Source organism: Columba livia, chromosome 16 (assembly GCF_036013475.1).
Source record: "Columba livia isolate bColLiv1 breed racing homer chromosome 16, bColLiv1.pat.W.v2, whole genome shotgun sequence".
Taxonomy (NCBI): domain Eukaryota; kingdom Metazoa; phylum Chordata; class Aves; order Columbiformes; family Columbidae; genus Columba; species Columba livia.
The window spans coordinates 11,246,126-11,390,304 of record NC_088617.1 but is presented as its reverse complement, the minus strand read 5'-3'; the positions used below and the strand labels follow the sequence as shown (position 1 = coordinate 11,390,304).

General features: G+C 39.2%; 3 protein-coding genes and 1 long non-coding RNA gene across 9 annotated transcripts; 1 reads left to right on the top strand and 3 right to left on the bottom strand.

The window, feature by feature from the left end:
* Positions 1–14,121: 14,121 nt before the first annotated feature.
* Positions 14,122–47,414, bottom strand: LOC135575588 (uncharacterized). The gene is made up of 4 exons (XR_010466638.1): positions 46,490–47,414; positions 45,853–45,999; positions 26,839–33,957; positions 14,122–25,741 (listed from the first exon to the last, which is right to left on the bottom strand). It is a non-coding gene; the product is annotated as an uncharacterized LOC135575588 (long non-coding RNA).
* Positions 47,415–62,596: 15,182 nt separating this feature from the next.
* CBLN4 (cerebellin 4 precursor) lies at positions 62,597–74,253 on the bottom strand. Of its 2 annotated transcripts, XM_065032477.1 has the most exons (4): positions 71,693–74,253; positions 70,049–70,165; positions 67,140–67,275; positions 62,597–67,049 (listed from the first exon to the last, which is right to left on the bottom strand). In XM_065032477.1, exons 1-4 carry the CDS (start codon positions 71,966–71,968, stop codon positions 66,856–66,858), a joined length of 723 nt encoding a protein of 240 aa, XP_064888549.1. In that variant the 5' UTR covers positions 71,969–74,253; the 3' UTR covers positions 62,597–66,855. The 2 variants fall into 2 exon arrangements, with proteins under 2 accessions (XP_064888549.1, XP_064888550.1); XM_065032478.1 differs by having other exon boundaries at positions 62,597–67,275.
* A 2,743-nt stretch (positions 74,254–76,996) lies between these two features.
* LOC102086955 (delphilin) lies at positions 76,997–121,838 on the bottom strand. 5 transcript variants are annotated; one of them, XR_010466636.1, is made up of 18 exons: positions 121,581–121,838; positions 111,894–111,998; positions 111,627–111,713; positions 109,539–109,712; positions 108,038–108,186; positions 105,699–105,872; positions 104,657–105,083; positions 104,307–104,469; positions 101,767–101,878; positions 98,034–98,124; positions 97,366–97,452; positions 95,418–95,570; positions 93,675–93,804; positions 93,508–93,540; positions 91,648–91,751; positions 91,043–91,126; positions 80,842–87,839; positions 76,997–79,905 (listed from the first exon to the last, which is right to left on the bottom strand). XR_010466636.1 is itself a non-coding variant. In XM_065032476.1 (18 exons), exons 2-18 carry the CDS (start codon positions 114,463–114,465, stop codon positions 87,735–87,737), a joined length of 2,208 nt encoding a protein of 735 aa, XP_064888548.1. In that variant the 5' UTR covers positions 114,466–116,845; positions 121,581–121,838; the 3' UTR covers positions 76,997–87,734. The 5 variants fall into 5 exon arrangements, 2 of the variants coding, with proteins under 2 accessions (XP_064888548.1, XP_064888547.1); XR_010466637.1 differs by having other exon boundaries at positions 76,997–79,852; XR_010466635.1 differs by having other exon boundaries at positions 76,997–81,008; positions 81,478–87,839.
* A 15,762-nt stretch (positions 121,839–137,600) lies between these two features.
* On the top strand, positions 137,601–141,181 carry MC3R (melanocortin 3 receptor). Its single transcript, XM_021283703.2, has one exon. The coding sequence runs from the start codon at positions 138,134–138,136 to the stop codon at positions 139,109–139,111; it is 978 nt and encodes a 325-aa protein (XP_021139378.1). The 5' UTR covers positions 137,601–138,133; the 3' UTR covers positions 139,112–141,181.
* The last annotated feature ends 2,998 nt before the right edge of the window (positions 141,182–144,179 follow it).

The following is a 144,179-nucleotide window of genomic DNA, read 5'->3' as shown; positions in this document are numbered from 1 at the left end:
CCAGTGTCTTCCTCTGTCTTCTATTGTTTACTAGAAGCAGCTCGGCTGGGGTACAGAAATGCAATCACACTCTTCTTGATATTGCGCAAGATAAGAAGGGACAACGAACAGCATTAAGTCCAGGGTGATTTTTCATTTCTATTTATATTTCTTTAGCTTTTAGTGTGTGTGTGATTAAACTCTACTTTTGATATTTCAGGGCATGAGTGCATCTTCCATACCTAAACCAAAGATTTGAGAGAGAGAAAGCAAACAAAACAAACACTAACCAAACAAAAAAATCCCAAACAAACCCACTACCTTTTTCTCTAATGAATAGTTTACGAGAGGAATAGCGAGGGTCACCCAGGAAGAAGCAGCTGCAGTGATCTGCAGTAACCTGAGCCTTTCCAGCCACTCCATAACTGATTAAAAATGAATCTTTGGCTGGGTCACTTTGGTGAAGGAGGGGAGTAGGAACTCTTTCTCCACTATTATGTCTGCCTCAAAAATGATTTAACACAGACATATCTTATTTCATAGGTGAGAGAGTCTATTTGGCTTAAAACCTCTAGTAATTTTGCAACTATTGTTGCAGGAAAAAAATAGGCTTGTTTTCAAGAACAGTCTCAATTTGAGAGTATATTTTGCTGTATAATGAATTCTCTGATTTGTGGCAGCCTCAGAGGCTGTAAAAACTCTTCCAGCTTGCAAACCCAAAGTGCTATAAAAGTTTTAAGACATTAGGTATTATTTAGTGAATTATTGAAAGTGGTATTGTCTGAAAGGCTTGCAAGCTTAGCAGAAAGGGAGGAAACAAAGTTTAGATTTGAAAACAAAAAGAAGGAAATTGTCAGGGGGTTGTCACTGAGCAAGTGGAGAAAGAGTTGTCCAGAAGAATACTCCACGCTGCTCCAATATCTTTTTAATGTGCACAGCAGCTTCTACACAGCCCTTCTTTGCAGGGAAAGTCAGCACGGGACATACATGCAAGAGACATACTGAATAATACGTTTTGTCTCTGAGTATGTAAAATGCATGTGGATGTTATTTGAGTAGGTACAAATGAATAAAACACCTGCCCCCTGCAGAATCTGGTTCAGACATGAGTTGTTCTTCGAGGACAAGCTTAGAAGCCCATCACTGTATCTTTGACTTTTACTTCTGGAAGGACTTGTGTTATAAATCTATCCAACTAATTAATCTATTTAGAGACCTGGGTTTAGTTTAGTGTTTCCTATTGATCAGGGGCTTTGGAAGTGCCTGTAGAAGCAATTATGTTCTCCTATCCATGTAAGAAGCCTGGGAGCTGTGCCTAGGCTTGGAAAGACCTCAGGCACCAAGTCCTGCAGCATTGAATTCCTTTACTAATTCTGGCTATTTGACTCTTTAACACTGACATGCTGGAGTGCATTAGTCCTTGGGTAGCAATTTCAAGTAATCAGATTCCTATGCAATATTTCACACTCTAGCCACTGCACTAGTTGTACCCTAGTGATTTTGAGTCGTGTTTTGTCCTGCAAGTCAATGAAGACAGGATAATTAATTACTGACCTGAAGCAGAGACTTCTGTGACAAGAAGCAGTCAACTCCATTAGTGTATTAGCATTACAAAAGAAAACCCTAGAATCAAAAAAGAAGCAAACTAATATTTGATCCTGCTCTTATTTCACCTAAACTGTTTGAACTCAAGATGCAACTGAAAATCGCTTTCAGAGTAAGGTAGGTATCCATGTGACCACACAATACAGAGATACTTTTAAACAAGACAAGGTAGTTCTTTTGAGTATTAAAGGCAAGGAACTTTCTAGTCGTAGGGATAACAATTCATTTAACCTGGCAGCTATTTTGAGAGGTTTGAATGACTTAAAATGGAGGTTTCTGGGGGATGCTCTGAGCACATAGATTTTTGTAGTTAGTCGCTATCATAGCGTTTTTTGCCTGAAAAAAAATTTGTACTCTAGGCATACAATTAGACACAAAACACCACATTCATCATCTCTTTCTCAACTTAGTCATTATTTGTCAAAATCTTTTCTCAAACTTTTTTTGGCCCTGTCAAAACTGGATTACTTTCCCTTTAGAAAGACAAGGGATTCAGCCCAACTGAAGATAGTAGGAATGTTGGGTTTTTTTACCTTTTTTCCTGGATCACACATAGATTAGCACTGGCAGCCCTGGTTTTACTGAAATAAACTGCAGAATTCACAATTATTTCAATGGGGCAGGGTTTCATGACTTCATCATCTGTTTTGACATACTTTCTGTCTCTTTTCTCTCTCCTACTGCTCAGTTATGCAGCATTTCTATATTATCATTGAATATGAAACAGTATTCAGAAGTAATATTACAATTAGAAAATATGTTCTTGTTTGTGAAGATCAAGTGGTATGACAAAACCCTTTTTAATCTATTTTTATTCCGTAGCTCTGTACAATCTATATTTACACTGTGACGCTGATTTACGCTGCTTTAAATGTGTTCTTTTTTCAAATAAAGTTACTGATATTCTTGTAGTAGCTGACAGAAGAATGCACTGGGAAGGTTTTTAACTAGAAAATTACTTCCTTCTATTTTAAGTCTGCGTGAAGTACTTATCAGAAAAGTTAGATTGAGTGAACTGCAAGACTGATTTTTCTTTTTACCTCCTTAACCAATCAATTAATTGTGTGGGTACTGTGGTTTAAAAGGAGGGAGATTGGTGGTCTCTAGACAGAGATTACTGACATCTATAAACGTATTCAATTTGTCAGCCCTAGGATTTCACCAAGAGCAGTTTAGTGCAATAGCAACAGAAAAAGGAATGTCCTAATAATTTTCCTTAGCAAATTCCAGCAGAACCATTGCACGTAACGAACTGCCAGCAAACGGCAGTAAATCTGAGAATGGGGAGGAAATACAGCCATATTACATCATTTCAGAGGGTATGGTAACATTCTCCATAAACACTCTTGGATATAACATATTGATTCATAACTGCAATTTGCTGTTCAACACAATCATATTTATTCACTTCTCAGACGTGAATTATACAATTTGTAGCGGCTGATAACCAAAGGAGAGAAAAAGTCCATTCCAGACCTCAACCACAGAATTTCAAGGATTCCGTCATCCATAAAATCAATGGAGAAACAGTAATAATCTTAAAGGTGTTTTCAGCAAAGAAAGTCTTACAGTGGAATGAATTCCCAGGATGAATTAGACTAATTCAGAGTCTGATCACTTACAGAAAATGCTGTGAGGCCTTCATTGTAGATTTATGGTATATTTAAAATCTATTTGCAGTAATCTTGAGGAAGGGAGAAAATCCCATATAGTGCAAACAGAACGTAAAGTATGGAAAAAGGAGACTACACAGCAGCACTAGTGTCACAGAGGGTGAAGTCCTGGCTCCTGCTTTTGAGGAGTTTTTGACATTGATCTAAACAGGCATTAAATTGACTTATATCTAAATAAAATGGGAGGATTTTAAACATGAGGCAGCATGAACAGTGGAAGGATTTTTGATGTGATGCAGAGTGACCCGTGTCCCCTGTTCCCACAAAATGCAGCATCTGTGGAACGAAGTATTGTTTGGCTCCAAAGAAAACTCCCCATGAGCCCAAGTGGGTTTTGCTCTGCACGAGCAGTCTGGTGCTGAATAGGCAAACAAGGCAGATGTACACTGCACATAATATCGATATATTCCCATTTATGCCATGTTCTCAAATTACAGTGCAGCAAATTCCTTTCCAGGGGCTCTTAATCCAGAGCATGAGCACTCACTCTTGCCTTTTTAGTGATAAGAACAATCCATTTTAAAATTAAGTGCTACTTTTTACAGCACTGAACACAAACTCAGTGATCTGTGTTACTGCAAATATGAGATGTAGTTAATATATAGAAAATCATCCTATTCAAAATACTGGTGAAAACTCAGCTCTCAGCTCCCATATTATAAAATATTCTTCTGAATATTGCACACCTGGAGAAAAGGAAGTAAAAAAACTATGAAATTATTAGTACCCCTGGCTCCCATGTGTCCTTAAACAAGACTCAGTTCCAGGCGACAAGTTCTAATTCATTGGTGATGAACAGCAAGCTAAAGAAAATTGAAAAACTAAAAATCAAGTAATCCTCAAACACCAGCTTCTGCCAAGTTTACCTGTGAAATGTTGACGGCAGCTGCTGTGCTAAGTTGTAATGGCAGTGTGTATTTTCTTGCATAATGTTCTTAAATATTTAGTGACAAGTAATAATGCTGTCCTACAGAACATCTCTGGGACATAAAACATCTGTGAAAAGCCTCTTGCAGACACCTTCCCATTACAGCTTTCATCTCAGTGTAAATGGGAGGAGAAGGGTCAACTCTTACTGCTTTCCATGAAAACCTACCAAGCTTATTCCCAAGTCCAACTGTTCATGGATCATCTCTCTACTAGTCACTTGTCCTGGTTTTCTCTCCATTTCCTCAGCATATTATTTAGCTGAGGCGACACTACCAAAAAGCTGTTGGGAGCAGCATCTGTGTGAGGTGTCACCCCACGCTGTCCCCTTGCTGTGATGAGGCTGTGGTTCCCTCACTCCACCCTGTGACATCTCAGAGATGCTTGATGGGAATGGCTGGGACCTCATCCTGTCACCAGTTAATGGGAAGCCCAAGTACCCGGTCTGAGTCAGGGTGATCTCTTCAAGATGTATTTAAAGTTTCCTAACAAGTGCGAACCCCGGTCTGTCACAGTGTGTGGGATCTCACAAATACACCTGGAGGCTCCCTCATCCACTCCACACAATAATACTGATTGTACTGTCAGTGAGAACAGAACACTAAATAATTGAATGGTATTGATCTTAAAATCGAGTTACCAGGACAAGAGCATTTTCTGTATATTTTCAAAATAAAGTCATTGTGTTCCTGTCTATAATCATCGCATGAGCCCATTGACAGGTTCAATAGTCTCAGCTTGGCAGATTTTAAAAGTCAATACAGAGAACGAGTGTGTGTGTTTTCAAACATCAAATATGGTTTAATTGTTCTTGTTTAAAGCTACAAGCCCGCAATCAAATACTGCCCTTTCTATCTTACAGCAAAGCCTGCTGCAGTAACACAGACATGCATTACCTAAATCAAGTTTAAAGACTTACATTAACCATGAAAACTGTAAAGCATCTGATTTAAAATCCCATTTCCCCCATATTCAGCTATGTTGCAAACTTGATGGAGGCAGGTTTTTTTTCCTTTATCTTCAGGAGATGAGCAATACAGCTTTCAAAGGTGAACATGGGCAGTATTCCATTTGGTGTATGGGCTGCTAAGGATAATTTGGAAATGTGAGTTATAAATTTGGGGCTTTCAAAATATCATTTTGCAATGACAGATGTAAGTTAGTTACATTTATCAGCTATATAATAGAGTAACAACAGCTGCTGCTTGAAACATGGGGAATTTCATGTGTTTCCAAGGGCTTGGACACCAGGGTTGTGTGTAATGTTCTCTGTGTTCTCACCACACTGTGTCTTTAATTGCAGTTTCCACTTTTGCCATATCCAAGGTAGTACTTGCATCTGTTGCGATCACTTGGTGTTATTTGCACAAGGGATTGCAAAGAAGGTCCGGGGAGTTGCTGGCAGACATGTAGATGCTCCTCTCTGTTAGTAACGAGCCACATCTGTAGCCAGTTTGGCAAAACACAAAACTGGAGAAAACTACATGTGTGAAGCTCTTCTCATCCCTTTCTAGGCAGATTTGTATGCAGATGAGGCTGGAATAGCTCAAAACCACTTCCATGAATTCTCTTCTGATCTCTGACATTCTTGTTGTCCTTCAACCACATCATTCTGTGGGAAGAGATGTGCAGCCAGAAGAAATGGCTGTGGTCAGGATTTCCATTTTTGCTGATATCCAAACTTTTTTAGAGAGCAATTCAGTTTCCAGATAAATTTTTTTATTAGGCTTTTTTTTTTTTTTTTTTTTTAATAGGAGAAAATATCAGCTTTTAAGTTAAAACACTGACTTTCACTGTGGAAATGTCCAGAGTCAAGTGACTCTGGAGTTGGTCCAAACATTTCTTACCTTCAGTTTTGTTTGCAATGTTGAAAGGTTTTGTTGGATGGTGGTTTCATCACAGTCAAGATCTTCTGTCAGGAGTTGGGAATGGTGGTGGCATGTTATTTTGGGGGGTTTTAATTGATATCGTAGTATATGTACAGATTGTCTCAATAGTTGCCACACTTTGTTGTAGAGGTTTTAATGTACTAAGGGCAACAGCTTTGGCAGGTGAGAAACAATACAGAGCTGCGTATGTCAGGTGAGTAACATTGTCTTATTCCAGGTCTCCCTGGAATTGACTTATTCCACTGTGCTCCCAAACTTTAACTTTGTGTTTAATTATTCTCACTTGTAGATCTATAGACTTAATATAGGGGAAAAAAGCACTGCAATCCAATGTGACAGTAGTAACCTGGATTGCAGCTTCTTCAAGGTTATGGACAAAGTGAAATTACTGCACTGTGAAGCTGTCACAAGGATACAGCAGTCCTAACTGTTGCTGAGAATCTGCTGCTAAAGTTGAAATGACAGGCTCATTGCCAACTTGGGAGAAGTCTACACAAGTTTATTGGGAGGTAAACCTTGTAAGAAGCATCTCCAGACTCATTTTGATACAGAAATGTTTCACAGGTTAAAATCTGTTAAATGTGAAAATAAAATTTACCACATCAATCATCAGCAACTGAGAAAAGCTCAAACCTAGGGAAATAACTTGTAATGAAATCAGTCTCTTATAGACTTTCGAGTGGCATTGTGGAGCAATTTTACCTTTTATACTCTCATAATTTCCTATTTGACTTTTACTGCCAATTGCTTTAGCTATTGATTAGGAAAGGAAGAATGTGAACAGATTTTTGAATGATTGTTGCACAATGCTGTTAAATATGATTTGCAAATATCAGCAGTCAGGATTCATCCATCTGAGGAACCACTGCACCATGTGAAAAACCCTATCAGGAAATGTCAGAGAAATGTGAGGCCAAACTGATGGTAAAACTACTGGGATGGCATTGCAAGGAAGTCAGATCTCCATATTCACTCAGCAAAGAGCTCCAGTCTAAGCATTTAGTTTTAAGCAAATGAGTTCTTAGGTATTTGGGTACTCATGTGACCACTGAGTGCATGGGGTACTCCTGTCTAATTAAGTAACTTGAAATGACCATTAACTATTAAATAAACATGAATTATACTACTGAACTCCATAAACTGAAGAATTAACTCAGCACCTCTAGTTATGACAATCTTTCTGATCCGTGGTCATACATACAGAGAAAAAAATATTAAAAAAATAAAGGGTCTGTAAAGTGAGCAGCCTGGTGCAGCACCATTCTCTGAATACCCAGTGCAAGGACAAGAGTGCAGGACCCTGGGTCTCTGTCCAGGCAGAGAACAGGGGCAAAGGGTGGTCCTACCTTATATGTTTTGGCAACCGCTCACTAAAGCTTTGCCCTTAAGCTTATGGCTCTGTGCTAGAAGTTTTGTCTAAGAAAGACACTGTGCAATCATCTCCCATTCCATAAATTATTGTTCACCATTCAGGAAACTGAAAGACTGATAATCCAAGCAACATGAATTTCTCCCTCTTTAGCTTGATGATAATAGTATTCTGTGTTTCACGCTAATATGTGATCTCTGAGCAATCTCTTGACCAGATGTAAAATCATGCTAAGGTTCTGTGATGATGGTGATGCCTTTTTTTTTTTTTTTTTTATTTGAATAATGATGAAGGTTTCTACCTTTTAAAATCTAAAAAAAAAAACCCTGATCCTAGCTTTCTAATTTTGTCTTTCTAGCCCCTCTATTACACGTTCCTTAACTTGATTCCTTGTCAGGGCTGAGGAAGGAAGGCAAAGGTATCTTTACCAGACAGGTTTTGAAATCCTATGCTTCTCTCACTCGGTTTAGCCACAAAGAAAGAAAGGATCAGAACTTCCTTTGTTATTAGCATCATTCCTTTAGAAAGATACTGGGGAGGCAGGAACTGGAGGTAAAGGAATTAAAATGTAGAGGTTTGAAATGAACAAAATGATCACAACAGTACAGGAAGGGAAAGAAAAACTCACTTAGAACTGGGATTTTGGGTGTTTGTTAGAAGCAGTTTTATTCTGAGTCATCTTTGCATGCATAATTAGTTCTCTCTGGAGATACTACTAAGAGACATAGATGGAAAAATTATAAGGGTGCATACTGTGAATCAGAGAGATGACAATTCAAATAATAATATCTGATCAAGAAAGAGGTACAATGGACACGTATCTCTTGTAAGAGTGAAAGGCAATTTCCATAAATGAAGGAGTAATTTTACATGATCATATTTATGTACATCAGAAGCAGAAAGATATCATTTATCCTGCAGTTTCATTTGTTATGAATAGTTTATAGGTATGGGTCAGACAAAAGTGAAGATGTTCCACCATAAAAATTTGCTCTGTTAGCCACACAGAGATTTGTTTTGGCAAGTTTTTGGGTGATAACCATTTTAATACCTTTCTTACTCTTGTTCGATATCAGTATTGCTGTCTATTTCTCAGCCGGAAAGACAGTTCAAAGATGAAGAGAGAAGCAGTTCAATAACCACAAAGAATTCAAAATTATGTATTATAAGGATTAGGACAGCCAGAGAAAAGGGAATAAAAGCTGTGAAGTTTCAGGTCTGTTTCCAAGCAAAATTTCTCAAGGGAGAGGCAAAAAAATTACACTGCAGCTAAAAATGAAAATGGCAAAATAAAATATACACAAAGGTGAGAATCAGGTATTAACTTTGAAATTTGATTTTGTGCTTTCCCTGCTAGAGAATTTGAGCTTTTTGGAAGCAGATAGCAAACCAAAACAACAATGAGGAAAAAAGAGAACAGTGGAAGAGGAGGTGATTGATAAAAAGGATTTGATATACAGTCTTTTCAATGAGACATTTCCATTTATGCTGTGAGACTCTGGAACTTGGTACCATTTAAGTACTGTGTGTATTGTAGTGTCTCCAGCAGCTTCTCTTGATTAATTCCTCATACCTCACACATAATTTCTGACATGAAGGGCTTAATCTTTGCATAAAATAACAAGGGGCAACAGTAGTGCAATACTCTGGGTTTTTCTACAAAGAACCTAGAGGGCGGTCCTATATTTACCTTTTTCATGACAAATGCGAATGTTTGTTTTCTTTATCTCAGCAGATGACAAGGCAGACAAGGCTGTGCTAATGAGCACTTTAATAAAGCACCATAAAGTGTCGCTGAAATGGACACAAATATAAGAAACCATCATATCCTTTCTCACTCATGTGCCACATTCTGTGTGAATCCAAGCCCCAGTCTTCAAAGGTTTACATGGCAGAGGGTCCTGTGGGGAACTGGTAAAGAATTAATCAGGAAAACTCACACCGTTAATGTTCAACACATCCCCAAATGCTTTGCCAATATGGGGTATGAGCAAAACTGTTAGGCAAAGACTTCTTCAAAAAAAGTTGGGAACATTAGTGGAAGAAGCATCCTCCCAACCCCACATTTTCTGCCTCAGTTGTCACCTGTGAAATCGAGAACAGGTCTCTCTGCTGAGGTTTTCAATGAGGTTGTCAAATGTGCTAAGATATTTTAGGTTGCCAGTACTCATTCCTTTTTGAACTGAGCTCCTTTCATGAAGAACACCAAAGAGCCCTCAGATGACAGCAATGTTCCATTAAATTTGGGCTCTATTTTAACAGCTACTTAGAAATCTAAACCCAGTCACTTGAAACTGAATTTTCTATTCACCATATAAACCTGAGACACTGAAATTGCTCTATAATCTGTGCAGGAGAAATAAAACTATTATAACCCTTAAAGCAAAAGCCTCTGGACATTTTCCTTCTCTCAAACGCGGTTTGTGTCTTGGGCTGTAGGTCTGTTAATATCAGTGCAGGAACCGATCAAATTGCAGCTCTTCAGGTGTCAGGGATGTTGCAATGAAGTGTTTGTAACAGAGCACAATTACCGAAGTGACCATTTTCACAGCCACCTCTGCATGCTGTCCCTTGGCCGCAGGCAGACCGGGGCCATAGTGGCACTGGGACAGTAACAGGGTCCTCAAAACATCATCTGTTTGATGTAAGAGCAATATATTTGTCTTTCTCTCTGCTCTCCAGATGGCTTTGTTTTGTCCAGAAACCACTCTGCTACGTTGCCTTGAAAGTGCCTGTTAATTTGATGCCAGCAGGCAGGATAAACAGGGGTTCCGGCCATACGCAGATCCTGCGGTGACTGCGGGTGAGGCAACTTCTACCTGTGCCGTGGTGTCTACAGGTGGGCAATCTGGGGACCTAAACTGAGCTGTGCATCTGACATTAGTCACTTAAATGCTGCTTCCAGGTTAACCTCTAACATTGTGCCCTGTTCCTTCTCTGTCTACCTTCATAATGAGGGTGCAGCCCTGAGCACCCCCTTCTTTTCTCACTTGTGTCTGTTATACATCTCTGGGCTGGATCTCCTGTACAGCCCTGCTGGCAACAGCTGAAGCCTTAATTCATAGTCCAACTTCCACAGCTATAACCCTAACTGAGCAAACCACTTAAGAACCTGTTTTATTTCAGCGCATACTTAGCTCTCCCTGGTTTCAGTGAGGCCATTTATATCTTTAAAAGTTAAGCCAGTTCCTAAGCTGCTGCCATGGCATCACATCTGACTGATACTGGAAGAACAGTACATGGTCTAAACAAAACTACATTAATCTTAATGGATACAGGTGCTTTGCTGGTTTATAAGGTATCTCATTGGTAGTGTATCTTGGAAAGCTTAGAGTCCAGGCTCTTATTGGATATTGGTGCTTGTTTAAAAAGGCTCAACGTTTTCTTTTATAGGTGCTTTTATAGATTTTTACAATAACTGTATTCTACATATGGAACAACTGGCAGTGGACTCAGAGCTAAAGAAATGCATTCTGGTTTATTTTGACTGATAGAAATCTGATACTTAGTTCCAAATTCAACATGTCGTTGTTCTGTACCAGGTGAGCAGGACATAAGGCTGGAATTTCTAAAAACCAAAATGCATCTGCAGCATGCTTATGTCTAACAGGCCTATTACCTTTACAATCACTAAATTACAATAATAAGAGATTAGAATCGGCAGTTTGGCATGTAAAACCTACTACAAACATTTTTTTTCCTGAGCAGTAAGTACTGGCATAATGGTGATTTATCCATCGAACAGGCACTGCCAGGGTTGAGTGTCAAAGGCCTCCAGTAAGAGCAGGATTTGGCTGAAATGAGTTGTTCTTTCCTAGCTGTGTCGTGATGGAAGTGAAGCGTAGCTGGGGTCTCCCTGGGCTGAAATGAAAAGAAGCCACTTCAGGAGCACAAAAGGCAAGAAATCAGTAGGAAAAATTAAGTTTCTGTTGTCCTTGAGTTTAGAGCTCTTTTTATCCATGAAGTAATGCTGATTACAACTCATTACAACATGCCATGCTGACCAAAATGCTGTCAGGGTTGTGTGATTGCTCTTAGTGCTCAGAATGGCAACAGACACATGAGGCTTCACGGTTTGTGCCGCCTTCTTCTGAAAAGCACGGTGTACACGCTGGGTACGCTGGTACTTCATGGCAATGTGTATTAGCCCATTTGACCCTTCACTGCTGTGTATATTGAGCAGTATATCAATACTTTCCTTACCCATGTCACATACCCTCGTCCACTGCTACCATTCTCTCTCTCGTTAAACTCTGGAGGAAAGGCAAATCCCTATTCTCAAAATGTCACAGGAGCAAGAGAAGTTAAAAATAAAATTTTCCAAGGAACAGTGTAATGTGCAGAAACTGGATAGGGTTTCTATTAACTAGTCAGTCTCCAATAAGCTGAACTATCACAAAGTATTTTACCCTTTTAATAGCACTTTTTCATTACTATCCTTAAGCTTAGAAAAGAAATTTCCAAAATCCATTATGGCTCTTGGATTTTTGTTGCCAACTCAAACATTTACAACCTTCAAAGTCTAGAGGAAGAAGAGGAGGACATTAGATAATTTTCTAATCCAAAACACTTATAAGAGCTGGTGAAAGGGACTATATTTCTATTCAGATCCTTGCAATGCTGTAAAAAAGATCTAAGCCTTTGTTCTTTCTTAGTTTTCCTTTTTTTAACTTTGTATGAACAGTAGTTGTGAAGAGAAAATATCACTTCAGGTAGAATCACTGCTTTTCAAGGATTAATATAAACCATTTTAAAGCTAGCTTGCTAATACCTGATGCCTGAATAACTACCTGTAGAGTCTTATTGTGATCTGGACGTTAAATAATTTCACATTATGCAGATTAATTTTCTCTCTACTTTGAATATCAAGTTAGGGTTATGTTGTTTTTTTCCCTAGGAAGATTATGCAGGCTGACTGTGTAACTTATGCTCCCTTAATAATTAGTATAATTTAATAAAATAACGATATTTTCCTAATTGGGTTTCCACAAAGCTTAGCTTAAAGTCTACTGTATAACAGCAGCAAAGACCTGGAGCAGACACTCTCAAGGGACAAATGCTGGTTCTCTGGGGTACCAGAATACCCTGATGGGAAGAGATCTGAGCCCCACACGTGGGAGGCACCATGTGTGCTTCATGGTATTTGCTGGGTGCTCCCACCTCTGCCAGCAAGTGTCGTGCAGGAGCTGTGACAGGCGTGTTACCTTACAGAAGGGCTCTGCTCTTTCCTTTCCATGAAGACACTATGTTGACTCACACTTGCAAAGCATGAAATCATATAGGTATGTGGCTTAGTACCTCTCTCTGACTCTTTAAACAGGAGATGTGGACAAAGGCAGATTTTCAGACCATGCGCCACCACACTGTGCAAGTTGATGAGCTTGTTTTGATCACTAAAAGACAATTGGCCCTGTTTTTTAACAAACCAGGACAATCTCTAACTATTTCTCTTTGTAGTAGGTGTGTAACTTCGGTTGATCACGTAGGAGTGCAACACAGAGAGTGAAATCTGGTTCCATCCCTGTAGTATGTCTTCATGGTTTTCCACGTCTAAAAAAGTATAATAGCCATACCTACCCTGGAAATCCTTCCCTGGTGGCCCCTTAAAGAGGCCACAGACTCCTTCATAATGGAGAGTTTAGCGTTAAAAGGTGAAGCATTTTCATGTACAGAAACCAGAGACAAAGGAAAGCAATTTCTAGTGATCTGTCTTGACGTTTTTTATGGAATCCTGACAATCTCCCACCCTGCTCCATCCTTTTCTAGACACCTGCGATTAGAAAGGTTGCCAGCAGGAGCGATGAGGGTTTCTGTGATCTTTGCATGTGTAGGCACAAATTACTCTGGCATTGCCAGGTCTGACTGCAGGGTCTGGCACAGCAGCTGGCAGATGTGAACTGCAGCCCCGCGGCCACAGGCTCCAGCCTCACCATGAGCAGCAGCATCATATGCCACCGCAGCACAGTGACCCCGTGCCTGGCACAAACTGAGGTTGCACTGCTTTTTGCATTACCATCTGCAGCACTTTATTCTAAGAACTAATCATGTCTGTTTGATGTAGTAAAGGAATCTATCAGAGGTTTCAATTTAAAAAACAAACAAAAAAAACCCCAACGCACACTTGTAATGTTGTTTCCTATTGCTTGAAGCCAACAGAAAACCTGAAGTTTCCAGCCAGTTGTTGTTAATGTAATTTTGAATGTTAATTTGTTCTCAAGTAGGGCTGGAAGGGAGGCTATCCCATGGGATGGATGAGCGAGCAAAGGATGGAGAGGTACTTGAGATTTCTGGCTTGTGTTTATCCTCTCAAAAGCACTTGATACAAATACATGGTTTCCTGGACAACTTCTTCGAGGCCATCTGTTTCAGAGGCATTGGGCCCACTCCTAATATTGCCAGATTCCCTCCTTAGAGGGTAAATACCAGTAATTGTGATTTATGCGAAGCCTGCATAATGGTGCAACTGCCCTGGCTCTCTGTAGGAATTCTGTCCTTGCGAGATGTGGGACCCACGCTGTACCATATCTAAGCACCACCAAAAATTGTATTTGCTGGAAGAATGAGGAAAAGATTTGTGAAGGCTGTCTGGGCAAAGTCAAAGCACACATAACAGGGAGCTGCTGCTTGCACGTATCTAGGCAAGGAAGAGTCTTACACAGCGAAAAATCTAATGAGCAAACGGGCAGAGAGCTGCAGGCAGGGCACAGGCTAAATATCCGCCCACAGAGGTCGGTTACAAACCAACTGGGCATGATGTCCCACTGGTCATTAGGTTATACACTGCTTTCTCTCCTAAAGCAACTGGCACGTTTTATGTTGCCCCATGAAAAAGCTCCTGCAGACAGTCGGGGACAAGCTCTGCTGAACCTGTGAGCCATGGGCAGCTGCCTGGCACGTTATTCTGAGCCAGATGGAAATGGTGATGCTGGGCTGGTGCAGGAGAACAAGCCCTTGTCCTCAGCCTTGTGGCAGCACTCTATTATTGCTGCTCAGCTGTCCCTTTAGATCAGGTGTACTCTTAAATGTTTCCAGCCAAATCAAGGTTCCCAGGCAACTGCCCACAAGTTATCAGGGTGATTTACCCCAACTGGAAAGACTCAATTGAACAAAGAGGGTCATTTATTCCTGTAGGTGAAATGTAAAATGTAAGAGTCTCTGTTGGTTATGGGTAACCCAATACACAGATCATTATAAGTCAGTCTGCAAAGGAGTCTTCAGCAGGGGGGCAGATGGCAGGCAGTGTGTCTCTGTGATAGACTGCCATTTCCCCAGCACATTGCAAAACTAGCCTGTGAGCTGTTCGTGTATTTACATCAGCATTTTGGAAGACATTGGATTGGAAGATGTATTGAATTTCGTTGGCTTCGTTTTTCTGAAAGCTGTGGCATGATGGCAGGTCAGGCAGGGTAGACTAAAAGCATAAAAGTTACATGAGCATGATTTTGGCATGTGTAATAGTATGGAAACATTCCACTGTTGAGTTTTGTTCGATGGTTAGTGGCAGGACAGCTGCAGCCTGGGTGGCTCCCCAGGGCAGCTCCAGTGTTAAAGAGGTTCGTTGTGTGCAATTATTGAGGGGAATTAGATGCTTTCTGTAGGGATCTCATCCTGCATCTCCACCAAACAATATGTTGGTAGAGCTGTTTCTGCGCATATTTTGGTGGGGCTGAGGGTCTCACTGTTCCTCCCTGGACCTAACTCCATTGACTTCCCTGTGAAAGGACAGGTAGAGTTGGCGTTGAAGCAACAGTCCATAAATCTGAAATTTCTGCAGAAAATTGTTGGAATCTGTTGTTTTCTACTTGTTGTGTTATTACATAGTGGACTTCAAAAATTGTCTGAAGTTTTGATCAGGAAGAGGAGAGAAATGTGTGAGCAGTGGGAAGGGAATTTTGGATTTCATTGTTGTTAGTAACTGTTTTGAGGAGACCTGCCATCAAAAATATGCTTTCCATTAAACAATAAATCATTCAGAATCAAGAGAGGAAAGCTTTTGTTTTTAGAACGCTGCAGATAGCACTAAAAGCCATGTCGTGTCCCAGGATAATAAAAAAAATACCCTTCTGTGTATAATTCTTTGTGTAGCATTTAAAGCTGAGTGATTTATAAGCCATTCTTTTTTCACTAGCACATTTTGAAATGAAATTTCACTGTATACTCACAAATAAAATGCTATTAAGAAAACATTACAATGTTTACCAGTCAACAATTTTTCTTTTATTTGGGTGAAATTATGGATAAAAACTTGAAGGGGAGCATTGACTTCAATTTATTGTTCCTCTTAAGGCAGTTAAATATTCCATTAACTCTAAGCTAAGGCATAATACAGGAGGTGAATGATGGAAGATTAAGGACCGAGTTTAAAGTTACACATTAAGTCATTTTATTTCAGCAGCAGAGAGTGCGAAGTCTCTGATTGAGCTAAGTCCACGTAAGGGGAAAAATATAGGAAGCTTATAAGGGAAAATGTTTTTCACTGTTAAACAAACCAGATTACAGTCTGAGCCACACTGCATTTTTCAAAAGAACCATTAAGTTTATTGTTCCACTTACTGTTTTTCTGAACTGGCACCTCTTCCAAGGTCATCAGCTACCTCACTGCAGTAACTGCACTGCAAACTGGTCTAAATTTCTGTCCAAGGATTTTATCGTAAGTGCTTTGCTTCAGCTCACCAGTGTAAGGGATTCTGGAAATCATAAGTCCTTGCCTGTAGTTCTTGTTGATCATTTAATGAAGCGAATTGCTATCGCTCTTTGTCAGTGACTTATTAAATGGCAGTTCTGTGAGGTCCCTTGAGGTGCCGGAGGGGATGGAGGCACAAAGCGGTGCCGGTGCAGGGCACACAAGGGGCTTTTGGGCTGCACTGGGTGGGCAGCTCTGGAGCTCAGCGCATCGTGTGGCTCCTTCCCAAGGCAGGAGGGAACACAGGGATCTCCACCCACACCAGCCCTGCACCAAGGCTGAGGAATTGCTCCCAAGTGGTTTGTGTTTCCATCTTCCAGCTCCAAAGGGAGCCAGGCTGCCTGACTTTCCCTACAGATGGAATTATTTTGTTTGTCCAGGGCTGCAATTCAATGAGCCAAATCACAGCCTAAGTGTCTAGACCAGGGTAGTCTTATTTAAATGGCTAGTGGAAAAACTTGCAGCGGTGAATGTGCTTGACAGAGCTGTGAAATAATTCTGCTTACAGTAAATGATAATCTAAGGCAAATACCACATTTTTATAAACAAGCCTTCAGTTGCAAAAAGTGTTAGAGTGGGCTTTATTTTTTCTTTTTCACTTATAAATCTCTACAGTGTTTTGTATTTACAGGCTATGGAACTAGAAAGAAAGAGTGCTTTTTGAGGCATTTTCCCCTGTTTGGCAAAGCTGGGTGGTTTTTCAATAGCATGTTGTTATTCAGCACTTAGAAAACACAGCAACTGTAGGGAATTATGGATGTACTGGAAGTAAACTTTTATTACGTTGTAGTGCTGAGCTTGATTTACCAAAGAAAAAATGTTGGTTTTAAATAATAATCTTTAGGCTGCGAAACCATGATTTTCTGTTAAGTAAGACTTCATAACATTCATGAAATATGAAATATAAGTCATAGCCTAATGCCAGTAGTTTCTGTACTACAAAGTTTATTTTAGTAGCAGCGTAGAGCATATTTACTTTAAGCCCAAAATTGAGCACAGAATCTGCAATAAAAATATTTTTAAATGCTCTAGCAATAAACAAAACAACAGAAGAAAAAGGAAAACGAAAGTTCATGGTAGTGTATTGGGTTTTTTGTCATCAAGGCAAATACACTGCCAGAAATACCCTTAACAAATAAAGCTGCTCAGATTATGCTTGGTTCCTTCTTTATTAACATTAGAATTACAAAAAAATTCCACCTCCTGAGTGAATATCTCCTGTTGTGAGGTTGTCAGTCTGCCTTGGCTTATCCCACGCGTGCAGGTCTTGCCTGTGAATAACACGAATTATATTAATCTGATACATCTTACAGGACATGACGCAGCAGAGCACATCTGCAGTATGGAATTATGACATCCTTGGATTGTAATGTTCATTTGGAGGTAGAGGACTTACATATATCACATGTAGGTCAATTACAGGAAATCCTTAAAGAAACCAGCATTGCATAAATCATAAAACTATCACATTTAGTGTGAAGCTTATCTGGGCTTTAACTTTAGAGTTAGTAGGGAACTCTTTTCTTAGGGATAATTTCAAAATGTTTCTTTGATCTATAGACCTCAAAGGTAAAGATAGTCTTTATCAATATACAGATAGGTAAGTGGGGGCATATAGTCATCAAAGGCCAAAGGTTCAAAGATAGTTTGATCCTTTCAAATTCACATAAATACTAAATGTCATTTTTAAAAGTGTCAAAGCCAGAGAAGACCAAAAACAACTTGAAACCAACCTGACTTAGGCTGTTGCTCTTCTCTGATGTTGTACCAAGAAATCAGTGCTCCTATTCAAAAAGTAAGGAAGTGCTCGCAGCCAGTCGATTTTGCAGGATCCTGGCTTTAATAGTGTGTGGTGAATGTGCTCTGACTATGCCTTGCTCTGATTAGATTCCTCAACAGACCTAGGCAAAGGAAAACTTCAATTCTGGATTGGTTATTGGTCTCAGGCACAAGCTAAGTACTGAGTAACCAGCAGGGACTGGTCATCTTCACCCAGCCTTTGCCAAAATGTCTTGTTGAACATCTGCCATCTAAAGGTTCATGTAATGAAAATTATTTTGTCATACGTGATCTGTCGATCAGTAGGAAAAAAAACAGTTGCCCAGGAGAACTGGGTAACTCTCACTAAATATGCTGACCCCAGTAAGGTTCCTCTGTCTCTTCTTGATTTGGAATGAGTTTTGGGTTTGGTTTGGTTTTGTTCTTAACTAGTGACTGCTGGAACGGTGTAATTCCTGAGGCCTGCTAGCTCCAGATCTCATGTAGTTGGCAGCATTCCACATGCTCTTACTGTACTAATTATAGTGTTTGGATTGCTTTGGGCATCCATTTCAGAAAATCAGGCCAGAGACAATTTCCTCAGGTGCTTGAGAGGACTCTGCTTTCCTTCATCCTGCATTGGGTCTGCCCACCTGGCTCGGTACATCAGTGCACCATAGGACTGTGCAGCATCTCTACTCCACACTATGCCCATGGGGGCACAAAGGGACCAACAGAAATAACAGTTAAGAGTAAAAGCAGCAAAGTAGCCATAAAAAATAGGCACAACAGGCATCTGTATATTAAGTATAAAAAAATGAGTGTTGTAGAGAATCTCTAAATCAGTGATCTTGAATCTGTTGCTATTTTTTCTACACCTATTCAATCATTCGTACAAGTATCCCTTCACTCCAGGAAGAATACCTTTAATATTAACCGTTTAGCTAAATACTCACGATGACTTTTTTCCTGTAAACTAGACAGGATAGTAAGGGAATGAAAGATTTTGGTTATAGATATTGCCCATTAGAATGACCATGAATATGCAAAAGAGATTTTCAACAAATTTCTGTACAGTTACATGGAAGCTGAGTATACTGTTGGTCCCTCAGTGACAATAATGTCTCAAAGTACATTTTCTACCCTAAATTTATTTATTTGCTATCAACAATAAATCAATGGAAGTGTTCATATTTTATCAGAGTCATTTGAGTTTAAAGCTCCCAAGAGACACACAGAGAGAGACAGAGAGAGAATTTAAGTGTTTTTATCAATAAAATGGTGTGCTATTTAACACTTTTAATATACGACATATATCTTCTGGTATATGTGCATTTTTGCACATATAACCTGAGAAGTTTTGCTTGCTGATGAATCTTTACTGATGCATTTATTTTAACAAGTGGTGAATGAGAGTAATTTTATTCCCAAATACTAGATCTAGGGCTTTGGAGCAGGACTCTGAGCAGGACTGATCCTCATTGAAATCAACACAGAACTGTGGGGATTGGAATCTCTCCATGGCTGCAATTAGCCATATATTTACTTGGATGCTGTGTAGCTCACATACATTAAACAGTGGTGTTCGACTGTGAGGAGTAAATGATCTCTGTCAGACATTAAATCAGGAGCAGGTAGGGAATGTGCAACAGTTGGGGTAGGAACACGTTGAGCATTTTGAATTTCCAGTTTCTGCCCAGCGAAGGCCAGGCATGACTCTGGAATTAGAGCACCCCAGGAACCAGATTTTCTCTTGCTCCATTTTGAGCTTTGAGGACCAAGAAAGAGTATGTCTTTGGGCTGCACCTATCAGAAAACTGTAAAAGATAGACAGCTTCACTGTATGCAGTTTTTGTGCAAAATTTTACAGACCGAGGATTTTGGGGAAGATTCACTTAGTAAACTGGACTTTGATGTTTCAAATTTTGTGTGCAGAGGTGCCTCTGAGGAAAGATTCATTTTATACCCAGCAATTATTTTGCATGGTTGTGACCATCATTGTGCACGGACAGTTCTAACCATGTTTTTAACAGTTTTAATTGACTAAAGTTTTAGGTGAGCTAAGTCTCCAAGGTTCTGGGGCAGTTTCAGGACACATTGTAACCGCTAATGTTTTAAAAATATTTCATTTCTCTAGTTCTCAACTATAGAGTAAATCTGAAATTAGCCTGTTACAATAGGTGGCTGAAAATTAAATGACAGAAGCATAAAAGATTAAATGATACTGACTCTCTCTTGCTTTCTCACACACTGTTCTATATTAAAAGACAAAATCTTAAAGTTTTGGATATATTTAGCACTTCATTATGATCTATTTAATTACTTGGTACCAAGTAAATGCAACTTCATTAATTTCTAATATTGTTCTGATAAGCCAGAAGATATGGTTTTATTAACTGGCCCTCTGAGAGACATCTCAATAATGTGACCGTGTCCAGTGTTTGCAATGACGTGGAACCTGGACAAATAACAGAGAAGGTAATTTATAATGTCAGCTTGTAGATCTTAATTTTTTTTACATCTGAGTTATATCATGGAGCAAAAAACTAATGGTATTCCTAAAATTTTGTGATGCCAGCATCTTTTAACATAAGATCATTTAGGATTCACAAGAATGTGGCTGAAGTGAGAATTCATCAAAGAAGTTTTTTGCCTGCATAGTGACTGACTTTGTTAATCAATGCAGAGGTTCCTGTGGATTTCAAAAGGAGCAGGGCTGGGCACACAAACTGCACACAGTGAATTGCACACCACATCTGGAAGAGCTTAAATTAACAAATAAAAAACAAACAAATCCCACTAAATAGAAATGTTTGTTAATGAAAAATATGAGGTATAACAAGTCTTCAAGTTCAACCAATCCTTTAATAAATGAATCATTTGGTTACCTTTTATTACTTTCCCTTCACATTCTCACCTCTTGGCTTTTTCTTCATGCTCCTTATCATATAACCAGCGAAAACTTTGCATTTCCACAGTCCTACCTTGAAACTTTCATTGTAATCTGTTGAAGTAATTTGTTTGTAATAGAGGGAAATATTTGTGCTGTTCAGACTTGCACATTATTTTGAAACTCTTCTCATACAGTAGCTATTACAAAGTGTGTGAGATGCTGGTTATTCCTGAATTCAATAGCTTGACTGGATGGGGATTGATTAGTCATCAGCCAGCGTTTGGGAATAGTTAAATACTTCTGCTAGTAGATAAAAATGTGCATTTTGTACAGTTTAAGGAGCATGAGGGAATTGTTTCATTGACCCAGTGGATATATTGTGATAGTTATTTTTCTAGAAGTTTGGTCTAGGGTTATTTGTTTTTATTTAAGCAGACTGCAAGATAGACCTGTGATTTGAGTAAGAGAGAGACTGTCATTACACCAGGGCCATGATGTCAGAGTCAGTCACTTGTTTGCTGTATGATTTCAGAAAACACACTACATCTGACATTGTATGTGTTTATACATTTCAGTTAACCCATCTCTATAAAGGAGAACTAATGAATTCGCCATAGAAAACTGCTTCTATATGCAAATATGCTCAAGGGAAAGAAAAGTGGCTTCTTGCTCCTGACTTGGCATTTTATGGAGAGGGATCTGGGACCCACATCTCCCCCTTCTCTAGCAAATAGCATTGATCAGTCTAGGGTGGCCTCTTAGCTGTTTAGCTGGGTGAACACCCTCCAACTAGTTTGTGAACTAAGGTCTTGCTTTGTCTGCCCTGTGAAGAGGTGACTCTGGATGTGCCCGTCAGCAGGCAGGTAGGAGCAGTTCTTTTGCAAGCCAGAGCTCTAAGGACTGGAAACAAGAATCTGCAATTAGAGCATTTAGATTTAACATCAAACGTTGTCAAGGCTGTTAGATCTACTGTGCTCTTGTTATGCCAGTCCAAAGCCATAAAACATTGCAAACATGTTAGTACCCAAGAGTTTGCAGATGCATACCAACCTGGGTAGAAAATGCCCGTTTTCTTTGCAAGCCAGCAGGTATCCTGCTGACTAGCTGGCAAAATTAATTGCGAGTAACTGGCGCATTTCCAAACAAGCACTATTCATCCCTTCATTATCACAAATCTTTGCTGTCACTTATTAATCAACTCTTCATTCATAATTCTACTGCTTCTATTTTGTTTACTTTTCTAGTATGATTGATGTAAACACACTTTATGCTCAGCAGTTATTTTGCATGAAGATTAAAACTGTAGCAAGCAGTTTGTAAAATAGAGGTTTGACAGAAAAGGAGCTTATGAGACAAAATTTGAAAGCAGGACTGGGAAGTTGAAAGTAAACCTCCTTCATTCAATTATCCCTTTTCCTGGCTGATTCCTTGAAACCAAATTTAAACCAAATTTTCTTGTTTTTTAAGGGCCAACATTACCAAAATTGTTCTACATATGGAGGAAAATTTGTGCTGTGCTGTAGCCTGCAGAAAGAAAACTAAAGGAGTCTTCTGTGTAAGCAAGGAGAAGCAAGCAAGGCAATGGCAGGAAAATTAACTGCCAGCATTTTAGCATAGAACAGTTATTTCCCTGTATTTATTTATTAATTGTCAAGCAGGCAAATTCCTATCTCTGTGTATTGTGTTATCAAGCTAATGGCAGGGAATTCTCTTTCATATTTCATCCAAATACTCAACACAAAACCATGTTGCTGAAGACCTGAGCCATGATGGGTGCACTGTGTTTAATGCCATTTTTTTCAATCCTCGCGTGACTTGCTTCTTAATTTTGTAACTTCTCCTTAAATCAAACCATTCACTCTTCTTGTTAATAATTTACTTTTATTTTAGAGCTTTTGGCTTTCTACTTCTTTATCTCCAGACCTCATCACAATTTTCTTTTAGTTTCCTTGTTCCTCATATTTGCTCATTCACAAGGATCTAAGGTTTTCATTCCTAGCAGCCAAAAATCCTTCCCTGACTTCTGCTGGACTTGAGTGCAGTTCAACACTTACAAACTGCAAACTGCCCTGTGTGGAACAGTAGCTCTTCAGGAATCACTATTCCAGGCAAATTCACCAAGTCAAAAATCCCTAGTTTTAACCTGCAGATCCACAGGGTGATAATAATGTTAACTTATGCCAATGTTGAGGCATTTGCTTGATGAGTGGTGAGACTTCATTCATTACTTTTTGTCAAATATGCTTAAGATCCGTATGTGTCAGAGTAATTAAAGTGTGTATGATGAGGAGGGGGATAAAGAAGGTTGACTAAAGAAACTGTTACTGAATAGCTCAAGAAACAGAGCTGTGTTTTGCTGCCGTCACCTTTAATATACTCAGAAGCTCTGATATGGCCTAATCTGTTAACGCAAATTGAAAAAAGTCATGATAGCAAAAGTGAATAAGGAAGGAGTGCACCAGGAGGCAGAAGTATAATTAAAAAAAACCCTCTTTATCTAAAAATTTCATTAAAAACAAAGAAACGCTCAAACACACAGAGATATATATAGGATGGAAGTTTTAATTAAAAGTGCAGCTGCTGCTTTGCAGTCTTAGTGTAGAGCACACATTTCTCTCTTCCAAACAACTATTGTCTGGCTCCAATGTTTCACATTTGAGAACACCTCTGGGTCTAACGTTACCACAAATAATGAGTTACTCTGAAGTAGAAATTTTAGAGGTAACTAGCACAGAAGGCAGGATTTCCTTTATTTCCTTTATCTCCTTTATCTGTAGATTGAAATTCTCACAAAAATATGACATGTGGTCATTGACTGTTTAAAGAATTACCTCCTCCTCTCAAAGATTGTGCCTTATGTCAAAAATCACCCATCAGTAAAATTAAGGACTCAAGGATAATTTGCCTTTGCACATTCAGAAGTTATGTTTAAGGAATGAGCTGCTTTAAGAAGCTTTGCACACTCACATTCTCAGCTAAAACCGCAAACGCATCTCCAGGTCAGGTCTCATCTGATTAATGCACAGATTAATGCACATCTTCCAGGGCACTGGGAGATGCTGGTGCAAACTTACTTAGAGATGAACCAGAGGAATTCTGGGATACTTTCAATTTTTTTTTTTAATTTATTTATTTTAATGCTGTTTATTGATTTTTATTGTTTCTCCTCTTCAGTTTTTGCAGAGTAGACCTGTCATAGGTGTCCTTCATAAATCCTCACATCTAGTTTCTCACATAAATTCAAGCCAAAAAGTTGTTAAGAAAATACTAAAGTAATTTACATTTCTGCCACGGATGCTAACCTCCCCCTTCATAAACAGTACAAACTTGTCAAGGAAAACTCCAGAATAAAGGCAATGTCTTGTAAAAACATATTGCCTGCTGCCTATAGGCAATCTTCATGGGATAAAAATGAATCATATCTCCCTGTTATATATTACTTAGCAAATTTTTCACAGTGAAAGCCAAGGTGAGCATTCACTGGCCCCGTATTAAAGTCTGTCTCCTTGGCACTGAGACAGAGACATCAGTGTGAAAAGCAGAGAAGAAACAAACCAGCCTGGTTCAGGAAAAATCAGGAGATTACTCCTTGTGGTAACCCAGAAGATGCTCTGACTTTCCCTCGGGTGAACCCTTTGCAGGGATACAATTCCAGTGCTGCGATAGCATCACAGGGACTCCCAGGGTTCACGGCTGTGGCTGTTGCAGCAGCTGTCAGTGCCCAGTATAACAAAAGCTTCCTAAAGGAATTATTTTTTACTATTGCCACCTGCACGACTTTGACAGAAAAAAAACATTTTACAAAATTGGGATCCATAATTACTGAAAGACTGACGTTGCCATTCCCATCTTCTGATCACTTCTTTACCCTTATTTGCCCTCCTATTTGAAACAGTAAGCACGTTTTTGCACCTCAGGCATTTTTTATGCTCATCTGAGCCAAGAGAATGCTATACCTGCTGCTGTTTTGTCATCTCAGAATCCCACCTGTGTCTCCATTTTAGAAATGAGTCTATAGCATTTGCTCAGAACACAGTTCTATTGACACCCCTTGGTTGAAAGACCAAATTTTACTTGGATATATATTTCCTTCAAACAGAGTACTATATGTTGTATGTCAGGTTAGGAGGTAACTCTTTGTGTGTGAAATATCCAGAGAATGTTGTGTAAGCATCAGAGATAGCAGCTCTTTTCCTTTTCTTTCTCTTTATTAGCCTCTAGTGTACAGTGCATTACATGAAGTTCTTCAAATCATGGCTTAATATAAGCCTCAGTGTTATGTTTGTGTCTTCACATCAGGGCCAGTAAACCTAATTTAATCTAATTTATCTGGTCTGGTTGATCTGAGGAGCTTCAAAAATCAGTGTTGGCAAATACAGTCCCTGAAAGAAAGTAATAAAAAGTTAATTCTGTTGTTAACAAATATTGGTGTCAGTGAACAAGGATTTACGGAGGTCATTTGGGAATCTGATATACTTGATTTCATTGCTTCAGTAGTTTGATAGGGATCTTGTTGGTTTACAGTTGCTATTCTGGCTGAGCTTCATAGCAGTCACTTGTTATTAAACTCCAAGTTAAAGCATATGTTATTATACATAATGGACATTTTTAGCTGAAACAAACTAGTGAGGTAAAGGGGTTGAGCTCCATTGGTTGGATAAACCATTCTTCTGTTTGAGGTGTAACCCAGCTAGCATCTGGTTGAGTATGGCATATACATTTGGTGCAGGAGAATTTTAATTTGGATCCTGAAGCTACTGCATGGTTTCAAAACGTCCTATCAGAAAGACAAGCAACACACATGATAACAAACTTACCTGAGCATCTCACCAAGCGTGAGAGCCGAACAAAAAGCTGCTTTCTTTAGGGACTGCAGTAGGTAAGCGATGATGCTGTGTACCCACAGCGAGGGCTTTTCAGGTTCAGAAAGTATTGTCACAGCACGTAGTGTTGTACTTCAGCGTCCTATATGATGGCAACGAAAAACAGACCAGTGCTGTAACTGCTGTACAAATAACCGTGACACTGAGAAGCTTCAAAGGCCCATGAGTGCAATTGCTGGGAGTTTCCATGCCTCAAACAACTCTGAGCCCTGCGGGGGAGTTGCCTTGCAATATGAGTTGCTTTTTAGTCATGACTAGAACTGATCAATGGCATTTATGAGATAATTGGAAAAAAAAAAAAAATCCCATTTCCCCACTGTTTTTTCTTGAGATATTGCCATAAAAGCTGTGTGCAAACTCTGATTTAAAGAAGCATCAGTACTCAGGCTTCAAGGAAAATCACAGTCTGCTCATTGCACATACCAAAACACAGGTGGCAGATAGGGCACTGCTCTCTTGAATTGCAGGTGCTGTTTGCAAGGGACTTTGCTTTTGAATTTCCAGCTGTTTAAGTTTGTGTTTTATGTTCAATGTCTGCAAATTATAAATGAAGTTCCTATCAAACTTTGCTTTTATTGGTACAGTTCTCATATCTGAGGTATTTTTCTTTATAGGCGAGTGCTGTATAATTAGATAATCTGTATGGCAGTTGAGTTATGGTACTTCAAAGTGTTTGCAATATCTGGATTAAGAAGCTAATGACTTTCATGAGAAATGAAAAATCATCAGTCAGATATTGCAGTAGTCAGTGTCTTTACAATTACTGAATATCAATAATAAATAAATAGAGATAGACAGGTAAATGTGTTTTTCAACAAGTTTGGATTGTTGATTGTGGAAGTTTGCTTACTAATCATTAACTGCTGCCACCTCATAATCTTGTTTTATACTTTCATACTGTAAGAATATTGGTCTTCAAAAGTTTTGAAAATATTGTCTTCTAGTATAGATAGTGCTAACTTAACATCTAGCTAGATCTTATTTTTCTTTGTTTTAGATTTAGTAGTAATGACCACATCTTGCTTCTGAAATTTCTGTGACTCTGCCCAAAGGAAGGAACTCTTCTCACTGAGTTGAATCAGAACGTAAAGAAACAAGCAGACCCCAGAAAACAGACAGACCCAAAGTTACTTTAAACAAGAACCCAACACGTTTAATCTTAGTTATTCAGCTACTCACCATGGAGATGTTTTTGAAGTGTGTGCCTGGAGTGGGTTCACAGGGTTATCTCTAACACGGCTGTTTCCCACCCACTCACTCCTGTGCGGAGATGGTTGCAAACCAAAACCTCAGGTAGAAGCTCCTGAAACCAGTGTGCAGATACAGACATTTGAAACCTTCACTCACAGGTGTATGATTTTCCTTCTCTTTAATAACAGGATCCAGTCTCAAATCTGTGCTTTAAGACCTAAAAAAAAAATGCTTTCAGGAAGCTTCTACCCATTTATTTCTTGTTGTTTTGATAAATCCAATCTATTGAACACTCTCCAATTTATTGTAACTAACTTCTGTGAAGTAAAAATACTATCCATCAGCTTTGTCTTGTAATCTACTCACTGCATGTTTTCCTGCCTATCCAAACAGATTAATCACAGAGATAGCTGAAGCTGTCAGTTAGGTATTGGGTGACTATCTCTATATCTTTTTTTAATTTTCTTCTCTTTTTTTTTTTTTTTTTTTTTTTTTTAAGATTAGATGGCTTGAGCAGTGGGAAAAGCAGCTATACATTTAATTGAGTGAAAGTGAAGTTTAAATCAGAGCCTGATAACTTTGTGCGGAAGACTATGTTAATGACTTGACACTTGTGCTAATGTTAATTAGTTTATTCTGAAATAGAAGCACATGCAGAAACAGTTGGCACACTTTGTCAGTATATGAACAACAATGTTTATCTTCTTACTGGTTTCCTGATATTTCAGTATGAATAATTACAACATTTTAGTACTGGAAACTCAGTATTTCATCTCAGGCCAAACTTAACACATTTTGTTTTATTTTTAAGCAGAAATGCAGCAATACATCAAAATAATGAGAGTTTGTAAATCTGTGGATATGCTTCTATGATTAAAGCTGGATGTATCTGTAGGAAGAAAGCCTTGCCATCTTTCCTGTGCTATCTTATTAAATGGTCCTGCTAAACATTTTCTGTCTAGGCTCTTCCTTTGTTTAAAGCTACTGAATCAGATAATTCATCATTTATATTCTACGAAGACACAGAACTGTGATCAATAGAAACTGTGGGCACTCAGTGTCATTTAAATTCTTGCAGACCCTCTATATATTGTACACTGTATTTGCTGCTTCAGAGAAGAATCTCAAGTGATCGAGTGATCAAACAAAAAGGGATATATTTGTATTTTTTTGTCTTTCTCAGCAGTTTGCAATACTTGTCAGGCAGCCACTTTACTGTTAAAAGTTCAGACCCCACTAATATATGCCATGTTGCAGTCAAGTTCAAGCTTTCCTTGCTTCATTTGAATTTGGGTTTTTTTGAGGGGCTTGTTTTGTTTTTCTGAGAGCTCTCTACCAGTCTCAAGTGATTCATTTCTCTGTAATTTACTTAAGTACAGACGTAAAATGCTTTTGCTGATAGGTCAGCAGGTCATCTTCAGAACTGGGACTGAAGATGTCTCAACCCAACTGAAAGGTGTCTTCGTTTTGACACAAAGTATGTGCAAAAAGCCTCTTTGGCCACACAGGCTGAGTGGGGTGACCTCTTCCAGCCACAGCACCACCTTCAGAAAAGCTGCATTTAGTGAGTTTTTTACAACAGTATCATTCTGGGCTGAAAAACAGGGATGACTTGCCAATCTCACGCGGTTGGCAACAGGATTTCCTCCTTCCCCAGGTAATGTTTCCTCAGGCAACACCCCATCTCAGACACACATATTTTGTAATTGTAGTGCAAACCCATGTGCTCAGACATGAATCTCCTCTTTATGTTGCATGGATAGGAACCCAGGTTTGAGTTTGGAGAAAATATGTAATAGAAAAGCCGAGAAGGAAAGCTCAAACCCAGGCTGTTTGTCAACATCAGTAGAACCGGATGGTCTTAGGTCAGTGTGTTTGTCGAGAGCTGGGTCAGAAAGAATTTTTGGTCCATGGTTGGCATCCAGGACAAAACTAGAAATGCATCAATGCAAACACTGCATTTCCAAACCACACCATTCAATGCAGAACTTCTTCAGATATTGCACTTCTTGTCTTAATCTGCCAAGCAGTCTATAAAGGACATTCAGGAAACAGGAAAAAAAAAATGCCAAATCTATTTGGTTTAAGGAATTCATAAATTTTTCCTGACTTTATCTCTGAAATGTCATATTTCTTGAACAGACCTGAACTAGAACTATACTTGGATCTCTTTTGGATCAAAGGCTCAGGTTTGCTTTCAGTGTAAGGGTTTTATGTGAAACCTCAAAGAAAAAGTCAAAAGCTAAAACTTGGAAACCATGGCCACTTTCTGCCTTCAAACTGTATTTTTAATCTGCAGTGACCCTTAATGTAAGAGAAAAGGCCATAAAAATTGAGACATGGACATTTTTATTGAAAGCTGTAGGAAACAGGCAGGGAGAGGGTACGTGTGAGCTTTCCAAAGTGAAGTATTATATACGCAGCCCAAATGGCAACTGTCAGGTCAAAAAATAGAGAACAACCGTAACATATTTCTGCTTCCCCTGTTCTTGGATTATGCTGAATCCCAGCAATGTGGTACCAGGCAGTCAGCCCGGGGGGTTTTGTGTTTCACTGTCAGGAGGTAGAATTAGCAAGTCTGGGACAAGTTGACTTCCCAGCTGCTTTCTCAGCTGAATGTCAATATTTTCATTCATTTCAGTCTTGCCCAGGGTTAAATTCTTTTTCCATATAGAGGAACAATGTCACAGAATGGTTTCTCAAAGGTTTAGCTCTTTTTCAGGATTCTTAAGGGAAGAGCTATTTCCTTCTAAGTTTCCAAGCAAGAAAATCAGAAACCAAAGTCAGACACCATATAGAGAATCAAGTGGTGATTATGAGTGAACTTCTATTTTCTTTAATGAGGTAGATGGAAATTATCTCTCTTTTTTTTCTGAAACAGAAATTTCCACTTAATATAACACCAGATTTTGTTACCAAGTAATGTCTCATATAGACTTAACAGTTAGTTTGTAATTGTTTTTTTTATCTATGTGACTAATGAAATGTACATGATAAAGGACTGTACTAAGAGGAAAATGAGGATATTAGGAGTTTCTAGATGTCATAAGTTTTATATATTAAATATGGAAATTAAATTAGGCTTCAGTCTCCTAGAAATTTATATCTTGGCCCTTGTTATACTTCATATATTTAATTAAAATGATAATATATTTGGCTGCAGTTGTAAAATTATTTTAAAAGAAAGTAATTTCTTCTGGGGCCTTATTTGAGTTGTGAATTAAAAGATGTAGTGATACAGAAATAATAACAAGGTCTGTTGGGAGGGTGGTCAGAGCCTATTGTTGTGAGTTTATTTAGACCTCTAGTAAATTCAGATTAAAGTGTCTCCCCAAATTAAGGTTTCTTATAATTGTGGCTGCTGCATTAATGTTAGAAACATTTTCCTGATGCATTTCCCTTGTTTAGCTGTAACAATTACAGTCACCGAACTCTGCTTGGACTTCCATAAATCCCAGAGTACCACACTAATGTATCCGTTTCCTTTATCTTTTAGTGTAGTTAAAAGTAGAGCTGTCTTTTCAAAGACACTGTGATTGGAATGACTTATGCTGACCAGTTCCAATTTTCTCTCCTTGTAAACTCTATTTAGTGTTACAAAAACAATTCAGAGGCAGATTGTAGGTGCCACACATCTCCTCTGACCTTTAAATCAAATTTAGTATTTCACTCTGTAGTAGGCCACCAAGCAAAACTTGACAGCTTAATAAAGTGGAAATTTTAGGCAGTAAATCTAAGAATTCTTCCATCATTCATGAGAAAAGAGATCAAAGCTTTGCCTTATTGTTGAATATCTCCCAAACATGAGCTTTTGAAACTCGGGTAGAATAAAATCTTGTATTGTCAGAAGTGAATTCTCCTGCCCTAAATAATATATCAAGGAACATTCTTCTGTCTACTTGAGCTCTGGGACAGCATGCATGACATGCAGGAGTCATCTTGAGTAAGATCAATTAACACAGAACTGTGATTACATTACCAATGGGCTGTGAATTTCAATGCATGCCAATCCTGAAAGAGCTTCCTTGCCCTAAAAACAGAGGGTATTACTTTAGAAAGATATTTGGTCAAATACCAAATAATTTGGGTCAAACTGTGGGATAATGTTACTCTCCATAATTAATATAAACTGATGTTTTGCTGCTCTAGGCTCAGTGAGAGGAATTCTTGTTAGTCATTGTCTGGAGTAACATGCTGCAGATATTTAGGAAAACAGCTGCACATTTTTTTTTTTTTTTACTGACAATGCAATTTTATAGAAATACCAGGGGTTTTGACAGTGATGTGTCCAAGGTTAAGACCATCGTGAAAGGTGCTTACGGTAATGACAATGGGATTAAAGGCAGAACAAAAACCAAAGAGCACAATTTATATGTTCAAGACTGCATCACAAACAAAAATCATTTCTGGATAGGAATGAAAGGAAAAAGCCTTTCAGGTACAAAACTACTAGGTCAGATGGAGGTCTGTTTTTCATTCAAGGAAGTATGTGATTATATGATTGGCCTGAAGCATGTTCTACAGTGACCTGCTAAAGCAAGACCTGATGCACCATAGAGCAGCCAAGAATGATGTTCAGCTGTGCAAAGCCAGATGCCACATACCTACCTTTCACCAAGGCAGGGCTTTCCCTGCAATCCTTCCAGTGATTTACCACCATTTGTTGCCTTTTTATTACAGCCATTGTATTTTTATTATTTTGCATGTGCTGTATCCCCTTCGATTTCTCCCCAAATGTTACTGCCTGTGACTCTACAGCTCCCAGAAGATTTTTTGCCTTCTTTTTTTAGTCGTTCCCCAACCATAGGCTAAACTAATCTGGAAAGACATTTCCCAGCTATTTACTGAAAGAACAAAAATAGTCAGTGTTAAAGCTAAGCCAGTGAGTAACAGGACCAAGATAACTACTGTCTGGTGTATCCTTTAAAACAATTTGTCACCAAATCCTTTTGAAAATCAGGTCTCTCTTCCCTAAATATGGGGCTTTACATCATGAAACCTTGCCTTTCTATCAGAATTTAGCAATGAAAAACAAACAAACAAACACAAAAAGTAATGTACACAGCAATGGACAGATGTGCATGAGAGGTTGGGCTGGATGCTTTGGTGCTATTTGTCTTCGCAACTGAGGAGACTATATGGAGTGGTTGGTACTTTAGAGTCCCCCTTGAAGAAGGATAAATTGAAGCTCCCTGATTTCAGACACTATACTTGTCTAGGAATATGGATTTTGTAAAATAATGTGAGTTCTGAAGTAGACTTTTGTTCTGTGGGAGAATGTAACTCAGCTCTTTTGAAATTGTTTGGGAAAGAGTGTGAGATCTGCCCTAGATACCCAGAGCTGTGCAATTAGGACATTTATCTGGACAGGGTGGAACATGACCTCAGATTTTCCATGTCTTATGTAAGTTCCTTCTCTCTCATGTTTTGATTAGATATTTTACTTTGAACTTGGAAATGTTCCTGTTTCAATAAGTAACATGTTCTGATGGTGAGGAACAGAGACTATTTCAATTTCCACTGAAAATTCTCATCTTTAGCTCCTGGGTGAACTAGCCTAGCACTACCAAGAGTGTGATTTTTCAGAACCAAGGCAACATCTTTCCATACTTTTTATACTTGCTATATATCTGTCTGACCTGTGTTTCCCTGGAAAAACCTGCTTAGCTTGGAAAGGAATTTGAAAGGATCAAGTCTGCACTCTGCTCCTTGTAGAAGTCTCTTAATGGAGTTTTCAGGGAATTAAATAGGATGCAGACTAGGGCTGGAAACCCTGTTTTTTAGAAGGAATGGCAATGCTGCCACGCAGAGACCCTCACTCCCATTATTCTACATACTCAACACAGAGTTTTTTAAACTCTGGAAACATTTTGTGGATCATCTGTCTCAGGATGAATTTCATAGTAAAATGGTGAGGACACAGGTTTCCTATTTGCTTGCCATGTTCCTTTTTAATGCTTTCGAAATAAATAATTAAGTACTTGTATAATACTGGAACTGTAAATGAGCCTGGAAGTGCCCTCTGTGTCCCATCTAAAGCATAAAACCAGGCTTCAAACATTGCAAATATGTCCTCTATCAATCCATGGACTTTGCTAAGGCATTAATCTCCCAGCAAGGATTGGAAACCATTATCCACCACAGGAGTTACTTACACAGACATTATCTTATAAAAGTAGTACAGGAATTGGAATTTGCTTTTATCAGTTTAGCGTAAGTGAGAATTCAGATGGGATCCACTGTTACTGTGTTCATTTATTGTCTATTATTAGCAAAAAAATCCATTACTTCAATGGAAATATCAGCAACAATGTATGTAATTGCATTTCTTTTCTACTTTTTGCACTCTTAAAAAGGGGATACTTACATTAAATAGGAAAGGGAACTACAAATAGGAAGGGAAGATGATTCTGCAGGGAGAAGCCCAAGGATCCACACCCCCTCATATTTGTAGGAGTTGTGAAAGAGAGAAAAACTTTGAAAGCTGGGAGGATGAGTGAATTAAGCATTTCCAGTAACGGAGGATACAAAACCTTTCCAAACCGTAGTAAATGTAGGGAAAGAGGCTGGGAAAAAGCAGATAACTTGTGAGCAGCTGCTGGGAGCCGCAGCCTGTCCTGGGTGACTGTGCCTTCACTTACCGTCCTGCACCGGTGGGGAACCAGCTGCTAACATCTGTTTTCAAGCCCAAGTACCATCAGTCCCACTGCATGGAGATATTTTTGCAGCTATAAGCAGTTGCACAGACAAAAAATGAGTGCCAGGATGATGACTGAGTTATTTTAGATGTGCACTTTAGTTTAATATTAATACCTTTGTACAGGAGTCGTGTCAAAGGCTGAACTGGTGGCTGATCAGAAACAGTTATTCAAAACAAAAAATTGAGACCCGATTTTATCATAGCAAGGGCCTCTGAGAATGATTTTTGGTTAAGAAACAAAGGAGATGGAGGAAGATACCTACCTACATCCCTCAGTAGGGGACTGTGGCCCAAAATTTAAGGTTTAAGATGTGTCCACTTTCCACACAGATCATTGAAGCGGTCAATCAATGTAGGTGCTAGACTTTGTAGGATTCTTTCAATTCTTTGGATCTTTTTTTAAGCATCTACAGTTGTAGAAAATAAGAAAAAAAAATAAATCAACCAAAAGCACCTTATTTTATTACAGAAAATACAAATCTTCTGCCAACCTTGCAAACAGGAGAAAAGGGCTTAAGTTCTTTCTTTCGGACATTATTCATGGAATAATAACAGATGAATTTGCTCCCACAGTGAAGATATATTATTTCAAATTGGTCTTATATTTAAATATGAAATGAGCTGGCATTTTGTCATGTCAGCTAATGAAACTGTTGGGAAAAAATCTGAGGATGAAAAATAGACAATTAAATGGTTTCTTTGAAAACAAAAGAGGGATTTTCATATCTCTTTATAATGATGAGTTTGCAGTTCTTTTCAACCAGGCTACCAACAAAGTGTAAATGTAAATCTGTAGTGTGTCTGAGATCCAGAGCACTTCAGGTTACTGGGATGAGAGTGCTTTGTGTTATTGCTGTCATCTGCAAAGGCAGATGCCCCAGGCTGGGAAACACTGAAAAAGTAACAGATAACCATTCCCTTTCATGACACCAGAAAAAAAAAACATAATAAGAAGTAAATATAATGGGTGTTGCTAAAAGCTCAGAATTCATTGCCTTAGGCATTAGCAGTAATTATAAATATTTGTGTACCTGAAAAAGGAGATACTATAATTTAGCAGAGGAAAAGCTGTTCAGCTGTTGACTGACCCCTGGTCAGTCAAATCCTCTGCACAATGAACAAGTTCAGGAAGATGAAGGCTGGGTTGAGACAGATGGCCTGTAGTTCATTTGAAATTATGCCTATAGTGGGAGGGAGGTTTTAAGGAAATCATTAGGAAAAAAAAAGTGCTTGCATACCAGAGTATTATCAATACACTCAGATATTCCAGATGACTGTAATCAGGGTCTACCTGCAGTAGGGGCAAACAGGCATGGGAGAACAGAGAGCCCTGAGTGTTAAAGTTCTGATAAAAAGAAATCTAAGGGAAGATGATCACATCTAGGATGATGCAGCAGCTTGCCATGGCTAACACCTACAAGGCTGGGAATAAAGACCAGGCCCTGTCCCCTGAACTATTCGCTTTCACAGTTTCAGAAGGAATTTGTTGACACCTTTATGCCTTGGATATAAAAATCTACTGTTTCACTGTCATAGCAGTATTAATACCTGAGATACGTTTTCGTACAGCTGTACAGATGATGGATATTACGTGTCTTCACAAGTTTGCCTTGCTAATCTTTCATGGTTTCCTAGGCAATGAAAAGGGAATGTACAATAGACCACAGATTTTCATTTAGTTTGTATTCAACAGTAATGGAGGCGTCTATATTGGCAATAAAAGAGGGAATGTAGAATCAGAAAAGCAAATAACATACATAAGTCAGCCAGTACTGATGGCCAGAAAACATAACTTTTATCTCACTTTTAATATGGGATGGAAAATAACCAACAACAAGAAAACCAAAACACAAAGCAACCCCTTCCCAAACAAACAGAAATCTCTCCAATTTTCCAAATTATAGTTAGTCAGATTGTGTCACATTTGGCATTTTTTTGGGAATTTTACAAATGCCTTGTATCACGGCATAAACTACTTTAATCTGACAGAAGCTAAAGTTTTTTTACATTTACTTCCAAAACCATTGCTCTGGGCTGATACTTCAAAAAAAAAACCCCAACACATTGTTTATTGACTACTTAGAATGACAGTTTCGTGTCTTAAGTCATGAAAACATAGACTTATTTTCTGTGAATCTTTTAGTAAGGTCTAGCATATTCACAGCAAGTGAGATTCGTTGGACTGGCAGCTGCAGCAATGTGCCGAGCTATCTGATCTATATGAAGAGCCACAGATGTGAATCCTCAGAGCTGCACAAAGGTTTTGTCCCTCACGGTTTGCCAGTGTCACACAGACACCAAACGGACCCATTAGGGAGGAGTGTCAGGCACCCCCATCACACCTCTGAGCTCCCTGCATCACCATCCTCCCTGATGGGAAAAGGAAGCATCACAAGCTTTTTCAAGACCTCATAGATTTGTTTATTAAACTGTACAGAAATAGGGATCCCTTGCCATTGTTATCTATGCCAGCTTTCCAGGGAGCGCAGTCCTGGTCACTAAACCCACCACTTGGCTTTAGGGCAGCTCTGATCTCCAGTTAATTTGAGGTTTCTCGCTCGCTGCCGACTGTGCCTGTTGGCACAGAAACACCTTTCCCCAGAAAAAATGTACACGCCTCAAAAGAGGGAACGAGGTGGTAGTGGGTTCACATTGTCAGGAATTTTCCTTGTGTGCTCAGTCGTGAGCCAGATAGTCAATCAACCTTTACTGATCCTTGGGAAACTCCAGGTGAGTGCACTGCTGACAGTGCCTGGTGCTGACAAGTCAAATAGATGAGCCCGAACCATCTGTATGAGCTGTGGAAGAGAAACTCCCCAGCTTCAGAAGCAGTTTTTTTGTAGCACGGTCTCAGCAGGACCTTCCCTAAGTGCTGGCAGAGATTCAGACTGTGTCTGAGTATGCAAAAGGCGTTTCTGCACCTGGCATGTCAAATCAACCCATTCTCAACACACACACACACACACACACACAAAAAAGACTCTGGCTACACAATTTGAAATCAGTGTCTAAAACAGATTAGCACAGGTTAGTTTAATAAAAACTGGGATATATATTTTTTGCTGCTGACATTTGCTAAAGGATTGTTCTGCTCTCCAACAGCTTTTATAGCAGAAATAGAAAAAATCATTCTGCCAAAAAGGCTTGAATGTTGTATTGAGCCGGATAACTACTACAAATTCCTTCACTGTATGTTATACCTTTAAATCTCTAAGGAATCCTCTGGCTTTTGAGGTAGACATCCATTTTATATTCAAGGCAGCACAGTCTCTTGCAGAGATACACAAACAGTGGGAGTTTTCTTAAGGATATTTTCTCTCATTTTTTAGCCTAGTACCCTAAGGAAATCCTCATGTTTTGGAGGTGGGTGGAAGGTTTATGCATATACATTTGTCCCCCTGCATTCCCTTCTAAAATGTCCCATTCTGAAAAAGCTTTAGAGGGGGCGTACAACTTCTTAAGCTCTGGAAATCTACATACGGGAATTTGTGACCTGTGAGAAAACAGCTTTGAAACTCTCAACACACCAGGAGATACATGTGGGGCTTAGAAAAGTCCTAAACCAGTGAGTTTGGGGACTGTTCGATGTTTGGGGCCAGTGGGATGGAGGGAAGGAAGAGACAGTGGATTGCTTTAGTTCTTAGCCTTCAGAAATAGCTACTGATAGGGACTTAGGAGAGGCTGGATAAAGCCAGACTGGTTAGGACTCCTCTGTAAGCATAGCAACACCAGGCTCTATGCTAGAAAATAATGCAGACAATCAATAGATATCACTATAGCTACCTCAGGAGATGGTAACTACATGCAGAAACCGGTAGATGCAGGTGACAGGAAACCTTAGTAGAATTCAGGCAGAATTAGTTAATCAGACAACACAAATCTGTGGGAATCAGAAGTCATTAGTTCTCATGCTCAGCAACCTGCCTGTTTTTCTCATTTTCTCTAATTCAGGCTGGATTTAAGAAGCTGCTTCTCATGAAGGGGAAAACACAGACCTCCTATTCTAGATTTAGAGCACATCCCAAACCCTTTGAAGCTAGAATTTTGTTTGGCTCTTATAAAATATATGTTCAGAGCTGCAGTATATTCCTCCGTCTTACTCCCTGATCTTTCAAGTGGCCAGGCAATAATTACTTTCAAAGGAGTTTCCTCACTATGTGATCATAGCAGCCTCTGACTTTTTGTGCCAGCATCGGGACAGATAAAATCCACAGGCTCTTTATTTTTCTTAGCTTCGTACAAGTCAGATTCTTTCATTAATATCTACAAGTGGATCCACTCGTTGATGGCTGTGCTCCACGTGCAGTCCTGCCTCGTGGCCTCCCCCGTGCTGGGACAAGGAGAGGGAGCCCAGGTTTGTACAGCCCTTCCTCCCTTTGGGACAAAGTCAAGGTACAGGGAGGAAGCGCCAATTCCACCAGTACTTAGACAATTTGGCAGAGCGAGAGCACAATGCACCTGGGGTGTAGTGTTGTAGGCATCTTCTCAGGAGCAGAGCTGGGTCCTCAGCAGTAACCACAGGAGCTGTATGAAACGAGGGGGAAGCAACACTTGACTGTTCATAAAGCTGACCAAATGAATAGCTATTAGGAGCTTTTTTAAAAGTTTGATAGGAAGAAAATTAGATGCTAATTGTTTTTTTGCTGTGTCTTTTCTCTAATGAAACAGAGTAAAAAGTCAATTCCTAAAGTGTCAGAAAGAGGAGAGAAAAGCTTTTTTTTCCCTTTCTTTTGTCCCATCTGCTTTCATAGGTCTGACTTCACCTGTTATTCTGATTTCTTTTCCTGCTTTCTTTCATTGTCTTCATCCCAGGACACCAATCCTGATTATTGGCACACTGTAAGATAAAAACTCAATAATCTCTCTTGGTACTTTCCCCCTCCCTTACCATCTGCTTCAGTATTATTATTTTCTATCAAGAAAATACCAAATCCTCATCCTGTGCCTGTGTGATGTTTGGCTTATGAGAGAGTCAATTGGAATTGTGTGCATAGCAGCATATAAAGGGATTTAGTAGGTGGTAGGTGTTGAGTGATACTAGCTGGGGCTTCATCTAACCCTAGTGCCTCAGTGCTCACACTGACCTGAACGGCTTTAGTATCTTTAGTATGTCTTCTGACAAGCTCTGGTAAGGTAGTAAATACATGTGAAAAAGTATCTGAGCCACTGCATAGTAAGGTGGTGGATTACCTGATTTAGTTATCCTGTCAAGGGTCCAATCCTGGCCACATAACTTTAGGGGAACCTCTGTCCAGAGACTGAGGGAAGGGAAAATAACCTGATACAAACAATAGCATACTGGGAGAGAGCTTGTTGTATCCTTCTTGGATTACCCATTTACAACCCAGGCAATAGCAGTAAGAATGGACATTAGTATTGACTACCATAGATTAAGTGAATGCATTAAGAATTACCGTTGTTTGCTGTAAATGTGTCAGTGTTTGACTAAACAGAAATTTATATTTCAATCTATATGTATTTTTATTCTGTCCAAGGCACAAAAGATATAAAAAGATATAAAAAGATATAAAAGCACAACTCATACCCTGTTCCCTGTTTTCTGTGGAAGTTGGATTACAGGCTTCTCAGGAGTGAGGAGGTAGGAATATTTTAATTATTTTTTTACAAATAAAGTACGATAACGAAAGCTATTTTTGGTTAACAAATACCTTCAAACTAATTATCAATATGAATACGATATGAAGAAAGGCTTTTCAGAGCTTAATCAGAAAAAAATGAATAAGACTGAAAATTAAAGGAAAAATACAAGAAAAGAGACTAAAACAATTTCTGGAAGAAGCCAGAAAAAAGAACTTGGGGAGGATTAAGGAGTCCTGAATTGCATTATAAGATTCTGGTTTATATCCAAGTATTCATTTAATTGAAAGGATATTCTGAAATAAAATACCACTATTTAGATACTGGGGAAAAAAACAACATAGTTTTCCTACGCAAACTATGCCTGTATCACACTTCCAAACCTCTAAACTGGAAATCAGTAGAGCTTCCATACACTTTCTGTGAATATAGGAGTTGAGTGGTAAAACACAAATAGTGGTTTTAGACGAAGAACATCAAGGACAGGCCCCAAGGACACTCTGTCTTCAGTGAGATACATCCCAATAAAGTTAATCCTGTAAACTCTGAGTACAGGACTTTGGCTCCTGGTCTTGTTTCTGGTTCTCATCTCAGCCTGATAATAATTTTAAGAAATTTCAGAAATTGTCCTAACACCAATAACCCCCCAACCCAACCATTATGATGAACCAAGCATCCACTTTAACATATGTGATTCATAGCTGGGAAATGTAGCAGTAGCTGGTGTGTGCTGACCGAGCAGTGTGTGCGCATTGCATGCAAAAGCATTGCTGAATTTGGTGCACATTGAATTTGGAGTGAGCTTGACAGTGAGACTGTAGAAAATCTGCTAATTTATCACAGCTGTGAACCACACCTCTTAGGTGGTGGTAAAGCCCATCTTTATCTAGAAATCCTTGAATATGCACTTAGCACTCACTGAATGCAATGAGAGTTGAACATATTCTTAAAACTAATCACATTGGAAAAGAGCTTTTTTAAAATCAGGAAAATTATTCACAAGGAGAAGAGTGGTTCAGCTTTTCCTTCCCCTGTTTCAGGCCTAAAGACACTGTTTTGTGGGCAAAGTAGTTTGGTTCCTCTCTTTCGGTGCTGGTGTGTCAGAGCACAGCGATCACACGATTACTCCTACTTCTGTCTGCCCAGAGCATCACCCCCACCTGTACCCCCAGCACTGAAAATCAGCCACACACACATACACAGTTTCTGGTATCTACTGAACCACAGCCGAGGAAGTTCAGTCTCTAGGCCAGTGTAAAAACTTTCATACCGACTTCCGAAAAGTAATAAAAAAAAAGACTTTTGCTGACTGAAATACTTTCTGAATTAGCAAAGGCAGAAGCTGAGGGAGCTCTAGATACTGTTCTGGGTGTTACGGTCCTGGGGCCCTTCTCGGTTCTGCCTAATAGCCAGCTGAAACCAAGGGGAGAAAATAGTTTCAGAGTGATTTTTTTTGAGTTTCTTAAAACTTGATACTGCAAATAGCACCTCTGGAGTCAATAGAAATGCTCTTGGAGAAAATACCTATTCAGCAAGGATAAGGATATAAGAATCCATCCCAAGGTACTGGGAAAAGTCTGCTCAATACAGTATTTGTATCTAGTGTGTAATTTTAAGAATATTGGCGTTTCAACAGTGCCACAAGAGTGAAAATGTTTCAATAGACTGTTATAATTGCCTGGAGTTGCAAAAGGCAGTTTTCACACAGTCAAAATTGCATTTCCTGATGATTGGCAACATTTTTTCTCTGGAGCTGAAAAAGTTAAAAAGGAAATCAGGGCTATGGCTGATTTGCTTTAACATAACTTTTGCCTCTCTCTTAAATTGAATGCAATGAGTTAGAAATGCAAAGTGGAAGAATCTATCACAGCTGAGTTTGATTCCAGGAAAAAAAAAAAAATAATAATATAACACCTTGATTTCAGATGGAATGAATTAATTGAATTAATCACCAAGTAATTATTTACGTAATTAAGGATCTAGTAAATTGTCAAAGCTGCAGTCAGATTCCTCCCTGGATGATAACTAGACAGTGCTATTTGGAAACACCGCCTGGTCCATTTAAATGTCTGCTGGTCTAATGGGCTTTGCCTCTCTCATCCCTCTGACTCATGTCCTGGACAAAGACTGTATCTGGCACCCCCAAACTCACCGCCAGCCTCTCTGACCCCCATCTCTCACCCACTGGGAGCTCTGGCAGAGGGTTTATCTCTCTGGGGTAGCTGGCAGTGAGCCGTCAAAGATGGGAACCTACACAGTGAACTCATGAAGTATTTACTAGACAGGACAAGAGTACATGGGCGTGGTCAACATTGTAAGACGCTAATATTAGTTCCATGCTTCAGCAACTCTCCATGGCTTTATTTAGGCTTAGATCAAGTGCTATAGATTCCTCTTGTCCCCTTCTCCTACCTGAAACATTTGTGAAGCCATCAGACCCACCAAGGATGTGGGTGATGTTCCTCCTCCTCCTGCTCCGCGGCCAGGATGAGCTGCAAGTCATTCCTGAGCAATCCCTGAACCCTTGCACAAGTAAGTCAGACTGTCTGAACACCATCCACTCTGGGATGTTGTTTCTCCTGAAGAAACTGCAGGAAATATGGCAACGCCAAAGCCAAGAAAAGACATTTTCAAGCATTTTTTAAATCAAAAATGTTGAGAACATTTTTGGGAGCACTTCTGCAGTACTAGCACAGGAGACAGAATGCTCATAAATATTTTTAGATTATCAGGTGACAGCTCCATGATGGTCTTGTCTGATCTTATGAGGTTTAAAAACAGCTCTTTTTTATCAGATTTGTCCAATGAAAAATATGAGTTTAGGTCCTGGACGGTACCTTTTGTGTATATTGAAAGGATTCCTATTTAGATCACTGAGAGCAGTATTTTGCCTTGGGCTTGTGAACTGAGTGAAAGCGACTTTATTATAATATAAAATTTAGAGTTACCGTGGTATTGTTTTTTTTATATTTTGTATGAGGACCAAAAAAGTTTTAAAGTTTAGTAGTTTAATTTAAAAAAAAAAATCTTTTTTTCTGTTCAATCTGCTTCATGAAGTTGACAAAATTCACATAGAGTTTTAAACAAACTGGTTTTCATATAAATATATTCTTTGGGAGATGCTGCTTTGTCCAATATAGGTACAATTTGGATCAGCTATTGACTTCAGTGAGGCCAGAATTTCATCCTAAAGATTTAGGACTCAATTGAGAAAGCTTTTACTCGTATGAGTGATCTTCACTCCTGTGTCCCAATGACTTATGCCAGCTTGTCACTAATTCTAATAGAAGTACTATTTTCTCTGCTTCTGTATATATAATCACAGCTGAGCTGCAAGGAATTTTTAAGCTAAGTGATGGTTCATTTCTGAACCAGAAAAGCACTTACTACCACACATCATCTGGAATTTGCTGTGATCGTTCAAGCTGTTAATAATAAAATTAGAAGAACCTCATTAAAATTAAATTCTGTATTTGACATCACTGATTAGTCTTAGTATATAGTGATAGTCCTAGCCATGAGAAAAGCACATTGCATTGCTGTCTACTGGAAAAATAAGATGCTGTAGATTTCTGTACCTTGGGAAATATATGAACCGGCCTAAATTTCTCATAATTACAGTAGGTAATAAAGATGCACTTAAATAGAAGAAACTAATAGTGGGTGACATTTTCACAGATGATATATAGCTGTGTTCTGCATATTTTTGTAAAGTAGTAGGATAAAGCATTTGATTTGAGGCACTAAATAAGTTATGAGAAGGTAATAAAATAGTGACTGTAGCTTTAAAAATATTTGTCCTTTTAAAATACCTCCTACAAATGATACAGAAATAAATGGATTGTATGAGACAAGAAATGCTGGCTTTCCACTCCAGCAGGCATTTCTTTCTCTCTCTTTCTTTAGCAGCCCAGTGGAACAGAACCACATTTGAATTCTTGTTGCTCATAAAACAGTCAATCTGGTGCTCCCAGTTGTGTTATAACTTCTCTGGCGAGCAAATTCACAGTGCAGACTGGCAATAAAGCGTGTTCCAAACAGCGCGTGTATCAAAGGTGTGTTCGTCTCATGTTGCTAGAGATACAGACTCACACCAGCAGCTCTGGTAGGGTTCTGCTCATCAGGATCACCAAAGGCATCAGAAGAAAAGGAACATTAAAATTATTTATTATCTCGGCATATAAAATCTTCTAGCTAGGCTTATCTTTTGAATGAAAAAAGGAAAAGTAAGAGCTCATTAAGGTTGTATTTTTTCTTCAAAATAAATAGAAGATTATTAAAGCCCTATAAGGTGCCCAGCTATACTCCGAATATGTGCTGACCTCCAAGTAAAGCGGCTTCTGAGACTGGAGATGAGACAATTCGACCTGCAGGAGGAAGTAGCAGAATTTGGCACTGCCATCGACAAGCCTGGGGCCGCGTTAGAAAGGCAGAGTTTGAAACTCCATTTATTTCTCCACATTTGACAAAGTCTCGGCCTGATTTGAACCTCATTCAAAGAGCTGGAGGTTGATAACATGTCGCAGGATACAGAAATATTTCATCTGGAAGGAGCTAGCTCTCAGCTCGGCAGACTGTGGTAAATCTGAATCAAATGTTTTATCTGGGAATGTATTTCCTTCAGCGGCAATTGATGCCTCCAGATGATATCAGTGTTTCAGAAGACCAGATTTTTTGTTCTCTTTCTCCAGTGTCTGAATCAATCAACATTGACTACATTAAAGATTTTAAGTTTGTAGAACCTCAAACAGGGAGAAATAGTCAGAAAGGTCTGCGTAATTTGAACTTTTGCAGCTTGGTATGAATAAACTAATTACAGAATCATCTTTTCACCCAGAAGAGTATAATTAATTTAGCAAAATAGTATCATTTCTTTTGTTTGAACACATAGGCTGGGCACCCAAGTAATTTTGCTGTCACATATTTCTATAAGCCACCCAGAAATAGCTCAACAGCAAACAAGATACAGGCTGAGCTGAATGAATAGTTCTGTGGATGGTGTCTTGTACCTTTCTTCTAGCCTATTTCCTAAGGACTTTAGCCAGTAATACTGAGAAACCAGGAGAAAGTACATGTCCAGTAGATGAGTAAGCTATCAAAAGAGCATTTTTTTAAAGTGGTTCCATGGGTTTTAAAAAAATGTCCTTTCTTACTAGGCTGTGTGAAGCAGATTGCAGCATGGACATAGGAAAGATGCTGAAGTTAACCCTGTCTCCATAGTTCAGGCCTTAGTGGCAAATAATACGTGGTATAAGAATCTGTGCAAAAACTGGAACTGGACCTGCCAACTCTGAATTTTTACTAACCATCACCATAGCTACACTATTATTTCCAGCTTTTCGAAGGACATTAGTATGGGGTGGGACATCAAGAACCTGTTTGAACCAGTGCGCACTCTGGTGTCTGATGCTGGTCACTGGATCTGTCACTTGGTCACAAAAGGATTCTGTATGGTACAAAAGAAGTAAGACTAGAAGTATAAATTCATATAGTGGGATATGGCTTTGGAGAGAAATCAAGGCTGCCAGCAGTTATAAAGTCCCTGCTCCTCTTGCACTGGCTTGAGAGGCTTTGTCCTGACCTGCAGCTCCCAGATACCATAACCACTAGAACTGTGATGCTCCTTGTCTATGCTTCAGGAGGTTAATTTTGGATTAAGTAGACTATTTTCCATGAAACTGAACTTTTCAAGCTGTAAATGTCCATAGCAACTTTTCTGTCCAAAGAAGAACACTCAAGATGGAAGCTACTTTCAACGATATAAAAGCTATTTTTGAGCAGTCTTAATTCTATACAATTATGATATTATAAAATCTATTTTTGTGAAAAAAAGGTTATTTTACCACAAAATGTTAATTTCTCATCAAAATGGTGAGAAAGAATGCATATTTTTAACAAATCTAGAAAAAAGTTACATTAGCTATATTTAATCTTATTTCTTGATCTTATATAGAGACAGATTGCCTTAAGGAATGAATTGGCACTACTCCACAAAAGTTAATGCAGTTTTTGTTGGTTCATACCTTCTAAGAGTTTAATCCATGAAAATATAACATAATTTCAGAAATCATTAAAAAGTGAACGACAATTCTGGCTCTTTATCCCAAACCATCGTAGTCAGGGGAGCTGCCAGCACTGTTCTTATTCAAAGACATTTCTATATTTAAGTGATGATTAACAGCACTTAATGTGTTTATTCTGCTATGCATGCACGCTGCTTCCATTAACACTAATGTGGCTTATGCATTTCCTATCTCAGTGATGTAGAACCCTTTAAAAAGGATGGTATTTGTTTTTTCTATCCATAAAATCTGATAGGCAAAATTAGAAATGTATAAAATTTCCTGCAGCTTTGATTGATGTTAGTTCAGAGTCTTGTGCCTTAGGCTGATGACGGCAAGGGTGGAAACCTGACTCCTGCCTATGTGTACAAAGGGTGATGCTACAACCATTTTGAAGCAGGGTCTCAAGTCTGGACCTTTTCCTGAGGCCAGAAAACACAGTGTTGTTTTTATCTGCATCGTTTTGCGTGGAGCACCCTCACCCAGCTCATGTCCACCCTCTGCCTGGGGAGCTGGGACACAGCCCCAGGAACCTGCCCTTGTTCCCAGGCCTGTGCTCACCTCACTATCCCTGCTGAAGCTGCTCACCTTTCATAAAGAGATAAAGATTTAATGTTTACATGAGATAGAGTAAAATCTTACCTTGAGGAGAGGAGTTCTGCTTCCAAATCATGTTCCAAAACCACCTTCTCTTTTTTGTCTGCAAGTAGTTTGGGGCAGGTGCAGTTGAGGCCTTAGCTGATAAACCATACGGATAACTAATAATCAATTCAGTAAAAAAAGGGGAATCTGAAAAAGCCAATAAAAGAATGTAGTAGAGAAAGAGAAGCTCATAGACATGAAAAGAATGAAAAACAAGGAAAGTTGTATTCTTCTTTTTTCCTATTAATTTCCTACATAAATATTTCATTTTCCTCACAATCTTTATATTTTACTGTTATCAGTGGTGGACAAGAAGTAACCAGATCAATGTGTATTCTTCTAGATTTATTAATTATATGAGATATTTATCTGACACACCTCCAGAAACTGCCTGATACATTATCTCAGTTTACAGTGAAAAACTTACATTATGTGTTCTGAATGAGGAATGGCAAGCACCCACTCTAAACACAACGATGTGAAATGTATAACAAAAGTTAGATAAGAAAAAGACCTAGAGGTTGGATTCTGAGCCTGTTAGGATGTAAAATAGTGCTTTTAGTTTCTGTGCACAGTAATTGTATATGCCAGTTGGGTGAGAGAAAATATGCAAATGGAAATTTAGGTGTGCAATTACCTGATTGAGATGCACAGGCTTGGGAATTGCTTAATGAGTTTAGGAAAGCAATTACACATGCATTTTATGAACTGCGCAGCTTAACTTCACAGAAATCAGTCTCTTGAACTATGAAATCTGGGGCCAGTGACTTCTCTGTGGTACATTCAGGAATTCAGTGGAATTCAGGAGCAATTCCTCCTCCGCTCCAGGAAGCCAAAGGACGCAGCTCAGTCTGAGCCCAGGATAATCATGGCTTTCATAGTCTGCATTAAAGAAAATTATAGAACTGTATTATCAGTATTAATCATCTTGCCAAAGCAGAGCTATGGTTGTATAAAAATCTCTCTGAATACTTTGCTGGTATTACTTCAGGAGATGAACACTATGCTGCTCTCCAAAAATACTAAAATAGATCAACCACTGAGTTTTTGCAAGTTCATCTTCTCTGTGGACTCAAACAATTTAATAAATTTTCTAGTGCCAGCCTGAACTCTCCTTCCAGCTACAGCTGATAGAGCACCAAGAGCTCTTATTTTTTTAATGGCTAAATCAATTTCTTTTAGTCTTTGCAATACTGTTAGATCACCCTACGTGACAGTTTAGTAAAGAAAACCTGAAAACCAAATGCCACATGGAAAGCCAACCCTTCCCCTTCTCCCTGCCATTCTCTGCTTGCAAATATAATCAACCTGGCAACGTTTGTTGTTGCAGGTTACCTCTGTCTTCCCATAGAAGTGCAGACATGTCAGGGAGCCTTGCCAAACCCTCTCCCAGCACAGCTGCACATCTGGAAAGGTGTGAGGAGTTGCTCTGTCGTCTAGTGCAGCTCGGGTATCTCCCGTCAGCCCTGGAACACTCAGGACCTACCGAGGCCACTGCAGCTTCCAGAGCTGCAGACCACGATGTGCAAGTTTTAGGCAAAGTCACCTAATTTTATAATATGCTCACAAATGTCCCCAAACACTTAAATATTGATATGTTCTGATTTTCTTTGTGAAAGCCTGCTTTCCTCCTTTTGCCCAGAACATGCACCTCATGCCATTTTCTAAAACTGTCCGAAGTTATTACCATTTATACAATAAGAAATCAGACACTTCTCAGGAAAGCTTGATGAGAAAAATCTGTGTTCCATCTCCTCCCCTTTCTCTCAGGGAGCTCAAATGAAGTACTTTCCTCTGTCATATTGTGAAAGAGTCAATATGTAATCATACGAAAGGCCTTACACAATATTATTTTTACAGAGCTCACAAGAAACGTGAAGTCCTTTTCTATGTACTGTATGTACTACGTTACCTACCAGAACATCACCTGTGCCACAAGAAAGCAATGTTTCTCACAAAGGGAGATCTACTGCTGACTTCGGAGCCTCTGTTGGTATTTTTAGACCACTGTGAGAGGCAGAAATTTATTTCCTTTCTTGAAGTCAGGTGACAGATTCTCAAACGACATAAATTGCCCTATTTCTGCTGAAGTCAGTCTGTTTGCACCACTTGGGAAGTGTGTGAAATCGAGATAATTTATTCCAATTGGCCTCTGTCCAATCCAGGATTCCTCTCTGCTCAGCCAGGATAGAAGTTTAACTCAAGAGCAGGGGACTTTAGATGGGATGAGCCTTTGATTCATTAAATAGATTTATTTTTTTTCAGATGGATGGTTATGGCAGTGGGCAAGGCTATTACAACATCCAAAATTTTGCTGTTTGTCAATTTACCTCCAAGAGGAAATATGTGTTATATCAAATATTTAACGATGTTTTATTGGAAACCAGAATGTAGAACAGGACTGTTGATCTCTGATCATATGCTTTGTATTATTAGACTACAAGTGAAATCTGCAAATGGCAAAAAATATGCTTAAACAACAGGAAAATTTATGTAGCAATTGCCGTATAATGAGGACATTTAATAGCAGATAATTGCATAAAGTACTTTAGTGCTAACTACCTACTTAAAAAAAAAGTTACAAAATTGGGTTAATAATTAAATTATAATTATAAGCAAACATGAAACGGTGATTATTGTCAAAAATGTGTATGTTTTATTTTCAAAGTTCTATTGCATTTTTTTTTTTTCTGTGTGACTCATCTTGGTGAGGGTTACTGTGCTCCTTGGTTTGCATGGCGGATGCTATTTCTTGTATTGATTTGTAATCTGGTGGCTATATAAAGTATTTCTGTTGAACTGTCATTCATAAATAGGGACATTTTTAGCCACATCTCATTTACAAGGGGGGAAAAAAAAAAAAGGGAGGCATTGAAAAAAAAATCTGTTCATATGTACTGAAAGTCAATGGTGTCTGATTAGGGAAAATCAGGTTCAGATGTTCCATAGATGTAAAATGAGGTGACTGTTAGAGCTACATAGCCTGGCAGTTGTGAACCCCCAGCTCTTCACCTCTATATGAAATATTAGCTGTTGGTCTTGGTGAAGCCATTCAGAAAATAGAAACATTTTGTGCGGAGGAGATAGGCAGACAAATATACTCCCCTTAGAGGTGGGAGGATGCTGTTTGATACTGGGGGTAATGCTGAGCCTCTGAGGAAGAACCAGGAGAGGGAAAAGATTACATGTGTGGTACTTTTTTTATGCAGAGCAAAAATCCATCTGACTCTGGATCAAGATAACAAGGAAGAAACCTCTTTCCTTCTTCCTTGCCTTCTTATTGAAAGGCCCAGTATCTGGATCTGACCTCTGCTGCTCAGCTTTTAGAGAAATAGCTGTTTTCTATCAAGCTGGTTTTAGTTATGACTCACAAGGTGCTTCTGCTTGTCAGATTTGGCTTTTAGTGACAACTGAAAAGACAGAGGAAAACCACCATTTGGTATTGAGTTGTAAGAGACTTCCTGCAAGGTTGTGTAGTTTTACTTGTTTGTCTGAACTGGCAAAGCTCCTCCACCCCACTTCTCCCCCTCACCTGCCAACAGTGCTTGTTTTGGGTCAAAACGTTCCTTGAACTTCAGAGGAAATGCCCACTGAAAATGGGAGCCTTCATCCCTTCTGTTATTTGATACAGGGCCACCAGTTTGTGTTGCTCTTCTTGCCATCTAGAGCACCAACCATCTGCAACATCATCTGTGTGTGGAGCAGATCCACATCTAACAGCCCTGAGTTTTATCCTTGATCCTTTTTGTCTCTCAGTGCTGACAGTTTTATGAATGTTATTCAGTGTATTTTTCAAGCATGGACTGTGCAATATTTGCATTCATGTTAAATGCCAGCACGCGATAGAAAGCTACAAGTATAAAGGTTCTTTTCTGTCTGTTTTCTTGCAGCCCCATACCCTTGCATTGACACTCGCATACATACATGCTCTCATAGTGGGGCAAATGCAGCCACAACTCTCTTGTTTTAAGAAGTCTGCACTTCGTACTCAACTTTGGAGAGCTTAAATAGCCCTTTATTGCTAACTGCATACAGGACTTGAAGGTTTTTGCTAAACTTAAAAGCTTCTCTCAGATTATGCATATTCCTCCAATAAGCTTCACCACTTTAATGCAGAATAAAGGAACCTCATCCCTTGAGCTGAGCTCAACATAAATCAAGCCTATCACATTAATGTCAATAGGAGCTGTTCGCACCCATGAAGAGACAAATAGCCCTTTCAGTCCTTTTCATGCACACAGAAATCTTGAAGTATTATTTTACTGCTGCAATTTAATGACAGATCTCACATGTGTCATCAGACCTGTTCCTCCTCCCTCCTCCTTCAGATGATACAAAATTCATAGTTGCCTTTTTGAAATAGCCACATAATCAGCCAATATGTTACGAGATGTGTCCTTTTCCTTTTTTCCTTCTATTTTTTCCGTACAAATATAATGTCACAGCAATTTCACTCACTGTGAAAATAATGCATTTCTCACATTAATATCATTTGGGCAATAAGTTGTAATTTAGCTACTTTCTGCTAACAGCTGCAAGGCTGAAGCCGAGAAGCAATGTACTAACTTTTGACAAAACTAGATGAGATTTCTCACAGACAGGATGGAACGCATGTCTAAAATAAGGTATGTTGGTTGCAGTAAAAGAACATGGGTCTGCTTTCCTGGACTCTGCTCTGACAGTGATTTGGTGCCTAATCCAGAGCTTATCTAACCTCATCTGCAACACTTTTTCCTACGTATGTTATGCATCCCTTCTGGGTTATTCTGCATTACCAGTCTATCTACTTCTCCAAATGACACAGATGGGAAATGCAAAGGGAAATGGTCTAGAGGACAAACCCCATCTTGTCCCAGGATGGAGGGAATTTGTTGCCAGTAAAGCTGCCTTAAGCTGTCCTGCCTGAGGTTTCTACTCTGGTTCTGCAACTTCAGGGCCTCAAACCTAAATCAAGCTTCTATAGCCAACAGCTGTGTGTCCTCAAACACAGAGGATAACATTTAATATTTAATAATTCATAATATTTAACACCTGTATTTACGTGTTCCAGTAGTTAGAATTAATAGAGACTTTCTCCTGTTGAACGCAGCTGTCATACTGAGGTGGAAAATATTTAGAGTTCCAGAATTGGTTTGATCTTAAGGTCCCTGACATTGCTAGGGCCCGCTTCTGCCATAGAAACAGAAATGGGTACCCCTAATATAGGTTCCAACAATCTCAGTTTTCTTTACAGATAATTTGGTTTAGTCACTTATTATCTCTGTTTTTTTGAACATAAAACATTTTTTGTTGTGCAAGAGAACAAACACGATCCTTGTGGAAGACAATAAATGTAGCAAAATCAATCAGTGTGCAAGTAAAGCATCCTTTGGTGGGGTGCTCTTATATTTGTATCTTTGTGATATGAATCTTTGCCTTTTTGCTCTGATGAAATATTGTTTAATTCTCTCTCTCTTTTTCCCTCTTCCTCCTCTACATTCTCCATTAGCACCATTCAAATCCCTCACATTGCATTAGAGGCTCATTTTATTTATAATTAAGCAGTGATGCAGTCATATGTATTGTTGCATTTGAAAGATGCTCTCAGCTATGTTGGAAAGCTGGAGATTCTCAGCAGGGTGAATTAAGGTTAATTACCTAATAATTTACAGTATAGAATGCATCCACAGACACTTTGATTTTCACTAATTGTGGCACAGAACAAAGTAAATAAGAATTTGCTCATATTCCATCATCACTGTGACTATGAGGAAAAAAATCAAACAAACAAACCAAAAAAACTTGATGGCATTTATGATGTCCTTTCTTTCTCCTTGGCTTCAGTGACACATGAGCAGTAGAGTATCATCCATGGAATTTTGCCATATTCATTTTATAATGATTTTCCTTTCTTAACACAATTCAGTTGTCAAATGTAGACCAGTTTACTTTAATTGCATTATAGGATCTCAAACATGTTATGCTATAGAGGCAATACTAATAGAGTTTGATGGTGGTGGAAAGACAGTTTTGAGGGTCTCGGGACAAAGTGAAAAGGTATGAAACCACCAGCATGAATTGAGAACCAGAGAAACTCCTCACTACAGGATCTTGGTCTCTTTCCTGAGGCTGTACAACAGTGTGTGGCACCAGGTTTCCTCTCGCTTTTCATAATAAATGGGCAGAACACTAAATGTGAAAGAAGACATGCTTAATTGCTCTAATAAGTGTCTGCCAATCCTGTAAGTCTGCTTTCCTGGCAGTGTTCTGTGATAACTGGGACCAAAAGCGCAGCCCTCACTCACGGTCGTCCTCTTGAAGATATTCTCAAATTAAGGTGTACAGAGAACTAACATTTACAACTCCTACTTCATGTCTTACTGACAGCTTTCTTTAGTGATTCTCAGATCAATATAATTAGCTCAGCTCTATCTAGGACATAATAGAGGATAGGGACTCAGAGAAAGCATATTGAGCAAACTAAAAATATCCACAAGGACGATAACCTGCACACCAGCCTCTGTACCAGTCTTATCTCCACCCAAAATATTCAGTAATTCATGTTGCAATGATAATTTGTTAGTATATTACTCTGTCAGAAACAGATATTTTGGTTCATTTGGGTTTTTTTTATGTTAGAATTATTATTTGGAGTTTAAATGTTCCATGACATAGCACAATTTCCTATACATTAGTTCAAGTCATGTTATAGTTTTCCTATTCGTTCTCCTGTCATAAATGTTACCCTTTGGCATAGCACCAGTGCAAGGATTTGGTGTCTCCGAACCCTCAGTTAAACTGCTCCTCTGTACAGGAGTGAACTTCAATCAAGACTTCTGGAAGGGGCTTTTTAGTTTCTTATAGCTGCTGCTTTCTGGTACTGACTATGTTGAGAAAGAAATTAGGATATTTTTGGATATTATAAGTAAATGCATTTCACACACTGTAGCAAGCTTACAGAACTTTTCTATTAGGTATAAACGGTGTGTGAAAGCACTAATTGCATTTAATAAATATTAATGTTTTAAGAATGAGTGTCACCAGCTTTGCAGATTTATGTGCTCGGGTAAAAGCAGCAAACAGCAGCAGCAAAAACTGAGAAACACCCTCACCTCGACAGATACCAGCCTTTCTTTGCAAGGAGGATAAAAAGATCAGACTTCAACATTTCATGCTGCAGATGGTCAAATGCTTCGCTTTTATTTTCCTGTAATACTTTTTGGTGATCAAAATCCACTCAGAAATTTTCCATTAAAGGTTTCTCAAAAGTTTCAATCCAGAATGAAATAGGCATTCTTCTTTCAGCTGGATTCCAGTCTAATAATTTGAATTAAAAACTTGAGTCCTTTCAGTTTCTTACATAAGAAACTGAAAGTTATTTGGGGAACAGATTTCCCTCACTGCTATTACTCTCTAACGTTTCTTATATTCTTTCAAAGAAAGTTGTAACAAAGAGAAACAAGGCGAGCGTAAAGATATGTTTCTTTTTCTTTTTTATCTTTCGGCATCTTCTTTTACTGCAGGAAAAACTTGGCAGGAAGCAAAAAGGGAAGAGGAACTGGGACTGGCTCAGAGTGCATTCTTACTTATGAATATTTTTAAATACTCTGAATGAAAACAAATAATCAGACGATGGGTCTGGGGTTTTTTGGATCTTGCTTTCTTCAGACCTTATCCTCCAACATTTTCTGTGAGAAAGGCTTGGAAAAGTGAGACAAAGGGGAGCTCTTAATTGTTCTTAGTTGTTCATAGGCTATAATTGTTCATCATTCCCTCAAGAACAGAAAGAAGGGAAGACAGAATATTTTGAAAGAATAGGAGAAGCAAGTCCAAAAAATCCCAGAAATTCCATGTCATAGGTTTTATAAAACAAAACAAAAGGGTAATAGGTATTTCTCTTGAATAGCTGAGAAAGTGGGGATTTCAAAGCAAAAGTTCCCTCATCCCAGTGTCTGACATTTTTACACATAGTAATGAGCCAGATTCCATAACCTCTAATCACTCTGAGAAGCGTTCGCACACCCAGCGAGCCCAATGACAACAAATTGCAACTCAGGGTCAAGCAGTGAAAATTAGGACTTGATGATACACACACAAAAATAAACTTATACAGTGGTATTTTACTTAAATAAAAGTTAATTAGAAAAAAATAATCCAAAATGTATATAGGGGGCCTTGAACACTGATGAGACCTTTGTTTTAACTTATAGTTGAGCTTTCACTATCAAAAACTACTAATTCTTGAAGGTTAATGCTAAACAAAATTGTTAAACAATGAGTGATTTATTGAGAAGATACCTTAACAAACCAGGCAGTCACTTCGTCTTTAAAATACTGTTGTTGCATTCAGTGTTGAACTGCGCAATCTTTATATTTAAAAGGAAATCAATATCATTGATTAAACAAAATAAAAGCTGCTCCATAAGAAACTATTACTAAATCTGGCTGTTGGAAAAATACATTGTTTTTAAATCAAACTGATAAAAATCAGTGTGAGTTTCTTGTAGCTAGACATGATGACTGAAATGCACAATGAGGAGTAGAGAATTACACATTTTATCAAGAAAACACATGCCACTAGTTTGAAAAAGCTTCTTATGCCCTTGATTCTTTCTCATGCAAACAGCTCTCTGCAGCAAGCAATTTGCTGGGGGCTTTTATTTAACTGTAACAGTTTAATGGATTTTTTTTTTTCCCTCTTCCAGAAGATGTGTACGGCAGTCAATCAAATTAGTGTCAAAATTCTAACCACAATAAAATAGCCAGCTTAGTGCAATTCTTGAAGGCACAGCCCTCAGATTTAGCTCTGTATGTCTTCATAATATGGTCGTGGGCTTCCATTCAGCAGTACTTACACCAAACACCTTTTACATTGGAAAGAAATTTAGCGGTGCCAGCATTGCTGACAGAACTAAAGGGCTATTTTTCAATTTTAGTAGCACCATTCCACCCCAGCCCTGAATTTCTGTTTTAATAGTTTTATCAGTCTTACAGAAGCTGACATTAGATAATTAAACTGGCATCCAGATCACCAGTGTAAATGTACAGTGGTGTATTTAAAGGCAGAAAATAAAGTAAATTATGACCTAGGCTGACATAAACCAAAATTTTGTATGCAAAGTAGCTTCTCATAAATTTATTTAAGGAGGTTCTTTGTTAAAGCAACATAATTCTTTAAAAAAAAAAAAAAACAACCTGTCTGTCAAAGATACTTCAATATACTTCAATTATCTTTATTTTACATTGTTTTTCTTCTGGAAATAATAGTAAAGAAGGTGCTCTGAATTCTTTTATCTGAAGCAATAAACCTCTAGGACATTCAAGAATAATTAATTGCATTGCTTAAAAGTGAGGGCTTCTAGCAGAATATATGGGCTTTGACATTTTTGTTATGCATAAACTCTACTAGGATTATGCCATAATTAAGCATCAGGATTATATTTTCATCACATTCTTAAAATTTTCATTAAAACTAGAATAAGGAAAACTTAGAACAAAAGCTAACACTTGAATAAAAAGTGATGACACATTCTAAGATTGAGGTATATGAGAACTGAGATTATAATGTCATAAATACTTTTTCACATTTTTTCAGAAGAGCTATTAACTTGAAATCTTAAAAAGACAGCAAATGCTCCAAAAAGCAAGCCAGGGGTTTGCACTTTGCAAAGAAATGATAGCAAAGCCTTCTTTTATAACACAGTTAAATCCACGCAATTTGCTTCTGAGTTATAAAGCAATTAAACGTTATTAGGCAGCTGCATGACTGGACTTGGTTACGGCCCAGTTTACGGCACTGCAAAGGAAAAACAAGGTCTAATCGGGTTTTCAGTGAGAGTTTACATGTTAACAAACTTCTCTCTGTATCTTGCAGAAGGGTGAGATAGCATCACGTGAAAAAGCTGCGACATAACACATGCCGGTGTCTGTTTTGCCAGATGTTGTTGCTGCTGCTCTGCTTTATAAAAGACAATAAGACGCAGTTTATTTTTAACCAAATCGAGACAGGCGGCAGCTTCAAACGTGGGGCTGAATCCTAAAGATCTTACCTAAATCCATAGGTGCTGGTGAGGACAGGAAGAAAATGGGTGAAAACTCGAGCCTTTACCTGAATAAATGACTTCCAAAGGATGCATATTTCTAGATTGTCACTGGCTGGTGTTTTTCTGACACTGACTTGAAGATTTCTAACAATCTGAATTTTACCAGAGGTTTTTATAGAAAATACTTACAACCTTGAGCTGTTAACAAGGGGGTTTAGCTGCTTACCCTGAAATGTTATTTTTCTACTTTTAGTCTGCGATTTTGACCTCTAATCTCTCTATTTATATCCAAACTATATGCAGATTATGATCCAACATTAAGATTTCCACTAGTTGTAGGATAGTTTTTCCTAATATCATATCAGTACCAACTTTTCCTGTCATATGAGGTCTGTCTCTATTCGTAGTCCTTATAGCACTTACAGTCCCTCTCAAATAAGAAAATATCTATTTCCATAAGCAAGTAGAGTTGTTTATAAGCTACCTTAGCCTCAATTACTTACTGCCAGGCATGTGGCAGTAGATACAGCTCTGTCTGAACTCAAACGTGTACTGATGCGCTTACCTGTGGTTTTACTTTAGCCATGGAAAACACTGAACAATGGGCTGGTGGAAATAGTGAAACAAGCTGGATTCCTTGTTGCCAGTTTTCTGGAACACCTTTCCTGTCCAGCACAGTCTTTGCCTTCTCCTCCTCTTTATCCCCATCTTTTCTTCAGTGTGCAGCTCTGAAGGAACGTGGCTGTAATAAATAGGCTGAAGATTATCAGAGTCATCTATTTATCTAAGACTGTATTATCTGTGCCTACACAACAAATTCAGAAAACCTTGGCAGACGGCAGTGAGTAGAACTTTATGAAAGCCACCAGCAGGACGCAAGTGGGATGCTGAGCTCATCAATGACTCAATATATCTTTGTTAATAATCAGGACTAATTTTGCTCCTGTGATTTCTTTGTGTTAGAGAACAAAGAATTATCAACAGAATTCCTTGAAATGCGGCTTTTCTAAGCTATGGCACATACTGAATGCCTGAAGTGTCCAAAAAGGACAAGGCAAACAGATTTCTTATCACCATGTAATGAAGGCAAGTGCCAGTTCCCTTAGACAGAAAGAAGTTAGAAGAGATTTCTCTGGGTCCTTGCTTTTAAGCCTGTTAATTTCCATTGTATATGCTTTGCAGTACTTCTCATTAAAAGAAAAATCTTTTATGTTGAATTGTCATCAAATCTAGGTTTGGAGAAAGAAAACACAGTTCAGTTCCAGGTTAGGAATAGGCTGAGTCTATATAGGTTTCATATCCAAATTGAATGGAAAGTATCTCACACTCTTCCTGAGAAACTGCAGACCCAGTAAATGAAAGGCTTTAGCCAAAGTCTCACAAAAGCAAGTAAGGTGATTTTAGCCATGTCAAATATAACGCAGAAATAAGCAGAGCTGGCCTAGCTCACAGGTCAGCAAGTTAGACTCTTGCGGATCAGCCTCTGTATTTGCAAATACATATTTTCATTTTTTTCTCCAAAGAAGCAGTCTAAAAGACTCAACCAAAGATATAAAGTATATGGATGAAGAGTGCACTAAAAATGTTTAATGCTGAGGAGAAAAGTGCCTTAAGTACAGGATAGTATAAACCTCCCAAGATACTCCTCTGAAATTCAGCTACATTCACCCAAGGTTATTTTGCCCCTAAACAGAGCATTCACAATGAGACTTTAACACGCTGCTTCACAATAAAGACATGGGATGCATAAGGCAGTGTAAATGGACATAGTTACTAACGTCTCAAATACACGTAGTTGCTGAGAAATCCTACATATTTCAAGACAAATCATCCAGTCCACCCTGCGAGCTTTTCAAAGCTGTAAATATGCAGAAACTGGAATAAGAATGAATCAAGCTGAAGTCCCGGTATGAAATATGCATTATTTTTTCCCACAGTTTCTGTAGAAGTAATTCCCTTTGGGGTTTGGATATGACTTCTACTAAAATTGCAGAGGTGAATTAGGACTCTTAGTGCTGAATTCTGTTCCCCTATCACTAGAAATCTGAAATTCAAGATTGCAACTTAGAAAACTCTTTGCACACCACTCTGCAATGTATGTACCACTTTCTAGAGGGAGTTTCCTATATCAGGTAAAAACATTGTGTTTTAAGGATCTGTTGGGCACATAGGTCATTCGTTGACTAGGTCAGCTCTGGCCAGAGCACTGCAATAAAGCATAACTTTTCCTATTTTTTTTTTTTTGTGCTTGAGGCCATATTATTAAAAAAAAAAAAAAAACCATAAAATAGTAACAGAGGGTCTTGTCACCTCGTTCCTGCATTTCTTCACCTTGCATTATTTCCAATCCCAGACTCAGCAGTTGTTCTCCTTTTACAGTCAAGAATCCTCCAAGGGTTGCAAATTAAGCAGCCAAGGTGAGTTTGAGTTCATCCCTCTGCTCTTAGCTTGAACTGTCCCTTCTCCAGCTCCCCTCACACCCACGGCTTTTGGAGCCACCAGTCCCCTACCTGTGAGCTGATTTGGGCTGAACTAGAACCAGGTTTTAAGCACTTTGAGTTCTGACCCTCACTTAGTGCATTAATTTATTTATGTGGCTTACAGGCATTTCTGTAGCCTACAGAATGACAGTAATGAGCACAGAGCTGAGGAAAACTTTGCTAAACTGCACTGTTTAATTCTACAATATTTTTGTAACATAGTAGCTGGGAAGAAAGCTGGGAGCAAAAAAATGTCCCTGTGCTGTCTGGCTCTCGCTTCCTCTGTGACCAATTCCAAAATTCTCCAACTTCAAAGTAAAAAAAATATTGTTGGTGTACTATATTTTGCATTGCTTTTGATTACTCAATGTTTAACACATTGTTTTATTACAGCTCCCATGAATGTGGAGATTTGAATTTAGAGACTGACCATAAATTAAGATTATTTAGCCCTGTTTCATCTCAGGTCCTCAGTTCTGGTTTCACTTAAGCAGCTAACAAGGATATGCAGCCTCCTCCCATCAAAAACTCACGTTGCAGGTCATTTAAATGCAGCCATATGACCAATACCAAAAGTCATTCATAACTGTTTCTAAAGTACTTTTTAAACTACATTTTAACCACAGTGCCACGTTCAAGGCCGGTGACCCGGCAGCTCATTGTCACAGAAACTGATCCTAGCAATGTAGTCATATTCTGCAGTGCCACAACTTCACCCATGCTTACATTTATAAGTCTAAAGAGGGGCTTCTTATCTGTTGGTAAAGAATAAGCATCTAGAAACCATGATGCATAAATACATAAATAATCCAGTCCCTAACCATTTCAAAGATAAATGCCAACCACTCACCTCGGTCTGTGTAGACGACATCAGATGGAATGCCAAAGGGAATGTGTGTATTCCTGGTGCCCGTATGAATTTTAAGAAAGCATCTTTAATACATTAGAGGAAAATATGTATTTTGTAACCCGCTCCATGCTGGTACTCCTGCACTGCCAACAGCCTTGGTTATTTGGGGGAAGCTTTAGAGATGATAAAACAAGTATAGCTTTCCAATACTTATTATCTTGTCATACCCTTTCCTTTTCTAGAAGACAGCAGATTTTTTTAATGAATACTAACATGAGTTCATCTTTGATGTTCTCTGAAGTTGGGGTTTGGTGCCCATATCCCCCCACACTATTACAGTTCAGTCAGAGACTCCTTAAAGAGGAGAGGAGATTTAGTCTTTGAGCAATGTCCTTGGTTTGGCACAGCAAGAGAAATCTGGTTGGTTGATTGCATGTCACATTACCTTTTAAAGCATTACCTGTTCCTGTAAAGTCTGTTCTGTTGGTGCAAAAAAGAATTAAGCAGACACGTAACTTTAGACATGGGTGCAAGTATATCAAAATCTGTGAAATCACTTCAGCTTTTAGCATTGTATGTGTGCTTAACTATCTGCTGGATCTTGTCCTGCTTACGTGTGTAATGATTATAAAAAGACTATTTAAGATCTGACTTACAATAATAAATAGCTATGGGATCTTTTTTAGTCATTATTTTTACAGTAGCAGAAAGATGATGATATTCAAGAATTTCTCCAGTAGACTAGTTTGCCTTTCACAATTCAGAAGACATAAATAATGCTTATACTTTTCAAGTTAATTTAAGTTGGATTTGGTATGCCATCAGTTTAAATCTCACTCCAAAATTGAATCAATCTTTACTCAGCTTCAAAATGTGCTAAATTGTTCATATATTCTAAAACTCCTCTTCCTTATGGCTTCTGAGTGAAATTCTACATTTACTTAATAAAGCAACCAGGATTTACTACACCAGTAGTGGTAAGCACTTTTTACTTTCCTCAAGATAGATTAGAGTTGACTGTATACTTTTTTTGCTACAACTGCACAAGTTTACAAGTCACAATTGAATTACCAAACTGAGGAAAAGAAAGATTATTCCTGTGGGTGCAATGCAGGTTGCAGACTTGTTTTCTTTTAAAGAAGGGTTTAAAGAATTAGCAATAAATGTTATCAACTGCAGCTAGAAAATGATGCTGACTTATTACTTTGTGGGAACCCTAAGGGGCATGATGAAAAGCAAATTCCTTAGCTGAGCTTTCCAGAAGAAAACAGGAAAAAAAAAAAAAAAAAAATCTAACAATGCCTTTTGAACACCTTAAACTCAGATTTACTATAGAGGAAAAGACTAAGCTTACAGGCATCTGTGTCTTGCCCCTGAAGTTGCACAAATCCACAGTGCTTAAACAGTTACTGATTTATTTGTTACTTAAACAATATGTTCCCATTGTCACTAACGATACGTGAGATGAGGACATTTCTATTGACAATAATCCATAACGGGAAGGCAGCCAGATTTGTCACCTTCAGCAGAAACCTCCAGCAAAGCGTGTGCTCCAATAGCCAAGAGGAGCACCAGGACAGGCTGGAACTTTATTCCGTATCACACTGGGGTGTATGTTCCACTGACCTGGATGGATGTTACTTCTCCAAAGATTTTTTTTCCCCCTTTTTACCTACCACCAAATAACCTGGCAGCTTTAAGGTTACATTTGAGGTCTGGAAGGCACAAACTCAGGGAAAAGCAGAAAGTCTTACCTGACTCTTCTATAGATCCGTTGGGTGGCCCTAACTTGAGATAATATTGTGACGTTCCAAGAGGCAGATGACTGGTTTTTAAGGTTTTGCAGGTACTGTTGTACATCAGGCTTTTGGGTTGTTTTTTTTTACCCTGCCTCTAAAGGAAAATGATATAATGAGCCATCTTTTTTTGTTTTCTCCATAAAATGTAGAGGCTACATTTTGTCCAGCTCTCCTGAGCAGTCTTTTATCTTGAAACCCTTAGACTATGTGCTCAGTAAAATTTCTCATCTCAGAGTAAGTTTTTGACATATCATCAGAGTTTAGGAATACTCACAGTTGTTATCTCGTATGCCATCATTACTGAAAACCTCACTTAAGCCAACTCTACGTCTTTGCCGGAACACTGACAAGCACAAAAAAACTTCGCAACCTTTTCCACCAGATATATGTGCATAATGTTCAATAGAACTTATCTAAATTGTGGACTTGGATTGCAGCCAGAAAGTCAGAATTTTTTATTCAATATATTTTCTGTTTCTAACATTGTTATTCAATCAGTCAAATACCTTCAGGTGTCCCTCAGTATCTTCCATACTCATTCAGTGAAGAAATTCTTATACAAAATGTACATGACAACTGAATCATACAACAGACTAAACCTAGACTATCTTAACCCATATTGAATTCAAGACACTAAGATAGACGGTCTTGGAGTTACCTTCTTCAGAAGCCTTTATTATTTTTGTAAGAAGGCTGACCAGGAGTGCTGGGGAAGCTCTGGAGAAGGCACATCAAGCCCTGTGGTTGCAGGAAGATGCTCCAACACCAGCCCTAACCTTCCCCTCCTTAAATGCTTCTCATTAGCAGCAGCTGGACCAGCATTGCCAGGTGAGGCTGCCCAGTGGCTGTTTCTACTCCTGCACGGTAGGAATAGCCAGTATAATGAGTTTTTATGCTGTTGTACTGAGCTTCTGAGCTGGTTTGCAGGTTCGTGGGATAGATGCCAGAATCGATTTTGCTTCTTTATGTTTAGTTGTATAGTAGAGCACAGATGTATCTTTATTTTAATTTACTTTACTGTTTAATTGCATACCTTCATCTTAAGAGAAATTTAGCCTTGCTATATGCTTAGAAGAAGTTATTTTTCTTTAATTTTTCTTCAGGCAGTGTTAATTTTAAAGACTGCCTTTGCCTGAGACTCTCATATGTTCACTGTAAAGAGATCTTTGTTTGCAAAGAAAGGGATAAAATAAAACCCCAAACATTGATTTTTAAATTGAGTAACACTCCAGGACAGCTAACAGCATGCCTGACTGTCGCAACTCTGCTCTGAGACTTCTGCAGAGGCCACCAGCACTTGGGTCAATACAGACCGCAGGTCTCGTCCCCTCTGCAGAGCTTTGGTCGCTCTGCCCAGGTGCGTTGGAGATTTGCCTCCTTTCAGCATTTGGACCATGCAGCACATTTAAATGTCCTCACAATGAGATTAGGGTACAGCTTTTTCCTTGTGTCAGCAGTAATTCAGAAATATCCACACTCTCAGCTTGTTTTCCAGTGTGTCAACGTCCATACACACGTTTGCCCTTTGCACCAAAATGCCCCAGGGATGACAGACCTGCTTTGTAGGAGTAAATCCAGGCACACAGGTAAATACAGAGATAAAGCTGTTTTATTTGCCGATCTCCAGTGCTCTGCACTACACTTCTACATCTAGTTTCCTCCAGCAGGATTAAAAGCCATCAAATTACAACATGGTGGCCTTAACAGGATGGGTCAGCATCATGCATTGTAGAAAAGTATTATGCATATAAGCAGAACATACTTAGGCAATTCACTGAACTGGACAATAGGTCAAGAATGTATTTAGATGAACTCAAGTTTGTCATTTTCTCTCCCTCTCCTGCTAGTTTTTCCCCCCTCACATCAGATACAAAAACAAAACAAAACAAAACCCAACCAAAGAAAAAGTTCTCCATCCCTCTTCAGAAATGAACTTTTCTTAGATCACCTCATAGAATCATAGAATGATTTTCCTAGAATTTCTGATCAATTTTTTTTTTTTTTCAGCTAAGCAGAACCAAAAGGTAGAAGAAATAAAGGGAAAAGAACTTGTTAAAAATGATGCAACTGGCATTTTCCCTTCCCCCAAACTGTGGAGATTAAAATAGTGATTGCTTCCATCAAATGCCTTAGATCACAGCTTTCACTAAACAGACTATTCAAGACACGTTTCCATTATTCTCATCATCACTTATATAACAATGACTGATTTTTATCATTATTCTTTCTATGCATTCCCCTTAGTGCTCTAGGGTAGGAAGTTGTTTTTCCCATCCTGTTCCTAACCAGCAACAGATAAATAACTTTAGCTCAGTGTCTAAGAAAATGCCTTTTCTCAAAGGAGTCTTTTCCATCTGGACAGCAATAGCACAAAAAATATGTTGTTGTGGCATGTGCCAGCCAATAAATTCTGTCACTGGGGATCTTAATTTATTTACATTGAGTCATCTGGTTAACACTGTCTTTAGAAAGCAAAGAGTTTGAATATATATAAAAAGAGCTCTTAAAATATGAAGGGCAACTGTAATGAATTGTTAAGGTAAAACACGTTACCAGCTCAGAAACCCTTATAAAAGGAGGAGAACATATATCTGCTTCTCTGCTTCAGCACATATTTCATGTTAATAGTTCGGCTTCCTGGTTGTGATTATGACATACTGCTTCTTGCATTTATCTTCTCTATCCTAAAAGCTGCTTGTAAAAATACTATACATACTGAAGATGTGTTCCTTTGGGGGCTTGCACAAAAAATAAAATAACATAAAAACAGAGAGAGCTAATTGTGAGTTTCTCAGGTCATTTTAAAATATTCTGTTTCACTGTATTCATCTTTCTAGAAATAGACATCTAAATAATATGGACTAAGATAGCAATATGCCATTCATTCCAAACCCATATTTTGTCTTTAAAAAAATGTGTTGTATGAGAAAAAGGAGCAATCCAGCAAACTGAACAGGACGCCTGTTGGTACTCGGATTGGCGTTGCTCATTTCCTAGCCCTGGCTCTATTTTCTCAGTAGTAACACTGAGGTTGCAATACTCACTCTACCATGACTTGGCAAAAGTGATTTAATTAAGACTCAGACACTAGAAAATGACACAACACAAAACAAAAGTCAGCATTTCCTTTTTAAGGAAACACAAAACTGCTTGTGAAATTTCCAAAGCTACCTCAGTGCCTTTTCCAAAAACCCTTCCATAGCCCAGGCTCTTTTGAATGGTGCATTTTCAGTATCATTTTTGGCTCCGCAGTCCGGTTTGCAGTCCCAGCTCTATCTAGGTTACCTTTTCTACTCAGAACACCTTTCTGGAGGAAACTCTTTTGACATAACTGAAGTGTGGGACAACACAATGAAAACAAGCTCCAGGTCTGGAAAGCAGCTCAAATTGTAGTTTAAGAAACCACATTTTTTTTCTTATCAAATCATTTAAAATGTGAGCTGAGAGAACGGGTGTGCCAGTTGTCCAGCTGAGCAGAGTGGGTGCTCAGCGGTGGCTGTAGATAACACAAGCTGCTCTAAGGTGACTTCTCCGAAACTTTTTTCCCTTTAACCAGCAAAATAATTAGTAATTCTGGTTTTAGAGGTGGAGAATAAAAATTTAGGACATTTCCTTCAGAATGTCTCTCTTTAATTGAATAACTTCCTAGACTCTCTAGTTAAAGTTTAAATAACTGTTAACGACTCTGAAGCAATCAGAAATGTTTTGCCAAGGGGAAATCAACAGCATATTAAGATAGTTCAGTATTATTGCTGAATGCTCAAGGCAGCTTTTAAAAAATCATATGTTTACAAACTAAAGAAGTTAGATACATTTGATCAGTCTGAAAAGTATAGTGACACCTTTAATGTTATTTTTCTTCTGTTTATATAGGAACATTTCCTTTACATTAAATATATATTCATGGGTAAGGTGAGCTTTCAGATTTTACCAATTTTATACAAAATACTGATATTCCTCTCCGAAATAAACTCTTATGACAAATAACTTTTTTATAACATCATGCATATTATGTGCTACAATCCCAGGGGCAGGTGAGATACACGCATATATACACACACACACGTTTTTGGAGTACAGTGGTGATACATTTTGATTAGTCTTAATGGAAAACTTTTTCTTATTTTTCAGCTATGTAACTCATTTGCTTCTTGCCATGACTTTCCACTTCCTCCCAAACTAAACAGAAACAACACTATATCTAATAAATGCCCTTCTCATCTAACTTACATCATAGGAGTGCAAACATACCCACCTTCCCTCCTGAAATTCCTCAAAAACTCCTATATGTTGAGTCCAGACAAATATGGAATTAGAGCACAATTCTGTGCCGCTGGTTCCCTGACATCTTTATCAGGAGCCATGCCCAAGACTTTAAATCACTGAAATCCATTTACAGCACTTAGAGCAATGTGATACACTGCACGTGGCTAACAAGTGAAGATCGTTAATTTTAGATTACCTAAAACAGCAATTCCAAGCCTAAACTGGCTTTTCGAGAAACCCAGATTGCTGGATATGCTTCCATCTAGAAACATTCTAAAGTGTGGAGTATTTTTTTAATTTAGAACCATATCCTTCATGATATGCAAGGCACAAAGACCCATCCAATTCAGTGTATAATTTGGGCATGAGGGATGAAGGTTTCATTAGCAGTTTATGTGAAAATAATTTTTAACTGATATTCAGTTTGATTGCACTGGAGTTTAATGCTGATGGCAAAACCTAAAGCACTGGTTTCATCCAAAATCCTTTGGAATCAATGTGATTCTTAACACTAACTTCAGTGAAGCCAGGATTTCTGTCTAAATGTTTTTTTTAAATAAAATGCATAGGTTATCTTTAGATCATTCTGATTACCTCTAGGACCAAAAGCTTACACTCTGCATATAATAATTACATCCAATAAAAAAATAGCATGGAGTGACTTCCAAAATCCAAAGGTCAAAAATTCAGCTAACATATGTTAATCTTTATTATGTAACAATGATATAATAAATAAGTTTATGAATTCATATGACCTGTACAAAAAGCCGAAAAGATATTGCACCAAGTTAGGTACCGGCTGTTTGGATTTAGTATTAGTTAAACGTAAGATCTAAAATTATATACAGTTGTGGAGTTAAGGCAAAACCAGATGATACCTTTAACACAACAGAAGGTTTGAAAAATAGACACAATTACAAACAGGGGAATCTCATCTCCAGCTAATGAAGTGGTTGTGTCTAAGGAAGGAATCCCTTAGGTTTTTAATAAAGCAGTTATTATCAATCATGTTAATTAAAATTGAAGAACAAGTGCTAGATTTCCTTCAGCTGTTTTGCAGGGTTATGCCTGAATGATCACCTTTAACCCTGGTAATAATATTTCTCTTCATGGTCATACTCTGCTCTTCCTTTTAGAAAACAGCACGTGGGAAAGAGGAACACCTTACATATCCAACTAAAATGCAACCATAACCTCTTAGCTTGATGGAGGCTAGACTTGATTGTGACCGGTGACAGAGCATAAATATATGGGTGAACCATCCAACACACTACACGCAGAGGAGAATCAAAGTCAACCACTTATCAATAATAATTACCTTTCTCAAGACAATGGAACAGATCATGTCAGTTAAGTCCCAATGACAAAAACATGTATGACCAGTATATCAATATACAGTTCTTTGGCAGCAACACATTAACTCTTGATTGAAGTCTGAACTCAAACTCTCTTAAATTATAGACCTGGTTGCCAGTCTTTTCATAATTAAAGAAAATCCACATCTCTCACGAATCCAGTAAGTCCAGTAAATGAAATCTGAATAAATCTTGCAGGCAGCTTTAGACTGTGACATTAAGCATAGATATTTATTGTCTGTTTAGTCTCAATCCAAATATATTGTATTTAAACACACAAAATTCTGTGAAACTTCTGAGTAGTTCAGATGGAGCCAAAATCCATAAAGAGAATCCATATTCACCCATGAAAAACCAATAAAGAAACATCAATCCCGTGATGATATAATGATCTTCGTGTAACAGAGGCAATGATGAGTCCACACCTGGATGAATGTCACAGGAAAATTGACTTTACAGGGGAAAGACCAGAAAGCCAGAAAACGTAGAATACTGCCATCCACCGACCAGATTACCTTTCTCCAACTTCAGGTAAACCTTATCCTCCTTGTCTAGATAGAGCAGGACTCCATTAGTGGCAGCTTCACGTGTGACGTCCTTGTCCCCAGCAAAAGCAGAAATAACTGGCTTTCCATTTAGCATCAAATTAACCTACAAGAGAAAAATTTAAAAAAAAAAAAACAAACCACACTGAAAAGCTCTAATTAACAGAAAAACATGAAAAACTATCACTTACACTACAGTGTAAGAGGTCTGCTGAGGTCCCAATCTTCACTGCTTTTTTTAAAATTTATTTATTTTAAATGGATAATTACATTTATCTGGAGTGGACAAGCACATTGAAGTTTCATGGGGGAAGTCAGCGGAACGCTGCCCTGGTCTGGGCTCAGCCAGGGGAAAGGCAACACAACATCAATTGTTGTAACTCTGGTAATATGGAACTGCAAGATATTACACCTCAGTTTGTTTCACTCTGCCTACCTCATGGGTTATTTAGACGCACACTAAAGAAGCAAAAATGTAGACATTTTTCAAGAAACTTGTGCACCCAAAGATGAAATAAAGGCACCTAATGAGATGTCAAACGCTGGGAGCTTACACTTCATTGAGAGGAAAATACACGTCCCTTCCATTATGGACAGCAGCTTAAAGTCTAGAACAGACCTTCAGCTTTATGAACCACTGCACTGTGTTTTGGTAGTGAATCCATTTTTCTCTGTAACACTTCTGAAAGTCAGCACAGCTTCTGCTCTGAAAACAACATCTCACAGACACTCTGTAAATAAAGATGGGCAGGGACTGGGGGAATGGACAGATCCAGGCATTTTTCATTTCCCCAATGGCAAGCTATTAGCTTTCTTCTGCTTTTTCTTTTTAAGCAGCTATAATGCAGTCACAGAGGGGTGAATTATGAAATGCTTATTCATATCAAGTATGTTGGCCTTGCATATGCTCCCATTAATTTTAATGGGAGTCACCATGGAATAAATTAGTGTTCAACACAAGTCAGGGTAGCAGAATCTAGCTCTTATTTGGGATTCACCTATCTGGGAAACCCACTTAATCAGATGTCCCCAAGGAACCAATTTCAGTTTAATGATATTTAATGGCACTAACAGATGTTCCGTGAGCATAGTAACATCTCTTATGTAGGAAGCCTTCAGGTGATTTAGTGGTTTTTAAATCTGCATGTGGCTGACACTCAAGCTGGTTTGCTCCACTGCAATGGCTTTTGGTCCTCCCTCTAGTTATTGCACATGCAAAAAAAAGGGCATCAGGAGTTTATTTGTTGCTTGGTTTTGGTTAACTCATTCCTTCTGTACCATCTCACTAGGTCAGATTACCCTGCAGATCATCTTACAGCTGAGTCACAGCAGAAGACACATCACGGGTTTGCACTGGGTGGTCTCACATTATCTCTGCCAAAAGGGAGCCAACCAAACCTACCCATCACTTTAGCAATTCTTGATCTATGAAAGATTTCAGGTCACGTCCCAGGTTGTAGCATTCCCTGTTTTGTAACAGAGCGCCAGCTCTGCAGTCTGAAAACCTGGTACATGAAACACCAAAGTCTGCACTGGACTTCCAGAATCTAAGCCTTGACACCTTTCTTGGCAATATTTACTTTAAATCCAATGAAGCTGAAGTTATTCTACCCCATTTCATCTTTCAGCATTTAAGGGAGCAAAAGGAACAAAGTTTGAGTGTATTAAATAGGTTATAAGCTCATTATAGATATTTTCATGAAGTTAATATTTCATTTAAGACTTTTGTCATTGACCTGGATGGAACCATGACATCATGTTGTAAACTGAAGGCAAATTTCACCAGGGATGTGACTGTGTCTTGCACCAGCTTTCTCTGTCATCTTGACCATTTACACTTTTCTCAGGAGCTTTAACAGCAACCCAAAGACAGAGCTGCCACAAAGAAATAGCTGATCTCTCCTCCTGCAGAAATCCAGTTCATCTCAGCCTTGTAGGCTAAAAACCATGTTCAGGAGCCAGACAGACCAGGGGAAAAGCATCAGATACTTCTATGAATCCACTGGTCCCATGGGTTGAAAAAAAGGGAAGCCACAGAAGTTATACCAGATCTGGAAAACCAGCATGTATGTCACAGAAATTGCTTGACCTGGCATGAAGATTAAGGAATGTACTTTAAGGAATTTACTGTTGGCTCAGCAACTGGATGTTCAGGAACTTAGAGGCTTTTCTTTTAAGCTAGTACATACTTGTAGTTAATTAGGTAGTTCAGCTGCTATCAAGCTACAGAATAAAATGCAGAATCACTCTTTTTTTAATATGTGACACATCTCTTAAGTATTATATGGTGAAAAAAAAAGTTAAACTGCTAAGAAGATTCCATAGAAGACATCCCTATAGAGGTGTAACATTCCTGTAGAGTTACAGAACAAGTAGACCACTTTAACTAACCTTGGTCCACAGCAGAGTGATGCCATGAGCAGATACCTGGCCCCATGAGCTGGCAGCCAGGTCACAAAAGGTTACAAAAACAGTCAAATCTGGTACATATCCCCAGAACTCCTGTGTGCAAGACAGTGAGTTTAACCTGTAGCAAAATATGACTCTTGAAAGGTATTTATGCAATCAAGTGAAATTTAGAGCTCTGTTTTACTCTAGGGTGATTCATTCTACTTAACACTTTATATCACCCCAGATATTCAGTTTTTACAGTGCAGAAGTGAAGCTATGGCAATATATCTGAGGTGACAATCCTGCTGTATTACAGCTGGTCAGCTTAAATGTGTTCACTCTACTGCTAGGAACTCTACACCACCAGTTACATTAAACTAAGCTATTTTTCCTTGAAAGTGTGTTAAATACTCCTGTGTTCAGTCAAGATCCTATTCTAAATAAACAATATAAGTAAAATATTTTATAACCATACTTGATCAACGTACCTGAATTGTTTGACTCTGATAGACTTTAATTACGTGAAAACTGAAACTGTAAATTCCTTTTCTTGGTGCTACAAAGACAGACTCCAACGTGAAAAAATTCCCCACATTTACTAGGATCTACAAACAAAAAAGACAGCATGGGAATTAGTACAGGTATTCACTGCTAGATAAAAAATACAGACTAATAGCCTTAGAAGCCATTCACCTATGGAAATTTTTTTAATCTACATCTGTGCTGCTGTATTCATTGCTCTCGATTGAGTTGGAATATTACTCATCAAATAGATATTTACTTAATTTATAGTACAAATTCCGTACAAATAAATTAGGGTGGAAAACATTTCTTCACTACTCTACTGTCTCTTGAAGACCTTTCTTCTAGACATGTTTAGAGGAGATTAAGAAAAGGCATTTTTGTTCATCTTTCCCCAAAAATGACATCAAAGCACTAAGTCAGGGAGTGGCATAAAAAGCAATGGTCAACTCAACAGTGTCTTCCTGAAAGTCTCAAGCTGTGAGAGGAAGGATGTATGTGAATGATATAATTCATTCACCAGTTTATAGTCAGACTGAGTTACTGAAATACCTGGTATATCTGAGCAAAATCTGGCTGTGAGCCTTTGCTGCTTTATTTGGTTTTGTAAGCACTAGTAATAATTCCAGTTTGATTAAACAGAGACAAGTAACAGAGGGGAACATATTAAATGGGTGCATCATCCATATGCTAAATATCTTCTACAATGACTGAATTTTTCTTGCTTTCCATTTAGTTATGCTTTAGTTTTAACTGATATTTTAAGGCTACTTTGTGCCAGACACAGCTCCAGAAAGCAACTAGGAATGTCCGTGAAGTTACGCTAATTTACATTGCTAGCATTAACTATGTAACATATGTGGCTTCAGTTGTCACAACAATTTACCATTCTTTATAAAGCGATACAGGAAGAAAAATAACCATGAGTGTCTATTACTTTGAACCTGCCTGAGGACAGGTATATGCTGGCATCTATATGTTAATATTAGTGACTGAGGTGAGGGGGGCTGTACTATGAACCTGTGATTGTCATAGAAAAGTTAAATTATTTTTTCCTTATAAATTCCTTCTTCTCTCCCTCCCCGTAGGTCTAAAACCTACACGGCCTGCGCTGGCCCCGCTTTACCCAGAGAAGGGAAGCGGACCCATCTCCGCGGAGGCTGGCGCAGCCGCGGCCCCGGGAGCGCCGTGCGGAGGGGCCGGCACCGCTCGGCCCCCGCCGCCCCGACGGCTGCTGCCCCGCACGGGCGGGCCCCCCCGCCCCGCTCCGCCCTCCCCATCCCCGGGGGGCAAGTGGGAAACTGCTGCGGGGCTTGACACGCTGACACGCTCTCCGCAGGGGCGGCGGTCCCCGGCTCCCCCCGAGCCTCCAGCCGCCACCTGCCTGGTCCCTCCGTTTCTCCAGCTTTGGGATGCGGGGTGTCCCCGCAGGCAGCCGCCTTCTGCACCCCAACTTTTTGCTGGAATTAAGGAAACGGGCGAAGTGGGAACGGGGGGGCTCCCGCGGGGCGAGCGGGCGGCGGCACCTGTTGATCGCTCCCAGCCGCGTCCCGGCGGGGCTACGAGCACCCCTGCCCCGCGGGGATCCCCTCCACGGCCGCACGGCTTACCTGGTCGAAGTAGATGATGCGCGTCTTGTTGCTCATCTCGGAGGGCTCGTGGTTGGTGCTCCTCACGGCCGAGAAGGCGACCTTGGAGTTGGCCGCCCGCACGGAGATTCCCAGCGGGGAGGAGGACGAGCCCTTGGCGTCGGTAGCCGGGTTGGAGTCGCAAACCACCAGGCACTTGCCCTCCAGGACGATGGGCTCCGTGTCGTTCTGCGCCCGCGCCGCGGGGCCGCCCAGCGCCAGGGCCAGCAGGACGGCGGGCAGCAGCCGCCAGCCCATGGTCCGCACCCGCGGCCGCCCGCGCCGCCGCTCCGCGCCCCGCTCCGGCCACCGCGCCGCGCACCAGCGGGAGGCACCGCCGGCAGCAGCGGCAGCCGCTCCCCCCGCTCACACACACACACGCACAGACACACACCCGCACCTCCCGGCAACGCCGCGCTGAAAGTCTGTCTTCCTTCCTCCAGATTCTTCCCTCCGAGTCCTTCTTTTTTTTTCGTCTCCTTCTTCTCCTCCTCCTCCCCCCTCAGCCACCACTTCGTGCGTTCTTCCTTTACCTGGGTCCTTTCATGAGCTCTTTAAAACATGCCGCAAAAAACTGCCGAACAAAATAAACACTTTCCAGTGCTCCCTTTTCTCCTCTCTCCTCATCAAAAAAAAAAAAAGAGTGAGAAAGAGGAGTGGGGAGTGAGGAAAGAGAGAAAAAAAAAAAAAAAAAAAAAGCCCTCAGGTGGATTATTGTTGAGAGAGAGGAGAAGAGAGAGGTCACGAAGAAATAAAACCATTTGACGTTGCCATGATTGCTGCTGCTGGCTCTCTCTCCCCTTTGAGCTGGAGATCCAGGATGCTCTAAGCAGTGGAGTGGAGAGCTGGGAGCTTCCCCCAAAGCTGCCAGATCCTGTGTCTGATAGCACTGCCAGGGTGCTGCAGACTCCACTTCTCTCTCTCTCCCCTACTCTCTTCCCCAACCCCCGCAAAGAGTTATGTCATAGCAAACCTGCCCAGCTCTCACCTAGCTGGGCAGATACGATGCTTCATTACTAGAGACCATCCTCTTGGAGTTGGCCCCTACTACACAGATACACACACTTGTCTTCCCAGACAGCTTCTTAAGCAGCTACAAAGCCAAACAGAAAGCATCAAAACACTGCAACGGCCCCTGTTTTCAAGAGGAAGAGGGGTAAAGAACTGCAACCTGGTTGAAAGGTAGCCTCTAAACCCAGAGGAGTTTCCCAGGGCACAGACCTCCTGTGCATGTGTTTGCAGCTTGCGCTTTGGCATGTCACCCTGTCCCTGCGCGCACTGCCGCTGTTTCCCTGTCACGCAGCCAGGAGCAAAGCAGCTCTACTCAAAGCCAGTCCCTTGGACGCTTGGATCACTGATAGGGATTTACTGTCTGCTCTTTGAGGATTAACGTTGCCAGGTTTCATCTCATGGTGCTGCCAAATGGCAGCTTCTGGTAATGTTTTGATTAGACACCTCTGTCTGCATGATTTTTACGTAGATACCTTTCAATACAACATTTTTTTGTGCCTATAAGAGCTTTGCAACAAATAGGTCCCATGTTAACCATTAACCACCAGAAGCCTTCACTCACTTCTTGTCCAGAGGCACCTCTACCTGGGTGAAGCTTTTCTGCCTTTCAAAGCCAGATGGGAAAGGAGCTGATCCGCTCTGGAGCTGTGAATGACAGCACATCTTGCTGCCTCCCATTGTGTAGAAGAAGAGGCTTGGGATGCAGACAGCTCACACAGCACCTCAGCTCCATGCACTCATGAATGCTGACCATAGATATGGACACTAACAAACAAAAGAAATTAAAGGAGCAACAGGAAACTAAGCTGAAGGATAAAAAGCGCTGTAAGCCACTCTCTACTGAACACCATAGTTTTCTCCAGGCCAATGTGAGCTGCGACTATTTTTCAGTTAATGTGGAGAACTGAAGGTGAAGCAATAAGTCTGCAGAACTCAGCAAATTCTTCCAGAAACCATAAAGCAGCCAAAAGCTGTCTTAGCTAGAAACAAATGCAATACCCTCCAAAATTCAGAAAGCCAGACTCAAATTTTAAGGAATCCCATTGGTCAGACAAGAGGTAAAAAGAAATTTTACTGTTTTCTCAGAATTTTCTTATTCAGTAACACCAACAAAGATGGAGAGAAGAGTCAAGCTGAGAAGTACCACTTGGTGTAAACTAGAAAAGGAAACAAGAAATAAAGCAAATACTTGCAGCAAAATTTTGTCCCTTTCATAGAAAGCATGTCTGCAGATTAAAAGATTTATGCCAATGCATAGGAATATCTTTCCAGAGGACTCCTGAAAAACAAATCTCTGTGAAAACAGCAAAAGATTTTGTGCCACAATATTTTCTAAATCAATACAAATTAATAAATAATTCCACAGTATTTCAACATCTTGTGCTTAAAAACTCTTCTGTACCTCATGCTGACGAGTAACCTTTTGACACAGCACAAATATCAGCAAATATATATATATAAAAATTTAGTTTGAAATTTGAAACTGCTGACAATTTTGAAAGATTAATTATTTGTCAGAGATTAAAAAGTTTACAATAATTTCAGATGAGTTCTTTTAGTTCCATTTTGTTATGGACAATGATGACATCAACTGTCTCTATAGTGGGGAAAAAAATAGAAAAAAAAGAAAATAGCAAAAACTCAGATGAAGAAATTGAAAGCGAAGAAACCCAACTGATCAGCAAGACAAGGTTTTGAATCAGATTTTTCAGAAGCTGACTTTCCTGTTTCCTTGTCTGCAGGTAGATGTACCTGCTGAGTCTGGCCTGGCAACACCATCTTCCCATTCCACTTCTCTGACTTGAGGATCTAAGGAGCTGTTTTGCACAGGGCAGATGCAGAAGTGCAAAGTCAAGATGAGGAGCATCTCTCACCCTCATACTTTTCTCCCTGAATTGCGCACACATTTCCTTGCAAGCAGGTCACTTCGGCTGTGTGCAGCTAACTAATTACAGCCATTTATGAACACAGCTACTTAATTTCAGAGCTCAGTTGGGATAAAGTTAAATGCAAGTTAGGAACAAATTTGCACACACATTTTGCATGCAGTTTTAAACTTTCTTTTGAGATCACAATCTGCAAAAGCTAAGTGCTGCTCATGTCGTACAATCTATTCTGGCAAAATCAGAAAATATAACTAAAATTCTCTTAGAACTAACAGTCTGTACAGACAACTATAAGACCAACATCGATGATTAACATCATATCTCTCCCACAAAAAGAGACTAAAGTGGACTCTGTCCTGCAGCGCGGATTATATTTTTCAGAAATGTCAACAAGTTCTAAAAATGTTTTAGCAGATGACATTTAATTTTGACATCAGTAGTACCCTAATCTGAAGGAAATCCAATTAAATGAGGCTGCTAATAATGCTAACATGAAGAAGGGAGCAGCTTCTGCCCCTGTATTTTGCCTGCATCTATGCTGGGCAGATGCTCGTAGATGGTTCTGGTCTGAAACTCGTATTTTACTTGGACTTCGAACTTTACTTGAACACTTCGAATTGCAGTGTTGGAGAGTGGAAATCCTCAGACATTGGGGCTCCTATTCCTGTCTTGGCACCTTTGACTTAGGACATGTTCCTTTCTATTTTCCTACTTATAAAATGGTATGGACAAACCTTTCTCATAATTTTATTATTTTATTTTCTATGTCTAAAACATATTCTAGAGTGCTATTGACTCTGATTTGTTTCTGGCTTGCTTATAGCTCAGTAAAATTCACAACTTTGATGGAGTTGAAGGATGGGGGCTGAGCAGAGGCACCACCTGCAGGAGTTGGTACCCACAGAGCACCACAGAGCTGCCTCCCCTGTGGAAACCAGCAGCAACTCGACCAGAACTTTTACTCCACACTTGGAACTGGAAGGCACTATGGTTCAGTAAAGTATCCTTTTCCCCCGAGGGTAACTGGTATTCAGATTTCAGATTACATTTATCAACAATATTAATTCAAGAGTTGAATAAGACTATTAAAACTTTTCCTTAGCAGTAAGCCATTTGCAGGATGGAGAGAAGGCAGCAGGATAACAGGATAAGGAAAATGTGACACCGCCATTGTGATTTAACATCCAAGTCCTACAAGCACAAAGGACACCCTAATGAATTTCCTCTGCTCTGGGAAAAAGAAAGGAAGATAAAGGTCATCAGGGAAAGTGCATGAGGAGTAGCGGGGGGGAGGAGAGATGAACCAAAAATAAAAATTGAATTCTTCCTGGAAATTAAATTAATATAACCTACAATAAAGTTAGCATCTCAGACATTCAGAAGTAAAGCATCACTCTCAATGATGCTGTAGATAAAGTTTTTTTTTTGACTACTCAGACATGGCACCAAATCGCAATTCAAATAAGTCACAGTGGCAGCTAAAACAAATTCTTGGAGGTGATGGATCAAGTCCTTAACTGGAGACCGGATATCGATACTGGAGCCTGCTATCAATAATTTCCAAGCTGATAACTGGGTTGTTGAGGCTGATCCTGCCATCAGCTGCGTGAACGAAGCGGGGAAGCCCACACATTGACCTGCTGGTACGACCCTCAATTTCATCTGCGTGATCCTCCCAGAGAGATTGGATCTATAAATATCATACAGAATCCAGCCTCAAATCCACGCTTAAGTAACAGACCGAAGAGCACTCGACAACAAAATACCTAAATTATATAGTGAAATACCTCCTTTTTTTCCCACCCACGTAGCAGGAGAAGACCTTAAAGGTCATTAATAACAGCATTTGTTTTGGGCAGTTGGGCTGTGTTTTAATTGCTGCACAATATGAGGAAAGTTTGCTGAGGATGCTGCGGGGAAAAAAAAGAAAAGAGTTGAAAAGTGAAGTTTGCATTTAATTCATAAGCAGCAAGGTTAATGACTGTTCTTATTTTATCTGACAAAGAATTTCTTAGTATTGATCCAGCTCCCTCCAACAGGGATCTTTTTTTTTAGTTCCTTTGAAAGAAAAATGAGTAAAAGAAATAGCAACGATGCTCAAGAATGGAAATTCAGTTTGATTAAGTTCACAGTTTCTTTTCCTTTCTGGACACATACTATGGAAGCCTAAAACTGTCTCCAGTTGGAAGTATTTTGCCCTTTCACAGGGAACTTTCTGCAGCGAGGCAGGCATGCTAGGCATCTTTCTGACAAAAGGAAGAGCCGCAGGGAGAATAAGGAAAAAACACCATGTTTACATGTACAATTTCTTTTACCTCTTGGCTTGTAAACCTACATTAAATACAATTTCTGTATCAATATTGTATGATACATTTCAAATCTCTTTGGAAAAAAAAAAAAAAAAGACATCTTGCTCTGTGTAATTAGTATTTTGCCTTACAAAAGGGAGAAATAATCTGCCTCAGACTTCCTCTCCTGCTTTTGAGCTTCTTGCTTGTGTCTAGAGGCCTTATGAATTCTACTAACCCCTCGGTAACAAGAGCCCTCCTTCCTTTCCTTTTCTTTTTTCTCTCTCCTAATTATATATCCCTTCTGTTAAGCTGAGCTTTCTGTTTGCTGCGTGTGGAACGCAGGTTTGTAGTGAGCTGGCTGAGCACCCATCACCTCCTCCCAGGATTAAACCCCCAGCTCTGGTTCTGATCAACTCGGCTTTTTGCTGAGCTCACCCTAAGGAGGACGCAGGAGGTGAACGGGTGCAGAGGAGGCAAAAACACTCCATTCAAAGGCAGAAAACTGATGACGATTCAAATTTGTGTTTGTGGAGCTGAGTGGCCAAACTTTTTACCATCTTTTGACATTCTTTCAGGCTAAATATTGAGCTGGCTGTCGTCTCCATCTGGCTGTTGGCTCCTGTACAGACTAACTTGTCTTTGAGACAGCTGGTCCTGTGGCTCTCAGCTAGTTAAACAGTTTGGTGGCCGAATCCAAAATGAATTCACCTGGCTAATTATCTTAATGGTTCTCAAGAAGATTCTGTAAATATTTTATAGAGTAAATTTCACTTCATTTATTTAGGCATAAAACATAAAGAGATCTTATAGGAATATAATAAAATCTTCAGCCATATATATGTGCATTGCTGGAAAGACTAAAATGAATGCAAGTTTTTGCTATTTAATTCAGGCAGATGCAGAACCAAGCCTAGATTTCCCTTGGTTTATTTTAATCTAAAAGCCAAGCTTGTTTAGCTTTTTAAGTAAGTTTTTTCCATATGTTTGCCTATTTCTAATGTACCTCTATTCATTCCATTCCATCTTCTAGTATTTTTACAAAAATTTCTGCAGCCACAGGACAGGGAAACCAATGAAAAACAATTCTCTACTTATATTTGTCGGGCTTTTTGAATTTCCATGACACTGCGCTGTAGCAGATTTGTGTTTTGATGGCCATCTTAGGGAAGAAAATTTTAAAATTCTGTGTGAATTTGAGAGGCGATTAAGAAAATGAAGTCAGCAGGATGTCTGCCATGTGCGTGAAGGTAAAACTGCTCAGTTGTGCTGACAGCACTGGCATTTGCAGCCATTATTCAGCATTTCTTACACAGCCCAACCTTCTATTTGGTCAATACTGCAAACCTGAGCACAATTCAGGCCCAAGCACAAAGTGCAAATCAGGGTCTGAAATGCCCATGGCCAGATTCTGTGACTCCTTACAGCAGCGTGTTTCTGTAGTTACTCTTCAATAGAAATATTGCACAGTTATACTGAGTCAAATAGTCTTACTCTGGATTTACATCAGTGTAAAACTGAGAGCTTTGACCCTGTAGGTTCTTTTTACTCCCTCACAGACACTAGGTAGGAGTCAATTGTTTGCAACATCAATAGGCCAGTAAATTTCATCATTAATCTTGGCTAGACTACCCACAAATTGTTAGATATTTCTTGTGTTTATCTTGATTCAAAGTATTTCCAATAATTCTTTTTCTAATTTACATGTTTAACCCTCTTGTAAAAACAAGGCTTTGGTGGATTAAGACCATAAAATCAACTTATATACATTAACTGCCTTTATAGCAGGTACTTGCAGCTATATAACTTGTTATAAAGTAAAATTTAATTTTTGTTTTACTATCACATTTCAGACCATGTCCAGGAAAAACCAAAACAAAACAAAAAACCCACAACTGTTCTTTTCTTGTTTTCAACAAGAATTTACCTGATACATGTATGCAATTTTATAAAATAAATAATGTTGCAAAGCTCTGCAGTGACCTATGCAATGATCTTAGATTTTTCAATTACATTTTAATGATGCAAGCGTGATTTTTGCCCAAATAGAATAAAACCAGAAATAGGCAGGACAATCTGACAATGTTCCCCTTTTAGTGGGAGGGAAAGGGAAGGAACGTGGTTTGTTATTTGCTCCAAGCTCCAGAGCCCATTTCACTGAGCAAGGTGGTTACAGTGAACTCAGGATGGAGTTTGCAAAGCTTTCAGCAATCTGCTGGCAATCAATTTAGCTTAAACTGTTGAATACATTTTGTGGATATAGTTGGCTAATTTGGTGTCAAGGAAACCACAGAAAAATTAGATCCTGAAGTGGTGTAATTTAGTGCACCTCCTTTGACATCAATTGCAATACACAGATTACCTCCCCTCAGGAAGATTTGTCCCAGATAGATTTCTTACTGAGTGGTTTCATAGCAAGGACCAATAAAAAACTAAAAATGGTGTTGCTCAGGGAATAATTTGCATTAAAAGAAGTGTCTAAGATAGTGAATTAGAATACTGTCCATTGATTGTATTGCTTGTTTGATGTTTAAAGACAGTGGATTTACTGAAAGACTTGCAATGATATTCAGGGAGGAAGCCACGGGGAACAGCTTTGCCTTGGGACTTTTAGTGCCATCTATTGAGATGTGCCAACTTTAACAGAAGAAAAAGACTGGCCTTTTAGATACGGTAGGTTTCATGTTTTAACTTACCAAGTTTCATGGCATCCATCTGCTGCTCAGACTAGTTTCCAGACTCCTTGCAGCATGGATCATATCAGACGGCCCTGCTACATTCACAAGCTATTGTGAAATTTATAAAAGTCACAGCATGGTACCTTCAAGTAGCTCATTTCTCTGCTCTCATTTTAGGATAAACATCGTAAGAGCCAATCTCCAAAGCTGGGCACAGCTCTCCAAATCTCTAGAAATGCCTTGGCAACTGGGACAGATCCGAGACTCCTCCAAATATCCCTGTTGATGTATCACATGTGAATAAGGACAAAAAAATCCACGGATCCTGAAGTCTGAATGAAATATTAAGATCATGTTAGATACAGCCTTATTTTTCAGCAGTCTCAACCCCCTATAGAGCTTGCCAGCACATTTGTGGTGTACCCGTGTGCTGTGCATACATCACCGCTGCAGTACAGAAGCACCAAATTAATACTTCTATCTTTCATCCTTCCATCTTTTCTTAATCTGGAAATTGTGCCAGCAGTGTGAAGATGAAACACATTCCCTATGTGTCCTGCAAGGCTTGTCCATTAATCCAAAAGGTAAATTCTCATAACCGCTCACAAATAGCACATTTCATTATTATTTGCAAGCATATGTGGTACTTCACAAACCAGACTCACGGAAAGTATCCTGCAAACCATTAGGCCAAACCAGACAATACTGCTGATGGTGATCAGCCAGGGCATGGGAACACACAATGCTGCAAGAGCCAGGTCAGGAGTCCTCCTTCAAATCCCCTCTCAACTTCCTAAGGAAAGCAAATTCATCCCAGAGGACCCCAGCACTGCATAATTAACTACATGTAATATAGAACCCCTATAGATAAACTTCAGACACCTCTAGGATGGAAAAAAGAAGTATTTAAAAGTATTTTTTCATTAAATTTGAATAATTTCCTGGACATGTCACTGAGTAATTTTTAACCAGATCTTTCTGACTCTGTCCAAGCAAAGCTGTCAAGAGCAATAAATAGCTATTATTTACCTTTGTCATAGCGAATTATTTTAAAAGATGCAGGTAAGAAAACAACGCATAATTTCACAGCTAAGGAATCAAGCCCATTGAACACACCAATTTCTCTCCCTTAGCTGGTAGGTATCTTTCCTAAGTGACAATCTATTGTCATTTTTTTACTCACTTTCTTAAGCAAATGAGGGTCCTGATCTTACATTCTGTCTTTCTTGTGGTCTTCAGCTAATAAATTCTAGAAATGTTAAACTCACCAACAAACTGTGAAATCTCTGTCTTCTCCATCATCAGAAATATTCACAACCACGTGAAACATGGCCTTGGGCACCATGCTCTGGACTAAATGACCTTCCAGCCTCCACCATTCTGTGATTCTGCTAAAACTCTTTACACTTTTCCTCTCCAATGAAGCTAAAAAATACTAGGGAAAACAGAAAGAAAACTAAACAAATGTCCAAACAGTAAGTACTTCCAAAGACCTGATAATATTCTCTAATCCCTCTGAGGTCAAAGACTTGGCACGAGTGTCCTTCTCTGAGACTCCAAAAGTCATTTCTTAACTTGCAGTGCCCAACTTCCCAGCATCACACCAAAACTAATCTATGGGATTTTCAGCTTGAAACATTTGCTCTCTTTCAGCAGGTAAACAAAATTTCACTTGACTGAATCGCTTTGAGCTTTCTCTATGGCTGCTCAAAGTTTCTCTACAGGATGAGTTCATCGAGGTGAATGCTCATAAGCAGTTACCCAAGTCTCAAAGGATTCAGATAAAAAAAGCTTTAACACAGCAGCTATTTTTTGCATGTATTCTAGCCCTTTAAGGAAAGTGTCAGAACAGCCAATCCACTCACAGAAAGGGAGAGACAAATTGATAAAAAGGATTTACACACCCAAAACACATGCTCTGCATAACTTCGGCAGGTTTGGTCCCCAGAACTGGATCCAAAGTCCAAGTGCAGTCACCACTTTCACAGAAATCAGGGGGTCCAGCTTCTCAGCCTTGTCCCGAAGGGAGGCAGACGAGAGCTCTGGCCTCTGTACCAGTGCTGGTTCTTTATTTTAACCAGTGGATTTTCAATATAAAAATATACAAACATTTCTTGAAATAGTGATTAGCACTTCGGTTCCCTCCTTCCAACTGACCATCCCAATCTCCAGCCCATCCTGTTCTCTAAGTGGCTCAATACACTCAGCAGCTTTTGCGCAGCACCAAGGGGAAGAGGTGGGAGCAATTGAAATGAATCGCAACTCTTTTTTCTCTAAATTTCATTCCCTGAAATGTCTGTTTTTCCCAGCACACCCGCACAGATATGGCATAATCAATTGGTGCCTCTATGTGAGAAGCTGCAAGAGCCAGAGGAGCATCCGTCTGCTCGTCATCCCAGCCGGGTTGTCCTTCTGCAGGGCAAGTTCAGTAAATCCATAATCAAAAGGATTTGGGCTGGTTTTAATTTTCCTAATCAGCTTAATTCCTGATGACAAAGTGAGACATCAGATTGTTTTAAGTGTCAGGATTACAAATAACAAACCTCAATTTAAGCATTAATGACAGCAACTCGGGATATTGTCTAGGAATTATTTACTGGCTGAGAAAAGTTCCTGCTTTGAAACTGAGTCAAGCAAATTTCTATTTATAATTACATGATTTCAGGCCAAGTCCTATAGAGTTTGTTCAGGAAAATTTCTAGGACCTACAAGAAGGATTTTAGCATAAATATGCTCATCAGTACTTGAACTTCATGGACAAAAGCTTTGGGGTTATTTTCTTTTTTTAGTTCAATGCTCATGAGCAAATGACATCACCATAGCATATATCACTAGGCTTTTTATCCTTGTGCAATCAAAAGAGTGTCAGTTATTTATGTTTCAAGACATTGCAGCATTTTTAAATTACAACCCGAGACTTAAAATCAGCATCTGAAACCTTTTGTTTCAAATGTCTAATTTGCAAAATGAGCTTAAAGCAATATTTACCTACTTTGTAGTTTTCTGTTGTTTAATTGCTGCTGACTGTCCTTTCCTAAAATAGCCTCAATGGGCAAAATTCATCCCTCGGTAAACAGGCAGCAAGTGTAAGGCTTAAGCACATTTATCAACCCCTGCAATCATTTCAAAGTGTAGCCAAGAAAGCGCAGTCTGCTTCTTAGACGTGTCACATCAGCTACAGTAATATGCTGTGACGTAAAATACTCAAGTTAATGTTAAATAGAATCTTATTTGCATGAAGTATTCATACCTGCACAAGTCTGAGTTGGAGTTTTCATTAAAAGGCTCTCCCTTTGTTGCTCTGGGAGTAGACAGTTCAATTTCTGGTACATTCTACTTGGGTAGCAAGACGCAACAGTAAAAAAAATGAATACTTACGTTTAGCTTGCTGGGAAAATTTAATAGTTGAGCATTTTGGCAATCTGAAATGTCTTTAAAAGCAGGAAATTAGATATTGGTTCTATGAATATCCACAGCAAAACTACTGTGAGCGATGCAGAGAAGGATCTCACTAAGAGCTTTTTGAGTCAGAGCACCTCAGCCCTGCATCAAAGCAGCCCCCCAGTTTGAATTTTTTAATATATTCTTCTTTAAGTCAAGCAGCTTGAAATTTGTTTGCGATTCTTCTGAGTCATCATTAGCAGCAACTTCTTAAGCACAGGAGTGAGTATTTTCTAAGGATATTTTCAAGCTTTAGTTATTGTACAGTGAGTACCCAACAGGTTCCCTTTTAGAGACCCCATGTTTTTATTCACTTTGTCTAACACAATATTCTTCTTCTACAATTGGTGTTTGTATTTAAAAAGCACTAATTCAATCTGGAAAACCAGCATACATAAGAGTCTTCAAAGCTTTTATCCATAGAACACCTTCCAAGTGACCACAGTTTTTATTTTTGCTTTACTGTTCATTTACACAAATGAGCAGGGGCACTCCGCCTGGTGCCTCATCTTCTGGCAGTTCAAATAGGAAAGAAAACAAAATGAAAATTGGAAAACAAAGTTCAGCCACTGTCCTAGGATATAATTGTTGCTTTATGGAAGTTAAATTTTTTCTGCCAAGTCTAGTGCCGGATAATCTCCTCTCTCTACATTTTTGGTTGGAGGAAACCCTGGGAAGTTTCTGCCTCTGGGGGCAGATACTCGCATTTCAAACTGAATTATCGGAAAACCCTTGAGAGTGCTGGTGCGCATGTAAGACCGGCCCCTCTGGGAGCTCAGGTCAGCTCTGTGAAATGTGTCTACATGAGCTCCATTTCCTACAGCATTTCTCAGGGCAGATTTGAATGCACAGAGACATCGGGTAGAGGATGAAGCCAGAGTTCTGTCTGGGGAGCTCCAAGCCCAGGACGTGGGGCTTCTCTCAGTCACATTTTTGCTGGAGACAATTAATGTTTACTATGGGATCCAGAAATTCTCTCTCCTGCTCTTGCTGAAGTGCTGCACATACTACCAGTAGTGTGCATTTTAAGGAAAGAAACTATCAAAAGAGATCCCTGTTTCCTTCTGGAGCAAGCAGTTCTGACACAGCTGAGCTGCTGTGAAAGAAGAATCAGCACAGCATTTGACCCATAGCTTTACTCCACACAACCGAATATTGAGACAAATTTAATGAGCAGAACTGCTCATATAATATCATCACTAAGCTTTCATATTTCATAATATGCCAAATGGTAGTTTAGGTAGGGAAACAATCCAGATGTATAAATAATACAGTTATTATGGGTTGCTACCTGTAGTGCTCCCAATTGTATTAGTTTCCACAAACAGAAGGCTCACCTGATTCTTTGACTTTTGCAACTACAGGTTTGATGGATAAAACTATCAGCTGCGAGGGAAGGATTCCACAGATATAATCCATGTGTAGACTTAGAGCTTGTCTATATAATTCCAAATAAATGTTGAGGCGTAGCAACTATTACTCCTTATACCACTAAAACTTAGGACTACAGTTGACTAAGAGACCTGAAAAACACAGTCTTATGCAAAATAACACTTAGGAAAAAAAGAGTGAGGTAGAGAACAATGTCTATTCATTTATTTTTACATATAGATCAGGAGGTCACAGAGACTCACAGGCACTGAAGAAACAGCTTAAGAAAACTGAAACGTGTCTCCCCAGTAAGATTCCACTCCACAGGAAATCTTCATGGTCTCTGAAGGTGCTACAACTTCTTGCCAAGAAGGTATTTTGACATTAATTTTTAAAATTAATGCTCCAGGATATTCACACAAAGACACATATATTGACTACTGTGTAGAATATACTTTTAATTGGAAGAGGCCATGCCAGCTGAGCTATAAAACAAGTACAAGCTGTTAGATATAATAACAGAGAAAAAGGACTAAGAGAAAAAAGTGAGTCATGGAAAAAAAAAAAGGAGAGAAAAAACTATTTAGTTGAAAGAGACTTCCCAGGACTCCTGAGCTAAGGTAATGGTAGAAAAACATGAAACTTATCATGACCATCACGAATGCTGTTCAGGGATGCAGGGATCTTGATACCATGGAAATGGCACTTGTATTCAGGATTATGTTACATGATTCACATATAAATGAAGATGGTTCAGATTTTGGAGCAGTAACAACACCTATTGAAAAGCGCAAGTATTTACAGTTCAGGTATGTGCACTGTATAGGGTATTGTGGTATAGAGATGCAAGAAATCTAAAAGCAATTTAATTTTCCTCTTTCAATCAGAAATGAGTGATCTAAGCTGTAGCTCCTGTTACCTAGATGGATGCCACTGACTTCAGTGTCAACCAGATGGCACTGGTCTGATGCTGACTTGGGGCAAACATAGTCAATACGTTCTCATTAAAATCAAATCCGTTTATTTGCTTCTGTAAACAATTTTTCTGTAAAATAAGTATTAGGGATACCAATTTTGCTCTTTGTTTTTTTAATTGTATTCTTTTTGCCTCTGAGAAACACAGCTGCAGGTACTCAACTGGAAGCAGAGTCCTGACAAGCCTGTTGAGAAGCCAAAACAATGCACTTTGTTAGTGCAGATGTGCACAAGCCCATGGGGGGCAGTGACACGGGTGGTACAGAGCTGAGGGGACCCACCGGGCACACAGCTGCTGCAATGCAGAGCTCTAGTTCAGGCATCCTCTGTCTCACCTGAGACAGTTTCTATATAATGTATGATAGGTAGGTGCATAGAAGATGATATTAAGCATTCTAAATACATAGTTTGTTGAACCTCTTCCTTGAAGGTCTTTCTTAGGCATCCTCCAAGATAAGGGATGGATTTAAGGCAGACAAGTTAAGCAGTGAGGCCCATTGGCATTCACAGCTGGTGCCAGGTTTGCTGCTCAAAAACTGGAAGAGCAGTTGTTTCTTTGCTCGTCAGCGCACTTGCTTAATACCTGATGCCTCCTGTTGAAGACGTTTCCCTGAAGCTGTCGCTCACTGGCCAGGAATGAGATGCTGCCTGCTCAGCACAGCTTTTGGCCAAAGTACTTCCTTAAGAGAAGGGTTATGAGAATTTGAATCCTTCGGGGCAGGATTCCACACCCTCAGTGACTCCTCAAAACAGAGGTGGCAACTATAATTTTAACAGAACACTTGTGATCCCTGCGCACTCTTTTGAAACAGGTACGTGCACCTGCCCTTGTGACCAGGGGAGCATCCATGGAGGGCAGCAGATTTATTGAGGTTGACATGAAACGTGAAATGAAGCCTTTGCTTCATTTTATGATGACCACATTAGCTGCAGGAATGCTCTTCTGCCTTTCCACATAGGGGTGTGCTGCCAGTCATGGCACATCAGAAGCCATAAGCTCCCAGGAACTGTAGCCTGCGATGCCCTTTAAAGTACTGAGGCCACAATGAGAAAAACATTTTGGGCCTCTTTTATTTCTGCTTTCCAGACAGTGTCCAACTGTCTCTGTATTCCTGGTGATCGCGCTTTACTGTCTGACATGACATGACCAGCACTAAAAACCCAGGTATTGCAGCACATAGCAGATGAGTGCCTGGGCTCTTTGGTGGACCTTTCTCCAAATACCTCAGCAGTGGCCACATCTAGAACAGCAAATTAAATGCTAGCTATAGAGGAATTTTATATGCCAGCTGAGGCAGGGTTGCAATAATGTAATTTTTAGATGCGAGTACTTAAGCCTTTTGGATGGTTAGTCCTAACTCCTTTCAGCACTGACGTCAGGGAGAGAGTTCAGCACTTCTACCAAAACCCAAACGCTGTGAGACCCGGGTAGTCAGGCCAAAAATAAGTCAAGTAAACCACTTTTTCTAAAATAACACTGTTTGCAAAACTGGTAGAGAAAACGCCAAATTTTATCAATGACTTTCTAGAACTATTTTCTGCTTTCAATGTTGAACACATCCATTTTTTCTTTGCATTTATAGGCCTCCTTTTCTTCTCATATTTGAGCTCCGGATAATTATTCTAATTAAAAATACATAAAAACAAATAAATGCAACAGAAGTATTTTCTCTATTGAAAACCATGGATAATTGCCTCCAGTATCCATTACTTAGACACCTCATGACACATATTTCTTTTTCTTCTCTGGCCAATACAAATCACACATATTGATTGACTACTATAGTATTTTACCTGAATACATTACATTAGCCATAAAAAACAGACGCTTTCTCAATTACATACTAAGGCTGCAACACTTTAATAGCAGAAAGACAAACAAGAGTTTTTGATAGATATTCTCCTCTGTGGGTAACAGCTTCCCATTTCATCATGTTAATAACACTTGTAAAATACCATTTAGAAAACTACAGCAAAAATATTAAACATTAGATCACGATACTGAAACTTATTCATTGAAAGTAATAGTTGAAACTCAGAAGACTGGGTATCAAAGTACGATATTAGAAAGTGAAGTTATAAAATGTCAAAAGTGTATCCTCTTTAAGTATCCAGGCATCTCAAGTTACAAAAGCACATATATCAGAGAAAATGAGGGAGGGGCTCATAAGGGATCTATGATCCTACAGGTCAAATACCACTTACAAATTACACATTATGAATTGAATATCTCTTAAAATCAAGGTATACTGCTGTACAGACTCTATACTGCTTATGTGCTACTTATTAATAGAGAAACTTTCAAATTAATTGACTTGAACATCATTTCCTGGACTTCTCACTCCCTCACCTCCTTATAAGTTTTGTGTTGTCCTTATGTCATGACTTCACCACAGGCCTTCCTAAACTCACTAATGAATGAAGATATCCATCCAAATAGTTCTTGAGAGTCTAGGTCTTGTGGCTCCCCAAATTTTACCTGTAAATTTGAAAGAGAAGAATATTTAGCATTAGTAAAACCAAGGAGTCTAAACCATATCTAGGATCTTAACAAAATTAAAAGAGCAAGCAAAAAGTTAAATACTATTATGATTATTATTAAACTTAGAGCTGGCCGAAATCTTCAGCAAGCTGAGATCTAAAGCATCCCAAGCAAAAGTGGCCCCAGGGGTTGTCACTGAATTACTCAATAACCTGGGTTTCTCGGTAACCCAGTCTGTCTGTCTGGACTACAGATCTCCAGCTGAATAGGAGAAAAATCAGTAAATCATGAAGCTTCCTGGCTCTGCAGTTTGTTAGATAAACCCATTCAGAAAATAAAACACAGACATTAGGGAAATAGTTTATATTCCACGGTGGGCATGGTAGCAGCATGTTCAAGCCAAAAAGTTATCCTTTTCTGTCACTTTCCTTTGCAAACAAAAATATTCATAGGGAAGACGGCATTTTTGGGGAGAAAAAGTAACTTTTCAAAGAGCTACCTTCCCCTGTTACCTTCTTTCCATCACCTGAAAAAGGTGAACAGATGGAAAGGTTTTGAAAACAACGTGAGCAATATTGGCATCGTGTCTGCTCTGCTATAACCCAAGAGGTGAAAGGCAGTCAAACTGCAAAGCTCAGTACTAGGAGATGGATTCCTGCATTAACTAAAGTCATTTCTACAGAAGTTCTCCCATTCTAGGAAAGGATATTTTATATTAAATCTGTTTCTCGGGTTTAATTCAAGAGGTTTGTCATCATTTTCAAAGATTCTTCCTCAAGGGGACCAATGAGTTAAAGAACGTAACTCTGCCTGTAACAGCTTTCTAATTCAGCAGAACAAACCCAGAGAACATGCTCTGAAGGCTTCATCAAAAAGTTTAAGTCTTCATGTGTTGCTACAAGTTCTCGTCTTGGCTGTAATTGAGAGCAGCTTTGTAATTGGGGGATACAGCCCTCCCAAGGCTGAACAGCAATGGAGTTGTATTTCAGATTGCAACTGAAAAATACAGGAAGGTTTGGGCAGATATCTGTTGTTATCTGTACATGTTCACCTGAACATCATCTAACATGTTCTTAGAAGCAAACCCTGTGCCTGGAAACCAGAAACACAGTCAAAGAAACCACTGACATATAAGCCAGTCGCAAAAACTTTAACCTTATCCAGTGACACCTGATTAATAGTTTTGCCTGTTGTGATCCTAATTGCACCTCCTGGGTGCTCCAAGCCCTTGATCTTTGGCACGCCTCACCACTCACCCATGGCGCACCATCAGTTACACAGTAATGAGAGAGGCATTTCCTGGAGCTAATGACCATCTGTGAGAAGTTGATAGCCCACAGCTATACCACAGGCACTTGTCCCAAGTTTATTGTTCATTCCATAGAAATGTCTCATGCCAAGGTCATTATTGATTTTATAAGCAGAATATAAAATCATAAAGATAGGCCTGTGGATTTTTGGTTTGTGTGCAACATGATTTCCATGGCTACCTACAACACATTTCCAGATCAGATACTCCCCCAGGTAAGCTGGTCTATTCCTTCCCAGTGCTGTTGAGATGATAGCCTCATCTTTGATCACCTATCTAATTTTATATTTGCTTTACGTTTTTGCTGCTTCATAAATATGCAAAAATTTCTGCTTGGCAATAACATTATTCAGAAGAAAAAAATATATTCTAAATGAGAGAAATATATCACATGCCTAACTTTAGAGAATAAGGGACCAGGGGATGGAGGGTGGACATAAAGTAGCTGGGTTAAAACCTGAAGAAACTTCCAGCTACACAGAAAATGAAAACCTCTTCAGATGCAAATAAGAGTCTCAGAGGAGAATTTCCAGTACAGGAAAGGAAAGCAAAGAGCCTCACATGATGCTGTAGATATCTATGTGCAATATCTCCTGGCTGAACATACACAGCTGGAGACAAATACAAGGGTTAGGATGGAGCGTGCACAGGCAGGAGGGCACGTTCAGCACTCACTGGGCATGACACAGCTCCACAAACAGGACCAGCCACATGGCACTCACTCCTTCTAAAGATTACTTTTAGGTAAAATGGGTCAAACTCTTCCATACCCCATGCAAAAAGCATCCCTCAAAGGTATTACAGCAAAAGCCTCTCCACTTTTGGAATTTGATGAATACTTTCCAACATTTGCACTCATGTAACTCAATTGTTAATTCTCTCATTTACAGTATTTTTCCACCTTTTTTATCTTCTTGCTTTATCCCAGTCATTCAACCTTTTTTGTAGGCTTGGCACTGAGTTCTTTGTCTAGCTCTTTCACTACCACACAAATTTGGCTCATTACTCTACACTGAACCATTTTCCCCACTTGTGAAAGGCTGCAAGTTTGAGATTAGCACTGCATTTCAGCAAATCTGTCCTTTTCCTTAAAACCTCTTGTGTGACTATTCTGCTGGAACATACTGTTACCATAGCAGAGATCTCCCGAATTTCTATTGCACTCCAAGAACATTGTACTAAATGAGAAATCTACATGCAACATTTTTTAAAAGTGCAGCGTGGAGCTTTTATAATTCCTTCTGGTGTGACCCTCTGACCCAAAAAAGCATTTTCTAGTGTATTGGACAGATATGGGTTTCTTCTGTTCAGAGGCAAAATGATTGAGAAAATTAGGTGCTTCTCCAGTACAAGTGTGGGTGAACAAAGAAGAGACAGTTCCCTCTATCAGAAATCTTCTGCCCATGGAGCTTCCTTTCTCTGCTCATTTTTAGACCTGTGCTACTACTAACATCTCTACCTCAGTCTCCCTCTCACTTGAATAACAGTAAATAAATCAATATCCTGCACTATACCCTTTGCACTATAAAAAACCTTCAGCCCAAACTCCTACCAGCCAAAAACACAATTGCTGGTAAGAACCAGAAAACATGTGGTTTTCCGTAACACGTTGAAAACATTCAACAGTTGAATTCCTTGAATTTATAAAGTTCCTGATCACCTACTTTTCATTTTGATATTTGCTAAAAAGTGGTGTGCAAGACCTCAAGAAAAACAAAAGCCACTCAAAACACACCACCACTGTTAGATGTGATTTTTTTTTTCCATTTCTGTGGGCAGTACAACTATAAAGCATGTGGAAGTATGGAAACTTCTTGCACTTCTTCCTTCCTTCTTTTTTTCTTTGAAGAAATGCAGATTTCTTTTCATTGTATTTTAATATGATTTGTACCAGTATGTTGCTATAAAGCTTCTTCATTTCATCACATCTTTTTGACAGCTGGGATAGATCCCCTTCATATTTCTGAATTAAATCCTGTAATAAAATAAAACTTCTTAATTGGTTATAGGAGCATAATATTAAAGCAGAAATCAAACAGCAGTGAAAACAAGATAATTCAAGTCAAAATTTTCATGTCACAAAAATTTCATATTTCACAAAAGATAAGCATACATCAAGCACACACATTTCCTTACAAGTATTAAGATGTCAAAGACATTTAAAAAAAAAAAAAGGAAAATCAATGTTAGATAATTTTTTACTGTATCATCCAATGGCACTACCTAAATCTGTTAAAACTGATGAACTAGGGAAGCAACATACGGTCCTAATTTCCACTCACAATTGGCATAGTCTAGCATTTTTGCATCTGAAGTAAACATTCCCAGTTGCTATTTCTCAAGGAGTCAGAACCAAAGCCTTAGAAACTTAACTAAAATTTCCCAATCACTCTCCTCAAATGCTCCTGACCCCCTTGTCAGGGCAGGACTCGCCACAAACTGATCAGATAACTCATTTTTTACCTCCAGCCCACAATACAGTTGCGATAATGTTACCTTTAGTTCCTTGCAGAACTGTGACTCCTGGGGTGTTGCCTTGATTGTCTTGGGTTTAATAAGCCGACTGCACTGAATAACATTTTCCAATTCTTTTCTTAAAACTAACAAAAGAGAAAGAAAATTAGAAACTTCAGTAACATGCAGTTGTGCCCAAAGGAGTGCAAATGTCTAATTTAGGACGCCTGGAAAATTTAGGACAATATGGGTCTATAATGCCTTCATCTAGGAATGTTAACTGTGTTTTGAAACAGAAATCCTAAAAGAGGCATAGGTCTTATGGAAAAAAAGTAATAAGTGATCACCTCACAAGCAACTGCAGAATAATGAAGAGGTTGATAGTACGGTTATGAAGTAGCTGTAAATTTGACCTTTCTTAGCTTTGAGCATTGGGATTAGCAGTGAAAATAACATTCTTCAAACCTACATTTTTTGCATAGAAAGTTCAAGGTTCTTTTAAAGATAAAAGAACAAAAAATTGTACTCTATGTAACAGCAAAAGATCTTGTCAGTTGGCACCAAGCAAAACATCAGCCTGCTGCCAAGGGACCTCGCATGGTGTGAACGGGGGGAAAAGACAACACAGCCTTGGCTCCAGGGGCTCAGTCCTGAACCGACCCCAGTTGCAGTCCAGCGTCTTCCCCCCTTGCACCACATGAGCCCCAGGATGTGCCTTGAACTACATGGCAAGAAAGGCCAGTTCGCGGCGTTTTGTCCATCTCTTTCCCTCTCTGCTCTGGAGAATGGGACTCAGAAGATAAAAGTGATTTACTCTGGACCTATCAGTAATCCATGGAGGGAAGAGGCCAGTTAATCTCCTCCAGTTCCCATAATTCACCTTCTTTGATAGCTCCCAATGGTTTCTGGTACTGTATCTATTGCATCACTTTACCCATGACTTTCCAAAACTGGCTTTAATATATTTAGTGATTTTTAACTACTACCAACATTGTTCCCAAAGAACCCAAGTGATTGAAGGTAAATGGTGGTGTTATTATTAGTTATGTATGTCTCCTAAAAAGTTGATTGGAATTTCCTGGAACAGAACAAAACCACACTTTGGTAGACTCAAGTTCCATGCCTGGCTGACTCCCAAATCCCAGCAGAATAGGCACAAGGGTTTTCAAACTGAAAGCTGAGAGCAGCTGTCACTTAGGTGTATCATCAAAGGCTGACATAAGATATATTGGTCTGTAGTTACAGTCAACATCCATGACACATTTTCAAAAGATTATTTTTTTTTTATAAACTTTCAACACAATACAAGTCATGTTCATCCACTCATACACCTCCTCTATTAGCTCTCTAAGAGTTGAATCTAAAATCCATTGATTTCACTGGTCACCTTGTGATACTGTTCAATGGGAAGTTGTAAATGTCTCCCAAAGTCCATGTTGCATTTCAACAACCTTATCCTGTTCCTTCATGTTGACTTCACTAGTGCTGGACTCCATTCTAGAGAAGGACACCAGTTTGGTTCAAAGAAATTCTTGAACTTAGGACTGAACTGTAGGAAGTTTTTGCCTGCAGCACCACCTGCTCCTGGAGACTCTGATACAGCCTTAACTCTGATGGAGCACTTGTGTCACTCAACATTTGTAGGTTACGATAAACTCTATTTGCCATGGGCACTGTAGTTTTTATATTTCTAAACCACCTGGACACAATTTAATATTTTTTTTTAATTCTTCACAGTAACAAGACAGGTTAAAATGTCACCATACCTTAATACACTTTACCTTAATATTTTGAACCTTTACCTCTCTTTACAAACTACAGAAGTGCAATGAAAGACAGTTCCAATTGACTGCACAACATGTGAAAAATCTTTCTCCGGATTTAGAAACCACACTTACATACCATCAACTTCAGCACTGAGGCCCTTCATGGAAGCTGGAAAGGAAGAGAGAGGGGAAAAAATGCTAATAAGTATCGTTTGTATTGTGAGGATGGGAGTTTCCACCAAAGTTGAAGAACTTCATTTTTTTATTTGTTGATTATTCTTTTTTTCCCCTCCCTCATCGTACCATCAGGAACAGCTTCAAATTCTGTCAACTCCTGAGAAAATTTAGCCAAATCAGGCTCATGTAAGAAGATCTGCTCCACAAGGGCATGAAGCAAGGTGAACGTCCTCTCCTTACCCCGTAGCAAAGCCAACTGCAAATAGAAAAGAGCAATAATTGACAGACTGAGCTATTTTAAATTAAAAAAAAAAAAAAATAATAATGATAATAAAAAGAAAGAAAATAAAAGAAACAGCAGGGATGTTGATAGCTCCCAGGTAAATTTGACAAGAATAGAAAACACAATGAAATTAAACTTCTCCTTTTCAATCTGCCATTTCACAGCCATCCTTGATTAAGATCAGCTTTACACTTTCATATTTGTTGACCATCCTTGTTCTTTTGTGTCTTCTTATTCACAGGGGTCTTTTTTAACTTAAGGTAACCTAATTGATTGAACTGATTTTGGATCTGCAAACACAGTTATTATTCCTTTCCACTTTAAAGCAGTGCGCTGTATTCATGAAGATAGTGAAGCTCCTTAATGGAATCTGGGAAGGCGCTCTGCAGCAGAAAATTATTTTGTAGGCATTTTTCATTATGATAGATGTAGTGCTACAGCCACTATATATATATATTTAAAAAAAAAAAAAAAAAAAAGCAAGTTTTGTCTCAGAATTGTCACTAGAGTTATAAATCACTCACATATTAAAGTCTCCAGATGGGAAAGATACCTTACAAAAACAAAACAAAAATTCTTCTCTCTTCTATTTACAGATCAGACGTAATCTTAAAATAGTGTTAGAAGTACAAGACAGCTTAGGAAATGTATATTTATTTCTTGCTTTTTAGGATGATGCTCAGCCACTGTTGTGTGGAAGGGGAAGGAAAAAAATCCTGTGCTCAGTAGCAGAATTTTCTGATGGCAAATTGTGATAAAGAGAGGAAAGCAGTTTCCTTAAAACTAATGGAAAACTCAGCCTTATGTTATGTGAATGGTAGGTCAGTGACGAGATAAAGAGTTAAGATCTAGATGATGTTTCTTGTAGAGCGGGTCTCTATCAGGGAAGAGTAAAGATCAGGACTGCCACCCTCCTCCCCTATTCAGTCATCCAGAAGAGCAATAATTTGGGGGGCGGGTGCGTGTAAAACCATTGCAGGCAAATTTAACTCCCTTTGAATTTATGAATTCATTCACTTTCCACTTTTGAAACTCTGCATTAAAATGGCATTGCACCACTTGTTGCAAGACCTTTGCATCGAAGTAAAAATGAAGTGCTAAGAAATCACTGCAGTGCCATAAAAGTGCAACTACCATGGAAGAAATGCTATAGTTACAGTGAAATTAAGAGGATCCATACAACACTGCTCTGCACAAAACAGCAGAATAAAATTTATCTAAATTAGCATCTAACAAAGGGCCTGCATCTCAGACACCTCTTCTAGCCAGGGGATCTCAATATCAGGGCAGTCAGCATTCTGATGTTCTATCTCATTAGAAACACAGTGTGTTCAACACCACAGTGCTCCCATCTCTCCAGTGCTGCTGTCTAAAATGGGGAAATGCATCTTGTTGTAACACACATTAAAGAATAGACTGTTAAACAGGATTTTGTTTCTAGTGTAACCAAGAGCAGATGTTAAAATGTTAGCTACTCATTAAAAATGATTGCCTTTCCCCACATTCAGGGATAAACTGAGTTAATATTAATCACTAACATACCTTATAGTATGATGATTTTAAGGACAAGAAAAATATTTACTCACTTTGGTCAAAGATGACAATCGAAATCCTTTGGCTTTTTCTTTTCCAGCCTTTTCATTTAAATAGTTCCCAATGGCTAAAATGTACTCCAAGACAGCAACAAATTTCTGGCTGGATTGCAGCTGCTTACTCGCTTGGATTTTCTGGTTTATTAGCTGAAACACACAAATCTTCCTTCAGTTCCAACTGAAAATGTGAGTAAATCAATGGTGCCTATGCCGCCCGTTTGCCAAAAGTCTCATTGTCCCCACCTGAAGCAAGTGACACTTTCACTGATGGACACTCTCCTGTTCACCTTCCCTGGGGGAACAGGCCAGGGAGTCTCAGGAAGGACCAGTTCAAAGCCTCCTGCCAAGATCAAGCTGGAGCTGGCACACTCACCCTGCCCCAATGGAGGTCACATCCTTTCTGGCTGCCAAAACAACTTCTACCTCATCTCTTAAAAATGCTTATGAAGAAAAAGCATTTTGCTGTTTGAATGCACCAGATTGCACCAAATGTCAGGCATCAGGGGAAGCAGATAGCCCGAAGCACAGGGTAAGGTTCTCCATCCTTCACCTCCCTCCCTTCTGTCTAAACTAGCTGAAGACTGTTATCTTATCAAAATTCTTAGCACAGTTTCCCCATAAGGAAGAAGAATAATTTCCTGTAATCAAACTCAGTATCAATTTCTGTTTTCCTGGGGAAGTCACCTCCCCTCCAGAGCTATAGACACAAGAGGTAGATTTGTTTTAAAATAGGAAATATAAATCTTATTTTTAGCACCACACCTCTCTTCATCAGTCACCACCACACAAATTTAAAAACAGGGAAAGGATGAAGCATGTGTGAGAGCTGAAATCCATTGTTAAAACATTGATACCACTTGACAGGGTCAGAGGGTGTTGAAAGCCAAAATTCAGATTGTTCCGTAGAATTTTAGGTGTATAATCTATGGTTTACAAACAGGTGTTACCATTCACAGGTAAGAAAATACTTAGACAAATAATGAGCTCTTCAGTTAAGATTAAATTTCCCTCAAAGCAAACAGTATTATATATAATAGCTTCCAAATATTCAAACATTTGGTTTCAGTGGAGGACAGCAAAGGTGAAGCATTGTACCAGGTAGGGTCTGAAATCTGTGCACGTCCCCAGTGCTTTCCATCTGTTCCTCTTCCGAGTTTTGCTCACTGTTACTATGGTTTTAATCACAGCCAGACAAAGGGTAACAACTCAGACTTGTAGAACTTTCAAATTTTGTTTTCATTCCCATGCAGAATGAGAGCAAAACCTTTCATAGAAACAGATCGTGTTGAAATACTTTGTTTTGAATCAAAGCGTGTACAAACCCTGGCAGGTATGGCAGCAGTTTGGAACAGGAAGATCCAGTCCATGAGACTGGAACACTGTTTATCTGCACCCACCCACACCCCTCAGTCTTCCTGAAGAAGGCGGAGAGGGACTTGAACTCTGGTTTGCAACCTTTTTGATGCTATAATCATTAGGGTGAACATCCTTCTTCTGAAAATAGCAAATGTCTAGGAGATGCTGGTCAAATAAAATTGCTTTAAGTACCTATGACGTTAGGTTGAGTCTTTCAGCTTGTAGGGCAAAAACTTCCCCACAAAAGGAATTGAATTTCAATGATGAAATTCACTTCTGTTTTATCACTTGGCTATCAAAGTCACAATGTATAGAGGTTTTTTTTTTAATTGTTTAACCTTTTTGGTTGTAACTTTTGAACAGTGCCATGAAACGTTTTCTTATACACTAAACTGCCTGGATTATTAAACTATGAATTTCTGACATTATGTACCGTGAGATATTTGCCATAGGGAGGAAAGACAAAAAACCAACCACACCTCCTGAACTGCAGCACTTTGACATGCAATGAGACCATTTGACCCCCCTACTGTCTAACTGGTAGATTTTTATTACAAACGCACTATGAAGGAGTCACATCACTTACAGGCTCCAAATCTCTCATGCTGACAGGGAGCTCACGTATGGTAAGCAGGAGATCCAACCTCTGGCCTAAGTGGGGAATTTTACACATCTGAGTAGAATAGAACAGAAAAGGCATCAAAACTCATGTTTATACCAAACCATGCACATAGATCTTTCATAATTTATTGAGTAATTCAGCTACACTATTCTCTTCCTAATTTCTGTGCTCATTCATTGATTTTATTCTACACCTCAAGTGTGTAGATGTACTATGACAAATATATAAATCGCGTACCTGAATGTGCAGCATTTGTATAGGCAAATTCAGGAAAACACTGTATGCTAGTACAGACAGACACTATTAAAATCAACAACACTCATTTCTTGTGAACAAGAACAGTTAAATCTGTATAATTTTATGCTTAAAGATTGTGGGAATCTAACTCAGAATAAATCAGCTTCTACTTTGGAGGAAGGAGAGGGTGTGTGACTTGGAGAAGTAAAGGGATCCAGAGAGTTTTCTTCATAACATCTACCCTTCTCAACCCTTTATCCGATCAGTCCTCTTCTACCTATTCTGTCTGAGATTGTAAACTTACATTTTAAACAACATCTTCTTGTAGTGGTTTTATCTAGAAGAGAGTGTACTAGAAATAGCATGTGGTGTCTTTTAACACTGTGACCTCTTACCTCCAACATGAACTGATCAACCACATGCAGATCTGAAGGAGATCCCTTGAACGACAGGTACCTTTCTGTGTCTTTTGGTGTTGGCATATATCTGTAAAGCAGTAAATCAAAATTAAATGTCCTTTTCCTCTTCATTCTATATTGCTGTAACATAAAACAATCACTCCATTCTATGCATCAGAATCTCTTACTGTTTCGTGTGGTTTATGTATTGCACATTTATCCTTTAACTATTGGAACTTAATAGACCTTTGAGCCAACTACGTGATGGAATACAAAAATTATCTGGGGATACAAAGGATCAGAAGCACCTAGAAACTATATATACATTTTGAGCAGTTAAGGCTGTGCCAACTCAGCTTGTATCCCGCAATAACATATTTGAAAAATCAGCACAAAAGCAGAGCACATTCATGCTATGGTTTGATTTACCAGTGGGCCCCATGGTCTGACCAGCTCCTACCTCTAAAACGTTTTAAATTGCCAAGGACACAAAAGCGTTTGCAATAGTGTTTCTGTCTCTCTAAGTGCTGCATCACATCCAAGATCCGTTTCTTGGTTTTGTTGTGACAGCACATAACACAGACCCATAACTTTCATCCTTCTGCATAACGTAACAGAATATTCTCCCACAGTACTCCAGAGGTGCAGGTTTTGAGAAACCTGATGTGTTTAAACATGCCTTCACACTTGGAAAAATAAACTCACACCACCACAGTTCCCCTCCTTTGGGGATCTTCCTGCCTGTCTGACTGATACCCAATGGGCATTCACAGCATATCTTAAAGAAGAAAAATGAAATCGATGTTATAGCTAACACATGAGAAGGAGTGTTAAGAATCTTAAATAAGTATTCAGGTCTACTCGCTTCTTTCTCTGCAAACAACCTACTAAATTTATAGCAAGTGTGATTAAACATTCATGGGAATAGATATACGCTTTCATTAAAAGTAAGGAAATTTATTCAAAGATGGAAAAAAATAAAGCAAATATTTTAACATATTAAACAGAGAACAAACAGTAAGACTTTTTTTCTTGCTGTTGTCAATAATTTGACACTTCAATTGAATAATTGTTGGGGTTTGAATTATTAAATCTATATTAAAGTAGATTACAAAATATTCCATTCATCACCCTTCATCATCAGGAAAAAAAAGCATTTTCATTTAAAAATAACAGTTATCTGTTGGCAAATGAAAGCTTTTTTATTTATTGTTTAAAATGGTTTAACTTTTTAAGCAAATGCAAAGAATGTTTTTGTTAGAGCTGACAGCAAATATCTTCATTTAATCAGAAGTCTGCTCTTCCATTAGATTGTTTTAATGTATTATGTATATGAAACAAAACTATCAGATTATCTGGGAGATTTAAAGCTTAAATCACTAAACAATTGAAGCCATGGAAAAGGAAGCACAAGAATATGTGCATGCATTCCATAAATATCTTTTTACATGAATGCAATTCTAAAGGAATTTGTGCAATGAAAAATCTGACACTGTTCTGAAACATTAAGTTTATAGAGACAAAGAGTGTTTTGCTATTGACTTTAATACATCAGGATAAAGAATCATTCAAAGAACTGTTAAATGAAAAGGTTTTGATATCAAAATAAGTCCTGAAGTTTCTAATAATATGCCTCCACCTCCACTAACCTTCACTGGATACGTGAACAGAACATTTTGCTCACTGGTCACAGCCTTGAAACTGTAATCTTGGTTTTGGCTTTACATTTTTTTCATTCTACAATAGTATAATTTAGACCACCTGCTCAGGCTGAGACAATATGACAAATATAATTTGCACAGAAAAGAATTTTCCAGCCTCTGACTATCCTGTTTCAATTGTCATAACCACAGGTTCTCAATTAACTGGCGACCAGCTTTCAACTGTAAAATTTTTCACCATGGCACCTAAATCAAGTGGAAAGGTCTTAAAAAATGCTATTATGTCCTGCTACATGTATTATGCCAAGTCTATTACAGTGCATTGTGCAAAAGAAACTTGTGAGTGCTGATGTTTCAATACAAGCATCTGCTCCTTCAATGTGATCCCTGAAAGGGAGCCTTGGAAATCCAACCCTCAATTCTGAAATGCATCTCAGCTGTTCAGTAACACTTTTTAAACTGTTGGGGTGGAAAAAACAGCTTCCTTTCACTACAAGATTTGTATGTGTATTCCTAGATTTTGGCAATAAATAAGAATACCAAGAGCAAACCCCTTGATCCTACATGGCAATACAACATCCAATATCTCTTATACATTCCACTGTTACAAAAATTTCCTCAGTATTTTTCTATCAAAGGAAGACTCTGAAACCTTAAAGGGAAAAACAAAAATCTCTCAAGCTTCACTACGATCATTATTATTATCTGATTCCTCACTTCTACCGGTTCCAACCAGCAGTTGCCTCAGAGACAGCCATGTGCGTAACTGTGGAGCACCCTCAATGCCCAAGACATTTCACTGCAATTATCTCCTGATCAATTACATTGCTGCAATTATGAACCACAGGAAGATATTTCTTTTTTTGAACAAAACCTTTAAGGTCAGCTTTTGAAAGGCAACAGAGCTCCATGACCTTCAGTGGGGCCGCACACCCTCCACCAGCTCATAATCTGCTGTGCACCAGTGTGGAGTACAACCAGTAAAGCACTGGGGCAACATGGAAACTACCCCCCAGAACACTGGTACATACAAAACATTTAAATATTCAGTGTCTTGTCCATGTCTCTTCATACTTCAGGCAAGTTCTGTATGAACAATCTCACAGAATGACACCGATTCTGTGTATTGCTTGTCTGTTCTTCTTGTCCACATCACTTTCTAAGTACAGACACGATTCTGCAGACTTTAAAATTACTGTTGATGTACTGATTCAGATCAGGATTTTGAGGCCAAAATTAAACTCATATCACAAGAAGTAGAAACATCAGTTGCGTACTTCCTCACTTTCTTTGCCAGCATCATCTTTTTCCAAGCTCACTTTAACAAAACACGCGAATATTTTCTCTTTTTGAATCAAGAAACATCAAGTATTCACATGAATGTGTTTAATAAAAAGGCCCAAATATCATATGGGAACTGGAATGTATAATGGATACTACTCTGTGATTCCACTTCTTTCCTTCCTTTCTATATCTTAATCTATTCAAAGCGATACGGTCCAGTTCCCACAAATTTCACATGCCAATAGTTTGCTTACAGTCCTGGAAATCTATTTTTCTCAATATAGTAATTCATTTTTTTTAAAGGTACAGAAATTTGCATTTTGCTTTAAATCCACAAATCTCTGCCACTCAGAAACACTGATATTCTTAGTATGCTATCAACACCTTAAGACTTGTCTGCCTTCCTCCTCACCAAACCAATTTTAAGTCTTTCATTTCAAGTCTCACAGTAGACGGTAATGCTGTAGTAAGAGATATCATGAAGTTTTATCATCAAGTTACACTGGCTCACTGCCACAACTTACTCTTCAACTAACTCTGCTCCTTGTAACTAGTTCACAAAATCATGACAATTTGGTGCCATTTCTTGCGATCCACTTTACTGTAGTATACAGCATGGGGAAAAGAACAGATTTCTGTGTGTAACTCTAGTATTCTGTTCACAGTCAGGATAGATCCAATGTCTCCGTAGCATCTTTCCTGAACTTTCCATTATTTACAGAAGATTATGCCTTCTCCAAAAGGTAACATATATTATAAACAAACAATTGAACCTCAAAGATTACCTTCTTAGTGCTGTTATCTGCTCATCTGTAAGTCCACCACTCTCTTCATGTATAATGTATAGTTTTTCTTTCAATTCGCTTGGTTTCACACGGAAACTTTTGAGAAAAATGTCTGGAGGAAAATGATTCTTAGATTACTTGGAATAAAATGCCCAAGGGAAGAAAGGAAAAAAAAATACACCAAAACTTAAAAAAAATAAAAAGAAAAAAGTAGCTGCTTTCTTTAAATATACACAGTAGTAGTCAAGTAAAAGAATATGTCTGTCAGAACATGATCAATGCTTAAGACAGGACTATCAAGATACTGTTATCAGAAGGTATTTAGAAGGATGTGTACAGTTGACTTTTTTCCCCTCCAATTCTTAAAAACAACCAAGTTGTTCAGGTTCTAGGAACCTACAGTGGCTCCAATCAGCTACTGATGGTTCTCATGAGACTGATGGCCAATGGAGTATATACCATTTATACTTCCTCTGACACACTTTCCATCCTTTTAATTTTGTTATGAGATCTAACATTAGTGCTAAATCTGGCAGAATCTTCTCTTCTTCCTTCTAATGCTTTTTATGCCTCATATATTTTTTTCTTCCCTGTGCCTTTTAAACTATAAATCGCTTCAGGTGGGGCGATGTCTGCAGACCATAACAGAGTGAATAACCCATAGTAAAATGTTGATTTTAAAATTTTCACAACCTGTCTACAAAGTATTTAATATTTTCTTGAATGCATTCAGTTGTTGAAATTAGCCACTGAACAAATTTGAGTCATCAGACTTCACTGAAGTATTTTCCTAGGCAAAATAAGGATTGTACATATGTGGGAAACCAGGTCTCAGACAGAGAACAGGCACCGATCAAGTGATCGAAGGTGGTATTTTGGCTCTTAAACAGTTTTTCACCCACTAGATCCCACATTCTTGGATTAAGATATACATTATAGTGTCTACCAAAACTTTTTCATTGGAAATCTGAGGATGTTTTTCTTGTCTCTCTCCTTCTCATACCTGCTCTCTGTACAGCAGAAATTGATTTTGTCTACAAAAAGACTCTAGATAACCTAGCTATTTTCATTTTCTCATGTATTGAGCTTGAATTTAGTGTGCACATCTTCTCTCAGAACTCTTATTTTTTCTTGTGTTCAGAAACCCACTCAAATTCTCAAGAAATTTTAACCTGCTGGCATTTTGGAGCTTCATCTTTTTATTCATTAATTTAAGAACTGTGGTTTGCAGCACTTGCAGCAAGATTAATCAGAATTCTCAGGATCAAATTAACTTTTGATCTAAGTAATGTCCATTATAGCAAGTACACGCCAAAAATCTCACTGATGGGACTTTAAGCATAAGATTAAGAAACGGATGTAGAATGTCTCTAAGAAAAAAAAAAGCTGTAAAAGGAATAGGATCAAAAGGAAAAATAGTGCTATTTGCAAACCAAAAGAAATAAATTTCCTCAAAGAAACTGCAATAATTTAGTAGATAAAAGTGCTATTACAGGATTCTTTTTATCTGCAACAGCACTTCCATATCACTCACTTTTAACTCTTCAAATTGTAAGTCAATGGATGCAATAATTCCAACAAGTTATCTCCATTTACAGTTCCAAATTAAAACTTTATACAATCTCCAAAGTATATTCTTTCTTATCAATATTCATAAAGATGAAATCATTAAAACTTCAAAATTAACTGCCCCAAATTCTTTACACGTGTAACATTTCTTAAAACAGCGCTAGGTTATAGAACTTTTTTTGGAAAACCATTTCTGTAATAGAATTCAGGGTAGACTTTGAAGAACAATTACTCTTGATCCTTTAATATCTACCACTTCTCACCAAAGTAATTGAAAGACCTTTACATCATTTTATTAGTAAGACCAGAACTATGTGTTGAACTGTTTCTTTAGTTGTGAAATACTGTTCTAGGTCAGGCCTTCGGCAGAATCACACCTGGGGTATGAGAGTCGAGGATACTCATGATCATTCAAGACAGCCATTCACAGTCTGAGCTCTCGACAGAGGAAGGCCAAGAGAATTCCTGTCACTTGGTTTGTAGCTGTCTCAAAGGTTTCTTACACCAACCCATCTACCCCTACCTGAATATTCTTGAATTCCATGTAGGAGAGAGACTGAGGACAGTACTCAAATTTCCAGCTACCGAGCTGTTTCTGTTGACTTCTTTCACCTGGCCAGTCCACAAAACTTGAAAAGTCTTTGAAGCCAGAGTCTTAACATCAATTTTGCGGGCATAATATGTAATTTTAAGTTTGTCCTAAGATAACAGCATCACAGCTTGATGGTATATCCACGTGTTCTGTACAAGAGGAGGAGAAGCTTGGTGCTTCTACTGTATATCATTAAGGACAACATTAAGAGCTACTAAGTCATGAGGTCTATTTTTATAAATGAGTAGAGGGGCATTGATTTAAAAGATGATTTACACACAAGCTTGTCTCATTGCCTATTGAATGGCAGAAAGCATAAATAGAAATTGCATGCACCCCAGGCTTCCAGATAGGAGTATACAGGTATTAATACACTTACTGAAGTTATGTGCAACTTTTTGATCTAACATGATGTGCTGATTCACTGGAGGTTCGTTGCCTGAAAACACTGCCACGTCCTGGATCTGGAACTGATCACAGAGTCTGGATACATCAATTTTTTTCTTGCATGGGTCACACAATCCCCAGAGAGATTTTTGAATCTAAAAATATAGGAGTGACAGGGTGAACAAAAAGCCAAAACAGCAGAGTTACTTTGTTCTAGCCAAACATACAGAAGGGCACCCAGGTTGTTCTGTGGCACAGCTGTATTTTTATGAGATGTAGACATTTAATACAGGGTACAATCTTTTTTTTTTCTTTAATTGTTACCATCAGTTTAATTCTCACCTTATCGCAAGGAACAACATCCCAGTGAAAGGCTTTGGTTCTCTTTGTTGGGTGAGAGAGGCCATAGGGCTTCAGGAGTGCAGGTGGGGTGGGTGGAACCTCTGCCTTACTCATGGGAAGTGGAAGAGATGGTGATGCCAGGGCTGTATCCACCTCTGCAGGCTTTGTCTGGGGGATTGAAGACTTGCTCAAACTGGCTGTTGCAGAACTCACACTGAAGTGAAGAGCCTCCTCTTTCTGTTCACCCAGAGGTACAATCAAATCCTCATAATCAGATTCAGAGGAGGTGCACCCTTGAGATCCCTCCTGAGGCTGTGAGGCAACCTTGCGCGGTAGGCAGTACCGTTCTATGAGAGACACCCATTCATTCTGGAGCTTGCTAACATCCTCTGTCCTGTTATTTTGGACAGTAAAGGGTATTCGAAACCTGAAATTTAAAAGTGTCGTATATAAGTGCAAGGAAGTGTAAATAACGTGCTAATACAGCCACTGATATTTCTTATTTAAGCAGAATGATGTTCAGCAGCTTTACTTGTCAAAGGAGCCCAGTGCTGCTGACTCTGACCTTTTCAGAGAGAGTTAATTGCTTACGTGTCTAAAGTTAGAGAGCTGAAGTTTTGCCGTAGATTGACTTTGTGGCGCAGTTACTTCGTAATTCCTCTTCTCCACCTTGGGGAAAGGTGACCAATGTGCTATGTCTTACTGTGCTTGTTGCATGAGCTAGTCAGGACCTGTTCATGCATCTGTCCTATCAAGCTGGGTGATATATTTCTTCACTGGCTCCTGACATGACAACTAGACGAGTCTTTGTGGGCAGTATTTCAGTGTATCTTCTCAATTCCACAACAAGGTACATTTGATTCCTCCTTAAAACACTCATCAAATCACCACAGAGCCATGGGAGGGGTTATCTATATAATTCTGATGGCCTCATTCTTCCACTCTTGTATTTTGTTCTGGAACACTGAGATTATCAGTTGCTTGACCTTGTTTTCAGTAGTTCTGCTTTAACAAATTATTGATGATTACCAACTATACTTACAAATAATTGTGTTCTTTGGTCTGGACTGAAAAGGTACTGCATCCATTCTCCTTGCTGACACTCACATTACCACTTAACAAATTAATTGTACTTGTAGGGTCTGTGTTCTTGTTGTGTCTTCCCAGACCTATGCAATATAAAGTCAATTCTCCTTCACGTAGTTGTACCAAGTACCTGAAGGACAAAGAACGGAGATACAGTTCATTCTTCGCTGACTACTTATTTACACAAGTTTTGTCATTGTTAAAGAAATTTCTAATGCTAATAAGTCTTTCCATTTTTATAGCATCTTCCATGGAACAGACAAAAAGCATCAATACCAAAGCATAAAACCTTTGAGATTAGGGCTTCTTATTCCCATCTGATATGTAAGTAAACTATGACATAAAATATGAACTTCCAGCCTGCCATACCTAATAAGAGAGCTAAAACTAAGATCTGACTAACAACAAAGTCACACAAGTTCTGTTAATTTGTTGGTCACACTCTGTCCCTCTCTATTTATTCCTCCTGTTTGTTTGCGATAATGGATCTGTTAGATGCTGAGCTTTTGAAGGATTTCACCATGTGACTGAGCATAATACAATGAGGCTTCAGAGTTTCTGTGTCTTCCAGGTTTTACTGCCACCAAGCTATAAACAAGTCACCATAATATAAGTTAGTGTCCAACATTATAGTCCAGTAACTCATCCTCTCTTGGAAATGCCCCTTCACATGCTCTTACTCCACGAAGACTGATCCTGGTCCCAAATCATTCCCATGAGTCACTTGGCAGGAAGGGGCCAAAACATTCTGCTCTCTGGGGCTTTCATCAGAAATGACTGTGCCAAAGCGTGGGTATTACCTATCTAAATGATAAATTAATCCCAGCACAAATTGCCTGCCCGTATGCAGCTTCTATTAGAGCAAAATGTTCTGCTTCAGTCTCTCTTCTAGGATTCTGCTCTGCCCATTCAACAAGTGGGGCTTTACTGTATGTGCTTTTCATTCTTATTTAAGCATTTGCATTCTCATTTTTCTTGAGGGTTACTGCATTTCTTTATCATTCTGACAGTTCTATCAGACCTTTCTTTTCCCCTACTCTCTCTTCAAGGTGTGGCTAGTTGATTAAGGTGTTCTATGAGGAATTTAAATAAGTTTAGCAGTTCCAGAAGAATTAAACGTAAAATATAAATTGCATCTATTCCCACATAAACAGTAAAAGTGATAAGAATTGTTTAATGGAACTGGCAGTTATATTGATCTCTCCTTTCTTTAAAGCAGGGACTTATAGTTTAATCGGATCTCCAGATGTTTCCACCATTATTTACTTTGAAAAAAAACAGAAAAAGAAAAAAAGAGAGGATTAATATCAAGAACAAAGCAACAAGGGCTTTGCTTCACAAGATAAATAAAAATCAATTTTTGTTTGTTAACAAACTTGCTAAATGTTGTATGGTAACAAATCCTGGGATACACTTGAGGATAGTGTTTATAAGACATACGGTGGCAGCCTTTTTAAAAACAATTAAAATAATTTTCAGTGAACTAAGTCTTTTGAGATAATTACCCTGTACAGATTATTACGATGCTGAATTTTTTTCATTAGTTTTTGCTAGACAGATTATTTTTCCTCAGTCTCTTTTTCTCCTTTGATAGTATAAACCATTTCCAGGTATTTTAGAAGCTGGCTCAGGGGAAGGGTGGGTTATCTGTAGAACGGGTAGTAAACTACATGAAATCATTGTGGCTGGTTCACTAGTTCAGTAATAGAATAAGTGGAAGCAGAAGTCGTGTTTGTCTGTGATGGTTTAAGGGCTGAATAAAATGGTGGTGACAGTCCATTTCCTACTGAATAATGAGTCCTGTCTCTGAAACCACCACCCCATTAGGCCCCCATGGCTGGTCACCCCCACAGGGGGAGATACAGAACGTTACAAAAATGAATTGTGAATTTTGGAGCAGCCATTTGGCCAGCGTGAGTCAGGGCTCTTAACCTACTTGTCTGCTTTGCCAGTCTTTTTCTCCTTTTCCTTATGATTGAAAATGGAGTTAAAAGCAAATAGGTAAACATAAAGAGGTCCTACCATTAAAATCACTCTGAGCACCATCACCATAATATATTTGCCCCAGTAATGCACAAAGCAGTCTCTAGCACACCCCAAAACTTCATTTTGTTGGGTACCACTATTACACTAACAGTCAATTTCAATGTTTTCATCTCATGCAGATTTAGCATCTAAGTTTAAAGTTTGCAATTAAATAATTAAGTTAATATCCAAAAATTAAAATCTTAAAGTATTTATCAGAAATTTTAACAAAATCCACAACCCAGAGGTCTACAAAAGTGCAGCTCGTACTTCACCCATTCAGTGGATGTAAAAGTGTTTTGCTGCAAATCCAGCAGACCTTCATGTATCACGTCGCATTCTGCAGGTCTTTCAGAGTAGGACTCCGCTGATCTCTTGTGTGAATTGCTCTGTATAACTCTGCTCAGAAGGTACGTTATCTATATAATAAATGGCAGCAGAGAGTATATTTTCCATGTTAATTCCCTTGAATAAGACATTAATAGGAGGATTTTTCAAGTATAAAAATGATAGACAATACTATAAGCAGCAGCCAAAGAGGTAACATAAATTAATGTAAAATAAATAGGGTCTTTCTATGATGCCAAACTACTTAACCATGATTTGGTTTTATGCCCACAGTTCTAAACCTGTCAGTATAAGGGTAATATAATTTTATTCTGGAGAGGTTACTGTAAAATATGTTCACTTTTTGTAAGTTTACAGTCTCTCTTTTTGTTACACACAGGGCCATATTAGAGTGTTCTTACTACAGAACATAGACAACTTTTTGAGCTCTTCTCCTAAATGTAATCTAGTTTGAAAAATAAGTTAATCAACCATGAGATGTTGTTCACTTGGAATAGAAGTTTCTGCACATGGAGTGAATAATTAAGTTTCACAAGGGATGAATCTCTCTGCAAAAAGCCCCTTAAAAACGGTCACATCAGAAGTTTGAATGCAAACACTTCCATGCTTTTTGAGACATTTTATCTTGGGCTAAATTGTGCAGATGCCTGCAGGACCTCAGAAGTGGGATGACACAAACTCCAAGACTTGGTCATCCTGAACACCCGGGATATTCGCCTTCAGGTGAAAAGCCAGCACTCATGTCAAGACTTGGGTCTCCCAAGTTTCAGTTTAAAGTCTGTTTGCACTAACTCCTTGGAATATTTAATTGAACCTAGAACTCAAAAAGAGCTGAGACCTCAAAATGAAACAGCTCATACAAAATCTCACAACATTGAACTATTTAACTAAACAAATATCTAGTTGTACCTAGGCTGTCTTCCTCTGGAAATTTTATCATTTCAGCGTATTTTGATGGTAAAAGGTTAACTACTAGGTCTTTTTCTTTCCACAGCATCAGAATGGCATCCTTCATTCTTCTTAAAAGCATGCATTTTAATAAATACATATAGAAAAAAACTGCTTAGAAAATGTCAGTTAAGATTGAACTGTGTGTGTCATCAGTTTTCGTTGCTTGTTTTAATACAATCTCAGACCAGTTGCATTCAAGGTACAGTTGAAGAAATGTATCAACTTTCAAGTCACATGTTGAGCTGGCTTTACATCTTCAGTCTTAATGAACTGTGGCAAAATCCTAAGGCCAAACTTTATCACAAACTCACATTTCCTTTGTTCTATGTACAAACATACACAGAATAAAGACACTTTTTGCTTGCACAATGCACAGCATAACAAGTCCCATTTATGATTGAGATTTACTGGGTACTACCATAACATCAGCTGTTATTTATAGCAATCTGTCTATGGTGTGGTAAATACTTACCTTCCTTTTATCATCAAGAGACACTGCTTCCAGCTCATAATCTTGTCGCCCATGAAACACAATGCTGAAGCGCCTCCTTTCAGTATCTTCACAGGCTTTGACTTGTGAGAAAGGGAACTGTTTCTTAATAATTCCTTTTTCAATGTTAAAAATGGTCTCTGTGTTGAAATCAATCTGGAATAGAAAGTTCTTCATTACTTGGCTCCATCACTTCTCTTCATTGAAAGGGAAAGACAGCATCCCCGATATTACCATGCGAGGATAAAGTACCACTTTGGAATATGTATCTATCTTGCCAATGCATAGAATAAAAAATGACATTCCATCATCAAGATACTGTATTATGTTTGTTTTAGTTGCAAAACAAACAGATATTCATTGTAACTCTTTCCTTGTCTCTTTTTATTAATATGCATCAATTTATCACCTATTATTTCTTTTTAAATTCTCCCTGTCTTAAACAATCCAGTGCAAAAACATCCCATTCAGCAGCAGTGGCAGCAGGACCATCTCAGCAGAGATTTCAGTTCAGAGGTTCAACGTATGCCCCAGTACTAAAATGAAAGTGATTACTTTATAACAGACATCTCTGAGTCAGGAAGAGGATACTACTGAGAGATTACTTTCTGATATAAATATTACTGTGTTTTATTTTAGATCTTCTCTAACACAGTGGTTTTTTTTTGATTTGTACATATGTATATACGATTGTGCATTTATAGATGAAAGGACGAATGATAATAGCCAATAAAGTGATTTTATTGCTGTTTCACAGCTATGGCAATTAAAAATTATTTGCTTCAAAATAAGATTGTGCAGTGGAAGAATAATCTACATTTGCAGTGTTAAAAACTGGTACGGCAGACTCCAGTATCTGTTCTGTGTGTCAGTCCCTGCTGAGCAGAAACAGCTTTGTTGATACAATAAGATGTGAATATTATCTGACTGCCCAGCTTCAGTGAACGCAGCCCACAGAGAAGACAAATTCAAAAGAGTCTCAGATCTTGCCTGAGTTAGAGATTTACCTTTGGTCACAAATGACTCCTGGCACCTTTCATTTCTATAGCGCAGACCACGTCAACCAAATGCTAACACCATGGCCTTTCCCTCCGTTGTTTATAGCAGGAAATCTCCAAAGCAGAATGATTCTTGTTATTATCTCTGACTTTTGAAGGCTACTGGTAACTAGAGAACTGGAATTAAACTACTCCAGGTTCCCAAGCTGATAACTTCCACATATAATATAGCTTTCTCCATTTCTCCATCACTTTAATGTCTAAATGAATAATCTTTTAATTCCAAAAACTGGTGGATATTGAGAGAAATAAGGAGAGTATCCTTTCTACAATTGAGATGTATGTACAATCTAGCATGGACTTGGACTTGCTCATTATCAAATTTTGTGCAAATTGCAGGAAAAATTCAGTGAAAACCAGATTCCTGGAAACAGCATGAAAACTTTGTCACTGATTTCATGGAATCAGGAAATCACCAGCAGGTGTTATCAACAGAAGATTGCTTTAGTTTGGTCCAAGCGTTGTCCCATTACAACACAGCAAGTCAATAAAGCCTTAAGGGTTCATCATGTCAAAAAAAGAATTGACAGAACAGTAACCAGAGATGAAATACAGAGCCTGCCAAAGGAACTTTCTGCATATTCCCAGAAACATTGCTTCCCAAGGGTTTAGACATAGCAGTTGAAGTCATGTCCTGTCAAGAGGGACAGATATCTAAGTATTTCTAAATCACTCATACACATTTACTGTTGCTAACTAATAAGAACAACTCCCAGGCAGAGCCAATTATAATCAAGCATCTTTGTGACAAATTGTGGTTTTAGAGGTGAAATAACCTCTAAAATAATCACATCCATTCTACAGCACTGCCAGGCGTTCAATGGAGGGATTTGCAGATATTACCCCCCAGAATATCTTTGGTGTAAAAGGTAGAAAGCTGATCAATATTTTGTACCTCTCTGACAGGTTGCCGAACCACAGGATGTATTAAGCTATAACATAACATCTATTGAGGAACATAAGAATCCTATTTTTTATGTATTTCTTCAAAAGTTAGAATTTTTAAAGTTACCTGTAAAATTCGCTTCTGCCACCGATAATGTTTGTATTTGTAGATACTGAAGTTAAACTGTGAGCCAGTTAGCAAATGCTGTGAATCCTGAAAAACAACAGAAATCAGCAACATGTCCACGATGTTATTTTTTGTCCACTCAACTCTGATCCTGTTCTCAGGAGAAACCTCCCCCAGTGAACCATGTACCTGACACTCATCCAGACTTTCCAGAGCATGCTCATACATTCGAATGTCTTGCAAAATAGATCAAAGAAGTGACCTTACCTTTGCAGCAAACACCTCTTTCTGTGCCAAATGCAAAGCTCCTTCAATACTCACTTCTTTATTTTTCACCATGTTCATAATTTTGAGGATTTTTTCCTGGCTTAACTGGGAAAAAAAAAGTCAATTAAATGTTTTAAGAGACTGTTTTTTTTCATCTTGCTATTGAGGATACAGAGCACTTGTGACAGTTACAGCTACGGTATCTGCCATAAAATTACAATTTCACTCATATTTTATCTTCTATCAACAAAATGTCCAGTAAATATAATCTCCATTTCAAAACAGGTGACAGTCCACAATATATCAAATATACAGGGGCTTTTACAATTTGAGAAGATGGGGTGGTATTATCTGGAGAGAGAACTGATGAAAGGAAACCTTTCATAGTTAGAAAATGTGGCAAGAAGCAAAAACTTCAATATTGTGTGCTTGTCTGTGTCTTACCCTTAGTGTAAAATACTGCACACAGACAACATCAAAGCAAAATCAGGACCATTTGACATTTTCAGGGTGAGAGGGGGAAGCTGGTGTGGGTACCACTAGGTATAGCTGTCACGTGAAGTTATCTAAACACATTAATGAGCCAGCATTACACTGCCACTTTCTTTTACCCAAAAAGGAGGCTGCACTGCTGATAGGCTTACATTAAAATGTTATGTCACTCTTAAGTGAACCAGGTGAGGATTGCAATGCCAAACAGGAATCAAGCACAGAAAAAGGCAAGTGGAGTAACCAGGGACCCAGAACTACAGCTGCTCACACTGCTGCTAAAGCTTTTTCACAGACTTTGTAGAAAGAATAAACAACTTCCCTTTGAGACAAACCAGAATTCCCTTGTGGGATATCCATTCCTCAACAGTAGCAGAACTGGGAATTTGGAAGGAGTGTGTAGGTTTTACAGCCAGAGCTGAGGAACTTGTGATTTTATCCAGTAACTTAGCTACAATATTCAATTAATTATAACAGCCAACGTTCCTACCCCCAGAGAACAAAGTCACCACCAGTTACTACAGTAAAATCTTTCTTTTGTGTCATTTGAAAGAGTTGGAAAACTCTTCCATGTGGACATCCTGGTGAAGAGCCACCCCCAGCAGCACTGCCCAGTTTTGCTGTTCCTGCCGTAGGAAAAAGAAGACGAAGAGCTAAACACAGGTATCCCTAGAGAACCAGGTCTGTTGCCTGGGAGAGCTGGGATGGGTAGAACTCAGGTCTACTGGAAGCTGCCAGTTTTGCCACCCCAGACTCAGGATTGCTGCCCCCAGCAGCAGCCACCAAGCTGCTGCCTGATGCAGGCAGGGCAGGCAGCAGAGCTGCAGCTGCTTTGCCACCCCCAGCACCTTCCTGTCCTAACCAGCCACTTTACCCACACCTACAGCTCCCCACAGATGCAGCGGCTTCTCTGCCAAACACCCCAGCAAGGCAGCTTTGCAGCAGAACAAGATCCTCTCTGACCATCCGAGCACCAGTCACACAGGACAAGTGTGACGGGCAACACTAAAATAACCAGTCACGCCACAGAGGTCAGGGGCCAGTAAATCCCCAGGTTCTCTTTTTCCGGGCCACACTACGCCGAACGCACTTCAGTTTACCAAATTTCTAACATCTCAAGCAGTTTCTGATCAGCAGACACACTGTATGTTTTTACAGCCTACAAATAAAAACTGAGAGTAAAGGAAGAAAAAATATGTTGTTTTTAAAGCCTTGGAATTTTCATTGCTAATATAAAGGTAACTTATGGCATAGCTCCCAGCTGCAAATAGTAATGTGAACAGTGAGGAAAGAATGAAAGCAGTCTGATAATTCATTCACACTTGCCGAGGCACAGAAGGTTCCTACAATGACCTCTGCATTCTGTATTTGAATTTTAAATGGCCATATATTTACACCACACATACACCGTATACGATTAGATCTTAACAAGATAATTCCTCACTGAGCAGGCTCTGTGTAACAAAACAAGAATACGGATATATTTGAACTGAAAAATATAGTTTTCTTAAGGCTAAGCTCTGCTAGTTTTAAAGTGCAAGATCCTATTTGTACAGGAGAGCAATTCTTGATAGAAGTTGGATAGTATTTTTACAACTGTTAGGCCCTTTTGTATGGAGAATAGTTCAAAGGCTTTGCAGCAGGATGACAAAGATAGCATCACAGCCTCATGTCGAAGGCAGAGTCTGATTAACATAAACCAGAAAAGTATTTATTTCCTTTGCTTCAGTACACAAATAATTCAATGAACAAGCTCAGTTCTCATTTGAATCTCACAATGTTGTCCAACTGCACAATATATCGTGCACATCTGCAGGGATTTTCCTAGGATAAAGGTGATTTGGGTCACCACCCCTGTTCTCGTACAAGCAGGCTCCACATTCTGCAGTGCCCCAAGCAGTGGCTATTTTAAGGTCTGTCTTTCTGGCCAAATATTCTACCTAGGACCAAGAAAACTTGCTACAACATCTCTGCCAAAAACAAGATATTTTCCTGTAATTCACTGTGTTACTCTTTTTCATTGCTGAAAATCTTCGAAAGTTCTTATTTTTACCTTTTTCAAAAATTGCAGAAGTGAATGCATTTTGACTCTACGAAGTATTCAGCTCTTCATTCTGCTTACCTTCACCAAAGTCTCCCTTAGACTGGAATGAAATTCCACACAAGACATGAAAGCAACAAGGAACGTCTCTTAATTTGCTTAATAATGTATAGAGAAGTATATTTGAAAAAGAGAAGTGAATCACTTTGTGCATTGCAAACTCAGGAAGGTTAGTTACTAAGTTAGACTGCTGACAGTTAATACATTCCCCAGAGAGCCCAAAAAAGACAGTGCTTGGTACAGGTTATTTTTAACAGCACCCTGTTGTTTTAATGTCTTTGTTAAGTCTCTGTACATATTTAAAGCAGGAGGGAAACATTTCAAAAGAGAGGCAAAAAGGCACTTTTCAGCTTATGAGAATTGTCAAAATTATTTGTCATAAGTGTGTCTGCCTCGCTTAGGTTTTTGACAGCCACACGTTAGCATGGTATTTTTTCTTGCAAACAAGACCTGAGTAACAGATCTTGACCTTTATCATTTTATATCTGTGGGGCTTTTCTCTCAGCATGTCACAATTTTTGTAATGCTTATTCTTGTGTTTGTTTTGGTTACATGTTTTCCTTAAAAAGAAACCGTTTTTGTCATATTATCCGCCAAAATGCCACTAAGTCAGATTGTGTTATATTGCCTAATAGAAAGTGACTGGTGCAACCAAACAGAATGTTTTTATGCAAGCTTGGGTAGCAAAACTTACAAAAAAATTAAATGCTTCTATTATAAAGCATGCACATTAAGGAAATATATGAGATTGCCTGAATAATGCATTCATTTACCTGTCAGGTTAAAAAAAAAACGGATTAAGTTTTCATCACCCACCCAAAACTCAATATAGTCACGTAAGTGATTTGAAAGAAAACTCAACACTCGCAATTGAAGGAAGAGTGCAGGACTCCAGGCATCCTCCATACATCCCTTATTGTGCAGGGTGAGGTTTTTATATTTTTGGTCTAGACGTGGTAAAAAATGTGTTTAGTGGTGAGATATGAGATTTCTAGCTTATTCGTGGGCAGCTGCCCATGCAGTGCTCTACATGACCCCTCCAGAGCTTCCTGCCGCTCTCCGTTTACCCAGCACAGTCTCACAGGGGCCCTAAGAGATATGGAAGTTTTTGCATGTGGTCTCCGCGTTGTGGAAATATTACTCTCATTACTCCAAAAAGGTTCCCAGACCTTCAGAGCATCTCCCAAGAAAGAGGAGTTAAAGCCACGTCATCTGAGTCATTTACAGTTGATAGAGCAAAGCAGTTCAGGTAACCATTCAAGGAGAAGACAGGTTAACATCTTCATGTGTCTCTTCTTTCTGACTCTCATCTTCTAATACACACCAGGTCACGTTCCCCAATTAACCACTGGGTTGCCGTGACTCCTGTACAGGCAATGGAGATACTTGGGCTTCTCTAGGTGACCATTCACCGCGTGTAAGACCCATCTTATTATCTGACAATTCTTTCTCTCCATAACCTACAGAGAAATTCAAGCTATGTAGCTTTTGCTCAGCTTATTCTTATTCTGTGGACCATCCTACCTGAATCATAATAATATGACAGCAATCTAATGCAAAAAGACTCCTGGAATGTGTGCACATACACCCATGGAGACGTAAAGCAAGAAATCCAGCTGTCAGTCAGCTATACATATGATTTCAATTATTACAAATGCTGGCACAATTCAGCGAGACATTATTTCAAGTTTACTTAGGTGAAGACCATAGCTAATATGCACTGAGCTCTATCATTTCCTGTGACAACAAAACCAAGTCGAGTGGAAATCCTGCTCCCCCTACAAATGAGCAGAAAATTTCATTCAGGTCTAGTCAAGCTTTTCACTGTTGAGCATTCCTTACACTTGTCCTTATTAAACATTAACAGTGTTAAACATTCTCATCTCCTTGCTGCAAGGTGTAAGTGACAAACCAGCTCCTGGCTGCCAGGGGACCCAGAAGAGAAGGCTGGACCAAGAGGGCAGCTGCTTCATCCTCTGTGCTCCACAGCAGCATCTCCCCCTCACCACAGATGGGATCGATGCTTCAGGGCCAAGGGGGCTCAAGCCAAGAGGGAAGAGCCAAATAGTGGCTGCAAATTGCTTTACAGATATCTCCTGACATTCCAGGCATAAATCTGACTGAATGTTCTCATTGTCCACACAAAAATAAATATGCTGGTTTAACTTACATGCCTGGCATTTTTTACCCAGCACAGGGTCATATTGTCATTCATTTTGGAGTCCAGTTTTTTAGATTCATCTTCTAAGCATAGAAGATTTTATTTTCTGTCCAGAACAGCAGGATAAAGCAACTTTGAGGTAAAGCCTCCTGGGGATTTTCTGTTGACTCAGTGTCTTCCAGCTACAGTGCACAACACATTCTGCAAAGCAAGAGCAGTGTAGAAGCTTAAAAATAAGTGCCAGGATATAATGTAGTGATTGACCTGTGATGGAAAAGGAAGTTGCTGCTCGAAATTTCAGTCTGTTCTTTTAAAGAAAACATGTTTTTCCTTTTTTTTTTTTTTCTTTAAATCAAAGGCACTAGTATAGTTTACTATGGATATTTGTCTTCCTCACAATATTACGCAGAACTGCAATCTGCCTGCATGTTGAACACGTCATGTAAGTGACTTTAAATGTAGTGGACACAATCTGGGTTGCCTTAAGAGTTCCAGTCTGGTGTTGTCAACTTTCACTTCCTAATGTATTCCCTTTTACCAGGTTTGAACTTGGCCCAAAGTGCACTGAGGGCTCCCATATATTTACAGGGGAGTGGCTGTCTTTATGACTGGGGTATCTGAAAAGCCTTCACTTCTAATTTACATGAAATAGCAATATAGATGACTGATGTGATATTTTTATGTGGCAATACCCTCTTTTGTAGCCAGTCATAGAGATAGCCCAATATTATTTGTCAAACAGAGCTGCTATTCATCAAATAAATTATCCATCTGTAATAATGTTTTGCATTATTTGTTGAGATCTATATCTGGCTGAATAATATCTGTCAACATTTATTCAAAGAAGAAGGTATTCATCAAACAGTAGCTTGATTTCCTGGAAAACACTGGAAATTCTGCCACTTTCAATAGGAGCTGAAGGAGCCTGAAAATATCTTATAATTATTTTTTTTTGGCATAAGGGTATACAGTGATTGAGTACAACAAAAAAGATCTCAAAGAGCGCAATAGTCTCAAAAATATTTCAGAATCTAAAAATATAAACTGGTGCCTCATGAGATGTATATAATACAGCATACAATACAAACTAGTCTACCTACTTCCAGGTTTGAAAATATCACCATACTGAGGAATCTCAATGCCTAAATATTTCTTCAAGTTCCCTTTGAAAAATGGATTATTTGTCTGTCTCACATGAAGCACAGGAATGGAGAAGCCCTCAGCTGTGCAGAGCCAAGCCTACGGTGCTTTGGTTCTTCAATACCGAAGGAGATCAAATGTAATCAAGCACATTGATCAAGCAGCCTCCGAATAGTATTATGAGTTCTCCACTCAAGTTTCCTTTATATCTCAGTCCAGTTGCTCATAAGTGAGAACTTTGGTTATCTAAAAGCATGATGTATTCACACTTAAGTGTGAATTTACCTAGTCATTTCTTCTTGTATTGAGGTATAACTTAAATGCTATTCTATAAATTGGACTGAAGTAGAATGAAGATTTTGGTTCATATAGAAGTATTTCAGTTTGTTACTAAAAAATTAAATGTTCTATGCCTTTAGCTACAGTAATTAAAATAATCCACAGTAATAAGAACTATCGAAGATTATCATATTTGCTTATTAATGTGATAGCCCGATTCATCTTGCAAAGAAATAAAAGATTACCAGACTATTTAACAGTGACATCTAATTATTCTGGAGAAAATCATGCATCTTTCTGTTCACAGGCTTACAATCTCATCCTGTGCCTTGTAGAGGAAAGATACATATCAGGCAAGAATTGGGTTGTTAAAATTATTAAATGCTGAACATGACTCATTTCATTATACTTAGGGTTTATTAGATCACATTAGTTAGCACCTGCTAAGCAAAAAGTATGAAGCACAATATAGAGAACGCAACACTGATTTCATGGATGTTTAACTGAGAATCCAGGGTCTCCATGAATTCTACATTAATTTGCTGGAACATTTAATGAACAAACTCTTCATTATGTTCTAATCAAAACACAGTCTGAGAGCTTAAGGAAAAACCCCAGTGAGCATCCATCTGCTGATGTACCATTTCTGACCCGGCTTTTTTATCCTCCAGGATTCTGGTTTGTTAGTAAATCACCCTAGCAAAATATTTAGGTAAAAAGGAGCTGTTTCTCCTTGCCACTCTCCTCCTAAACTCTGACAGATTTAGCATAATACAATCCCTGTCTGTGTAAATGTTTTTGCTGTGTTCTTAATACTTCCCTACAAAAGTACACAACATTTTTTAAACAGCATCAGCTTCCTCAGGATCGGTTAGTTGGACATCTAACTAGTCTGGGTCTTTAAGTCCTTCCTTAAACTAGGGAAATCATTTCCCTTCAAAAAGAGGTTCAGCAATATTCATTGTACTCCCAGCTTCAGGAACTTGGACGGTATTGAGAATGAAACAAGACAGATGAGCTCTAAATGGCTCAGTAGCAGGAAATTTAACTGCGGGATTTCACCTTTGTCCAGATAATAAGGAAGAAATATCTCAGGTTGTACTTCATCCCTGTCCCACAAGCATTTCTTTGTTTAATGGGCTACTGCCCACTAAGTAGCAAACATAAGAAAATCCAGTGCAGCCTCCCTGGGTCTTTCAATCTTTTAGACAAAAAACACATTCCTGAGTTTTGAGGCTTTTTCAGATAGATTAAGGTGCATTCTGATTCCCACACAGACTGTTTCTATATTGATGCTATGGTCTGCCTACAGGTGATTTTGGCTTCAAGCGTAGGAGCAGACAAAGTAACATGCACGGATCCAGCACATCTCACCCCGCAGTTCTGCAGGACCCACAAACACCCAGGTGCAGAACACCAGAAGGACTGAGGAAGCTGAACCATCTCACAGGTCCTCTGCACTGGGTCATATTTAATGTTAACTGCAGCAGCAGATTGATCTGAATCCACATCCATGCTGGACTGACCACCCGATGTGTATAATCAAGTCAGTAGAAGCAGAACATGAGATTACTAATTTGTAGTCTGACAACAATAGCCCATCTTGGAGGCTACAAGAGCTGCTCCTTAGGCTGAGTACAGGTTCATGAATATACACATCAGAAGATACAGAATCATTTGGCCTTATTTAAATGGAACTGACCCCTTTAAGCTGCCTTGGAAAAGAACACAGGTAAAAAAAAAAAAAAAAAAAAAGTTATCACCTAAGAGAGGTAAAAACTAAAATGAGAAGTCTAATGAAAATTGTATGGGAAAGCCATGGGGATAAAGTACTTTAAAGTCATCGGTTAAAGTAAAGCAGGGTGGAAAAGCAAAAGGGCCAACAACCATTCCACCTTGCACCGTGATGTTATCAGCTCTCTGAAGACTTAGATGAAAAGCTTCAGGAAAACATACATGCAAGTTTTAAAAGGAGTTCACAAAAAGTTTAAAACACACTTTTCTCAGGTGCAATTTAGCTTTGCAAGTATTTTGGTGATCTTACAACGCAAGCTTTGTGCATATGTTTTATTGCAGGCCTTGGGGAGTGAAAGAAAGGGAAAAGTGGCACCATCTGGTTACAGTTTCCTGTTTTCTGATTCTCATTCACTCAAGCCCTTCTTGGCAGCAAACATTTGGTTATTTCACATCTGTGCTGCCCCTGACCCTCCCAGCAGTACCTGAAGAAATAAGAGCAGTGATTCATAAGATGCAACTCAGGCCTGTGCGTCAGTGCCAAGCAATAAACACATGAGCTATAGACAGAGAAAGGGAAAACATTTCCAGACTGGATTTGTGCCTTTTCAACATCACCATCATCAACAACTTCTCCAAATAGATCCCAGCACCACGGCATGTTGTTATACTGGATACCGCCAGATGGGACCTGCGGGGATTTTTTTATACTTCAGGTGACGCAAAAAGTATCTGTGAAGCTAAACTACTGTCTTCGCATCACCTGTTACACTGCCCTCCACAAAATCTTCAAAGGCCAAGCAGATTGATGTTGTATGGAAGTAACTAAAGGCAGCGATTTGTCTAGTGCCCTTTTTCCTCTTTGGCAAAACAAAGAGCAACAAGAAGGTTTCACCCTGGTTTATGAAATTGCTCAGGGTTTGTCTAGAGCCTCGCCTAGAAAAGTCTTTACAACTAACATCTTGTACTTCTCAGTGAAAAAGGGGAATCAAGCAAATGGGGCTGGGTTCTGACCAAAACACGCAGCAATCACAAGCCGAGCCACCCCCAGTACCTGCCCAGGGCTCTCTCGGACCACTCCACCCAGCCGACATGTAACACAACCACGCCCTCTCCTCATTGCTCCTTAAGTCCAGGTCACACACCAGGGAATCTCCGCCAATACACGCTATCAGCAAGTCTAGTTAGAAGGGAGTTTTCCAGTGCTTAATTCTCGAGATAACAGACTTCCAAACATGCAAGTATTAAAACAAGCAGAGTGCTACGACTATATATCTGACAGGCACTCTCGGACAAATTCAATAACGCTGCAAGCTGATGTATATTCAATTCTAGTATATCAATCACTTCAAATTCCAGCATGATTATCAAAAGACTGTGTTTTCCTGTAATATGAACTACTTTATTTTTCCACTCCAATTACCTTATGGAAATTTTTAGCACAGATAATATATAGTATTAATAAATCTTCTCTAACATGGCAATAGAAAGACTAATTTTTCTCTCTTTGTCCCTTTTTTGTATCAGAAAAACCTCATACATTTCAACTTTCTTAAGAATAAAGCACAGAAAATATTGTTTCATATACATCGTCTGCAAAGACTTTCTGATATATTAGACCAGTCTGAGCTCATATCACATAATAATCAATTGCATTAAACAATCTACTGCAAATTCCTTGACAATAAAATACGAAGTCGTTTTCAGTTTCTGATACACCATCTCTTCAATTACACACAACAAATAGCATTTTCACACAAGCCATAACAGTTTCTGCCTTTACCTGTGAAAAAGTGTCTTGTGTTCTTGTATTATCCATGTTGGTAAAAATTCTATTTGTTTCATCAGTATCCCATAGGGTTGCAAACTAGAGTTTATTCATGAATCACACTTGCTTTTCCACAGCACAGTTCTCGTTCTTTCTCTCTGCTTCTCTCTCTCTTATGAAATCTTGCAGCCAATGGCTTTTATTAAGTGTTACTTCCTTTTATGCTGAGAACTGAAAGAAACAATAATGATGCTTTGCTTCCTTACGGCAGCTCTGTGAAAAGACAAAAAAATGTAGAAGTTGTTTTCTTGCTTTTCCTGAACTGATATTTATATTCTAGTGACTTCCTCCAATCACTGAGCCATGAATGTTGAAATTATCATTTATTACTGTGCATTGGATCTATCTGAACACCCAAGATGTTAGTTACCAAAACAAATTTCATATTAAACATAACAAAGTTTCCCTGAGGAATTGCAGCTTCAATGCACAATTTTCTCAGCAATATTTTATGCGCAGCAGCAATCATTAACATACGTCTTCAAACTCCAGCATGAACAGGTGCGTATTGGAATGAAAGAACAAAAGCATCTGCAGGTCCATGTACAAGATTCCTATGAAGATAAACAGCATTTTAAACTCGGTCCTGTATTGGAGGAAAGAGACAAGTGATTAGAAGGAGGAATTAACAGTAAAGGCATTCCTGAAATCTAACCCTGACTGACAAAAGTTGTTCAGCAGCTAAATATACCTCAGTTTCTCCACCTTTATATGGAAACACCTCTTATGACACAAAAACATATCAAAATTAGTTTGGAGATCAAAAGTTCTTAATAGAAGAGACTGGAAGGTAGACTCTTCATATTTTGAAATTTCTTCTCCTCCAAATAGAGGCAAAATGGAAGATCAAGAGATATTAAGCATCTCATGGAAAGCAATTTTTTTTTTAAGTGACAGGAATTGAAACATTTTGTTTTGATGACAGGTCTCCTTCCTCTACTAGACTAGAAGCAATTTCTTTTAAGAGAAGCAACATATGGAGAGGAAGTTGAGAAGTTCAGTGCAGAAAAGGTGTCGATGGACCACTCTGGGCACAAGGACAAAGCCCCAGGCCCAGCCCCACGTATCCATGTGCATAAAACCCACCTGCTCTTCAAGCTGTTGTAGTTATGGAGCTTTTGCTGAGGAGCTCAGCTGATTTATCTGCCAGAGCTCAGCAAAAACACAGCACTGCAAAAGTAAGAGGCAAGTGCTGGCAGCCCCAGTTGAGGCTGGACAGCAGAGAGAAGCTGCGGAGAGCAGCGCGATGCAGTTGCAGGTCTGCAACACACCCCAAACACACCTGGAACCGGTACCTAAGAGCAGGTTCTGACAGCCACACAGGACCCACCAGCTACACAGCCAAGAGCCTTTAAGCTCACACTTGCAAAACATTGTAGATGGACCCAAGAGAGACCATAATAGTCAATGTGTGGGAGGGAAAAGGCTAGGAATGGATTCTCCCAAGATTACTTAAGACAATGCAAATTAAAAAGTTAAATATATGTTACTATAAACAGTTTTTAAGTCATTTGAACTGATTAAAGAGTCCTATTCTCTGAAAGAACATTAGCTTAACAAAGGCAAATAATACAAAGAAATATTTAATAAAATATTGTCTTTCTTTCAATGCTCTCAATTCCGACTATTCTATATCCAGCATGACAAGATGGAAATTTCTTCACTGAAGTGGAAAAAAAAAAAAAAATCATTAAAAACTTGTTTTCTTTGGCAGCCATATTAAGTCATTTGTTTAAAATAAAATAGCAACTAATTCACTCAGAATCAAATTTCTGGTATTGACCCGTTCTCCCCTTCAGAGTCCTCAGCCTTTGAGGAACTATGATTTTCTTTTTAAATTAAAGAATCCCAAGCAACTTCTTTTTATAATTTGATTCTAGCACCACAGAACACTTTAGAATGGGAAAATGACAGGTTTCTTTTAGAAAGGCTCTGCAGAGATGTTAGGCATTTTTTCCCCTTCAGTGCCTGCTGAACAGCACGTTCTGCAAGGTTACAAAGTCTGTGAGAAAGCAGTTAATCAGAATGGAGCTCAATTGCTACTTTTAGAGCAAACATTTTCAATTAATCTGAACTCATTAATTACACCTTCCCTTAATAAAGTCTCTGGTGTAATTTTCTCTTTTTCTTCTTGGTTAATCGATTCAAACATATGCCAGAATCCTGTGCTGCAGCAAACACATGGGAAAAGTTGGCATCTAAATATACTCTTGAGTGAAGACTGAATGAATGGGGAAAAGGGGTTTGAACCAACATGGAAGAACAAGAACATTTCGTGCACTGTCTGACTGATGCACGAGGTGAATATGTTGTACCAGCAATGTGTATTTTACTTCAGAACAACATAAACCTTGTTCACCAGGACCCTCTCAGCCCTGGGAGTGACTTCATGTGCCAGGAAACAGAAATTTCCCTACCTGCTTTTTAAAATGTTAAATCCAACGGGGTTTTCCAACAGCATATCGATGATAACCCTGTGTGAACTCATTATCTTGTTTCTCTTTGTGGAAGTTAAAAAAAAATGCTATGGCAGTATGTATTTAATCAACCTGAAATATTTGTTTAGTAGGCTAAAGCCCAAAACGTGTTTGTGTGCCCCTTTTTCATTGCATTAAAAAATTTCTTACACATCTTCATACCCAAAGACATCATGAAATAAGTCACTTCAGATTAAAAAATTAGAGTTTGAATGAAATTATACTTTAAAAAAAAAATAAATACATAAAAGTATTAACTTCCTAGAAACATTTCTGCCTCTCATTCAAGCACGAACATTTCAGCAGAGACGGAATGCCCTCACAGAGTTGAAAAACAAAGCCTTTTACTGGAAACTTGTTTCACCTCAAAATTACTGCCCAAACCTGTTTTATAAATGGGTTCTTTCTTTTCTCTGTGGAACGGTGCTGGAGAAGAGAGGAAGCCAGAGCTCCTAATGACTCCATCTTGTAACATGGGGTTTTGACCTAACACGACAGCAAGCACACCAAGGGTGTTCATCAGCAGAAAGTGATGTGGGTAGACATGCTAAAAGTAGACCAAGAAAAAAGGACTGAGGGGAAAAAAAAGATGAGTAACTGAAGAGAGAACAGTTCATTTTTCTAATGGAAAGAGGAAAAAAAGAAGAAAAGGTTGAAAGGACCAGAAAGGGTAGAGTATCTACTCCAAAGGGAACACACTGCAATTTTAAGTGTCATTTCTTGGACTGGGTTAATGGGTACATCAAGGAACTAACAGAGATACTGGATAAAAAACATCCTGACATTAAGGGCTGGCACGATAAAGGGCTCACATGTGCTGCTCAGTGCCCACAGGAGAGATGGTGCCTTGAACTGCAAACATGAAAGAGAAAAATGGTGCCTTCAGCACAGCCTGGATCTCCATGGTGAGAGGAGAGAGGGCAGGTTGAGAGGCACTCCTGGGCACAGAGGAGACCAGTAGAAAAATAACCAACCTGTAGGATGTTGGGCTTGCACTTTACATTAAACTGTTGTGGCTGAGCCCTGGCATTCGGCCATCTGTCCGTCCTTCCTTCCTCCAGTGCGCTTCTCACTCCTCCTGCCACAGAAATTTCATGGTTTGGGGGCTTTCAATAATGAGCTGCCCTGCCAGGGTGCTCCAGACCCTCAGCCAGCTCCTCTATGCCTCCTTTGAATCCAGTGATGCCAACAAGCAGAGCTGAGAATCACTGATGGGACAGGGGATAAGGGACGAGTGGTTATCCAGGTCCTTCTCACACCTGAAAGTGATAACTGCCTTACATGCACCTTTATTTTTAAAGAGACAGAACATTCGGATTCTTAATATTTTCAGGATGAATAGAGCCTTTTCTTCCCCTCTCCCCTAAATAACTGCTGAGGACAGCGGGCCGCTGGAAATATTTCGAGGTGTAAGGTTCTACAGATATCACACACGTTTACAGCTCAAAAAAGAAAGTAAAGAAGGGCTTCTTAATGCCTTGCATTTATGAACAACTTGTTCTTCCTCACTCCACTTTCAAGGTCTGGGTCTGCAGCAGGAGCTCTGGGGCTGTCCTGGCAGCCAGAGAAGTGGCACAAACAGGGTTACAAACAGCAGCAGCGGTCAGTCGTGTAAGAGAATGTTGGACTGGATACAAGGAAATAAAGGTATTTACCAAAAGGCAAACAAGAACTTACAAGAAACAGAGGAAGTGCATGGAGGGGATTTTTTTTTCTGCCTCCACAGGTGATGCAGGTGAATGAAACAAGCTGAAGCTGCCATTTCCCTCAATGTTCTTTGAATTCATTTAAGAAAGTCAAGAATTATCAAAATAGAAACCCTTTGCAATTCAAAAGAGAACATTATTAAATTAAACCACACAAATGTCACCTCTACTTTTTAATATAAGCAAAAAAACCAATATTTTGAAGCAAATGAGATCTTTGGGGCTGACATAGACACCCTCCACTTCATTTCACATGATGGATAGCACGACTGTCCCTACAAGTTCTGAACAAAACCAGAAAACTAACCAAACGTGTTAGAAGGAAACCCTGTTTCAGGGGTTTTGCTTTTTCTATTTCCCCAGTGAATATCTAGCACAGAAACTGATGGTATTGCAAACTTTAGGTATTTCTATTTGACCTAATTTTGATCCTGGTTTTAAGCAAGAAAAATATTTATGCACAATAGGTTATGCTACACCAAACTGGAAGATCCCCTGTGCATTAAATGCAAGGAAAAAAAATAAAAGGAGGGGGGTGTGAAGAGAAGATGAATAATTTAAAATTAAAACTTCTGTCAAGTGATTCAGTCTGTGAAACTAAATTCAGGTCAAGAGTGACATCTAGTGATGCTTGATACATGATTTCTGCACTTTTTTTTTCAGTATTCTTACCCAGAAACCCTTCCCAAGGCACACAGCTTTGTGCTGCTTAGCTTCTTTAATGTGTCTGTAAATTTCCTCTTAAACTGTAAGAAGAAAATATATTTCAATACGAAAAATGAACAGTTTATGTTCAACTATTCCTGCTGAAATCAGACTCTTATATCCAAAACTCAGTCCAGCCTTTTCTGGCAGGGTCAAGAGAAGGCACGCTTCAGATCTATTTAATCTTATTTTTATTGTTTAGCTCATATCTGTGATTTTGAAATAAAGCCCAAGGGAGAAAGGAGAGAGCTGGGAGGGAGAAGGTGGCTGGGACAGGATTCCAGCATGGCTGGATGTCAAACCCCACAGGACACCCCGGTCCCCAGGGACCGTCACAGCGCAGTGGCAGCCCGTGCCAGCTACACTGGCTGAACACACGGCAAACTTAAACCTTTTCCTTGTGTTTCACCAGAAATACTGTAAAAGCCTTATTTTCCCGTGAAATGTGGGGGTTAATTTTTTTCAGGTAATTCGGCTCTAATTTTGTAATTAATTCAATGTGCACATTTTGAATGAATAGTGGAACAATCTAGAAAATGAAAACCAAAAAAACTTAGGAATTAGAAGATAGAGATAATATATCTATTCATTCAAATGAAGAGGTAGGTGCACGGTGCCTAATTGATGGAGGTGTCATTTTTTGGCTTCTTTTATAAAAGCAAATACTCTTATTCTTCTTCTTGCAATACATTCTGCAATGTAGAGTGGCAGCTTGATACATAAATAAAGCAAATCAGTAATTAGCAACAGAGCTATTAGTTGTTCCTTTGTGAATTGGTAATGCACAAACTACTTAGTTGCTGAATTTGAACAACAGGATGTTTCCAGCAGTCTTCTGCCTTTTATAGCGGCTCATTGTCACCATACAGAAAAGAAAAGAAACAACCTACATGTTTCTAAAAATAACGGTTCTTCATCTACTTGAACAATTTCCTTTGAGCTTTCCACTGTGTGCAACAGCCACTAATAAAGGCACCATAAGAGCAGTGCTGCCCATGCATCCCAGGTCATTCTGCAGGTTCTGCTCAGCAGGGACAAGGGACCTGACATCCCAGCTGGCTGCTCAATTCACATTTTAACTCATTTTTTCAACTGCCTACAACATATTTCATGCAAAATTCTAGACCTCTGAACGTCACCAACGATCTCACCTTGTTGATGCTTATGCTGCACACAGTGATGCACCCTAAAGCTAAGTAAGTTTAAAAAAACACATTATAACAAGAAATGACAGCTCTATATATTTACTCCTCTGTGACACAAGATGGCATCAGACACTACCTTAATTTAAGGCTACCAGGAAAGTGGAACATCAAAGCAGTTTAAAATTGAAGAACCATATATACAGCTTTAAATGGGATGAGTCAGGATACGATGGACTCTTGAGTGAGCGTATCCAGGGTGTCCACCAGCTCATGGGAATGGCTGAGGAACAACAGGGGCAAGTGGTAAAAGCTGAAGGGTTTGAAAAAGCATCAAACTGACTGTGGGATCAGAGAACTAAAGCAATCCTGGCTCTTGAAAGCTTCCGAGGGCAACAATGGGATCAGTCTTTGAAAGCTGTGAAACACAGCTGCTGGCCCAACTTTAATGGGGTGCAGAGGGGGTAGAGAAGTCAGGGTGCTCTGTACTCCAGGATGGCTTTTTCATCCTGAAAAGAGCTCTATGACAAAAGGATGCCTCTTCTCCTGCAACCTCCTTTTGAAACTCTGGACCTTTCATCAATTTAAAAAGATATTTTGTTTTTGACAAAGGCAAATATTAAAAAAAAAAAAATTATAATAATAAAATAAAATGACTGGAGATTGCAGCTGCCTCCCTCCTGTTTCATTCTGATCACTGCTGCACCATGTACCAGGACATCTCTAATGCAGTCACCTCCCCTGTTTTTGGTCTTGGTCAACAAATGACAGGGTAAAAATAAAGCAAAATAAAGCAAATGGCTTCCACACACAACTTCTATGTCCAGCATAAGTTATAGTGTTGGCTGAAGCTACACATGCAGCTCTCCATCTGTGCTGTACACACAGTTAAACCCATTGCGGGCTTTAGACAGGAGCGTTACAAACATAATGACCAGGCATTCATTAAAATTCTCACCCTTCTTTACACACAAAGTGGTGTAATTTTTATCTCAAGCAAGGCACAAATTCTAACAAGTATTTTTGCAAGCCCAGCTTTTCTGACGAGGGGGCTATTACATGTCACTAAACTCAGCCAGGTTCCTAGATGCTGGCTTAAAAAAATGATTGACAAAATTGGTGTTCAAATTTGGAATGTTACTGAAATAAAACTCACCCTTGGGCAGTCTCTTTTGGCACAGTCTCTGAAAGAGCATCCCAAGAAAACAGGCTGCAGGCAGGGTCTTGGGCAGCAGCAACAGAACACTGAAATAGGCTAAATCAAGCCCCTGCCCTGCCAATTTTCCCTCCAGGGAGTATTCATCATTATCCTCTATTTTACAATGCAGGGAGCATTCAGCTGCACTCTCTTCTGTACTTTTAGCCATAGCTGTTATTTAGAAACCTCAGCTACCGGTGTTTGCCAGTGGCAGGTTATTACTAAGAGCTTTTTGAAATTCCAACCTTGATGTCACCGAGTTATTCATCATCGGGCCATTTGTTGGGCAACGGAAAGAGGAAAGGGAAGTCTGCAGAGCTTGGCCATGTTCAGTTATCGTTTCTCACTTGATATGGAAAATGAAAAAAAAGATTTCGAGGAAAATACCTGCCCAGCTACAGAGGAGAAAACATGAAGCTCAGGGTCACAGACTGAATGAGCTCGCTTCTCTGCTTTACTCAGTGAGAGGGAAAGGAGAACTACACCTAGGGAGAAAAAAATATTGTGGTTAAGCTGGTATTAAATCTCATATCTCCGCCATGAAAGAGTAAAAGCAGTATTTTATTCCCCTCCCTGATCTGACATATAATTAGCCAGTGCAGGAGCAATAACCTACCAGGCAGAGGGTGTATTTATAGCAGTAACACATCTCTCGACACCCTGAGCACACGGCCAGTCCAGACAGTCCACACCAGCCTCTCAAGCTGGCGTTGCCTGGACGAGGAAGGGCAGTATTGGCTCGTACACAGAAAATTCTTCATAATATTATGCCTATATATTGTTAATATACTGTATTTAGACACATTTTAATGTGTATGTGTATATATATATGAACTAATTAACACCAGCCAGTCCAGAAGACAAAGGGAATAATAGAGCACAGACTCAAAGTTGGGGAAGCAGGAGGGTTTTGAAGGTTCGCTCTGTCCCTCTGCAAAAGTTTGTTAGGCAGTGACACAATATCCTTCAGATAACTATGAAAAGAGACCTCCTGAGCTCAGGCTTCGTTGGTTTAGGGTTCCTGCACCTGCACCCTCTGAGGCGCTGGCCTAGAAGGTCAAGGTTACAAAACATTCTGAGAAATTTCTAAGCAGTCAACAAAAGTGGTTCTGGTGAGTTCAGCTGAAACGTAATTATTTCTGCCATCAGAAGTTGTGCAAGATGAGCAATCCATGTAACCTTTTCATGACAACACCTTTTCTTGCCAAGACAATACTCTGTACAAACAAAAACATAAACATCAGCTTGTTTTCTCGTGTTAAATGGGAAAATGTGCTACTCAGAAACACTTAACCATGAATTATTATTAAATACAAAGAAAGATGCGTAAATAACCTTGTGCATTTGAACTGGAAAAAAAAAAAAAAAAAAACAAAAAGTAACAAGAAATCCTATGAAACTAGCTAGTTGTCACTTCTGTTTTCATTTATAAACAGGTACAAGGTTTCATGAACAATATTGGCTTTCCAAATCAAGAAGCTTCTGTTTCTAACAGAAAATATTCCACATTCATACTCTGTAGTTTGACATTACTCAAAAAACCCAAACCCGGCTCATATCACAAATTCCAGAACCCAGAAAAGTTAATCTCAATGCTGAAGATCATTTAAATCCCATTTTACTGCCAAAGGGCAACATCTCCAAGGGCAGCAGTTTGACTGCACATGTGCAGTTGGTTTAATATATAGACACAGACCTTTGTTATTCCCAGTTACCCCTAAACCATAAGAAACAAATAAAGATTGCCTCGCTCTGTTCTAGAAGTCATTGGCAAAAAGCAACACAGATTAAAGCACTGAAGCCGGATTTTTTTGCAGCCATAGGACAGTATTTTCTAAACACAAAAAGAGTAGAACAGGAAATCTTTGGACCAAATTAACAAGGTAAAAATTAGATCTGACTGGTAATTAAAGAGTAAGTTCTGATAGTTCTTATCACAATCTTAGTGAGAAAAGCTTACAGGTTCTCTCTTCCAAAGCTAAAAAGGAAACCCCCCATCCCATGGCCTTTCCCACTGATTTCAGTGAAGTCCCAAACTCTGAAATGTGAATGTACAACCAAGTAAACACCAGTGGGACTTTTCCCCTCCCCACCGCCCCCCCCCCTTATTTTTCCTCCTTTTTTTTTTTTTATTGTTTGTTTTGTTTTGTTGTTGTTGTTTCAATATGGCTTAGTCAGACAAGGATGTTTCTTTTGGAGTCTTCACATGGGACCACACACAAGGAGGTACACAAGCAGACATCATTTTAAACAGCTGCAACCAGCACTTCTGCAGGTCTAACACAGTCCCTCTCTAGCATGTAAGGAGTGGTAGCATCAGGGGAAATAAAAAGCTTCAGCTTTTTGGTGGTAAGGGTATTTTTCTGTCCTTGTATATTTTGTCTGCAGGTAAACACTGGACTCCAAGCACAGCAACAAATTGAGGCGCCCTAAGCATCAGCAGAAAAATTTCTCCCAAAATCCACCCACCCACAGCATCTGACAGCCCCATCAAATCATCTTTAAAGCTTGCTGGCCTCCAAAGTCTCAGTCATCTATAACACCAGGAACAAGGTCAGTCAACAGCATTAGGTTATTAGGCTTTAAAAGGCCAAATGCACCCACTACTCAGCACCACAGGGCAATGACATTCATGAAGACAAGGGCTTCCAGCGAGATGAGGAAGATATTCCAGGGATTCTTGGCACTGATGAAGCTGAACAGCAGAATGCAGCTGGCTCAATCACGTCTGCTTGTCTTTCACTCTGTAAATGAGAGGACAAAACTGATACTGAGCATTATTAATCTAAAGCACTTAAAATCCCTTGAATATGGCAAAGCACCTGCAGGTGCTGGTAAGTGTTTTGCAATCAGGTCTGCTTTGTCTCCTTTTACCCTTGGATGAGAAGGAAAATTGCATATAATGTCCAAAAGCTGAGTCTGTTTAAATTAACCTGTTAACTGGCTGAAATTATAAAAACACTCACCTGAAAGCCATCTCACCACAATCACTATTACACATTCCCTTTCCTCACTAATCATGTAGGCTGGCTGGCACCTCTTCATCTGCAATACTGGTGCTTTTTGCTCCAGCCAGGGTAGAAAGAAAAGTCAGTGTGTCTGATCCTAAATGATGCAAACCGCTAGTGCTCTGCTTCAACAGGGTTTCAGCTGGTTGTATCAGGTGAGGATCTACTCTTCTAATTTGAAAATCTCCTCTATTAATCTGGTACATACATATGCAACTTCTGCTGATCTCAGCTGATGCCAGATTCATTCTTGCCACAGATCACAGCGAGCCTCAGACTGTAAAATAACATTATTAGCTATGGACATGACTGTGAAGTGTATGAACTACAAGTTCTTGGAAGAATGCAATTGAAATCTTTCCAATATTGCATCTGATAGCTAAGATTGCAAGTGGTTCTGCAATTTGTGCATCTGACAGGACTAAAAGTGCTCTTAGAAACCTGATACTAAGGCATTCATGAAAATCACAGCATTATAGTAGACAGAGCTTGATCATCTGAGTGTTCAAAGTGGTGTAATTGTACACCCTCTTTGCCAGATCCTTGTGAGGCTCCTACTTCCAGTTTTGTTGGAGTTTAATAACCTTCAAGTGAAAAACAGCCCAAACCACATTTCCACTATTCATTATAACTAGTGACATCTTCATAATTCCAATGAAAAATACCAAACAAGTTTTTTTTCTTCAACCAAGCCAATACTCAAGAGGTTAATGATCTACGAGTCATTTGGTGAATAAGATCTGAAGTTTAATTTAATGCATTTGTCAAGTATTCTATTATCAAAAACTAAAACTCTACCAAGACAGCTCTTCAAGACAAATAACTCTGTATGCCAGTAGAACACTCAGTAGCCATCATTGAGTGCCCAGATGATGATTTCAAGCACATGTTTATGAATATTTGCAAATCAAAGCCTGTAAAGCAATGGGCACTCCAGAAACGTGTACAGAATTCAAAAACTGTGTCCTTTGCTTTTGCTTTGCTAAGATAAAATATTTTATCTGCTAAGTGCTTTCCTATCAAGGATAAAATTGAGGAGAGGTCTTCAAGAGTATTTCACTCACTATTTTGGCTACTTGGAACCACAGGAGAGTAGCAATTACCTGCTGCATGGGAGCAGCTGTCTGATATCCTCTAAATTCCTTTAAAATTTCCAGTTTCAACTGACACAAACTATTGTTGAACAAGAGTGGAAACAAAGCAAAATTATATGCATTTATCAGCCATTTTTAGCTTGAATCTTATGCCAAGTGTTAAACAAGGTTTTTTCATTCAACAACCTCACAAGGGAATTCTCTCTAGAAAACTCCATTCTTCACACTTACTTTATCTTTCCCAAGTAGATTACACCTAGTGAAGAAACAACTGAGTAATAACAACATATCAAAAAAAAAACCACACAAAAAAAGAAACCTTACAATAGTAATTGCTTTGTAAAACATGACTGAGGTGTTTACCAAAGAAAAAGGTTTATTTCTGCTGGTAGTTAAAACAGCTAAAGCTTTTTCTTCAACTTTATCACAGCCAATATTTCATTAATCATGCTGTCTTCACCTTATTTACAGCTTTTTTTCTTGGAAAGGGAATAATTTTAGGGTCAAATGATGAGATGGAGACATGAATGAAAGCCCCTCCAGTAACAGACATCCTGATAGACCTAAATTCCACATTTTACCCACTTCATCTTTGTGTACTTTGAGTAGGTTGCCCTGACATTTTAGGCTACTCATGATCCTTCTGAGGATCCATCTGCTTGAAATGAAGCATACCTAATATTCATTATCAACGCTACCGATTCATGGATTAGGTAATAATTTCAAGCTTGGAAGCTCCAGATACTGCAGGAAGGCCCTGACACTGGCAGATAAGATGATAGCAGGTGGGTATTAGAGGATACCATTAAATAAACGGTTTGTTAGTTCCCAGAGCTCTATGCTGCCCTGGGAGTATAGAGCAAAACCCTGACAAATCAAGGCTTATGCTTGTGATATGTGAAAACATGAACCTAAAGATAAATCATCTCATCTTTTCAGGTAAAGGGATGGAAATTAGGTCTTGCAGATAGTGGGCAAGAGCTCTAATCAGTAGCTCAGAAAACAAAACAGCAAAGATACATTTTCCTCTGAACCCCTTCTAACAGAAGGAGGTGGGCACTGCTAAATATAAATAAAATATAAAGAAACCTTGTCACAGGTAGAGACTACCCGTGGGTGTCCAATCTGCTGCTCACAGACCCTGGTCAGGCTTAGGCATGAGAGCTGCTCAGACAAACCTCAGCCACAGAAATCTTTGGTGTCCAAAAACATTCAGGGTCAAAATGCTGGTGCTGAGCTCAAATAGCTCCAGACTTAGGCAGACATTTTCATAATGAAATCTAACATTCATTTTTACAATCTGGGCTTCAAGCTGCTAGAACTTCACTTGTATGTGGTTTTAAATTATTGTTTGTAGAAGCACAGAAGGGTGTTTCCCTCCATAAAAACTGTCTTAGGTCACACCTGTTTGAAGAACTGGTTTGAACTGTAGCAGTCAACACAAGTGCTGGTATTTGTACACAGATTCAATATAAAATTTGAACTCTCGGTGCATTTTGCAAAATTTCTATTGCTCTGCTAAGTGACACCACCAGTAAATCACTCTGGAGGCTGAAAAGCAACACTGTTCAGAATTAAGGTATAGGAGGCTAAGTCCTCACAGTAAAACAAGCATAAAAATCACCCCTTGCCTCTATCAACTTATGTGCATGAAAATATATTGACAAAAAATCAGAAAAGGAGATGAGTAATTCTGGAGGCTAAAACCACAGAGATTTCTTACCACCTATTTGATCATTACAGATAGGATAGCCTAATTGAATCCAAGTCATGACAAATTGATGAAACACAGGAATTCCTCTAAACCTACAAGAAACAATACAGTTCTGGGATTTGCAGCCGGAGTTTAAAATAAACTATGAGAAGGAGGTGATACAATTATCAATGATAACTGATACAGAAGGGGACTGAGCTTAATGCTGCAAGAGATGCTTTCCCTTCCTGTGCACCTATTCTCCTCTGACCTATGGCCCCAGCTGCTGACTTAAACACGGCATCATGAACTACACAGAGAGTAGGTGACAGTTGCATAGCAACTACAGGGACACAAACCAAGGATTTATTTCCTTCAGCAAACCAGGAGATTTAAAAAAAAAAAAGTCCATAATTTCAACAGCAAGTTTTTTTTCAAGTCAGGGAATAAACAAGAACACGGCAGAAAGACAACGCCATTCCCTGGGTGTGAAATAAATGTGCTCTCACAACACCTGAAGAAGGCTTTGTAATGTAACACTAATCATGGACTGCAGAGCCCAAGACGATAGGTGAGAAGAGTATTTTACTCACTGATTTAAAATAGGAGATGTCACTTTCTGGACATTAACAGAGTCACAATGAAACATTCAGATGTGCCATGAGCTTACTGACTCACCATGACCCAGCAAAACCCAAACATTCAAAACCTTGACGATCCTGCTCAACTTCCACCATGGATCTTCTCTGAACGACAGCCCTGAGCCCATCCCAGGCACCAGTTTAAAAATTTACCTTGAGGCCTTGGGTATAAGAGGTAGAAACAGCTATATACAAGGCAAAACTTAGGGACTGCACACAGATGTCTCATACTCCTAACTTTCCAATCTTCACCAGTTTTTGGTTGAGGAAGAATGTAAACCAATTATTGTTTCATTTTATATGCCCTGGGCTGCAACAATTGCCATGGCTCTGCTCCCCTGCCCAAGACAAGTGGACTTCACTCTCTAGGAGATTGAGGATCTGAATGTCTGCTGTCATTTTAGTACGCTTTAATAAGCTGCCATTGCTCAGATGTAATGGAGCAGTTGCCAGGACACAAATCCACTGCACCACTGTCAACTTTGCACTGCAATGGACTTTATCACTGGCTGCATCTCTGGACATGAAGCAGGAACTGACAGCTGAGGGGCAGCAACTTTTTAAAATATGTTATCACAAAATATATTGCAAAACTTCAGATCATGTAACTTTTCCAATGCTGAGCAAAGAAATCCCCTTACGCCTTCTGAAAAAAGGCCTAACATCTCACTGTCTTTTGCGCAAACACAGTTTCTCCCCATTTTTGTAAAGGCCTTAGAGTCAGTTTGAGCTTGCAATCAGATACATACGGCTCTAGTCCACTATTTTTAGCACTTAATGGCAAAGCTAATAGTGCCATTAATCCACTTTGGTATATAACATTCAATTTCTACTTCAAATTGCACCTCAGTGCAAATGGTAGCTTGACTCCTGCTGTCAGATACATCCAGAACCTCACAATGAAACATATTTAATGACTTTTTATTCTCAGATTCAGCTGAAAGGTGGGGAAATCTGTAGCGGTCTTTTGAAATAGTGTGGCAACAAGGGACAGAGCATTCTGGAGTCTGTATTACAGGACTTCAGCAGTAGATGCTGAAACTAATCAGATGAGGAAACAGGACTGGAAATTAAATGGCAACACACTCCCGTGAACTGATTTACATGTGAGTGCCTAAAACAGAAGTGCTGCTCCATCAGCAGGGAATCCAGAGCCAAGGCCAGAAGGATGCTGCTCTTCCATGAATGAGCTCTCCCAAGAATGGGAGATAGACTGCCCTGTCTGCACCCTGGGAGGACACAACCTCCATCCACCACTTCACAAGACAGTACCCAAGGACAAAGCCGGCAGGAAGGGACATCTCTCCAGCCTTGTAAAGATGGGATCCTCCTCAGAAGGACAAGATTTGCAAGGCCAGTGATAGTCATGATGCCTCGAAATCACTATCTTGAGTGAACTTCTTCGTCTCAAGAAAGCTGGCAAGAAGCAACAGGGGCTCACTGCACAAAAGTTTCACCAGGGGAGGTTTAGATTGGATTTTAGGAAAAGATACTTCATGGAAAGGGTTGCCAGGCATTGGAACAGGCTGCCCAGGGCAGTGGTGGAGTCACCATCCCACGTGGTGTTTTGAAGGCATTTAGATGAGGTGCTCAGGGGCCTGGTTTAGTGCTAGAGTGAGGTTAGGTTATGGTTGGACCATATGATCCTGAAGGTCTCTTCCAACTGAAACAATTCTACGATTCTACGAAAATAAAGATAGCTGCTGTAGGCATAAATCTATAAGCGCTTCACTTGAACGGAGGAATATCTTTTCCCTGCCATGAGATTAGACGTATGGGAGAGACAGCTTAAAACAAACAGTCTGCTTTGAAATACATCACCGTGAATTTTGGGAGAGACTTTGAGACACCAGTTAAGATCTTTAAAACATTAACTGGATAATGTAGTAGGCAAGTCTCTGGCTATTTTTTCAGATTAAAATTACTGCATTGGATATTGTCCTTGTAAAGGTATAATCTGGAGTTTGAATTTGAGATTTCTTGCCTCTTGGTATTGAATTATGGGTGCATGATGATAATTCTGTGGCCTCAAAATGAATCTGGAAAATATTTGTAACATTTTGAGCTAACAAACCTGTTAGCTCAAAAAACCCCACGTATCAGTATGTGCAACACTGTATTGCTTTGATTCTGAAGTACTGCCCCTGGTCACTCCCACGGGCAGACCCGGCTAACAAGACCAGTCAAAGTTTTGCTGGGTGAAAAATCTCATTTTTCAGGTGAATTTTAAGGCAAATCGGTCCTGATCGCTGTCTGCAGAGGGCGGCATCGTTTCGATGTGCCGGGGAGCAGCGCGGGTGCGGGGCTGTCAGTCACCGGGCTGCTCGCTCTCAGTGGCCGCGGCTCCGCTCGGGGGATGAAGTAGGAGTTGTTTGTTCTTTCATGCATGTATAAATCCCTCCGTTCTCTTTTCCTTTCTTGCCACTGAAATAGCAAGAGACACTCCACCGAGCCTGCAACATACTGGCAGCAAACCTGCGCTGGCCCCAGCTGACGAGAGCAGATGGGACAAGTCTCTGCTTTTCAGCATCAGGAGAGCTAAAAACAGCTGCTGATTTTTCCCTTCAGAGAAAACTGTTTGATACCTGCGAGGTTTGCAGCTCACTTTCTTATAAAGGAGAAGAGCAGCCCACGACTGACACAAAACTCACTGTAAATGCAGATTTTGCTTCTACTTGTAAAAGCAACTAAAGAAAAGTCCTGCTTGATTCCATCTCATGTGCACAGCAACAACTTGGAAGGACTTCTTTTCCTTTTTCCTCCCTTTTTTATTTATTTATTTTTTTTTTAACCTGTGCTCTATCAGGTCTGTAATCACTTGTGAATTTGAGTCCTTTGCTGACAATGAATACCACACACTTTGCATTTTCATTTCAGCCTGTGCTGCTCAATGTCACCGAAGACTTCAATGACTCAGTTCTGAGCAACAGGAGCAGCAATGGATTCTGTGAGCAGGTCTTCATAAAAGCTGAGGTCTTCTTGACTTTAGGGATCATCAGCCTGCTGGAAAACATCCTTGTCATTCTTGCAGTGCTGAAGAACGGAAACCTACATTCTCCCATGTACTTCTTCCTTTGTAGCTTGGCTGTGGCAGATATGCTGGTGAGCATGTCAAATGCCTTGGAGACTGTCATGATTGCAATCCTGAGCAACGGCTACTTGATCATTGATGACCACTTTATTCAGCATATGGACAACGTTTTTGACTCAATGATTTGTATTTCTTTAGTAGCCTCAATTTGCAACCTCTTGATTATAGCTATTGACAGGTACATAACTATTTTCTATGCTCTCCGTTACCACAGCATCATGACTGTGAAGAAAGCTTTAACTCTGATTGTGGTCATTTGGATTGCTTGTATCATCTGTGGCATCATATTCATTGCCTACTCAGAAAGCAAAACTGTCATTGTCTGTCTCATCACCATGTTCTTTACCATGCTCTTTCTCATGGCCTCCCTTTATGTCCATATGTTCTTGTTTGCACGCCTGCACGTCAAGCGGATCGCAGCCCTGCCCATGGACGGGGTGCCCTACCAGCGCACCTGCATGAAGGGAGCCGTCACCATCACTATTTTACTTGGTGTCTTCATTGTTTGCTGGGCACCTTTCTTCCTTCACCTCATTCTCATCATTTCTTGCCCGATGAATCCATACTGTGTCTGCTACACCTCACACTTTAACACCTATCTGGTCTTGATAATGTGCAACTCAGTAATTGATCCACTCATTTATGCTTTCCGGAGCCTGGAGATGAGAAAGACCTTCAAAGAAATAGTGTGTTGCTGCTACGGCATAAATGTGGGACAGTGCATGCTGTAAACCTCAGCCTTTGTACTGAGAATAAAGAGGATACATATGACAGGTGTACAAATATAGACATGTGTCTGGATACATAGGAACTCCTCTTTAAAAGCAGAGCTTGAAGGAATAGCACAGGAATGAAAAAGTAACCTTGTCCTTGATCTCTTGGTTTATATTTTTCAAAATGAAAGCCAGATTCAACTAAATAATATGAAGTTATTTAAATACTTGTCACAGAAGGAAATCCAGAGTGGCTTACAAAATAGCTTAAGAAATTTACTTGAAAAATGAATCATGAAAGTGAATGCTGCCTTATAGAGACTGAAATAACATTGTTTCTACCATTCATTTGTACCTGTTGCTTTATCTCTGTGCCACTGCCAACAAGTCAGTGTTTTCAAAAAGATTTCTTTAGTTACACCTATGGAAAGATAATCACTTACAAAACAAATCAAACACCAACAGGTAACAGCATTGCTCTACCCTTACTCTCATGCCTCCACCTTTTATTAAAGGAATAGAATAACATTTGTGCTATAAAGCAACCCAATCTTTGAAGGGCGAAGGTAAACATTCCTCTTGCACTGAACTATTCTCTCAGTAGAAATCAGTCAAGTGAAAAGGAACAATTACTGTATCAGTAATAGTGTGTGTTAAACAGCTGTCTGATAGAACTGACTAATTTGAAGACATTTACATTCGCTGTTGTGATATATGAGCATCATATCCTCAAACTATTTTTCTTTAAACTGAAATGCACTGATTTATGTAGTATTTAGTGTGTTAACAAAACAAATCACAGAAATCTCCTTTTGATAAATTGTCAACAGTGAGACCCATCCCTAGAGAATTTAAGTCTACACTGAGCTGAACATAAGGAACAGCTAAAATGCAAAATGGTTTGAATTTAGCTTTTTGTTAGTGTTACATGGAGTCTTTGGAGATATCCATTTGGCTAAGTTAGGCATCTGAAAGCAATAGGATGTGTATGGCAGATATGACTTCTATGCATCGAGAATTTTATGTCACAAGTCAGTCTCTTTTTACTTAAAGAGCTTTACGCTGAGTTCAGTGGGTGGACACACCTGCATTAGGAGCAAGAAAACAATGTGCTGTTTGCAGTCATTTTCAAACTCTGTGTGCAAGTTCGTGGCATGTAAACATGCAACTCCAGCTACAATAACTTAGTCTTTGTCTCTGCTTTTTATAGGAATAAACCACGTAAGTGGCCTTCAAATAGCATATTGTAACTGAGCAAAGGCTGATGTGATTTGTATGTAATACAGTGTACAGGCAGTATCACAGACAGTGCCAGGCTGAGAAAACTCTAAGCCATTCTAAAAATCTATTTAGTACCTTTCTGGTATCTCACTTTTAGTAAGAGCAGTAACCTGGAACTCTCAGGGCAGAGGGGGACCAAATACTGTCTAATGCCTCCAAATATCTAGAAGATCTCATTTGACTTACGAGTTCTCTTTTCTTCCCACAATTTCATCCTCCCACGTCCCCAATATTCTCACTGTTTCACCACTTACCTAATCTCATAAACCTTAATTTAAAAAGCTAAACTAAAAAAATCACCAAGGTCCTTTGGGCACCGTAGGGCATGTAGCAGAACAGACACAGATGAAACTTCTCCCACATTTCAGGTAGGAACCAGAGAAAAGCCCCAATAACCAGCAAGAAAGTTAAACTGAATGCTTTCAGACTTCTCTGTGTCTCACAAATTACATTTCAGCAGTACAAGGATCATACGGTTAGCTCAGCCTTACTTCTGCAGCATCTGATGTGCACATTAAGACCAATCAGCATAAGAAACCACACAACCAGCCTTTTGTGGTGTGGAAAGACTGTACCTACTTGTCGCAAAAAACTCTGCTTGTCGTCAGTGTTATGTACCTTTATACTCTGATGCACTGTTTGCCATGATATTCTGCCTCAGGTTATTGTGTATTTAGCTTTTCTTCTACCTGATGTCCTATTTACTCCTCTTTTAAAAAGTGTTTTTTTTAGATGAGACTGATTCATACTGTGCTTTGCCTTTAAGCAAAAAATATGCCTGTTGAATAAAACAGTCTGAAGACTTCACTTTGAATCTTGTTTGCTTCTGTCAGAGCAGCACGTCATGTTAAACCATGGCCCTGGTGGTCTGGTTCAGAAAACTAGAAATGGAGTCTAACAACGGGAAAAAAACTTGTAAGTCTGCCTGCTGTCTACAGATCTACACAGACATGAGCAAAAAAGCCAAACTTCTCCAACCCACATGCAAACATGATGGAAAGAAAATCCACAAAATTCCTCAGATATCTCTCCCACTTTCTGGCACCAGCCAGGGAAGGGGCAGCTCCTCCCCACAGGCTGTCCATGGACATGGGTGGTGGGTTTGTTCAGCCCCAGTTTCAGATTCCCAGCTCTCTAACAGATACTTTGGAAACCCAAAGTGCAGCCTCCTGCATGGAGCCAGGGTGAGAACCATCACAAATCTGTCTGTGATGGGAACAGAGGGAAACTGCCTCCATGGGACTGAACCCCACAATAGGAGAGAGTGAATGGATACAGACAGCTCCAGGGGTGAAACAGAAGGGAAGAACAGGACTGCAGTCTAAGGAAACCTCACTGCAATCAGCTGCTGTGGACCAGACCTTGATGTTTAGCCAAGACTGGAGGCCCAGAACTGGCATTCAGCCATTCCCAGCCCTCAGGAACAGAGCCCAGGCTCAAGTCAGGACCCATCTAAATGACACACAAGGACTGGAACATCAGCAGCACCTCCTTCCCCACCCCAAACAGTATCATCTTCCAGCAGTGCACCCTATAGATGTATACATACAGCAGAACAAAGACATCACAGCAACACATGCTAGTACAGGGCAGCAGTCTTTAACTATGCTAATAACCAGAGCAACATTTCTATCCACTGAGAATCTGCCCCCATTTGTAATTGCAATGAAACATGAACACTTCCCGAGTTGTAACTACTAAGCTCAAAGCATGGTCTGTTCGCAATGTTTCTTCCTTGGTAAGAGTGCTGGGCTGAACAAGATATATGCAGTTTCCCCCCAGACAGTATGAGAAAAGTCAGACTGAGATAATATCTTTTTTGTCTAAAGATGCTGTTTATATGAATTTATTGATTCGTTTTTTCTGCAAGAAAAAGCAGGCAGTACACGAGCACTGTGGGATTACCGTTTGCTCAAAGACTTGTTAGAAAACCCTCGTCTATTCAGACAAATGTTTGAATTTGCAGGAGCACAAGTTATCCCAAGTCAAGCCAACACAGTATTCTGCAAATTACAGCCAGATTTGCTTCTTCCATATAAAATTCAGGACTACACAAGGCAGTTTTCCCATCAATGAGTGTCTAAATATTTTATAATTGAAAGCATTTGTCCTAATAGATACACAACAACACCAGGCACAGAATTCTGCAGTCCACCAAGGTCATCAGTAGAGCCATCAGTACAAATACCCTAATTACCTCTTCACCAAAATAAGATGCTCCTATTTGTTGATGCCTTGGTTGGGACCAGGGCTAGCTCTTTGGTTTGGTAGCTATACCTACACCATTGAAGTGATTTTGAAGCTCTTCCACAAAGGAATACTGCTTCACAACATGCACTGGAAACACTTTTGCTGGGCAATCCAGCCCAATCTCAGTTCCACAGCTATAAGATAGTATGAGAGAAACCAGGTAACCTGGGCACTGAGACACTCATCACAGGTACAGCAGATGCAGCAGTTCCAGAACAGCTTGTTCCTTCCCATTTCCGCCATCCAAGAGCAAAGGACCACTAAACTCAGACCAACTGATACAAGAGGATCCCTTCTGAATAAGGCGTAGAAATTTGGAGAGCGTTCAGTGAGTACAGGGCAGGAGTTCTCACATAGCTTGTATTATAACAGCAATCCAAATGTCACTGTAAATGTTGTTACCAAGTCACAACAGGGCTCTCTGGTGTTCCCTCTGCAGAAGAGCTCTGGGTCTTTATCACAACAACATAGAGCCCGTTTTCAATAGGCTTTCAAGGTGGAAGGCAGAGGAAAGAAACAGCTTTTAAAGAACACCACAAAGAATAACAAAAATTTCTGCCTTCCCTCTAAAGAACATTCAGATGGTTCTGTTCTGCTCAGCTTTGAAGGTTAAAACTTAAAGGTTAAAATACAGCCTTGTTTTCAAGTGGTTCAATTAATACTGTACATTAGGCAGACAGAGGCATTGAGGAAGGAAGAGAAAGCAGATTCTTGATGCCAGAGCTACAGGTGAAGCCCATTTGCACAGGGAAGCTCAGTGCCCTGGGAGCAGCACAGCTGCACATCTCATTGTGCTCTTTTCTGGGCTGCCACCTAATGGGGTCACAGCTCAGGTCAGGCTTGACAGGGAAGAATGAAAATAAGCTCTATCAGATTCATTCCAAAGAGACACTTTAAATCTGCTAGGAAAACAAGCATTTTTTATTATTCTTGTTTCAAATTAATTTTTCCAGAAATAAGAAGCACAGGGAAGTTTGCTCCAAATCCACTTTTCATAACTATCGACCACCTTAACATCATCACAGACGTTATCTATTTTATAAGCATTTTTATTGTAGCACAGGACTACACTCATTCATCACTCTCATAACAGACACCTGTCAGCCTAAAAATCACCTGATAAGGTCCCAACACAACCCTTTCTACTGGCACCAATTCTGATTTGAGCAAAAGGTATATTCCCATCACACTCACTGATTCAGTGCTGTGCAAATTAACCCTAAATCTGACTGATACAAGGAGGCTTGTATACCATAGGCAAGTTAGAGATGTCTCTGAAACACAAACTGGAACACAACACATTTGTTTTTTGTGCAACGTTGTATTGGTCAGTGCAGCAGAAATCCAGAGGTATATACTTTATCAGGAAGACTTGAACCAACACTTTAACAGTTTTCGTTTATTTGTTTATGAAAAAACATACAGGTTTTATTTGAGACTATTCCTCTTTTGTGATTACAAAGAACTGCTGAAGTGAGATTTACTTAGAAAATCCATAAACCTATTATTCTACCACTCACACTGTCTCCATTGGTAATAAACACAGTCAGTACCC

Excerpts from the sequence above, each read along its gene's own strand:
- CBLN4 (XM_065032477.1), bottom strand. The coding sequence starts at position 71,968 with ATGGGCTGGCGGCTGCTGCCCGCCGTCCTGCTGGCCCTGGCGCTGGGC. Across the intron at positions 70,166-71,692 it reads GCATCATCTACTTCGACCAG|ATCCTAGTAAATGTGGGGAA; the intron begins GTAAGCCGTGCG and ends TTTTGTTTGTAG. Across the intron at positions 67,276-70,048 it reads ATCAGAGTCAAACAATTCAG|GTTAATTTGATGCTAAATGG; the intron begins GTACGTTGATCA and ends TTTCTCTTGTAG.
- LOC102086955 (XM_065032475.1), bottom strand. The coding sequence starts at position 121,616 with ATGGATAATACAAGAACACAAGACACTTTTTCACAG. Across the intron at positions 105,084-105,698 it reads ACCAAAGAACACAATTATTT|GTTTCGAATACCCTTTACTG; the intron begins GTAAGTATAGTT and ends TTTAAATTTCAG. Across the intron at positions 93,541-93,674 it reads ATTTGAAGCTGTTCCTGATG|CTTCCATGAAGGGCCTCAGT; the intron begins GTACGATGAGGG and ends CTTCCTTTCCAG.
- MC3R (XM_021283703.2), top strand. The coding sequence starts at position 138,134 with ATGAATACCACACACTTTGCATTTTCATTTCAGCCTGTGCTGCTCAAT.